This window comes from Primulina tabacum, chromosome 14, assembly GCF_025594145.1.
Source record: "Primulina tabacum isolate GXHZ01 chromosome 14, ASM2559414v2, whole genome shotgun sequence".
Taxonomy (NCBI): domain Eukaryota; kingdom Viridiplantae; phylum Streptophyta; class Magnoliopsida; order Lamiales; family Gesneriaceae; genus Primulina; species Primulina tabacum.
Genome location: NC_134563.1, coordinates 30525855 through 30670033, shown reverse-complemented (window position 1 = coordinate 30670033; position 144179 = coordinate 30525855). Strand labels below are relative to the sequence as shown.

At 35.1% G+C, this 144179-nt stretch overlaps 8 protein-coding genes across 12 annotated transcripts; 6 read left to right on the top strand and 2 right to left on the bottom strand.

Moving 5' to 3' along the window:
- Positions 1 to 22462: 22462 nt before the first annotated feature.
- LOC142525597 (protein ANTI-SILENCING 1-like) lies at positions 22463 to 34906 on the top strand. Of its 4 annotated transcripts, none has more exons than XM_075629920.1 (12): positions 22464 to 22591; positions 22972 to 23361; positions 24017 to 24185; positions 24318 to 25993; positions 32236 to 32268; positions 32676 to 32765; positions 33022 to 33100; positions 33344 to 33434; positions 33762 to 33870; positions 34002 to 34118; positions 34203 to 34261; positions 34670 to 34906. In XM_075629920.1, exons 2-11 carry the CDS (start codon positions 23011 to 23013, stop codon positions 34251 to 34253), a joined length of 2766 nt encoding a protein of 921 aa, XP_075486035.1. In that variant the 5' UTR covers positions 22464 to 22591; positions 22972 to 23010; the 3' UTR covers positions 34254 to 34261; positions 34670 to 34906. The 4 variants fall into 4 exon arrangements, with proteins under 4 accessions (XP_075486036.1, XP_075486035.1, XP_075486034.1 ...); XM_075629919.1 differs by having other exon boundaries at positions 34554 to 34906; XM_075629921.1 differs by lacking the exon at positions 22972 to 23361 and having other exon boundaries at positions 22463 to 22591; positions 34554 to 34906.
- A 7556-nt stretch (positions 34907 to 42462) lies between these two features.
- LOC142524072 (TOM1-like protein 9) lies at positions 42463 to 49423 on the top strand. Its single transcript, XM_075627806.1, has 10 exons — positions 42463 to 42832; positions 43038 to 43116; positions 44290 to 44388; positions 44473 to 44586; positions 44701 to 44861; positions 46432 to 46513; positions 46720 to 46805; positions 47592 to 47783; positions 47906 to 48318; positions 48644 to 49423. Exons 1-10 carry the CDS (start codon positions 42732 to 42734, stop codon positions 49240 to 49242), a joined length of 1926 nt encoding a protein of 641 aa, XP_075483921.1. The 5' UTR covers positions 42463 to 42731; the 3' UTR covers positions 49243 to 49423.
- A 37742-nt stretch (positions 49424 to 87165) lies between these two features.
- LOC142524953 (protein PEROXIN-4-like) lies at positions 87166 to 90854 on the top strand. Of its 2 annotated transcripts, XM_075629114.1 has the most exons (6): positions 87166 to 87306; positions 87479 to 87548; positions 88613 to 88732; positions 88835 to 88963; positions 89662 to 89791; positions 90458 to 90854. In XM_075629114.1, exons 2-6 carry the CDS (start codon positions 87543 to 87545, stop codon positions 90544 to 90546), a joined length of 474 nt encoding a protein of 157 aa, XP_075485229.1. In that variant the 5' UTR covers positions 87166 to 87306; positions 87479 to 87542; the 3' UTR covers positions 90547 to 90854. The 2 variants fall into 2 exon arrangements, with proteins under 2 accessions (XP_075485229.1, XP_075485227.1); XM_075629112.1 differs by lacking the exon at positions 87166 to 87306 and having other exon boundaries at positions 87348 to 87548.
- Positions 90855 to 95753: 4899 nt separating this feature from the next.
- Positions 95754 to 98190, top strand: LOC142525269 (uncharacterized). The gene is made up of 3 exons (XM_075629500.1): positions 95754 to 95925; positions 96534 to 96765; positions 97552 to 98190. The coding sequence occupies exons 1-3, from the start codon at positions 95801 to 95803 to the stop codon at positions 97846 to 97848; spliced, it is 654 nt and encodes a 217-aa protein (XP_075485615.1). The 5' UTR covers positions 95754 to 95800; the 3' UTR covers positions 97849 to 98190.
- A 4681-nt stretch (positions 98191 to 102871) lies between these two features.
- On the top strand, positions 102872 to 106097 carry LOC142525389 (transcription factor HY5). Its single transcript, XM_075629671.1, has 4 exons — positions 102872 to 103147; positions 103590 to 103764; positions 103918 to 104074; positions 105829 to 106097. Exons 1-4 carry the CDS (start codon positions 103051 to 103053, stop codon positions 105874 to 105876), a joined length of 477 nt encoding a protein of 158 aa, XP_075485786.1. The 5' UTR covers positions 102872 to 103050; the 3' UTR covers positions 105877 to 106097.
- Positions 106098 to 117914: 11817 nt separating this feature from the next.
- On the top strand, positions 117915 to 124275 carry LOC142525273 (cellulose synthase A catalytic subunit 1 [UDP-forming]). The gene is made up of 14 exons (XM_075629507.1): positions 117915 to 118205; positions 118679 to 118874; positions 118958 to 119139; positions 119265 to 119382; positions 119472 to 119658; positions 119885 to 120151; positions 120257 to 120602; positions 121127 to 121264; positions 121349 to 121474; positions 121760 to 121972; positions 122065 to 122329; positions 122631 to 122827; positions 122972 to 123322; positions 123391 to 124275. Exons 1-14 carry the CDS (start codon positions 118125 to 118127, stop codon positions 123976 to 123978), a joined length of 3255 nt encoding a protein of 1084 aa, XP_075485622.1. The 5' UTR covers positions 117915 to 118124; the 3' UTR covers positions 123979 to 124275.
- A 328-nt stretch (positions 124276 to 124603) lies between these two features.
- Positions 124604 to 127527, bottom strand: LOC142524261 (adenine nucleotide transporter BT1, chloroplastic/mitochondrial-like). Its single transcript, XM_075628156.1, is given in 5 exon segments — positions 124604 to 125165; positions 125167 to 125406; positions 125481 to 125642; positions 126559 to 127245; positions 127407 to 127527. Coding segments are annotated over 4 exon segments (1158 nt in total). The 5' UTR covers positions 127081 to 127245; positions 127407 to 127527; the 3' UTR covers positions 124604 to 124931.
- An 8874-nt stretch (positions 127528 to 136401) lies between these two features.
- LOC142525655 (uncharacterized) lies at positions 136402 to 137409 on the bottom strand. The gene is made up of 3 exons (XM_075630004.1): positions 136930 to 137409; positions 136760 to 136847; positions 136402 to 136663 (listed from the first exon to the last, which is right to left on the bottom strand). The coding sequence occupies exons 1-3, from the start codon at positions 137085 to 137087 to the stop codon at positions 136586 to 136588; spliced, it is 324 nt and encodes a 107-aa protein (XP_075486119.1). The 5' UTR covers positions 137088 to 137409; the 3' UTR covers positions 136402 to 136585.
- Between the last annotated feature and the right edge of the window lie 6770 nt (positions 137410 to 144179).

Below are 144179 nucleotides of genomic sequence, written 5' to 3'. Positions count from 1 at the left end.
ATGAAAAACTAAAATGAGAAAAATTTATATAAGAATTATACAATAAGTTTTGGGTATTCCAATATAGCAGTTTATTTTTTTTGGTCAATAGTCAACTGTGTGAACATTAAATTTGAGTAATTAAGAATGCTTAGTGTTAACTTTAAACATGTAAGATTTTGAGATATATTGTTTAAAATGAATGTGAAAAACAATATCCTAAAGTTAAGAAATTTATATTATTTTGGGATAACAAGTAGGCTATGAACTTATGTAGATAACATAAGTTATGAGATATAGGTGGATATCAAGGAAAATATAACACAATAATTTTTGACCCCTTTTATGGTACTAAAAATGATTCAAGGAGAATGACATTCAAAGAACTCCTTTGTGTTAGAGTGTTCTAGGCTCATGGTCTTGATGAAATCAAGATTTAGTAAAAGATAATTATTTGAATATTAATTTCTTTTGTACAAAGTTGAATATAATTTTATTTTATAACGACTAGGTTATAATATTTGAGATTTTAGTCTATATACTATATATTGATATTGACTTAATTTTCAAAATTATGTGTGAGTTTTAAGTTTTGAGATAATATTGTGATAATTTTGAGATATAATAAAATCAATATCAGTTCGCATATATTCAGTGCCGACTTGATTCAACTCACTTTGGTAGATTTCAACGCCATCCTAGAGATTGATTGTTATCTAAGAGTCATGCAATAGTAGATTGTTGGAGTAAAGAATCTTAAACTCCGAACCCAAACCAAGAAAAAATCATGTACCATGACAATGCCAAAAAACATAAATGCATTCTTTCTATGAAACATCTCCCACTTAAATACTACTAAAACAATTTTTTTAAACACTATGATCGAAAATACACAAACATAAACATATAAATAAATTATTCATTCATTTTAAGAGCCATCCAATCACTGAATAAAAAAAATGCAGTTAAATAAAATATTAAAATGTGACTTCATCAAAGGAGTTACTGCTTAGAAATGAACACCATCGAATATCTAGAAATCTGACAATCACCAAAGCATAAAAATCATGAACATTTTGAACTACTGTTTAAAACCCACGACTCCTAATCATATTATGCGGAAGAAATGCGAGGTCCTCGTGTTTCTAATGCACCACCAGCCCTAGTCCACTCAGTCCTCAGCACCTCCAGTCTCCTCATCAACCAACTGCTCACCTGCATCAGTCACACTTAGTGAGTCTAAAGACTCAACACACCTGAACCGTTATAACAAGTACATATACATATCATGCAACAGTTAAAAGTATTGTAAACAAAGTAACTTTGATGATCTTAAAAACATAAACATAACGTAAACATATTCATATCAAATCATGTCATGTCATAACATCATGTAAGTATTCTTTTTCTTTTATTGAATTCAAATCATTAGTTGCGAATTTTGTATCAGCTCTAGGATGATGGATCCATTTATGTATAACGGCGGTACCCGGCGACGGGGACATCAACGACAGCTTTATCCGTCCACTGAGCCTTGGCCTTACATGTTCGTGTTCGTATTAGTCACAACCAACTCACATCCTTCAAAAACATGTCATCAAACTTGAGCCCATACTTTAACCTCTATAATTCGTAAAACTTAGACCGGAGTCTCGGTTTTAACCCGAATCTTATACATAGTGCAGAGACTCCTAACCAAACCCCGTATAACCCAATTAAACCCTCAATAACCTCGGATACATTGACATATCAACACCCAAAACGAACCGTCCTCATCAAAATCATTAACCCTCAAGTACAGGACTAGCGCCTAGGCTATGGCTGGGTAACGCTGTGGTGCTTGGTTGGGCAGAAGCTCGAGCACTGTAGCGCCTAATGGACGGCGCCTGGCGCCACTCCTGCGAGCAAAAACCCTAAAATTCAACCTCGAAGCCAACTCCATCTTACGCCCAACCAGCCTAGACCAGGCTCGAGCCAACCCTTGACTAGACCCCTTAGGACCGTACTGGACTCCCTTGGACTGACTTAACCCACGTCTACAGACCCTTAATCCGATCGAGCCATCATATGCCCTAAAACAAGAAAAACATGATCGGCCCTTACACATCCTCGATCCAGATAGGATATCAACACTTAGAACTCCTCTAAACCTTCTGTAAATCGTCTCTTATACACCAAAAGCTAGCATCCCCTTCAACCATATCAAGAACGTGAGGAGTAAGGAAAATAACACTATATTTTTCATGTAAAAACCATATAAAATCGATTCATAATGATAGATATATTAAATATCATGCAAAAAAATTCAACATACATATCGTGATGTGATCGATGAGAAAAAAGGTATAGGGCGTGCCTTGACGAAGGATTGCACGCAAAAAGACAACCAACGGAGCGGGAGAAAAACACCGGAGGGAGGGGGAAGACCTCGACTGTTTTTTTCTTTACCAAAACCGGAAAAAGCCTAGCTGCTAGAGGAAAAGAGTTGGCGGGAGATTTGGAGGGGTGAGGGTAGGGTTTTGGGAGTGAAAAATTGGTATAATAATTAATTAGGATAATAGGCCTAGGATTAAAATGTCAAGGTGGAGAGGTCTAGGCCCAAAAGCATAATAAAACAAGCCTATTAGGCCCAATGACACGTACACAAAATATTTTGTTCAGGTAAATTTTTGAAAATATTACCCGAACTCTCAAAAAGTCCTCCACTTAGCTAAAAATCTCCTACCAGGTTAAAAATGGCTCGATGCGTAAAAATATCTTTAAAAGGCTCATTTTCAAAAATTCATATTAAATACACCATATATTAAATAATTGAAGGTAATTATTTAATAAAAACATTTTTCCTTAACTGTCCCCGGTCTTCGTTCCTCGTTCGAGCGTGAAAGTACTGCTAAAAGTCCAAATAAATGAAATCTAGTAACTCGTGAAATAAATGCATAAAATCATGTCCTAATCGTATTGATGCATTAAAAATAATAACTCAGATATTTTAATAAAACTCTAGATTTGCATGCAGTCAGTTTACGTCGTTCGAATTTCTAGACCTTACATTCTACCTCTCAGATTTGGAAAGTCATAAACTCAGGCGAATAAGTTTATCTAGCAATGGTGAATGAAGTGCGAGAAGGAGTTGAGCTGAATTCGGAAAATATTCCACTAAAATGAGAATTTTCAGACTTTTTCCAGATGGGTTTCTTGGAATGGTCTCGGACCGTGAATAGAGTTCGAGGTAAATTTTGTACCTGGTGATGTACCCATCTCCAAGGCGCCCTATCGAAGTTCTCAATGTGAACTCAATGAGCTAAAAGAACAACTCTAAGAGTTGTTAGAAAAAAAAATTAGATAAGGCCAAGTGCATCCCCTTGAGGAGGTACATACCTATTTGTAAAGAAGAAGGATAGAAGTATGATATTGTGCATCGATTATAAGGAACTCAATAATATCACAATCAAGAAAAAATATCTTCTTCCAATGATAGAAGGTCTTTTGATCAACTTAAAGAAGCAACAATCTTCTCCAAGCTCAATCTGAGGACAAACTATCTTCAGCTAAAGGTCAGAGCAAAAGACATTCCAAAGACAACCTTCATAATAAGGTACAAGCATTATGAGTTTACGGTAATGCCATTTGGATGGACAAATACACCAACAGTCTTCATGGACCTTATGAACATAATGTTCAAGATGTTCCTTGACAAATTTATAGTGGTATTCATCGATGACATCCTCGTCTATTCTCCTAGCGAGGAAAGCCACAAAGAGCATCCCCTGCCTAGCTTTACAAATATTAAGGGATAAATAAATTTACATCAAATTCAAAAAATTTGAATTCTAGCTAAGAATTGTGATTTTATTAGGTCATGTGATATCGGAATCAGGAGTATAGTGAACCCAAAGAAAGTAGAAGCAATTCTAGATTGGCCGAGACCTAAGAATGCAACCAAAATTAGAAGCTTCCTTGGATTAGCAGGATATTACTGAAAATTTGCCGAAGGTTTCTCTTCAATATTCGTATCACTGATGAGACTCATGCAAAAGAACTCTGAATTAAACTGAAGTGAATGATGTGAAAAGAGCTCTCAAACATTAAAAGAGATGCTTTCATCCACACCAGTGTTGGTATTGCCTACTGAGGACAAGAATTTTACCATCTACAACGAAGCATCAAAGAAGGTATTGAGTGCGTACTCATGCAAGAAAGAAGATTCGTTGCTTATGCATCAAGACAACTGAAGCCGCATGAGCAAAACTACTCTACTCACGATCTCGAGTTGACAGTAGTGGTCTTTGCTTTGAAAATTCGAAGATATTACCTCTATTTTTTGAATTGTATGGTTTTAAAATAACGTCGGCACCGACTAACCTAGATCTCGGGGCGTGACATCATACCTATATTGTTAGGTACTCCATGTTTCATTGTAAGGAGATCTTGAACTACACAGTAAAGTGTTCAGATTTTTTGTCGGTTGCCCGATGATTTCCAAATATTTCGCACCAATCATGGTAATAGATCCACTTCTTGTGTCTCATTGAACGTGCATTGTTGTCTACCTATAAATTTACACAAAAAGCGAGTAGATAAGTGCAGGTTTTGCACTTAATTTAATCTAAGAATAAGCTTATATTATGCTTGTTATTTGATGGAATTATGCATTTATTGTGTTTTTTCGGTTGTAGGGACACGAGACATATTCAAGTCGTGGGAAATAAGACTTGAAATCAAATGAAAGTGAGACGTGAAGAGCTGCACACCTAGAAACCCCAAATTCGCACATCTGCGACACACAGATATAGGAAGAAGCGTGCGCCCGTGCGTTGTCCGCACGTACAGTAGAGTAAAGCACAGAAGCAGGCACGCGGAGGGCCACACCCCCGTGCCAAGATGCAAGCACGCAACCCAGACCTTTATGGGCTTTTCTTCATGGGTTCTCGGAACTTGGACATATATATAAATATTGAAAACGTAGCACAGGGGGAGAGAGAGTCGCAGACGCACGAAAGAATACAGAGAACTAGGAATGGGAAGAATATAGACGAGGAGCGCATCTACCGGGAACATAGTCGCAATTTCTGATTCAATCTTCTCTTATTCTTTTTACTATTTCTTAGGTGATTAGTTTGATGTTGAAAAAGATGAATTTGTTTGATCGTTTTTTGTTTATGATCTAATTTATTTAATCTAGAGGACGACATAGCTTGGTCGAATCTATATTTATGAAATGTTGATTTACGTATGCGAATTTCTTCTTGGTTTATTTATATTTTTCAGATTTTATTGATTTCAATTACTTGATCACTAATTGGAGTATCATATTTATTTGAGATCTATCATTCAGGAAAGGGGATTCGAATTGAACCATTTAAAAATATATCGTTGGTGCGTATAGAATTCGGAAGGCCTATAATTCCATCGAACCCATAAAAAATTACTATGCTATTGAAATTATTTACTGTTTTATTATTATTATGGATGTTGAAGTCGAAATTAGATAATTAATTCTTACACTTCACTTGGAAAAGGGAGTATAAATATTTAAGAATTTTGGGTAGTAAAGGGGTAGAATTTATGAATATAGATGTCAATGATAATTTAATATAGTGAAAATCAAGTAAAATCGCACCTTTAGATTCTTATTCTCAGTTATTTAAATAGTTTGTGTGCTTTAGTTCATTTTATTTTATAATTACCAAAAAAAAAAAACGAGTAAATTTTCTAAATAAAATATGTCTATTTTAATTGTGATAATTAATATAATACTAAATTGCACTCTGGAACGATATATGTGCTTACGCAAATACTAAAACTTAACATCGTACATTTGCGGTTAACAAAATACGGCAACAGGAATTCAATAGATTTTTTTAAAGAAAAAGTTTCATATACTTTTAAAAAAATAACTTAATAAATGCTTCACATTTGTCATTTGAAACTTCAATGATCTTCTTCGTGTCATTCCATCCTACTCCACTTTTACTTAATATTGCCACCAAAGTACCGTACTTTTTCTTCCACACATGAACTTTAGAGTTAATATGTGGGTTATCACGTAACTTTGTGTCAGGGAATGCTTCTTTCATATGATTTTCAAGAAAACCTAAGTATCCTAGCCGAAATCCATTGTCGTTCTTCCAACATTCTGTGAAAGCCTCTTTTAGTGCTTGTATCAGAACATCTTCTTCACGTTTACTCCAACTACGTCTAGTCTTAACTGCTTGTTTTGCTTTGCCTACACGACTCTCGTAAGTTGCTCCACTTTCCATAATTATGACGTTGTTGTTGTCCCATTCCTGCATAAAATACAGCCTAGAGGTCAAGTATGTCGAAATAATTCAATTACTTACAACCATAATTTACAATAATCAAAAATAATACTAGATCATTTTGGTGGGATCAATCAAAAAAAATAACATACAAGGTAATTATGTTTTCAAGTTTAGAAATAAAATAGCATCAAATGCCACAAGTACATCTCTTGAAAAGTTAATACGAAAGAAGTACATAAATCGGAATGATTTAGTTTAAACTGTTCTGCATCAACATTGCAAGGTTCTCCCTCCATGTATCCCAATCATCCGATGATTTCAAGATGTTGATGAAATCATGATGTATCTCATGGCCCGGAATGACTACCTCGTCGTTCACTTCCTCAATGGGATCATTGGTTATTGCAGAGCCGATGAAGTTATGCAACAACGTACAAACCATTATGCTACTGTTTTGTGTTTTCAATGGATACAACAAATGAATTCGAAGTATGGACCATCTTTTTCTCAACAAACGAAGGCTTTTTTGATCATGTTTCGAGCTTGATAATGTCTCCAATTGATCAATAAATCCTTGTAATTCTGTGAACCAATTGCACTGTTTCCCCAAGCATCCCTAAGATAACGTACTCTCCTGTAAGGAGTCAAGAATCTTTCGACCTTGGCATATCCATTGTCACATAGCTAATAACTGTCAGAAAATAAGAATTTACTTATTATGTCATGAACATTATGTAAGCAATAAATTTAAGAAGAAAGAAATAACATTATTTATAAAGAATATTTAAAAATAAGTCTCATACTTTCATAGTTAATAAAATAAATCCAGATTATCAAAACCTCTTGGAAATTTCAGTGTCTTGTCACGAGTCAATGCTTCACGAAAAACTCTAGCATCTGCTACAGATCCCTCCCAACCCGTAAGTGCATATAAACTTCACATCATGGTTGCAAACCCCAAGAAAGTTCACTGCAATAGTACTTTTTCTTTTTCTATATTATGTCGTCTCCTTGGTAGGTACATGTACATTGACATACGTTCCGCCCAATGTACAAAGACATTCCTGTACAATCTACCAATAATAAGTTAATATGAATGTAACTATCAGAATCTTCATACATGCCTAATTCAAATGTTTATTTTGTACAAGTAATTAAAAATGGTTTGAGGTTACCTTGAACCATTTCCAAGATTCGTTAGTGCGATCGTCATCAACAGTGGATGGTTTAACCTGTAGTATAGGATGTAACATGAGAATTGATCGGATCACTTCATGGAAATGGGTGCTGATTGTATGTCCACTACATACATTGTCATGACCAACAAGTCGATTTTTCTTGTGATTTGCCAATATACAAAAACATGGTGACCTTACCTTCAATACAGACATATCTAGACTCGATTAGTCCTCCAACACGAGTTAGCAAGTAACACAATTGCGCAAATGCATTCCTATTCATTCACAAGTTCACCACACACTGAACATCTCCTATTTCGATAATCCTGGGCAAATGGTTCATTTGCACATTATTATTTGTTTCATGTTGTACGAGACTGTTGTTCTACGAGTCTCACGAAGTCGTTTTGCACGTAACTTCAGTCGATGTCGTCTCAAAAGTAACAAAATCAAGAATGATTGACAAATGATTTGGTGCAGCATCACAAAAATTAGAAAGTGCCTAGGCTTGATGGCCATCTTTCCAAGATACTTCACAACAAATTACAATTTAAAAGGTGGTTAACTATACATTTTGAAATATCGAATAAAATTTTAACTATTGTAAAAATAGGCAATACTATAGGTTTAACAATATATTACTGGTTTATCAATACTTATTTCAAAATATATAAAAAAATTTCCTTCAAAATAATTTTAAATACAATATGAAATCAATATTTTATTTTACTTTGAACAACATCATCACTAAATTATTTAAATAACACACAAATTCAATTACTTTTAAATTAAATGAAAATACATATTTTGTTAGTATTTCACATCGTACTAAGCATTGAGATTCAGATATGATAATTCAGATTTGGTAATGGATTCTAGTGAAATCAAAAAACAAGCTCGAAAGAAAAAATAATCTTACAAAAGCAAGATACAACAATATCCTCAAATGAAGAAAATGGAATCAGAAACCAAGATAAGATTGAAATCAACTATGTCAACACAAAAAAAAAAAAAAACAAACATCATTTTTGAAAAACCATAAATAGAAATAAATGTCATGAACAAGATAAATAAGAAAATTAAATTCGACATATAATAGCATTCAATAGAAGACAATGAAAACATGACAAGAGTATGAATATGACCATACAAAAATAACCCATTATTTCACCATATCCATCTTAAAATTTATGAAACAAGCATTCTTTCTCGCAGAAAATCATTTCACCAAATGGCAACTCAAGTTCCAGCTCACTTTCTGAATGCTATGGCAATCAATTTTGCCTCAGTTATGACTGTTCCTGATGAAGCTGTGAAGAACATCTGGAAGCAGCTACACTCAAACCATTTTTGGGATTATCTTCCTAGGAAATTTACCCTAAAGAGATTCAAGAGCTTTACGCAAATGGCTCAGTCACTACTACTGGAAACATCGCATCTACTGTCAATGGTCAGCTGCTGATCATTGATGAGGACTACTTCAGCAATCTATTTCAGCTGCCTACTGATGGGCTAGCTTACATTTCTGAGATCAAAACTGCTGATGTTGAGGAAATGCAAGCTGCACTCTCTGCTGATGGACGGAAAATCAAAGTTTCTGATTCAAAGAAGGAATTAAAGCCAGAAGTTCAGTTGCTGGCTGATATTGTATCCAAGGGGCTATTAGCAAAGGCATGATCATTTGCTGCTCTCACGCTGGAAAAATTTCAAGCCATGACTGATATCATGGCTGACAGGAGACTGAACTGGAAGAATATCATATTCAACATTTTAAAGAACATGTTTAAGTCGTCCAAGCAATCAAAGGGATACGCAGTGTAGCTCAGCTATTTGCTGAAAGTCAAGGGGTTGGTGGGTGATGATTCTGAAAGATTATCCAAGCTCAAAATCTTCAATGACAAGAATGTTTAGCCGCCAAAGCCCAAACTGGATATGTCTTCTGAGAAATTCTTGAAGGTGAAAAAGGAGATCGGGATGCAGGAGGCCCCCAAATCTACTCAGAAGACCAAGAAGACAGTTCACAAGAAGACAATCAAGCGAAAACTGATTGTCAGTGAGTTTGATTCTGAGAAGACTCCTTCACCCAAAATCACCAAGAGACCCAGAACTCAGAAGACAAAACTTGCTGCTGTAGTTGGAACCATCCCAACTGAAAGGTTGATTCAGTCAGGAGCTCAACAGCCTATTCAGGCTACACCTCTGAGAGTTGTACCATCTGAACCATCAACTGAGGTTCAGTTACCTCTTTCTGATGACCAGTCCAAGAAGAAGATCACCGAATCCGGTGATAAGAAAAATCAACTGGAGTCAAGGCTCCATTAATCACTATTTATGGCTTCTCCACTCTATCTTTTGCCAGACCCAAAGGGGTAGTGATTGCAGAGAGAATTGATGCAACAACGTCAGGACTGAGTCTCCCTCACGTCATGACTAATCTTAAAGGCAAGGGGAAGTTTCAAGAAAAGCCCCGATCAACCAACACAGTCCAGACTCACATTGATCCCATCTGGAAAGAGATCAATGAATTTTCCACGGACAAACTCAGAGTCTACAAGGAATGAGTTAAATTCAGAACTGAAGTTTTTGCAAATCAACTTCAGGAGAAATCAGTTCTGAAAAAATTTGTTAATCTGGAAAGAGCTGTTCTGAGTGTGGTCAAAGCTGCTTTGATTGAACAAGCCTTGCAACGTGAGAGGTATTTCTTCGATCAAATACTAGCCAAGCAGTTATCAAAAATGGTTGCTCATTTGCACTTGAACTATGATCCTACCAGTCCAACTTCCTACAATGACATAGATGTCTATAACCAACTGGAAATGGATCTTATCAGGCTGTAGACGGAGATTAAACACGGGGAACTGGACCAAGAACTGATTCTTCTAGCAGATTTCATAGATCCTTCATCAGAAGAGCAAGCTGAACAATCAGTTCAAGAGCCAACAAAGGACCCATTTGCTGAATCTTCTCATCAAGAAACTGCTCCTTCTACAATTGATGCATAACCATCTTCGCCTACACCTCCATCCTCAACTGCTGATCTTAAACTTTATTCTGATACTGAGCTATCATTGGCAAATCTTGATGAAGTTATCAAATTAGTAACCACTGATATTCAGATGGATACAACTAAAGAAGTTGAAAAAATTTCTGGAAATAAAGAACCAGTCATTCGAACTGAAGAACCAGCCGAACGGGCTATTTTTGAAGAAACTGAAGAGTCAGTTCAGTTAGGTGTCATGACTGAACAGACAGTTTTTGAAGAGACTATAGAGCCAGTTTAGTCAACTTCCATGACTGAACAGGCAGTTCTTGAAGAAACTGAAGAGGCTCAGCTGCACTCAGCTGAAATTGAAGAAGTGCTAGCTGAAGAGCTAGTCGAAGCTTCAGCCGTTCAACCAACCGAAGAACCAGTTTGTGAATCAGCTGCACAAAAAACTGAACAACCATCTACTGTTTCAGCTGATCAACAAACTGAAGAGCTTTCAAGTACCTTTGTTGATCCAAATTCTTCTCCTCCTCCACAACTTCAACATGAAGTCTTACATGAAGATGTTTCGGAAATGGTAATGCTTGAAACTGATACAACTGACAGATCTTTGGTAATCTTTAATCAAGAAGAAAGGGTGCAGATACCAGAAACCTCTGGAGACATGTCTCCTGGTATATCAATGGATTCTGAATCCCTGTTCGACGAAATCCAATCTATTCAAAACAACCTCGTCAGTATGATGAATGTCATTTCAAACATCCAGTCAACCCAGCTTGCGCATACCTCGAAGATCAACTCTTCAAATGAGTTTACTACGGGAAGACTACAGCAAATCCAAGAGAATGTGACTTCACTATTTCTCTAGATGGAAGAAATTAAAAAGGACATAGTGTCAACTGAAGCCCACTTCCAAACTCAAGCCTTAGTCAGAAGACGCTTTGACTTTCTGGTGAAGACTGTCACTAAAAGGATAGATTTGCTACAAGATATTGTGATGAATGAAGTGTCAGACATCGCCTCGGATGTACGTATATTATCCAGAAAGGTTGATGCGTTTGACAAAAAGGGGGAAAAAGGAGAAGAAAAAGTTCAAAAAGGAGAAGACAAAGGAAAAAGGAAAAGATGAAGATCAACAGAAGTAATCAACTGATTTCAGTTAAAGGTTGAAAATTTTGGCAGATTTTTGAATATTCTTAAAGATTATTTCATTCTTTTATTCTTTGTACGAATCTGTACATTAGATTCTTTTATTTGTACGAATCTGTACATTGGAAGAATTATTTTATCTACAAAAAATTCGAAGATTTTTTTTTCTCAGTTGCAGTTGATCAGTTCATATATTCCAAGTTTTGTCAAACACCAAAAAGGGGAGAAATTGTTGGAAACTAAATTTCGGTATTTTGACAAACTAAGTGCTTAAATCGATTGGATTAACTGATCAAGATGTTTGAAAGTAACTGAACAAATACTCAAACTGACAGTTGTCTATAACTGAATATTAATGCGCAAAGGCAACTGAACCAGCTGAACTGAACTTACGCAGATAACTGACTAATCAGTTGCTACATTCAGTTTTGAACTTATCAGCTATTGCTTATCAGCTGATCCTTCAGCTGAACACGTCATCAGTTAACGAAAAGGACATTCAACCGACAACAGTACAAAGCAGACTGCAAACAACAATGGGAACGCTGCATATCAGAAAAGCTGCAGTGTACGAATGTCAGAAAGATATTGACGTGGCAAAAAACGAATATAAAGATTCAAATTTCATTGATTATTACCGTTGAAGAGAAGCCTATAAATAGCAGGGAAGAGCAGTTTAAAGATAACAATTCACTATTCTATCAATCTTTCTGTTACTCTACTGAAATTCTCGCTCGTATAAAAAATTAGAAGCTCACACTCATCAGATTTATTCATAGCATTCTAGGCTACTTTTTCGAGCTTACTAGAACAAATCATTTTGTTGTATATTCGATCTTTAAAGAAATCAGTTGTGCTAAGTCTAATTGAGCACTGTGAAACATATTGTAACTAAGAGTTTCAGTTTTGGCATTGTTAAGTCCAAACTGAAGTGAGCCTGTACAAGTGTTTGTATCGATCAAAGTCTTTTAATGGATATCTTATCCTTGTTGTGATAGAAGGGGTGACGTATGAGTGATTGAAATCTCCGAACATCCATAAAATCTCTTGTGTTCTTATTTCAGTTTTTGTTCTATCTATCAGTTAGTTTATTTATGCACTTTATTGTTAACTGATTGATATAAACTGACAAGATTCTGAGTTTCATTTTGTCACTAAATTGACTCAACATTCAAAAAGATTGTGAAAATCGTGTGTGTTTATTCAATCCCCCCTTCTAAACACTCTTTCACCAATTAATCGATCCTATAAAAAAGCCTACCAATATGTAATAAGAAATACTTGCCATTCTCTCGTATTTGTAACTTATAACAGTAATATTCACGGCAGGATACAGTTAAACTCTGGTGGTTGCCCTTTGAAGAACCTATATGAGCGGTAAAATTCTGTTGTAAATTTACATAAAGCTAAAGATTGAATACTAAACTCCAAACAGAAAATCAACGTGATTATAAATTGAAGTTACCTTGAATTTCATTATATGTAATGTAATTTGCATTTATGGGATTTTGAATGTCGTAGAGGGCTTCTCCGCTGCATTGTGGCCTAGGGGCCATCATTTTTTGTTTGTGATCTAATCTTTCAATTTTTCGATGCCAACCAGGTTCTCCGTTTGCAAAAATAAGAGGATACTGCGTAGGATCGTAACAAGCAAAATATTGTTTAATTATTTGAGGTTGGCTGTCTTGAGGATATACATGAATGTGTTAGGTTTGTTAAAGACGTGTTGGTCAATGATAGGATCAGCTTGCAAAGCAATTTTATATTTTTCGGGGTTAGGGAAACTGTTATGAGATCAGAAGAAGGCTGCATATGGGTTTAATGCTAAAATGTGCATTATTTTTTCAACAACAGATTCCTTAAATTTTGAGCTGATACACATTCGATTCAAGGTCTCATGTTCAGTGTCAAAGAAATCAAGATGTAAATTTTTTGGATGTTCATTATTGGTATTAATTGGTCCAAAAAGTGGTAAACCTGACCTTGTACGCGGAATGTGTAAATACCATCGTTCATGGCTGCTAAAGCTTGGTCACAGTGTACACCCATTGATGTAAATGCAAACATGTTGTTATAACTGCGTACATAGGTTCTGAATTCTTTAGCGGCGGTAGTATTACCAAGATACAGCTAAAGTAAATCAGAAGGCATTTCTGTTGGGGAAAGATTTATTTCCCCTAACGAGCAACAGAACATGGGTGGTTCAAGGTAAATACGTTTTGCATCACAAAATTCACAGTTTGGCACACCAGGAAAAAAATCAGGACTGGTTACTATATCTGTCATTGAGTCGACATAAACATTTTCTGCATCACCTATGCTCAACATTGGTGTTTGTCCATCCACTCTTCGCCTAGAGTTTTTTGCTAACCTACGTTCTTGTAAACAAGCATACTTGCTTTTACGAAGCTTTGTGGTCGTAGTGATTTCTGAGGTATGTTCGCTAAGTTTACGTGGCATTATAACCGATCTCAATAATGAAACAACAAGAAATAGTAAAACCTAAACGTGGATAAGTTTACTGAGGACCAAAGCTACAGAATAAAGCACACTGCTATGAGGGAACAAAGTGAGCTACTGAATATTTACAATGGACAAATAGGAAATTGTAAAGTAAAACAAAATGACATAGACAAGCCTAAATTACGCATGTACAAAACTATAAAGTGCAGTACATCGTAAACCGAAACAAATTTTAATAGCCTAGTGATTGTTACGTTTAGGTCGAAGCCGGATGAAACATGAGGTTACAAAATAACAAGTAGTAAAAAAGTTGTAATAAACAGACGGGCCTGTACGATAAGAGGGTCGAAGAGCTAAACATTTTTTTAGCAATATATATTGTTCAGCTGGAGCACGTACGGGCTGATATAGTGGAGCCCTATATGGACAAAGATGGAAACGATGTGGGCAAGAAACAAAAATAAAAATCAATATCAAGTGAGATGAACCCATTTAAAATTTGAGCCAACAAATGTAAAAAAACTTAGTTCGTGAGAGTTTTGGATTTGGAGAATTTTCCTTGCGAGCCAATTTAATTTTGTGGGAGTCAGTATATATGGCACAAACAAATAAATACGTACAGGTGACGCATTAATAAAACAAAGTGTATGCGGAGACCAGTTGTCGACAAATAGTAAACCTTTGTTTTGTGCAGTGGGGATTGTTGGATTAGTTTGTTGAGGGTTTTGCGCTTTGCTTTCTTATTTCGGGCCACATGTTAACGGCTTTGTTACGTTATATTGGGTGCTTCATCGAGTTTTTAAAATTCACATTATATTCTAGTCTTTTGTGTGGACAATCTTTCAAACTTAGTAAGTATTTCCAAAACCATGCAATTGGCCTTAAAACTGAAGGACCACAGTACAGTGTTTTGCTTTCAACGTCGGGCGCATTCTGTTTTAATGAGTTGATTTCAATACTGATGAACAAAATTAAAAAATATTTCATTCTGCAAGCATAACATATGTTGGCTTGCTTAAACGTTTAAATGAAATTACTAACTACATTGAACTTTCGAAAATTAATTAGCATGAGGTATGATGTAAAGGCTCGTATTTCATTTTCATAATTTTGCGGAATAATTAAAATTTTTCTAAATAAATAATTATCTTGTCTCATTTAATTAAAATAAACATGTAAATAATTTTTAACTTTAAAATAACAGCGGAAGCAAATATTGTTTTCAACCAACAATTTAAAAATAATTAAACGTAAACATCAACTTAAAAATAATCCAACGTATTAAAACTGAGTTTGAATAATAAAAGGTGCATAAATTAAATCATGAGGTCCTCGGGTTTACTACTGCTGTCCCAAGATCGCTCACTGGTCTCCGCCCGCGGTCTCGACCTCATCAATACCTACAACAATCAAGTCTAGTGAGTCTAAAGACTCAACATGTATATATCGTGAATAACAAGTAAATATATCATAAAATCGCATGCAACGTAAAAATAAAGTATCGTAAAGCGTACGGTGAAAATCGTATCATGAATAATTATAACTACGTGCATATCTAAAAATCATACGTAAAAGCTTTGCTCAATAGAGCTCTGTCATAACATATCATAATTTTCTGGTAGAGATAATGTTTCTAAGCAAGTGGCCCATAACATAGCGTAAGCGCCAGATCAGACTAAACCACAGTATACCGGGCGGTAGAGATCAATCACAGCCCTTGGACTGGATGTCCATACACATACATAATCATAAACCGGTCGTAAGTCACCGGACGGAGAGGTCCTCGGTTGTTCCTACCGACTTCCAAACCCATAAGCATAAGGTGGCCACAAGACATATCGCATATATCTCAAAAATAAACATTTTATATTTTTATGCACGTAATATAATTATAACCTTATTTTTTTTTTACCGGATGAGTTGGATCGTTCCCAGGCTTGCTGCGACTTACTACTAATATGTGACATATGAAATAAATCTTAACTTGATAAAATCTTAACAATAGAACCAAAAACGAGACGATTCGGACCAACAACTTGATTTTTAACCATGGCTTCGTACCAACCCGAACCAACATTAAACCGACGTTTAACCATGATTAAAAATACCCCAAACATACTGAAAAATATGCATAATAACTGTAAAACACGAAAATGAGTGAAAGGAATCCAAGAACATAAAACACTCTTTCGAGAGTCATTTTGGCACCTTTCACCGTAAATTCTCGTACGACCTCTAAACTCGACCGAATCACGAACGGCCAAAAACATGACTTTCCTAACTCATTGAGGTACTGTCCAGTCCAAGGCCATGGGCTAAAAGCCAACCAAGGACTCAAACCACCTCCTGAAACCGAACTCATAGTTGCTGTCACCAACAGAATTTACAGCAGCTGCTATTGCGCGTGTGAGGGGAAAAATTCGAAATTTCATGACCATTGGCTTGAACCACCAACCAGAGACTCTTACCAACATTCTAAGGCATGGCTTGGACCATGGCTAAGGGCTAAAAGCCAACCACAACTCACGCCATTACCTAAGACAACCGAAGGTATCAACCCAGTGCACCAAATCTGTGCAATGAAATGAATTGAGTTGTTTTACTGTCGTGGGTCGTTCCAGTGGCCATTTCATCAACCATGGCTCGATCTAGACATGATGAAGTGTTGTATGAACCATGGCTACAGGCTAGGAGCCAACCATAATCCACACAACATCCAAAAACCGAAAGGGCATATACACAGAATTTGAAGAAACCGAAATGCATTTGTGTTGTTGTTGTGAAATTCTGAAGGATCCGTGTACCAGGCTTGGAAAGGACACCTTGTCACGTTCTAGACATGTTAAGGGATGATTCTAACCATGGCTAGAGTCCCTAAGACAGCCAAGTTTCGAACTCCCACTTTAAACACCCAATGACAGAAACTTTGACACAAAACTGTAACTCATGGAAATATTGCTGTAAATTCTTTGTTATGCTTGTATGGACTTGAACCATTGACCCAAAAACATCCTAACACATTCTAATTTATTCCTAAATGCAGCCTTGTGTGCCTGAAAAATGAGACAACCTCCTGAAGCACCAAACAATTCAAAACCGTGAGTCACAAAGAGTAAGCCGAAAAATCTGTGCAGAAACTTTTGTGTTGTTGCTGTCAAAATTTCGTTTTTACCTCATGAATCCTGAACATATAATGCTTAAAAATATTTATAGGACTTGATTGAAGAGCAAAGAAACAATATATACATGCCTGGAATTTGTTTTGAAGAAAAACATATCAAAACGACAATACGACGCGACGGGATCGGAGTTGGCTTCCTTCTTGTTCAGCTGCTGTTATTCTCGATTATTTGCTGATGCTTTCTTCTGTAATTTCGAAGGTGGGGTTGTGGGGGATGTAGGCAAGGAAGGTGAATGATTTAATAGGTGTTAAAGGTGACATTATATGCCTTAAAATGAGAGTTACAAGTGAAGCTTTGAATGGAATTTGAAATGCATTTTGATTCCCTTTTTCTGCCGATTCTTTTCTCTTCTTCTTGCTGTTGTTTACGTTTTAGTTGTTAGCATGAAGGGGTTGAGGAGCTTCAAAGAGAATTATGATACATGTATTACCCCTAATTATGGAGTTTAAAAGTGGGAAATGAATGCACTATAAAAAAAACATTTAGTGGTAAATTTGAATGGGTTTGAATTGCTTCTCCTTCACTCCTTATTGCCGTTGGTTTTTTTCTCATTTCTTTGCTGCATGGTCTCATTCATTTTCTAGTAAATTAGTTGGGGAGAAATGAGGTGCTTTATTGCATTTAAATTTCCTACTAATTAGAGAATTAGAATATGACATGAATACACCATGAAGTGTAATTAGAGATAGTTTGAATGGAGAGTTATCAACCTTTGAAATATTTTAAATGTTGGTCATTATTATTAATTTGCATTGTATATTTTTATTTAAACCTTGCATTTTAATTGTTTAAGATTTTAAACCTTCATTATATTTATTTTAATGCATTAACAAATTAACTTAGTTTAGCATCTTGCTTAGAACTTTTGCATGGCATACATGACCTCAATTTAAATGTTTAAATGCTATGTTTAATTTCTTGAATATATTTACCCTATATTAGTTCATCCCCAATTGTTTACCCATTTTACTTAAACTTTAATTAAATTGAACCTAATACAATTTATTTACTAATTTGACTCCCATTAATTTAATAAATCCTAAAACATTCTTTTTCTTCAAATTAAATTATTTCTTGACTTAAATTAAATTTAGGAATATTTGTCTTATTATTAATCTTATCTCAAATCTCCAAACTCCGGTCCGGCCTCGCGTAGTTATCCTGAAAAGATAATACTAAACATCTACCTTTAAAATAAATAATCATGATTTAAAACTTCATATTTAATTTAAATAATAAAAATTATGCATGGCTTATACGTAATCTGATTTTCGGGTCGTTACATATGAGTTACTTGGGGTTGTTTGAGAACACAAAATACACTTCTAAGTGCTGCTCCAAGTTTGATATTTTGGGTTATGTTGAATGGTTATTTCAGAGGCTAAACAATTTGTCCAATCTTTTGTCTTTGAGTGCAGAGTGTGCCTTATGTCTTTGTTCCATCGAAGCAAGCTCTTGGTCGGGCATGTAGAGTTACCAGACAAGTTATTGCTTGTTTAGTGACGAGCAAAGAAGGAAACCAGTTGAAATCTCAGATACAGCAGTTGAAGGTAATTTGTGGGTGGCTACACCATTTTTTTATTGTTTATTCATAGATTATTGATACAATAATTTTCAGAACTTGCATTAGTTGATGATAATTTTTTGTTTGGTCATAGAGCAGCAGTATGGTGATTTTGTTAATTGATGTTGCCTAATGCAGGATGCCATCGAGCAGCTTCTGATATGATTATGTAATGCTATTTCCAGGGTGATGGGTCTCTTGCTCGACCCTGAGGCTTTGACATAGTGATTTTTCCTGTTGCATGACAATATCTCACCTTGTTCTCTTTTTTTTGTTTCCTTTCCTCTTTTTCGTTTTTTTGGTTATAAACATTATTTCGTATGTAAATGATTTAATTGATATATAAATTATTTATAAATTGAAAAATTGGTGCATGACCAAACTAAGAGTTTTATATCCAATTATCATTAATAAATTCACTCAAGTATAAACTTTAATATTCAAAATTATTTAAATTTTTTATTAATTAATTTAAAAAAATATATTTATATAAATTACATTATAATAAATAAATATTCAACAGATCTTTTTAATCATAGTGATAAAAACATAATAATTGCAGATCATTTGAGTTCAGAAGTATTGTTTTCAAACGACCGAAGCAAAAATAATCATCATTTTAGTTTTGCAAAAATTATTATTGATCTGCTGAAATTCTGAGAAGTGCTCAACATGAAATGACATTTCCCAAATTCCATGAGATGTAATTAACATGTGGACTGCGATCTTTATTTTGAAAAAAACACATAAGAATTGATAAAATATCATGAAAATGATCTTTAAAATAAGTAATTATTACTTGTTTTAATTTCAGCTTTATTTTTACATACAAAAAAGTAGCCTACGAAACAAACTAACTATATTTGCATACACAAAGTACTGGTTAATTGTATAGTACCCACCTGGAAAATCTAAAAGATACAAGATCTTAAAAAATATTAATAGGTTAATATATTCTCTATTTTTATTATATAAAAAAATCGAGCACATTTAACCATTGTATTAAAAAATTCCTTAATTTAATTTTTTATTTTTTAAAATACAATTAATTTTATATGTGGGGTTTTTCATATTTTTTTAAACTTTTATAGGCGGTGGTTGTGTAATTAGATCTATTATCTAATATCTATATAAAATCATGAATAAAAATCTGAATTATGTTTTTACTTTTGTTTTTTGATTTTTTTTTAATTCTCGATATTACCCGTTAATGATTGGTCTCAGTCTTTTGGTGCTACGGATAATCTCAAACCAACTCATCGTATTCTAGTAGCAAGGATATGGTCATAAATTTTCGTAATATTTATTGTTTGGATTTAATGTTATTTTGTATTTTTAAGTTGAATTAATGTTATATTGTATTTATTGTAATATTTATATCCTTTTCTTTGGGTGCACGTTATGGAATAATCAAATACTAGCAAATGAAACGATTAGATGAGTGTCAAATGGTCATTTACCCTCAAATAAATTATAGGACGTGAAAGTGTGTGTGAACGTTAGTGCATCTTATATTATGAATAGAATAACAATATAATAAAAATATATTTTTATATATAAATAAGTACAAAATACATGGTTTATCATGACGTGAAATTGTGTGTGAAGAGTAATGTTCCTTATAATATGCATATGAATAACAATAGGGTAAAAATGTATTTTTCATATAAATTAATATTATATAATTGGTTTACTAATCAATAAAGTTAAATAATAATTATATCAACCTAATATTACTCAATTTTTATTAGTTAAAAATAAACATTTTCAATTCCGTGAACAATGTAACATACAATTTTTCCACCGAAAGCAAATATTGTGTCTAATATTCTACTCTCATGATTATTTTTTGGTCCCCTCAATTAATCATGCATGAATACACATTCTACAAAATTTATACACACTTGCATTGCAAACCAAAGAAATATTTTTTAAATAAATCAAATCTTGGTAGGGGTGGTCTTATGGGAAGAAGTCTTAACTCTCCTAACAAACCTTGGACGAGCTAAGATGTGGTACGGTGCCCGTGATTGATTCTAAACGAAGAAGACATACATAAACACGTAGAAGAGTATTATTCCAATTTGGGTAGTGGTGGTCTTGCGGTAAGAAGTCTTAACTCTCCTAACAAACCTTGGCCGAGCTACAATGTAGTACGGGAGCTTGACATCTCTGTTATGTTTTCATGGATTCATACGTACGATGCAGAAGATGCACATAAAATATTGGTTTGAAATTTGTTAGGAAGAAGAACATGTTTTCAGCTTAACTGTATTTTTATCACACATGAATGGTTTTTGCCCCGTCTACGGTAGATAAATGTGCACATATTGTATTTTACTTATAAATAAACGATATGAAAGCAGGGCAAAGAAGTTGGCCGATCGAAGAAGAAACAACTCTAAAAGGAAGGCACACAAGAGAGGAGGAGAAGAGAGCAGACCGAAGAGTCGCAAGAAGCCCACCGATTTGCAGAAGTAGAGAAGGAGCGCAGTAGAGGTGACGTCGAGGAGCTGGAGAAGAAGCGCAGAAGAGGCGAAACCGAGGCGCTGGAGAAAGGAGGTTTCAAACAACGCACGTAGCCGAACGTTTTTTGGAAGCCGCTCTCTGAAATGGGGGAAAGAGAAAGCCAAGGATAGATGAAAAAGGAAGAGGATGAGGAAAATGAAAAGGTGCAGAGAGCAATTGCAACCGGCAGAAAAAGGGCGAGGTGGGAAAAAGAGCGCATCACACGTGGTTTTGGCCCTAGGTAGTGATGCTATGTAAGAGACACCTGTAGGGAGTCTTACCTGTTACTGGAAGAGAACTTGCCAGCTTGAACGGATTCACGCTTTATAATAAGTAGATATTCCCATTGTACCTCTCTAAAAATTTTTATAAAATAGTTGTCGTTTGGCATGCTAATATTGGAAAGTTTTGCATAAAAAAATATAAAGATTATATAAATATATACTATATTGTTAGAGTAGGGCTCTCGTGTAATGGTCTCAATGATCTATCTCCATTAGACGGTCAAACCAGTCCATATCTGCAGCGAAAAATAATACTTTTGATATAAAAATAATACATTTTATTCAAATCAACATATTTTATACAAATATATTTTTGACATGAAAAGTAATATTTTCATTCAATCAATATATTATATAATATTTCTTCATATCATAACAAAAAAATGATATTTCTACATTAAAAAAATAATAACTTGGACATAAAAAATAATATTTTTCATAGGTTGGTCGGAGATTCGTCTCACAAAATTGATCAATGAGACGGTTGGGATGTTTTGTTGTTTAGATCTAATCAACTTTTTTTTTAATAAAAAAAATGGTCGTTCTCAGATGCATTGAAATACACGGTTGAATATCATTTTTCAAAATAAAAAGTTGACCAAAGTTACATAACTAAATTTTTTTGAAACAATCTCACATTAATTTTTATAATATTGTTAAGACCGAGAGGTGTATAGTAATTACTTTTGGTATAACAATTAATTTTTAAAATAACAAATGTACACCTCTAAAATTACAAAATTATAAATTTTCATTTACTTACAAATATTATAAAAATCTATTTTATCAAATTTATATATTTCCTTATAACTACCATATATACTTTCTAAAACTTTAAAATTACCAAACTATTTCTTTTTCTTTATCTATACTTTAAAATTTCAATTTTATCAAAGCCAAGCGTCTACCCTAGCGGACCAAACTGCAAATAGGGCAAAAATTTCCTTATAAAAGACCTCAAAAAGGCGAAAATTGCCCTAGCGATTTGATGAACTTTCGCGGCTAGGGTTTCTCGGAACGCTGCCATCAACGAAGGTCTACCCAACATTTTTTCTTCGTAAATTGTCTTGCTTGCTTGCGATTTGTTTCGAGGGGCCTCATGATCTGATTTAATTTTTTGAGTAGGGTTTTAGTTCTCCCTCTCGTTCAGTTCTTTATTGACGATTGCGATGAACTTTTTGTTTCACTCGTCGATTTTTATCTATACTCCGTTGTGTTTATGGTTTATCACTCTAAGCGCCTTGCAATTTTTTATTTTAGTACGGTTTTTTTTATATTTACTTTTATGTGTTGGGTTTGTGCATGATTTTTTGTTTTAAAATTATAGTATTTTAAGAATTGTCTGGCGTGGCATACAGTATCAAGTATATTGAATTTCACAGGTGTTTGATATATCTTTTTTTGTTATTCGTTAGATTCATTAGGTTAGAGGACCCCATTGTTAGTTGGAAGTCATGTCTCATCTCGAAGTAGACAAACGTGAGGAACCTGAATTTAAATGGTTGAAGGAAAAAGAGGGAGGAAAGAAATACAGAGATATACATTTTTATGAATCATTCGTTTATGAGGGTGTGGAGTACTCATTGTATGACTCAGTTTATTTGCAAGTGGAATATGAACGACGTCCCTGTATTGGAAAGCTTGTTGGAATTTGGGAAGAAGCCAACAAGTCCAAGAAGATAAGGGTTCAATGGTTTTTTCGACCCTCGGAAATTCTTTATTATTTAGGAGATACCGAGGTGATTAAAAATGAGTTATTTTTGGCTTCTGGCTGTGGCATAGGTCTTGTGAACATCAATCCTCTGGTAATTATTATTTTTAATTTTGTTTGTGTTTTTTTCCTTAAACTAATTAATTATTGTGTGGGATGTGAAACATTTTTGCTTTACCTAGACTATACCATAATTTATAAATTTATTTTATTTCTTTCTTATATATATATATATATGCATTTTTGTATTTTTTTGTAATTTAGTTAAAATTGTAAAAATTAAAAATATGAATCAAATTTATAAATTTATCCTGTATACGCTCTTTTGCGTACACGTGTGTGCAAAACTACTGTTAATATGTTATAATAATTATCATTATTATAGTAATAATGAAAATAAATACAGTCATAATTATGATAATTAGCATAATAATTAATAAAAAACAATTCTTACACATAATAGATATTAAAAAATAAATATTTGCATTATTTTCATAGTATCAAAAATGATATTATGATATTATCCATATCAACAATTTAAAACTTTATTATCTTATTTTATCTAAACATCTCAACTTATGAGATCCTAAACTTTTTATAAGCTCCTAAAATATCTTATCATTTCCGAAAAAAATCTTAAAGAATTTAAAGCATGTAAGTTGTTTTAAATAAATTTGGTCAAACATTGTAGTTATCTTAAGGTCGTATTATTATCCACTAACAATCCATGTGATCATTTCTTGAATTAGGAAGCTATTGTTGGTAAATGCAATGTCGTTTGCATTTCAACTGATGAGAGAAATCCAAAACTTACTGAGGACGAGGAAAAAATGGCCGATCATGTATTTTACCGAATTTTTGATGTCCAAAACTGCATCATATTGGATCAATTTAGTGATGCTATTGGCGAACTTAAAGGTAACTACATTGTATTTTACATTTTGCTTTTAATTATTTGGTTGGAAAATTTTAAGGTTTTTAATCTTATCTACGGTGAGTTTAGTTGTTTGAGATGCTTATGAACCTTTGACTTTGTCGTTGTTTCTACAGTTGATTTCGTGTTTAACAGAAAAAAGAGTTTAAGGGCTCTAAGTAGTCCAAAATTCGAATCGAACGAACATGACGCAAGAAATGCTATTGCCTTTGAAGGCACTGAGACGCTTGTGAGTGCGAACTCATCAAACATGAGTCTACATTCAAACGGAGATTGCAATCATATGGTAAGAAACAATGATACAAATGTAAAGCAAGACATAGATAAAGAAGAATTGCCCTGTGATGTGGAGAATGGATCATTTATCAAGGAACGAACATCTGGAGGGAAATGTGCTAATGTCAATGTGAATTCTAGTGAAGATAAAGCGGCTACAAATATCATAGATAATAGAAGTGATTCAGGTGATAAAATTGTTGGGTGCAAAAAAAAAGTTGAGATGGACAAGGTGAAAGAAAGAAAGTCTCATTTGAAACATGTTCAATTTGAAGAGAATGTGAAGTCGATGAAATCCCATGGTTGGAATGATACTTCTTTGAGGGGAGGTATGCTTGATGACATGTCTTTGAAGGACAATGAAAACAATATTGTTTTGAATTCTAGCAAATGTCGACAAGCTATAAGCACCGTCAAGAATAAAAGTTCTTCAGATGATAAAAATGATGGGTGCCAAGTTAACGTTGAGAACAAGAAGGCGAACGACACAAACTCTCCTTTGAAGAACACTTGTTTTGGTGAAAGAGAGCGATCTAATACAAAATCCCTTTTTTTGAATGATACATCTTTGAAGAGAGAAAAAGTTGATGCGAGTTCTGGTGAAGATGGAGAGGCAAAAAGTAACATAGGTAATAAAAATGTTTCCTGTGTTGAAAACATCGGTGATACATGTTTGAAGAGAGGAAAACTTGGTGACAAATCTTCCAAAACCAATGGTAAAACTAGTGTGCCCTGTTCGATCATTTCTAGAAATATTCCAGAGATGCAGGCGAGCGGTGCTATTTCAGTTGATGGAGAACTAAAATTCGAAATTGATAAAGATTCTGGGGGACTAAGGAAAGATTTGAAACCGGGGAAAAGCTCGACTAATTTGAATGAAAAGGTATCAGATGTGCGAACTACCAGTCCGAAAACTTTGGAATCTGATCATGTTGCCGGATTTTCCTCCCATCAAAAGAATTTGAAATCAACTAAATTTTTGAATGCTTCTAGAGGAAAGTTTTCAAGAATCAATGATATTTTAGTTGATGAAGTGTCGAAAAATAAAAGCAATGAGGTTTTTGAAAGCCATGGACAAGTTGCTAAACATATCAAACTCTCAAGTGACACTACAAGTCAATTGTCAAAGACATGTGTTTATCCGCAAAATGGAGAAATGAAACACGGGCATGATTCTTTTAAGAGAAAAGATTTATCCTCAGTGGAAGATTTGTGTCTTGGAGACGCTCTTTCCAAGAGAGCAAAACTTGATCACAATTCAGGTAAAGGAAATGATATGGAAGTTCTTCCAAAAATGAAGGAGAAAAGTTGTGGAATTGGACAAGCAAGGACAAATCATGCACATGGTGCTTGCAAGAGAAAGGATTTAACATTGGCTAAAGATTCATGTATCGTAGAAGGTGCTTCCAAGAAAGCGAAACTAGATGGCTTTCAAATCCCGAAAGAGGAAATTCATCGTAGTAAGCATGGAAAAGATGAAGGTGAAATATTTGAAGTCGGTCCAAGGCCGATAAACGTAAGTTGGAACAAGAATTTCTAAGTTCTATCTTGTGATTTCATATTTTGTCACTTGTCCGTCCCTTGAATAACGCAGGGTCCACCATTTGTTATCATTCTTGAAGGGCTAAGTGCACCAACCATAGTTGTCAATAGCCCCTGTAGCTCTCGCTATAGCGAATAGCGTGGCGAAGCGACACCACATCGCTACGGACCGCTACGCGCCATGGACTTTGCAATAGCGCTCGCTATCCTCGCTATTGGCACTTAGCGACAATCGCGATAGCTGAAATAGCGGCGCTATTGCAAAGCAAAACTACATGTTTATTTTCTGTCCTTTTTTTTTCTTCTAATTTTGGTTTTATGGCATGTAATTAGTTAGGTTTTTGCTGGAAATTATAGTTTTTGCATTTCTCGCTTTATTTTTGTGTGTTCTATAATTTTTCAATGAAAAAACTTAAGAAAATTTCAGGTTTTAGTATTTTACAATTAAAGTTGATGGAATATTATGCTGAAAATTAAGGTTTTTGAATTGGTGTTACTATATGTTATGTATTATATATTTATATACTTGTGGCGCTTTACTTTCAAATAACCCTCGCTACTTTATTCGCTATGCGCTATAGCCACTGGCAACCTTTGCGTTACGGGGCGCTATGCGCGATTGACAACTATGGCACCAACCCCCTCTTTGGAAAAGTCTGAAAGGCATAAACCCCCCAAAAATATTAATAAGCTAATATATTCTTCATGTTTTTCAAAATCAAACACCTATCACTTCTATGTTATAAAAACTCAGGCACATTTACCCCTTCGGATAATTTATGCCGGATTTTTAAAAATACGAGGTTTGTAATGCTATTAATTTTACATATGATGATGTTTTTTTCTTTTTTATTTTACTTTTTCCGTGGGTGTTGATGCAATTAGCCCTCATTTTCAAAATCAATATCCTCCAACTAAGCTTTTTGAAGGTTAAATTGTGGCCTTTTGAATTGGTGGGAATATTGTCATGTATAAATGAAAATTAGGTTGCATTTTGGTGGATGAATTTAAGTGAGATATGATTTGACTGAATTTCAAATAACATCTATATTTGAAAGCCGTCATATATAAATTTACGTGTGTAATTAAATGAGAGTGAATTTAAAATTCATCAAAACAGTTGAATAGATTTGAAATCATGGATTTTAAACCATTTAAATATCCATGATTTTAAAATTTTCAATCCACAAAATCCTAGGAAACTTTGAAAGAACCAATTTCTTGAAGAAAATGTTTTTGGCACTTATCATTTATTAGGGCTATATACAAAATAAGAGTCCCAAGTGGTAAAATATTTGTTTTAATGGATGGTGTTGATTTCTGGGTTTAATACACCATACCCCTTATGAAAAGTCTAAAAGGTATGGAATCCCTTGCAAAATATTATTAGTCTAATATGTCCTTGTGTTTTTTAAAAAATAAGCATATTTAAACCGTGTTAAAAAAACTAGATCACATTTACCCCATTTGTATGATATTTTATACCTGATTTCTTAAAAATATAAGGTTTTAAATGCAACTAGTTTTACATGAGGGGTTTTTGCCTTTTTTTTATTTTTACCGAGGATGCTGATGTAATCTGCCTTGCTTTTTTATCGAGGAATTGATGAAATCTTTTGCTTCATTTGTGTTATTAGTCTTTTTTGATTCCTCAAATTTGTCTCTTAGAGTTGGAAGAATGTTACAACCTTGATGGGACACAGCTAGGCACATCTCATCTTTTATTTCCCAGTTAAATAATAAAAATATCGGGCGTATGCATTTTGTTGTGGTATTGCTACTGAGTAATCTATCATGACCCTTTGTTATGTATTTTTTTATGGGGATAATGGATCAGAGAGTCCACAATATGGTAAATGCTCTCTTTCTTGTTAAATATACCTGCCTTGCATCTGGTTTTTTTTCCCGGAGGATCGTTAGAGAGAACCTCTTGATCTCTTGATTCCATTTTCTTTAGAAAATTTAAGATCATAGTTATTAAAAGTGTGCGCCTAGGTGACATGCCCAGCCGGGCGCACCTATTGCGCATGGGTTATTACCCAGGCGAAGAAACAAGCACGCTTAAAGCATGCGCCTCTGCCTAGGCTCAAGGCTCCAACGGGCGCAAAAGCGTGCGTTTTTAAAAAAATGGGCTGATATTTTGTAGGAGAATAAAAATTAACTCGAACTCAACCAATTTTGAAGCCCAATTTGCAAGCCCGTGGCTATTTAATGATTTAAAAAACCCTATTGTCACTCATTTATGCAAGACTTTTTTTTATACAAAGTTCACAAGTCCTCTATTCAAACTTTTACTATAATCTTCCTTCGTTTACGATGATAATGATAGTCGAGTAGGATGATGAAGAATTTGATTATTTAGATGATATTGTAATCATTTATACAAACTTTTAATCTAATTTCTTCTACACTCATGACTCATCATTATTTTTGATGATGATGACGACGATATGGTTGCAGATGTTGAAGATGAATTTGATGATTTAGATATTTGAATTCTTTTTAATATACTATGAATTGATGATTTTCTAATGAACTTTAGACGATTTAATTTTTTCCTGGTTATGATTTACGTTACATTATCTATTAATGAATTTTTATTTATAATAGTTGTTATCTTTATGAAAAGTATTTAATTTATGTAATATTATAGTTCAAATCACTTTATATATATTGAATTTTAAAATTTATGTTAAATGTGTTTTACTTCGATAAAGCGTGCGCTTTGTCTTGCGCCCCAGACTCCAAGATACCCTAGCGTTTTAGTGCGCCTTGTGCCTTAAATAACTATGTTTAAGATATTTCTTTACTAAATTTGTCTGCTTCTTTACAAATATGAAGTCTTCGTAATATTAATCAATGAAGAAAGAAATTCAAATTCCAAGGATAACTATTGACCTAAATATTATCTCGCTGTTATACATCGTGTGGGATAATCTATATCAGAAGTAGAAAACCAACTAGAGTCCTAGAAAATGAAGTACACCAGAGTTCTCTCTCTTGGGGGATAGCCTCTTGCAGAAGCAATTTCAGTGCTCATGGCATTATTTCCCCCTCGAGTATTGTGTTTGTCTGCAAGTAAAAATTAGGGGTGCTACTCGTCATTGATCCCGTGGTTCCATCATTCTTCCATTACCTTCATGTCTGAGCTCTTAATGTATTGGGGTGTGATGGATTGTTAATGGTCCTTGTGAAGTTTGGTGGTTCTATCATTCGGATACTGGTTTTTCTCATAGATCATTGCAAGGCTCACAGCACTAATTAGGTTCGGGGGTGTTGAAGCTCGACTAGTACCACAATATACTCTTGTAATCCTAATGCAGTTATAAAAATATGTACTCGATCGACTGATAACTTATTGGCCCTCGTTAATTGCTCAAATTGTGATTGGTAGTCCTTCACCAGTGGAGGGTCACTAGATCAGTTCCTTAATATCAAGGTTCTAAAATTTGCTAGGATCTAGTCAGGCTCCAGACTAGTGCCTAGGCGGGGACTAGGTCCATTTTTAAGTAAATGGGTTGTCCCATTAACTGGCCCACAATTGCTTGTATATTAGTATTTTCCATTCCAACTTAGAAAAAAAACCAAGTAGCGTTTTCAATAGAAATTAAAAGGCGCTATCATTTTTCAAAGATTTGGCAAAAAGACGTCATTTGATAGGAGGTACGGACCCTAGATCTCCCATCTGTTTCCAATCATTCGGATATCTTCGAATCTCATCAAGTCTAGAATCTCATCTGCAATAAAATTCCAGAACACCACCGCCGCCAAAATCTTGGTTATTCTCCCGAATGACGTCAACACATCTGGTGCAAATGAAGCTACAACCAGAGCCAGAGCCCTAACCACACACGTGGCCGTGGCCGTAGTTTCAGAAGGCGGAGTCCCTATGACAATGGTTATAACAGGTACAATTGTTCTTCCCAGACTAACACCCTAATTCCGCCTAGGATGGCCGATTAGCAATTTTTCGTTGCGGTCGGCTGGCGCCTAGGCCAAATTTTAGAATGCCTGTTAATATGGTATTGCGTGTGGGTGGACCAAAGCCTAAGTTCCACAGGGTTTTGAATTCTTCCCATTACTATTTGGACAAATCATGTTCTAATTTGAAGAACCATAAATAATTGACCATCCTCTATGAGGTGGAAATAGGCTAACTCCAGCTTGTTCTCCTTCGGAGTGCACCGATGTTGGGAAAATCTTGTCCTTGAATACCCATCCCCGTGGATCTGATTGTCCTGATTGTCCTGATTGTCCTGATTGTCCATAACAAGGGAAATCTGTTTTGAGTATTTGGGTGCATACAAGTGTCGTTCCCAAACCTCGCCATTACGAGTTCCTGTTGTTGCTGACGGTATAGCGCTACCTTGACTGGTGCTATACCATCTCATAGTGATTTTATGGACAATTTTTTGAGTTTTCCGTTTGGTTCTCATTGTTGATACTCCTCAACTATCTTATTATAACATCCCAGATTTGGCTACTATCCTCATTATACCAACACGTTAACACGAGTCTTTCTAACGTGTTATCTCCTTACTCAAACGCTCCCATGGAAACTTATAAGGGGTTGCCTTTCGCAGTTTTGTCCCAAGTCAAACACGCTTAACTATACAGTTTTTAAGTTATCAGCTCCTGAAAAGAAGTTTCGCCTTCTTGTTATGAGTAGCGCCTATCAAATCTTCGAAACCTTCCTCAATTGTAAAGTCTCATATCTGCACAGTCTTGGAATCATTTTCATTCAAGTGTGAGATTGATTCATTCATGTTTCTCTTCGTCTAGAAGTCTGTCAGGAGTTGTTTCTTGTGCTGTGCTACCTCTTGGCACCTTTGCTTACTCTCCGCTTTCGTTGGCTCCGACCTCACACTTATCCTCTTTGTACACCTTCATAAATGCTTCAACCACTATTGTAAAGCTTGGAAATCCCCCATAACAAGTAGCATTGACGCCAATTTGTCACAGTCCTGTGTTATGGATCTTGTCATGGCACAATGGATTGCAGAGTCCTCGATATTGAGAATGCTTCGATCTCCTCTATTTTCAATCTATTTTTCTTTTGTGTGAGACTTTTTGGAGAGAACCGTACTGTCTCCCTGGTACACTCTATTTTAAAGAAAATTTTTAAAGTTCCTTTATTCAATTCTCAATTCTTCTAAATAAAAAGTGTTCCCAATATTAACTGCTGAAAAATTTCAAATCTAAGGATAACTATTAACCTAAAAAGTATCTCATGTGTATAGCTGACATGGGATAATGTCTTAACCCACTAGAGTCCTGGATAATGAAGTAAACTTGAGTAATGCTCTTGGGCTAACATTGCGCATGGGCAGAGGGATTCAAAATAACATGTAGTTTGGTAGAGAAGGAATTTTTGAAATATTTTTCAAGCGTCCACCGTAGTTTTTAGCAATGTTAACTCATACATTACTGTTTAAAAGTTGGATTCATATGATTGGAATTACTCGAGCTGAATATCACCTGCATTTGAATATGAAAAAGTAGATCAGCTTCATATGATTGAGACAAACCTTCCTTGTCTGTGTTGATTTGTGCTGGTTATAAGTATTTTCCATTTGTTACCCTTTTTACTTCTCATCTGCAGCTCTTTTAAGATATAGTGGTCTTGAACTGTGAAGCTGTGTTCAGATTAGTTTCATGTACTCTTGTTTTTATCTATTAATGTGGTGGTTACATATCAGGTGATAAGTACAAGATAGTTGCTGTCGCAGTAACAGTTCACTTTGTTCACTCTGTTGCATTATCCAAATCTCTATTTAGTTTTAAAGTTTAATGCCTTGATCCCTGCCATCGGCATTGGACAGATGCCACAAGTGTTACAAGTTTGTTATGACCTTACCGAGCGAGAGTCGTTGCCATATGGGATTTCTTTTGGAATATAGTTCTTCCACTCTGTGACAAATTTCACGTGCGAATTGGGTACTTGGTAGCATTTTCTACGTGTACCTTTTTGCAATAACTGTAGATAAAGATTTTTTAGTTTGTTAGTGTTGCAAGTTTGTTATGACCTTACTGAGTGAGAGTTGTTACCATATGGGATTCTTTTGGAATATAGTTCTTCCACTCTGTGACAAATTTCACGTGCGAATTGGGTACTTGGAAGCATTTTCTAAGTGTACCTTTTTGCAATAACTGTAGGTAATGATTTTTTAGTTTGTGAATTTCTTCTTAATATTGTGTCTTTTGGTTTCCTGACAGGAAAAGCGGACCTGGTTGAAGTTGGGGAACTTGGTGAGTTGCACTTTTCCTTTACATGCCGGTTCTTCATACATTGGCCAAAATTAATTCGAAATATGTTTGTTTTTATCTGACACTGCATCCTTACTTTTCAAAGCAAGCAACTCTATACACTTATTTAAAAAATTGGTTGGAATTTCAGTTATGATGACAATAAGTTTATTATGTGACAGTTAAGGAAGTCTTTGCCCAAATTACTCCTTCCTTTTTTGTTTAGTTAAATTTGAAATTGGTAGAGGAAATTGAATGGTTGCTCTGAAGTCGAATTCAGGGATGATTTTTTCTTGGCTTATCTATTTTCATTTCCCTTTTCAGTTTTATTTTTTTTATGATAATTTACAAAGTTATTGGCAATGTTGATTTATTTATTATTATCTCATTTCTGTACTGTGCAACTCTAGTCTTGGGAAAGTTTGATGACAGCGCAGAATGAAGGAAAATTAGTGTTGCTTCAGAATTTGGATCCAACTCTTACTTCAGCTGATGTAATGGTAAGACTATTCAGTTGTGAATGATTCTATACTTCGCCTAAATCTCTGAGCATACTTGCACATTATGCTTATCGGTTATCCAGTTCTTTCTGGCATTGAGTTTAAAAATCAACAGTTGGCATTAAAAAAATTCTTGTTTGTTATTACCTATCAACCTTTTTTTTCTTTTCTTTGTTAACTGCTTCTGCTTATTGTGCTGTCTTTCATGATCATGATGTTCATATTTGATGATGATGATTATATGGTGCTATTTCAGGAAATTATTTGGCATGCATTTGAAGAAAAATGCATGGCCAAGATGGTGCAGCGCACTGCTATGTCTAGTCCACACAATGGTATGTTGGTAAACAGAGTTGTTTGGCTTCATAACATTAATGGTTCATTAGGTGAACTGTGATTCTGGTCATTATATTTTTCTCTTAGGGGTTACTAACAAATTGAGCTTATTCAGTGGCATACTGCTCCTTTCTTCTTTTTTGATTTTTTCCTTTTTCTCCTATTCACTTATTCCTTTTTAAGAGGACAGTGAAAATGTGAAATCAAATGTGTGTGTATCATTGATGTGAATTCTTTTTTAGGCCAAGCTCTCCTTATATTCAATACAAGGGAAATTGCTGAGAAGGTTTTGAAAAAATTGGATGACAAGTGCTTGATGCTACTAGACCAGAGGTTTGTGGAAATGTTAATATACTGTTAATGCAAATCAAACGATATGTTGCTGCTGGACTGCGATTACTGTCGTACATCTTGAAAAAACTCATACTTGTTTTATGAGAGGTTGAGTATCCAATAGATATATTATATGCCATTAGTGGTTTTTGTTTAGAGATAAACAAATTAGCTGTGTGTTTAGTGTAAAAATTTTTCCGAGCGCACATAAAGTGGCCCATGTGACCTCTTTCTTTGATGTGGCATATTGATTCGATTTATTACATGGCTTCTGAGACATTTGTCATACTTGGCTAAAGTTGTAATTTTTACTCTTCTCATTTGCAGGCCACTAGTTGGTTGCACTGTGCTCCTTCCTGAATACCCTAGGAAACAAACTGCATTTGTTGGCCACTTGTCTATTGACAAAGTTAGACGCCTAATGCAGAGGGAAATGGTACATTTTCCATCTCTCAGGAAAAAAAAGAAATGAGAAATTTTTTGTGTTGGAATGGAAGATTTTGGGCTCAGCTTCTTCTCTCTTAGTGTGATGACTAGACAATTTTTCTTTCTGTTTGCATTATTCAGAAAGAAGCAGTGTCTACATCTGATTATTCCCAGCCAAACACAATTGAATATGAGATGGCTATGGAGTGGTCACTTCTACAATCAAAATCTAATATTTGGTGCCAGAAACTTTTTGAGGTACCATCACCTTGAGATCGCTGAACCTTGGAAATAGTTCTCCATTTGTTTAATTCAAAATTTGAACATCTGTGTTTTTTCCAGCTACATAAGGTGGAGTCGAGGAAACTTATGGCCAATCTCCAAAGGAAATAATATCAAATGTCAGTAATTTCACCAATCAGATCTTAGTTCGTAAACTGTCAAATAGGCTGTTGGTTTTAGCATTAGATCCTCGTTCCAGTCTTACCTTTTTGTTTCCCTTTCATCTTGCTTTGAAGTGTAGAACAAATAAGTGTGCTTATGACAACCTGACGTAGAAATTATTGTTCTCTTGGTCATCATATTATATTTCAGTTTCTTCCATTGTGCATTGGCATTTTGCCCACGAAAATGCTCACAATATATCATCAATTATTAAATCTTCTACGACAACTATGTGTTACACCGATGCAGGAAGTTTTTGCACTCTTCTCATCTGTGACATAACATTGCTTTCTGGTTTTAATTGCTGATAACAAAGTTTGAACACTTTGAGCAAGATATTGATCAAACATGGATGTGTCTCACAGAAAGTGATGTTTCGGTCGTTTCAACGCTATATTTGACCCGTTGACAACAGCCTCTGACCAGCCTCCTATCCTCCAGGAAAAAGGCAAAATATTGGCTCTGTATTTGTGGTGGTGGTTAATAGATGGAATGAAGTGTTGAATCTTTTATTTTTGGTGGTTTTGGAAACGTTGTTTTGTTTTCTTGTGTTACCGTGAGATATATTGTTTGTATAGTTAGATTTGTTTTTTCTTGGTTAACGTGGGGGTACTCTTCTTTCATCTACAAATTGCGCCTCGCTCTCTTACCTCTTATTTGAATGATGGGTATTCAGTTGTCGTAAGATGAACATGTTAGATGCATGCTCAGCGGTTAAGGATTATGCTTTAAGTACTTGGCTTGCAAGGATTCCTCACTTTTTTCTCTCATTCAATCGTGCATGAGACTTTCATCTCACACGGCTCCTAAGTGATAAAAGAAAATAAGAACTCATCTTCTTTCTTTTTTGATGAATGAATGATGACATTGCAAGTGTATTGATAGCCTCTTAATCATACGAGAGTCTCAATGATAGATAAAAAAATGGGCCAATTCTTCGGTTAATGGTCCCTTGTCAACCCATTCCTTAAGTTGGCCCATTTTCCTTGAGCCCATTTAGATAATAATAGGCCTATCACTCCCCCATCGTCAAAAACAACCATGTCGTCAAGGTTCAGCTGTGTGAATCGAACAGAACTCATTAAAATTCTCCCAAGTGGCATTTCTTGAAAACTGTCGGACCCACTGTCCCGGATCTGCTTTACTTCTTGGTTCTTGTATCGAGTAACTCGAGTAGCTAAAATGCAAATAGGAACAGAAAGAGGTTGATTATTGAAAACCAAATCCCCATTTGGTACTGTTTATCTTGTCGATGCTTATCTGCTAATTGCTTCATTCGATGTTGGGACTGACCAAAGTGTTGAAATAATTTTCTTAGCACTTCATCCCTAGCCAGCAATCGTTCCTCAACTGCTAGAGAGGTGCCGCCTCTTTTTTTTTTTTTTTTTTTTAATAAACGATTCCATTGAAAAAGTAAATGAAGTTTGTACAAGTGCACAAGACATCTCCAAAAAACTTGACAACAAAGCGATACTATCAACAGCATAATCAAAAGCTAACATAATATCATAACCAAATATCAAATACAGTAACAATGATTCATCAACATGACAATCTAAGTGGCAGTAGGTTGAAAATCTTTAAAATAACAGCGCAGATCCACACTTCCATTAAAATGAGATCAAGACCAGAGGGCTAGTCTGCCTTCCCATGGTCAGATGGCTCATGTCAGGACAGTAGGAGCAAGTCAACACAACAAAAATTATACATTCACACAGGAACATCATAAGGAACGCTAGATGGGGTAGAGAGTGAAACCTCTAGCAGACAGACCTAATCCAGATTGCACAATAATCCAGCACATATACACATGGCATACACGGGACTCTATACAGTTATGGGGCATACCCCAGAATCCAGCGTGATTCGAATATCAATCAAGAAATATGAAATCAAACAAATATGTAATTGCAAGAACTATAACATAATGTAAGTACTTTGATCTTCATATTAGTATCTGCAATATCTGGTGATTCGTCTTCAAACAAAGCTCTGTTTCTCATATTCGACACATGAACAAACATGCTGCGAATGATGCAACTCTCATTTTTGCTAGCTTGAATCCACCACTATATACTCCTCTGAAAGCCCTGAGCACTGCAATAACTAAGCACGTGTTCTTGTGCATACCCAACCATTCACGCACAGAGTTCCAAATACTCTAACATGTTGCATTGAAAGAACAAATGATATGATGTTTCCTTGGCCGCTTTACAAAGCACATAAGTATTGTCAATAACATAATTCTGTTGATCCCGAGTGAGTAATTTCCCATATGCCAACAGCCAAAGAACAAACCTATTCTTTGGAATAATGCAAGGTTTCCAAAGCACAAGTTTCCACGACCATTTTCCAACCTTGTTCACAAAGAAATCGTACGCATGTCACAGACCTTTTCTTCTTCCCACCAAGTTTCTAGGCTATTAATTGCACTCTCAATGGTCACCTGCCACATTACCATGTCATCTTTGGCCCGAAGCAATTGTTTAACCAATGGGGATTGTTCTTTGTGCCAACTCCAAAACCAAACACTTTCATAATGATTATGTGTGTGACTAATCAACTTAATCCGCAAACTGTCTTTTTTCATTTGAATTTTCCTTAAGGTTTTTGCAATCAATGTATTATTTCACACCGATAAGTTCTTGAGACCCCTCCCACCATCCTCTTTTGGTTTGCACAACATACCCCGTGATATGGGAGGGTGTTTTGCCGGCCAAACAAACTTCCAACATAGGGTGTATATATCATCTATAATATTCGATGGAAAAGAGAGGACCGACAACCAAAAAAAACTCCACACCTTGAAGAACATATCGAATTAACTCAATGTTTCCAGCATATGACAGTGAATGTCTCGACCATGCATTAATATTCATAGCAATAGTATCAACAAGAAAGTTATCATCCGGGGTTCACAATTTTCTGGATGCTACAGGAATACCAAGATATCGGAATTGTAGGTGTCCCATTGTGAAACTTGTTATATCCAAGATATCCAGTCTAATTGAGTCACTCACACCTGCCATGTAGATATTAGATTTCAACAAGTTCACCCTTAAGCCTGCCATATCCCCAAATTTATTCAAACAATTCATTAATATTGTAGCGCTCTCGACATTCACTAGTAATAATCATGCAATATTAGTGAATAATTACTGAAATATCAAATAAAACGAAAATTTGTCATTATATTTATGGCATGGTACCCATTATATAATTATTAATATAAGTTAAAGTTTACATTACATCAAAATATTGTATTACAATTAAACATAATGATTTATCTCGTCAAGATTTAATAACAAAAGGTGACGAGTATATATATATGCATGGCGTCACATAGGGTACAGAGGGAAGTGTAAACTCCAAGTCACCCTCACTAGAATGGACGCCGCAGCAACTCCGTACTCTCTTCTACTAGAAGTCCAGGAAACTCATATTTAATTTTTTCAACCATCATACGAATCCCATTACGTACATAATCATATGAGTAGATGTCTCACTGCCTTCCTCAGTAAGTAGAACTATTAATGCCATGATTACCTGATTACCATCCACACACAAAACAGTAACCGCCCCGAGAGCCAGTATGATAAAACCAAATAAAAACATCATGTTACGTAATGCATGATATGTGGATGGAATGCATGATCACGTAAACACACATGCATGGGTAAATGGAATAACGATAACTGCACGATCAGTAAATGCAGCTCAACAACAGCTCGAGCAACAGGCAAGGCTCGGCTACACTGCCGTAGTAACCACTCCTTCGCCAGTCTACTACCGTGTGCCGGTCAGCTCGCCGGGGATTATGGACATACTACACCTTATTGGCCTACAACATCTCTCGAGCTAGTCGCAACTCCATATCATCCCAACAATCACCTTGATCATACACGCGATATCAAAATGGTCATCAATAGAATCAAGGCTCAACATGTAATGCAATGTTGTGTCATACATCAATGCTACATATATACAAAAAATATGTATGTGTAAAATATGTTTTTATTTTCACGCATTGATGTTTATACAATGTCAGAAATTAATCCACATAGACAAATAAATGTCATATAATCCACGTTCAACAAATATCAAACACTACAATTACATCATGTATATTATCCAGTAATAACATATCTTTTCTTTTCAAATTACTTGAGGTATAGATCGAGCATGTAAATCACGAGAACTCGACAAGAGTGTCACAAAAGCATTTATTTATACCATAATTCGTAGTTTATTTCATTAAATAGAGAATTTATATTTTCTATAAGAATCACTCTTTTAACTTAAAAAGTTATAACTCTTGAACCATTCAAGTTAGCATAGCATGATTGGAATAATATATTTCAAACAAATAAATATTTTTATATGTAGAATCAAAGTGTAACTTTATTAAATTCTTTAGGCATAATAATATCATTATTATTTCCCAAATTTATCTAAAATTCACAAGGAACAATTAGATATATTAAACCATCAGTAGCTACTTATTAGCTCTAATCTTGATTATCATAGTCATTATGTCCTAAAATTTATTTACATGATTTAAGATTCCAATTCCAGGAAGTTTCAAAGGCAAAGTTGAAGTCATATACGTGGCATCATATTTTGAAAACAAATAATTTAACATATTATCATGTATAAATATATAATATATATACATTAGGCTTGGACAATTGGTCGATTATGACCTTTTGCTTCACATTTTCAACAATTACAATCTTTAAAACTTTAACTATTGAGCTCTTCTAAAAGTTTTTTTTGTTGGTGTTCGTCTCGTAATTCGAAATGAGTTTGATGCTTGGAATGACATCCTACTTCTCAATGTTTCACTTCTTTTCCCAAATTTGTAAGATCTGGATTTCCGTCTAAACCATACTATTCTTGGCTTTCAGGAACTACTTCCCCTTCTGGTATAAGGATGAGATCTAAAGCTCTTCATTTTTTGTCTTTATGACTTACTTCTGATAATTGCTGGAAGATCATTTTCTTTACAACATAAAAGAGTATATTTATTAATATCCCTTAATCGTTTGTAATTATTTTGTAAAGCTGTCATGTGAGATTATTCTGCCAGTTTTTCTTTGGGAAAAGAGGTCATTCGTGCCTAAGTATATGATTTTCCAAGGACATATTCCCTAATTAGCATTTCTCTCTAGGGACTTGGTATTTTGGTGAAGAAAAATCGCATCTATATTTTCTTCGGCCACTGAGTTCTATCTATATTTAGTGAATAAGATAATATATTCATCCACTAAACAGATGTGAAGACCCAAAATTTTACTATACAAAGAGACAAAGTACCAAGTTGATTTTAGTTTTGCATTGAAGATGAATTATGTCATGGAGGAGAATAAATTACATGCAACCTTTGGCATGGAGGGGGAGGCCTAAAGTAACATTGGTTATTACATGCCATAAACCATGCAACATTTGACGTGGAGGGGGAATGCCTAAAGTCACATTGGTTATTACATGCCATAAACCATGCAACCTTTGATATGGAGGGGGGGGGAGGTTCTAAAGTCACATTGGTGCCTATAAATAGTGGCAAAACAATGAGTGAAATCACACCAAAACAACATCAAAAGTTCTCTCCAAAAGTTACAATTTTCGCGTACCAAAAATTCTACTCCAATTCATAAAGTTTTTCTCATTGTTTTAGACTTTCAAATCCAATATCCACTACTCAGAATATACATACACGTGTTTGGACCAACACATCCAAAATTCAGATCGATCCAACGGTTCAATTAGGCGCAAAATTTTTTGCAAAGTGACTGATTTTTCGGTGTCAAACTCCAACTTGTTCATTCCAAGATTTTGGAACAATCTTTCAAGTAAGTGTGTTTTTGATTTACTTTTACATACACTTGCATTTCATAAGTGTATTATTCGATATATATATCAACATACTTGTTCTTCATAAGTATGTCCACATTTGCTTAAAAATAAATTATTTATGTTTCTTGAAATTCGATCGGCATGATATATATTCGTTTCTATTTGTTATGAAAGTCCTTGAAAATTTATTGTTTATATTATTATAATATTTGAAAGCATGTTTGAAATATTTGAAATGCACTGTAATGATTCGAACTAGAAATGGCAAGGAAATTCCGACATTTGATATGTTTTTTTTAAGGTCCTAATGCGGTGGGATATAATAATCGTTCTTTTGGTCTCGCCCCTTAGAGGAGTAATATATAGGGGACTGATCAGTAAACCATAGAAATAAGATGATTTTCAGTGCTATGTTTGTATCTTGTTTGTATTCGATTCAACATGCTTATGATTGAAATTATGATAACGTATTCGTATAATTACAACCTTGATATTTGTTATGCCTGATCGACCCCCATTTACTGAGTATTTCCCAAATACTCACCCCTTACATTCCTACCCCAGATAAGAACGAGGAAAAAATCGAAAATAAAGAACAAGAATATTTTTGGGGAAGGTGATGAAGCTAATCCAATTCAAGACAAGTCTTGTCATTCGGTCTTTTTTTTTGTTTTATCGTGTTTTACGCTTCCGCATTTCGTGTTAATCGCATTGTAAAGACACTTATTGATTTATGTAATAGACTGGCTTTTGGCTATTTGATGTACTACGTGGCTTGTTGTTTTTACTTAATTTTTAATTGTTAAACAATGTCGATGGACACGTCTCGGTTTCGGGGCGTGACAACAGATGTCATGTAATTCAAGACTATAAAGAGCTTGAGTGTATTTATTTATCTTTTCTGTGTCTTGACTGTTAAAATAGTCTACTCCTATGAATTGTGATTTAAATATGGTAGACATTCTCCCAATTATCTGACTAAGAGATTCTCCCGCTAGAACTGACTCTTTGGTTTCCACTAAATTCATGTCCCAAGAGATTTTAACTGATCTCATTATAATCATTTCTAAAAGTTTAATGAATCTTTATTTGTTGAGATCAAGTGTGCCAGCTGAGATTCTCAAAACTGATATACAATCATCTATGAGATCTTCTCTGTTTTTTGAAATCCAGTAAATCAAGTTTATGCATAACCCCATAAGGATGTATTGCTTCTAAAACAGACTTCTCATATGGTGTTTGGTGCAAGAGAATTTGATTTCTTGACCTTATTTCCGCTATGCGTGCTTCTTCACCTACTTGAAAATCTGTTTGTGGTACTCTCAAATTTGTATTATAAGATCGTATACTTACCCTTGGTGGTTAATGAGAAGATGACTAAGTTATTGAGGGAGGTTCACCCCCTGTTGTATTCATCTTCAAAACTACGACTTTGAGATTCGTAAATATTCTACTAGGTCTTGAAGATCTTCTAGACCAATCCTTTTTATAGTTGTCATCGGCTTAACTTCTTTTCTTAGAAAATTTTAATCAGATTGGTTATTTTTTCTTTGTCGGTTAAAGATTTTGACATTACATTGATCTTCCGTCTTTGGTGTAATAAGGGTTCAATACCAAAATATGGTAATAACCTTCCTTCCGATGTCTTTTTAATAGAACTTGTTTGTTGTTCTAGAGTTTGGATTCTTGTTTAAATATCATTTAATATTCCAAGAATTTCTTCCTATTTTTCAAGTATTTCCTCAATTGTATGTGATACATAGTATAACTGATTGTCATATTTTTGTACCATCTTTTGGATCTCTCTAAGATCTCCCGAGAGTTTAGAGAAATCAGTTACTGTTTCTACGAACCAATCAATTTGAATTATAAGTGTACCTTATGTCTCTGATGTGTTCCTCTTTGCTCTTGATGTATAACATTGGTTAGATCTTTTTGTAAATATTTCAAAGTATTGAAATAAGTCATGTAAATATTTAATCTCGAACATATATTCTGATCCATAATTTTGATAAAAATCTCCTCCTCAGATATTTAATCACACAGTAATAATATCATTATATGTTTGAAATAATTTTACTTCGACTGTGATATCATTTATCGATTATAACATCAAAATTATTTTTGATAACTTTGTCAAAGTTGGGAGTTCAAACCAAGATTTATATCATATGGTGTAAATTTTATGTTGAAAATTGAAATGAGGATTTTTTTTCCAAATTTATCCATAATATATTTCAAAAGGAATAAGATTGAGATTATTCAAAAATGATTGGTCAACAGTGCAGACACAGATTGGTTAAGAACCATAAAAAGAAACGGAAGAAAAGAAAAGAAAAAAAGGGTACAATACATATTCTACCATAGGGACCGAGAATTGTCAAAGCCACTGCCAAAAATAAACGGCGGCGCTCCCACTTCCGCGCCGTCAATCCGTTTTTCTCCGCCTATGAAAACTTGCTGAAATCTGTAGAGGAAAGTTTGGAGGGGATTTCTGTAGATTTCTCTGTGGGAGGTTCCAAGTCCGATTGATATTTCGCTAGAGTTTGTGGAGGTAAAAAAGGGGAAATCATGGTGAATTTGATGGTGGAAAGAGCTACCAGCAATATGCTAATCGGTCCTGATTGGGCAATGAATATCGAGATCTGCGACATCTGCAATCACGATCCTGTGTAAGTTATTTCAATTCTATTTTTAGCTTGGATTACTTGATTTTCCGTCTTTTTACCGCAGTTGCCCATGACATGAATGCAGAAGTTTATCAGCTTGTTTGTTTTCTTCATGCTGAATGATGGCACTTTTTGTACTTGCCGTAGATTCCTCTCTTTCAAAATATCACTGGTTTTGTGAACTTATGATGGTCTTCTTTTTTATCAGACAAGCAAAAGATGTTGTAAGAGGTATAAAGAAACGTCTTGGCAGCAGAAATCCAAAAGTCCAGCTTCTTGCTTTAACAGTAAGCTTGAATTTCCTTCCCTAACAATTTTTTGCCTTAGTCTTCGATATTTGCCCACGAGATTTATTTTCTTTTCATTTGATACTTTCTGGGTGTTTATACTCGTTCAACAAGAGGTTTTAAAACATCCTCACAAGGTCAAAGGTTAGACACAAAAACCTTAGCTTTTACCAAAACTTCCCAAAATTTAGCAAACTTCATTACATATGTTACCAACAAATACTCCTCAGATTAACCTTTAAAATCTTGTTGGAAGCTCGAGGAGACGAAAATATTAGACATGGTAATGAAGCCATATCTTTACCAAATTAGTTTGATCCATTTACAAAACTTCACACGAGCTTGGGAAGCCATAACTGGGATAGTTTCATAGATGAGTTTCCAAACATTGATTATAACGTACATAAACTTGAAGCTCGTTGCAAGGATCAAGAAGCAGCAATGAGACGTTGATACGAGATGTTTTGAAAGTGGAAAGTAACAAAGAAAATGGAGAGTTTTCTTCCAACCTATGCTATCTAATATCTGTGGTGAAAAACTTTGAAATGACAATTATCAAGACATTACATCATCTTTAAAGTTATTTTTTGAAAAAATTAGAAAAATCTCCTGAAATTGTGGCCGGTCCTTACCCCATCCATTGCCATATTTGTGTTTATTTTTTTGTAAAAATTAGGATGAATTCATGGGCCTTAAATGGCCCTGGTCCATAACGTGCTTTCTAGCCTTCCCATGTTCAGCTACACCCAAGATGCATGAGTTCCGTGTCTAAAATCCAAATTTAGAATGCAACGATGGACTAGTGGCAACCTCAGTGCCTAGTACGAGGTACATGCAAAAACCACTGTTCAAACCACTGTTTTATGTACGTTCATATGGGTCGTGTCTGCTTAACTGAACAACTATCATGGACCTATGACCTTTACCGTCAGTTCCGTGGTGTGCAACACATCTACTTCCACTGTCTAGAACACGACATTCAGAACGCAAGCATGTGTGAGTCTGAACATGGATGAACAAGAATTAGAAAGCAAGGAATGTACAACCGTGGCTCTGTGGTCACGTTTGTGGCACTGTGGGCTATCGGTGGCCAGCATAGGAACAAAAACATAATATGGCATGTGCTTAATTTGGAAGCAAGTGTGACACTTTGGCTTATATTTTGTTTTCTAGCTATTGGAGACCATTGTGAAGAATTGCGGGGATATTGTGCATATGCATGTTGCTGATAAAGATTTACCTCGTGAAATGGTGAAAATTGTTAAAAAGAAGGTAACATGGTCACATATGTTGTTGCTATTCAGCGTTTTCTCTTGATCTTTTCCTTTATTTTTAGACATCCATTTTGTTGTGCAGCCGGACTTTCATGTAAAAGAGAAGATTTTAATTTTGATAGATACGTGGCAAGAAGCTTTTGGAGGGTCAAGGGCTAGATATCCTCAATACTTTGTGGCATACCAGGATTTATTAGTATGTCTTGCCTGGATCATCCTGTCTTGTTCCCTCCATTGTTTTTTGTTTTTTTATGTAATACTATGGTTGTGTTTATCCTAACCTTTCCATATTTTATTGCTTATTTATCAGCGACTTGGGGCAGTTTTCCCTCAGAAATCCGAGAGTTCAGTACCTATTTTTACACCAGCACAAACACAGCCATTAACATCTTATCCACAAAATCTTCGTAATCCTGATTCTAGACCGGATGCGGCTGAATCTTCTGCAGAAGCTGAATTTCCAACATTGAGGTACATTAACACAGTAAAACTTTCCTAATTTGTCTTGAATAACTTTACATTTCCCTGTTTCATTGAAGTTGTGGAGGCATATTTTTCAAAGAATTGATGTTTATTACCATACATAATTTACTTCAAATTGATCGTTTCTTAAAATTTTCCTCTTTTTGCACTTCACATTATACAAAGAATATGCTGAATCATGGATATTTGCAGTGTTTTAAAGTTCAGGCTAAGAGGTGCTAGGCGCCGCCCGACCGCACCGAAAAGGTGCTAGGCGGCCAGCCTTGGCGTTAAGGAAGCCTAAGCGCTCCTAGGCATTTAGAGTTTTTTTGGGAATGCTTTTAATTTTTAAACCCAAAAAGCCCAATTATACCATAACATGACATAAGAAAAAATTATAGGTTTCTGCTTTTAATTTTTTTGAGATTAAGGTTAGCGACTCGCAAAACAAGAAGAACGAAATATGGTTCCTATGAAAGAGGAACTAGATGAAACTTAAAACATGACTTCGCAGAATTGCATGTCTCACAGCTTGAGTTCTAAAAGTAATGGAAGAGATAGGGTCAGAGACGTTTAATGCTATCAGCTTTGAGACATATAGAGGAAGGTGGTGGTATCAACCAAAGTGCGAGTCGCTAACCTTAAACCATTATATGTTGGGTTGCACTTGCCCTAACACACCACTCACATCTTTTTTGTCTGCTTACTCTACACACATAAGAAAATTGAATCAGACCTTAAAGATAATTTTTTTCTTTATTTTGATATCTTTTGCATTGCATCCTGATCCGCCTTAAGCAGAATAAGCGCCTTTAGCAAAAGAAGTTGGAGGAATGATCTAGGTCTCAATTGGATTTTAGCAAAGTTTGGACTGAAATTTATTCTAAGAACCATTACAAGTCTCTTGATACCGTGGAATTCGCCTAGCAGCACTTAGTCCTCGCCTAGGCGGCCTAGGCTCTAGTCGCTGGTCTGGCGCTCGACTATCGCCTAATGAAGTTTAGAACCTTGGATATTTGGAGTTATGATTAATCTTTTATTTGGGTTTTTGTGTATTACTTAATTTTTGGAACTTCTGGCTTGGAAATCCAGCCTGTAGACACCTTGTCAGTGCTTGAATAATTATGCGAACGCAGATTTTAATGGTGTCTCTTACTCTGGTTTATAAATCATTACTCCAGATGAGTTGCACACTTTTTCTTCATATCTTGTCTACAGAAATTTTTTCAGAAAGTTAGGTGATCTATGGCTAAAGGTTAGCGACTTGCACTTTGGTTGACACCACCACCTTCCTCTATATGTCTCAGAGCTGATAGCATTAAACGTCTGACCCTATCTCTTCCATTACTTTTAGAACTCTAGCTGTGAGACATGCAATTCTATGGAGTCATGTTTTAAGTTTCATCTTGTTCCTCTTTCATAGGAACCATATTTCGTTCTTCTTGTTTTGCAAGTGTCAAATAATGAACTACATTAGCTATTCCTTTATACCTTTACTTGCCTTACCTTCTGATTTGAGTCTCCAGTGCTCCTTTGGTAGTTACATTGCTGTTTGGTTTTGATGGAAGATTTTTTTCAGCTTGACAGAACTTCAAAATGCTCGAGGTGTCATGGATGTCCTCTTGGAAATGCTGAATGCCTTAAATCCTGGTGATAAAGAGGTAATTTTGCGCTGACATATGTTTGAGCAACATTGTAGTTCTTGTGGATCCTCTATTCTTGCATAATTATGTGAAGCAGCATGGAAAGTTGGAATAATTTATCTGATTGGCTATGGTGGAACTTGAAAATAATTTACTTATTTTACTCTGATTTAATAAGCTTTCCCCATCAAGTTTTTGCTCAGAAGTTATTTTTTTGGTTGCAGGAACTCAGGCGCGATGTTATTGTTGATCTGGTGGCGCAGTGCCGTACTTATAAGCAAAGAGTGGTACACCTAGTTAACTCAACTTCGTAAGGACTTGTTTCACTTCGACTTGTGCTAATAGTATTTGTTTAATGTAATTGTCGTCGGTGTTTATCCTTATGTCTTTTTAAATGTTTACCTTCCATATTATCTTAACATTAATAAAAAAAACTAAGAAAGATGCATCTTAGTTGATCAAATGTCCTATGATTGTTGACCAAGGAAGGCACATCGTGATATTTCAGTTTTTTCTCATTTATTTCTTTCCAAGTGGTCTGCATATTCTGACAGCAACCCAGTACAAATTGAATGTTGTAATAGCTGGACATGCCACAACGAATCACTTAGATCTTGGTGGATTTTTGCGAATCTAAAATGCTGATATTTGTCGTGAACCTTCTGGTATAAGAATTGCTTCTTGTACTGATAGATTCAAGTGTTTGAAGACACTGAGTGCAGTTTGAAGGGAAAATTCTTCTGGTTGAGTAACAGAATGGAGATTGCCCACTTCTTAACTTTTATATAGGTTCTCCGTTAAGTTAGGTTCTGTGATTTATAATTTCATTTGACAGGTTTCATGGGTGAAATTTTACCTTTGTTGCTCCCCTGTTCTGTTCTATTTGTGTGGTTTTTGGAATCTGATCACAATATTTTACCTTTGTTGCTCCCCTGTTCTCTGCTAATTGTGTGGTTTTTGAGAATCTGATCACAATATTGATATAATATAAACTAGAATTCATCATAAATCAATCTAATATCACTGAGACATTGTAATTATACTTGGTCAGAATAAGTTGGAATTTAAAGCAGTCTTTTAACGTGTTCTGACATAGGGATGAATCACTGTTATGCCAAGGACTGGCGCTGAATGATGACTTGCAACATGTTTTGGCTAAGCACGAGTCAATGTCCTCTGGAGCCATCTCTGGTCAATCAGATTACCCAAAACCCGAGCCAACTAAAGCCTTGGTAAAAGTTGATGCTCCTCTTATTGACACTAGTATTGCCAAACAATCAGAAAACGGGTAAATTTTGTTTCTGCCACTGCAGTATGAAATTTATTAAGTGCCCCCATCATTTTTGCATGTTTAGAAAAGTGACCCAATGTGAAAATACTTCCTAGCCGTGAAGTGAATGTATTTTGCAGATCCACATCAGGTACTATCAAACCAGCACCTCCAGAAACTAATGCTCAATTAGCAACGCCAACAAAGGCTGCTCCTATTATAGATCTTCTGAGTGGAGACACACTGGCCCTTGTGCCTGTGGCAGAACCTCAGCCAGCGAGCCCTGTTACATCTCAGCAGAATGCTCTTGCTCTTGTTGACATGTTTTCACCAAACACTAACAATCAATCTTCCAACACCATTGGACAAGGATATTCATCATCACCTCAATTTCCGCAAAATGTACAAATTCCGCAGCCTTTGTTACACTCAAATGGAAGTGTGTCTGGCCCTGGATTACCCCAATATGGACAGCCACTTTACCCTCAGGGCTCTTCTTCTACGTGGAATGGTCAGATGACCCAACAACAGCAGCCACCTTCACAAGTATACGGTACTTCTTTGATCTTTCTTATTTATTTAATATCTAATAAAAAAACCCTGTAGAAAACCAGAAAAGAAAAAACATAAAAAAAAGCCTAATTAATTAATGAATTGGAAACAAACTTCATTTACTTTTGTCCCATGTGTGATTCTTGGGAAGATTTGGCCCTTCTACTTTCTTCATAAATATGTTCTTCTGATGGTTTCTCCTTTCTCATCCTGAATCAGGTCATTGCTTGATTTATAGAATTTTGTAGTCTTGTTCTACTCTAGAGCTCAAAGTGATGACTCATTAGAATCAATGTCTGATGTATCCCTAATTTTTCAAATCATAGGTGCTCAAGATGGTGGTGCGCTTCCTCCTCCACCATGGGAAGCTCAACTGGATAACACTCAACTACCCATAAGCCACCCCACTCAACAAATGCAAGTTGCATATTCCCTACCACCCCCCAGTGGTACATATCTTCAAGGATCGCAACCTTTGGCAAATAACCAACCATTCAGCACATACACTCAACCAATCTCCAGTGGCCATCATGCCCTTGTAAACAACCAAGTTCTGCAGAGCAACCAAATGACTGCTGGGTTGTATTCACAACCTTTTCAAAACCCACAGGCTATGGGTATGTTTCCTCAGCCAACACAATCTGTTCCAATGGTTTATACGTATCCTCAACAGGCGTACGGGTACCAAACAGCTGGCTATGGCTATAGCTATGGTTATGGCCAAGGTGAACGACAGAACACACAATTTCTTGATCAAAACATCTCCATATCATCGAGGGACCATAGCTCCACGAGGAATTCTTCTAATATGGTTTCCAATTCCTCATATGTGTCGTCCATGAAGCCGTCCAAGCCAGAGGACAAGCTATTTGGAGACCTTGTTGATATTTCTAAATTCAAAACGGGAAAAAACCATGCCAGTTAGAGCAAGGAGTGTGATAAACATCGTGTCTAGTTTGTATCGTTACCAGTTTTCTTTTCGCTTGCCTACTTTCTCTAGGTACCAGATGTTTGATTTCTTGTTTGTGATCTTTGCACATATGTTATGATTATATTTTCATGTTGAAAAAATGACTCCCACGTAAATAAGAAACATTTTTACGTTATTTCAAATTATTGTTCATTATCTCAAACTTATAAAATATGTTAAAGTACACATTTTTATAAAAAAAATTCAACTCAATTGTAATTTTTTTTTACAAATTGAGAGACTTATTTATAAATGTTTTTTGAAAATAATCCAAAAATAAATACATCATTACATATATTATCACACACTAATTTTCAATATTTACAACTCTTATTTTCAACATTCCCCTTTGTGATGATCATGATACAATGATTGTCTTCATCACGTGTTTTTATACAGATTAGTTAAAAAATCTTACTAGAAAAAATACATTGGGATAAAAATCATAGTAAGGGAAAAAGAGTGCAGTCATGTAAACTCTCTCTCATGTTAACACGAATGATTCTTCACAAATTTCGTAAATTGCTCATCCCAATATTATATATATGCTTTCTGAATATAGTCGTAGGAAGTGAATTTGTGAAGAGATCTTATTAGTTTTCATTTGACTGAATGTGACGAATATCAATATCTTTATTATTCTCAAGCTCTTGGGTGAATGCGAAGAACTTAGGGGGAATATGTTTAGTTCTAGCGTTTTTTATGCATCCTTCTTTCATTTGAGCAACACATGCAGCATTATCTTCATATAGTGTCATATGCTTCTTGTCGAATGATAATCCACATGAGATTTGGATATGTTTGGTCCTTGATTTTAGTCACACAAATTCACGACTTGCTTCATGTAGTGAAATAATCTCGACGTGATTTGATGTAATTGTTACGAGTGATTGTTTCTGTGAACGCCAAGAAATTGCAGTGCCTCCACTAGTAAATACATATCTGGTTTGCTAACGTACCTTGTCTGGATCAGATAAGTACCCAGCATCAGCATAACCAATTATACTTTGATTGATATCTTTTGAATGCAAAAGTCTCAATTATGTCGTTCCTCGTAGATAACGAAATATATGTTTAATTCGGTTCCAATATCTATTTGTTGGATATGAGCTAAATCTTGCCAATAAATTTGCAGCAAAAGATATATCAGGGCTTGTACAATTTGCAAGATACATAAGGACACCAATAACACTTAGATATGATACTTCTGGACCAAGAATAACTTAAGCATCTTCACATGAACTGAATGAATTTTTTTCTATGTTTAATTATCTAACCACCATTAGAGTACTTAAAAGATTTTATTTATCCATATTAAAACGTTTAAGTACCTTTTCTGTATCATTTGACTAGTGAACAAATATTCCATATTCTTTTTGTTCAATTTGCAAACCCAAGCAATACTTAGTTTTTCCAAGGTCCTTCATTTCAAATTATTCCTTCAAGTACAACACAACTTCTTGAATTTCCTTATTCGTCCAATGTTATTTAAATCATCAACATATACAACAATTTATATCCATTTGGATGTTGTTTTCTTAATGAAAACGCAATGGTATATTAAATTGTTTACATATCTCTTTTTCATTAAGTGTTCACTTAGCCGATTATACCACATTCGACCGGATTTTTTTAACCCATGTAATGATCTTTGCAATTTCACAGAATAACATTCTTTGAGTTTTGAACTTTGTGCTTCAGATATCTTAAATCTTTCAGGGATTTTCATATATATATATCGAGTGATCCGTATAAGTAAGATGTGATAACATCTATAAGATGCATTTCTAAATTTTCAGATATATATATATATATATTTCTATCGAGTGATCCGTATAAGTAAGATGTGATAACATCTATAAGATGCATTTCTAAATTTTCAGTTAACACCAAACTAATCAAATACTGAAATGTAACTGCATCCATAACAGGAAAATACGTTTCTTCGTAATCAATTACATGCCTTTGAGAAAAATCTTGTGCAACAAGTCGGACTTTATATCTTACTATTTAATTTTTCTCATTTCGCTTTCGAATAAAAACTCATTTGTACTCAACAGGTTTTACACCTTCAGGTGTAAGTACTATATGTCCAAAAACGTTACATTTATTTAGCGAATCCAATTCAACCTGGATGACGTCTTTCCATTTTATCAAGTCCTGTCGATTTTTACATTCACCTAAAGATTTTGGTTAATGATCTTCATTGTCATTTATGTTGTCAAATGACACAGTGTAAGAAAATATCTCATCAATTTTTTTATATCTTTTCGGTTCCATATTTTTTCAGTATTAATATAATTGATAGAGATTTCACGATTTTCATCAGTTTGTGGTTCTAATAGAACATTTTTCATCATCATGTATTTCTGCCGGAATATCATTCTCCATTTTGTGATCATCGTGTTTCTCTATCTTTTTTTTCGAAGATTTTTATCCTTGGAACCGATTGGTCTTCCACGTTTCAACTGTTTAATGACATCATGAGTGTCTTCAATTTGTTTATTTGGAATTTCAATTCGAGCAGGGACATTTACAACATGTATATATGATTTAGTTACCCTTTTTGTGTCTACAAATGCATATGGTATTTGATTTGCTATTCTTTGCAAGTGCACTATTTGATATACATAATTTTCACATTGTTTAGTTCTTAGATCCATATGTAACAATTATGATGTATACCATGTAATTTCCTTTTCGGTATGTTTCTTTTCTACCCTTAACATTGGGAAGATTTTCTCATTAAAATGATAATCAGAAAAACGTGTTTTCTTCTGTCCGAGGTTCAAGATATCAAATTGTTGATGTGCTATCATAACAAACATAAATTTCGATCTTTCTTTAAGGTCCCATTTTTGTTCGTTGAGGCGGTGCAATAGGCACGTATACCATACATCCAAAAATTCTTATATGAAAAATGTATGGTTCTTTACCAAAGACAAGTTGCAATGGGGAGTATTTATGATATTCACTTGGTCTGATATGAATTAAAGCAGCATCATGTAAAATTGCATGTCTATATATAGAAACATGGAGTTTTGTTTTCATAATCATTGGTCTAGCAATCAGTTGTAGACGTTTAATCATTGATTTAGCTAATCTATTTTATGTATGTACATGAGAAATATGATGCTCAACAGTGATTCACATTGACTTATTGAAAGTTTGGGAAATAAATTCACCAACATTATCAAGTCTAATTTTCTTGATTGTATGATCGTGAAATTGATTCAGCAATTTTATTATTTGAGCAAGTAATCTTGCAAATGCCACATTTCGAGTTTATAATAAACATACACGTAAGCATCTACTAGAGGCATCGATCAATACCATAAAATATCTAAATGGTCCACATGGTGGATGAATTGGTCCACAAATATCACCCTAAATACGTTCAAGAAACATGGGTGATTCAGTTTGGATTTTAATTGTTGATGGTCTTATAATAAGTTTTTCAAGAGAACGTGCTTTGCATTGAAACTTAGTATTTTGAAAGATCTCCTAGTCTTTCAGCGAATGACCATGTGTATTTTCTATAATTCTTCGCATCATTGTTGAACCAGGATATCCTAATCGATCATGCCAATTAAGTAGTATTGAGGAATTATCAACTATCATGTTTGATTCAATTGGACTTATATATAGATAATATAACACAGTAGGGAGCATTGATAGTTTTTCAACTACATATTTTGTTGGGAACATTTCATGTTCGCAATCTTGATTTTGATGTTAACAAAACTTGTTATTTTGTTTCTGATGAATTTACCTAAGTGCGCAGAAACTGGAACTGATCAGGATTTGAACTGACTAATTATCGAGCCAAAACTGAAGCTAATGAGACGCAAACTGAAAGCAACAACTGATCGCCTAAACTGAATCAGTTCAACTGAAATATCAAAAGACTAGTTCAACTGATTGTCCAGTTGATAGGCAATTCAGCAGAAGACCTTCAGAAATCCGGCCAACTGATGAAGAGCTCAACTGATGAAGAGTCCACCCGACCAGTTCAACTGAAGCAACAAAATCAGTTCAACTGACGAGCCAACTGATTTCACCGAACTAGTTCAAGATCAATTCAACTGACCAGTTAAGAACATCAGTTAGAAATAAATCAGTTTGCATAATACGACAAGTTTATTCAATGGAATCCAGCTGTGCGTACTGAGGAAAAGATTTTTGTCTAGTCAAATGACAATAATAGACGTTGCAGCAGTGCTTAAAGCCAAAACGTTTCAAAATGGCTGTCGAAAAGTACAAGACAAATATCGAGGAACAGATTCAAAATGAAACAGATACAATTATTAAGTCTCATTGTACGATCAACCTTTGCGCCTATAAATAGAAGATGAAGATTAATGAAGAAAATAACAAGAAGTGTGTGAAGTTCAAGAGAGAAATAGGGCATGACAACTGATTAGTATAGAAGCAAAATTCTCCATGTGTGAGAACACCTTCGTGTTGTATTCATAATTCAGTTCTCACACATGCACACACACAATCACTCATATATACAGATAGTTGATCTTATTGACTAGCTGAGTGAGTCTTGCACAAAGACGTAAAACATGTGTATGTAGTCTTTGACACATAGATGTTAAACAAGTGTTGGCCGGAAGGTGCTGTCTTCAGTCGAGTTCAGTTAGGCAGTAAGATAAGTCCTAAGCTGTGGGTTTATACAAGGTGTTATATAAATCAAAGTCTTCTAGTTGAACCTATCTAGGGATGGCAATGGGGCGAGACATGGGCGGGTTTGCCATCCCTATCTCCGTCCTCGAATTCCATCCCCACCCCCCATACTCATCCCGATCCCCGTTTTTTCGGCTTCCGGGAATTCCCAAACCCGAATCTTCGGGGATCAACTTCTCATCCCCGTCCTCATCCCCGTTTCAAAAATATTAATATGACAAGACGATGATGGATTCAGATATTTTCTCAAACCAAAATTTATTATTATCTATTATTATTAGTGATAATATTAATATTAATATAAATATTAATAATAGTATTATTATTAATATTTAAAAAATATTATTATTATTATAGTATTGATATTAATAATAATATTATTTTATTATTGATATTATTTTCAGGGGCGGGTTCGGGATGGGGATAGTAATCTCGTACCAGCCCCGAACTACATCGGGGATTTAAAAAAATCCCCGAACCCAAACTCAATCCCGAAAAAGTGATCCTCATCCCCGTTTCGGGCTTTTCCCATGGGGCCCCAAACCCGTGGAAAAAGTTATCATCCCTAACGTACCCGATGTGGTAAAAAAGGTAACGTAGGAGCAGTTGAAGTCTCCGAACATCCTTAAACATATCTGTGTATTTAACTGCTTAACTTTTATTTTAAAACTGATTTGATCAGTTCAAGTTGTTATCAGATCAGTTCTCACCATAACTGAACTGATATATGCAAAAACCGATCCCCCTTACATCAGTTAATCAGTTTACACAAGTTAAAAGTTTTCAAATTATTAGCTTTCTTAACAAATGATTATTTCGAGTATTTTCCGTTTGGTTTAAAACCAAATTCGATCTAATTCATCGGTGTGTACATTCTTAGAACACGAGCTATTGCAGCTCACTGAGAATATTGTGTTTGAAGTAACTTCAAAGGTGTCCGAACCGATCCATCATATTTCTTTCCTGATTTATATGTGGTAAGACACATATATTTCTCATTTCCTTCATTTATTGTCTGAGTATAATACCCATGGGAATATATATCAATAAAACTCAACAAATTTCTTTTCGATTGTGGTGAATACAAACCATCATTAATCATAAATTTTGTACCATTAGATAACAAAAAATGTGCTTTACCACAACATTTAATCAAGTCTACATGACCTGATATTATATACAATATTGTTTTTGTTGGTTTTTTTCCAAGAAATATCTTTTATCTCGGAGAATAGTGTGCGTTGTACCACTATCATATATGCAAAATTCCCTGGGATTAGTTCTCTGTTTAGCTTTGTTCATAGCAATTTTCATATTTAAACTTCAAAAAAATCTATAATGAAAAAAATTACTGACAATATATATGTAATTTATTAAAAAATATAAGGCATATCATAATTATACAATAAAATATTAGCATATGAGCACATGAAAAATAAAATATTTTACATTTCTATCCCACCAATATATTGATCATTTTCAGAGAAATTATTCGAAAATCTGCAGCATTAAAATGAGTTGAATCACTCAAATGGTCACTGCGTTTAGTGAAATTGGTCTCTTTTTCTTTTCCCTTTATCGAGTCTTTATAGAGCTTACAAAGGTGCTCGAGGGCTCGACAAATACGAGACCAATGTCCTGGAGTGCCACATCTAAAACAAGAACTTTCAAATCGTTTTGAGTTATTTTCATTAACACTCATGTTCTTATGATGCCTTTTCAGTGGGTGGTTTGTGACGTCCTTTTGAGATGAGTTATACAAGTAACTAACTTGATTGTTTTCAAAACCACTGTAGCGACCACGACCATGACCACGACCACGACCACGACCACGACCACGACCACGTCCACTTTCACGGCCTTGATTTCGACCTTGACCAAAACCTTGTCTTTGACTTTGATTTTGGTTTCAAGGTTTAAATTCATTTTTACTTACAACATTTACTTCTGGAAAGTTGTTGATCCAGTGGGTCTGGACTGATGATTTCTCATTGGCAGCTCGTTGTTTTTTTCCGCCACAAGAAGACATACGATAAGTTCATAATATCCTGCAAATCCACGCACTCTATATTGTTGTTAGTTATATTTGATGCGTGAAAAATGAAAAATGTTTTTTCAAACATTTCCGATTCCATAACCTCATGTCCACAAAATTTTAATTGCGAGATTATTCAATACATCGGTTATTGTAATAACTGATTTTCTTAAAATCTTGGAATCTGAACGTATTCCATTCAACACGGGTGGTGAGAAGTATAAATTCCTTTATATGTTCAAATATTTCTTTTAATCATTTCCATAAAGTCATGAGATCTTTTTCAATGAGATATTTACATTTTAATCCTTCATCAAGATGTCGACAAAAAAATATTATAACTTTTGCTTTTTCTTGTGATGATGAGATGCCATTTTCTTTAATGGTCTCACTTAGACCCAATGTATAAGGACCGTGTATCGTATTATCGTAAATCCTATATTGATTATCGATAATTCATTAAATTGTCATGTGATTATGTATATGATGTACATCATGACAATGAAAGTAAGAAAATAGGTTGTGATAATGAAAGATTATATTAGAAATTGATTTGTGTTGGAAACGTGTGCTGAACCGAGACAGAAAAGTGACACATGTTACGGTTTTTAGCATAATTAACTGAGTATTAGTCCAAATTAAATGTGGTCAATTTCATTGAAAAGCTAATACATTGTGCTAAAACTTTCATGTTCTGAGTTTTGTCCAAATACATTTGGAAATAGGAGAAAAAGCATCCCGAAGTGTATCGTGTGCGTTGGAGTTTCTGCACTGACACATTTTGGGAGAATGAGCATAAATCTCACATCCGATATCCAAATTGAGTGAGGTTGGTGGCAAAGCAAAGCTAAGACATTGAGCTACAACTTTCATGTTGACCACTTTTGCAAATTCGAAGCCTAAAATAGCGTTTCGGACAGAACAAGTCGAGCTAGGGCGCAACAGTTTGCGCGCCCCAGCGCAAGGCCAAGCCAAAAATCTTTCCGACAGTAGTGGGAGCGCTGGGGCGCCCAAACTTGACCGCCCCAGTGCCGATACTGCTGTTGCACAGTATTTAAGTTGATAAAATTGAGTTTTTACGTTATATTCTTCCTTCTTCCTTTGAAGCTTCGAGAGAGAAAAGAGGGAAATTGATTCCTACCGTATGAAATCACCTCGAAACGTTGTCCAAGCTTGAAACAAATTATATATCCGGAATCCTCGCGTCGAGAGCTTCCTTTTGATGTAAGTTTCTTCTAGTTTCAGCACCTTTAATTATTGAAGTGCTGGAATAACATGTATTTGAAGTCGAGATTCATATATGTGGGAGAATAACCGACAAGAAACTAAGTTTTGAAGTCGGAATTGAATTATGTTATGATTTTGATTTGATATGAATTTTTGAAATTTCAAAAGATATTTGAAACTTATATTGTTGAATTTGAATGAAATTATTGATTGAAATGAATATGTTATTGATGTAGATAGATTATTATACTGATATCTTCAAGCTACATCAACTGGAGACGAAGAATTGAGGTATGTTGCGACCGAGTAACATACGACAGGTATCTGTATCATATGATATATGTTGGATTGATTTGATGGATTGGAATGAGAATATATGTCTATATGCCTTATTTATTGATTTGATGTGGCATACATGACATACACGTTGAGCTATGAGCCTTGGATACCTTGATATGATTGGATTTGATTCTGGGATTTGTGAACACAATGCTATGTTTGGCATTATGTGGCCCTTAAAGCATAGACATTAGTGGCCCCGATGATTGATTGAGATTTGGGATTTGATGGCGCTTTGTCGACGCTATCATACGAGTATCCCTAATTGAGGCCGGTGTGCCAGCTCGAGCATTGATTTGATAGCGATTCGATTGATTCTGACATGTGCTCAGTCGATGGGCATTTGACCTGATACCTCCACGACATACATGCATTGCATATCATATATCATTGTTTAGATATATGTGGTATATATTGTGGTTGCTTCAGACTTAGCTTTGCTCACCCTAAAGGGGGCCGTTGTTGTCTTTGTATGTTGACAATGACAGGTACTCCAGGTTATTAGGAGACCGGAGATGGTACTTCAGGAGGGAGTCACAGTTTGAGTTGAGATTTAGTGGATGTTTCCCAGTATATATGTATATGTATCTATATACCCGGGCATGTCCCAAGGATATGAGTTTGTTTGTATTCAGTTGATTTGGATTACGTGTGGGCTTGTTTTATATTGTGATTGAGTTAGACGCGACTATATTATATACTATTTTTAGTATTATAATTACAGTTGACAGGTTTTGAGCTCATTGTAAAGAAAATTTAAACTCGTTTTCCGCTGTAATTAATTAAACCTAATCAGATTATGTTGTAATAACGATTAGGAGTTAAGGGCCCTTCACAGAGTGGTATCAGAGCATAGCTGGGAATGCTCGATTGAGTCTTGTGTACACGTGAATATGCACAAATTAATTATGTGTATGTGTTTGATTTATTTGTATTACTTGCTCTTACTTGATTTAGTTTGAGTAAGTTATTGATGAGATTGATGATATGAGATGATGATGATGTCAAATTGATATTGATTTATGATATTCATCCTCTGATTTGTAGATGGATCCCACGAATGAAACTGCGAGTAGCAGTACTGAGAGGATAGTTGGACAATTAGAAGGGTTGTCCACGGATTTAGTGATGGCTCGATTCCAGGATTTGAAACCACCGAGGTTCTTTGGCACTGAGAGTGGAGAAAGAGCAGAGGCTTGGTTGAAAGATATCGAGCACTTGTTTAATATCGTTGAATATTCCAAGACTCGGCGAATGAAGCTTGCCCTTTATCAATTGAAAGACCGAGCAAAATCTTGGTGGGAAGCCGCTGAGATTGGACTGAAAGAGGCAGGGATTTAAGTCACCTGGGATGTCTTCAAGGCCCAGTTTTTGGAGCAGTATTCCCCTCCTTATTATACTGCCCAAGAGAATGAATTTAATAGTCTGCAGCAGGGAACGATGACTGTTGCAGAGTATGCTTCGAAGTTTTCGACTTTGTTGAAGTATGCACCTCACGTAGCTGCAAATGCAAAAGCGAAATATAACAGGTTTGTGAATGGATTGCATCCTGCTATATATTTTGTCATTTCAGGATTACCTACGAGTTATGCAAAGGCAATTGAACGAGCAAAGGCAGCCAAAGCTGGAATAAGGCGATGAGGTCCACGGTATACTCCTTCACCTCCAGTGTCAGCTCAGCAGCCTACTTTACGTCCAAGAGGTAAGAAGTTCAAGAAGACTGGTTCTGCTTCTCCATCTTCTTCGAGTTCGAGTGGATCCCAGCGAGGAAGTCCTGTGATTTCTCCTTATTGTAGTCATTTTGGAGGCAAACATAATATCGAGCAGTGTCGAGGTATGTTTGGCACTTGTTATCAGTGTGGACAGGAAGGCCATTTCTCTCGTGTATGTCCGAATAGGGGTACGACTTCTTCCCAATCCCAGCTAGGATTTAGAGGTGGCCCCAGTATGATGAGACCTGATGTTCCTGTTTCCTATTTTCAGCAGTCGAGTGTTCCACGATATCGAGGACCGAGTGGTCAGACTGCTCAAGTCCTTCCTCAAGTTAGAGTGTATGCTATGACCGAGGATCAGGCAAAAGAAGCTCCTGGTGGTGTGATTGCAGGTATTTGCATGCTTTGCGATTATCTTGCACGTGTTTTATTTGATACAGGAGCATCTCACTCATTCATATCTCATGCATTTGTTGCATCGCATGATATTATGTGTACCCCGTTTTATGATACCTTATCCATAGCCACGCCAGAAGGAAAGATTATTCTATCTTAGAAAGTTGTGCATAATTGTGTATTGATGTACGATGATAATGTTATATTCTTGAATTTGATTGTCCTTCTAATGCATGACTTTGATTGTATTGTTGGCATGGATATCTTGACAACAAATCGAGCTACTGTTGATTGTTGTCGTGGAGTGGTTCGATTTCGACCTATTGATGGACCCAAATGGAATTTTTATGACAAGGGTTCCCAAGCCAAAATTCCATTGGTATCCTCTTTGGAAATGTCCCGACTTTTGTTTAGCGGGGATGAGGGTTATCTTATCTACGCTATTGATGTCTCTAAGAAGGAGGTTGCGAAAGAATTCCCGGATGTATTTCCCGATGAGATTCCTGATTTTCCTCCTCATCGAGAAGTTGAGTTAGTATTGATCTTGTACCGGGAACTGCGCCTATTTCGAAAGCTCTTTATCGCATGGCACCATTGGAATTGAAAGAATTGAAAGAACAATTACAGGATCTTCTTGATAAGGGATATATTCGACCGAGTGTATCACCTTGGGGAGCTCCAGTTTTATTTGTTCGAAAGAAAGATGGTACTATGCGAATGTGTATCGATTATAGGCAACTGAATCGGGCTACTGTGAAAAACAAGTACCCAATTCCTCGTATTGATGACTTATTTGATCAGCTTCAGGGTACTTCTGTTTACTCTAAGATTGATCTTCGTTCTGGGTATCATCAAGTACGTGTTCGAGAAGAAGATGTGCCTAAAACTGCTTTCCGTACCAGGTATGGCCACTATGAGTTTTTGGCTATGCCTTTCGGTCTCACGAATGCTCCTGCTATTTTTATGGATCTAATGAATCGTGTTTTTTGAGATTATATTGACCGATTCGTTATTGTATTTATTGGTGATATTCTTGTGTATTTGTAATCGAAAAAAAGCATGCTGAACATCTGAGACTGGTACTTCAAACTCTTCGCAATGGCCATTTATATGTTAAATTGTCCAAATGTGAATTTTTGATGGACAAAGTAGTGTTTTTGGGCCACGTCATTTCGAGACATGGCATATCAGTTGATCCTGCGAAGGTTGAAGCTGTATTGAATTGGCCGAGACCTACGAATTTTCCTGAGATCCGTAGCTCCATGGGTTTGGCTGGTTATTATCGTCGCTTTATTGAAGGGTTTTCGAAGATAGCTAAACCAATTACTCAACTGACACAGAAGAATCAGCGATTCATTTGGTCAGATGAATGTGAAGTTAGTTTTCTTGAATTGAAGACGAGATTGACTACATCACCTGTGCTTACTTATTCTCTCAGGTACCGGAGGATTTGTGGTGTGTACAGATGCGTCTGGTAATGGTTTGGGCTATGTTCTGATGCAACATGGAAAAGTGGTTGATTATACGTCTCGTCAATTGAAATCTCATGAAACACGTTATCCTGTTCATGATCTTGAATTGGCCGCCATTGTGTTTGCACTGAAGATTTCGCGCCATTATTTGTATGGAGAGAAATTTGTTATCTATTCAGATCATAAGAGTCTGAAATATCTCTTTTATCAATCTGATTTGAATATGAGGCAACGCAGGTGGTTGGATCTCCTGAAGGGCTTTGATTGTGAGATTCAGTATCACCCTGGATCGGTGAATGTTACTGTGGATGCCCTTAGTCGTAAGGTGCATGATTTGTGTTAGCATCTGTTTGTGTCGCCAAGATACATGAGGATATATGTACTTCTGGCTGGATTTTTCACTCAAATTGGAATTCTGTCACTGTCTCAGCATTGCAAATTGAGCCGAATTTGATATCTAAAATACGAAAGGCCCAACGAAGCGATGCTCAGATCCAAAAGTCGAAAGAACTTGTATCTGCAGGACATCAGTCTGGATTTCAGATTGCGTTTGATGGTTCTTTACGAGTTAATGGTCGGCGGGTAGTTCCTGGTGATTCTGATTTGAAATCTGCCCTTCTTCGTGAAGCACATTGTAGTAAATACATTATTCACCCTGGAGGCCGAAAGATGTATTTGACATTGAGACCTCAATTCTGGTGGAGACGTATGAAGAAGGACATTTCTGAGTTTATTTCAAAATGTCTTGTCTGTCAGTAAGTGAAAGCCGAGAGAATGAAACCTGGAGGATTACTCCATAGTCTCGAAATCCCAAAATGGAATTGGGAACATATTGCTATGGATTTTGTGACTCATTTACCACGTTCACCCAAGGGCTGTGATGCTATTTGGGTTATTATTGATCGGCTTTCAAAATATTCACATTTTATTTCGTATAAGCGGACTTATCCTTACAAGAGAATGGTCCGTTTAAACATCGAGAATATTGTGAGACTGCACGGTGTGTCAGTCTCAATTGTACCTGATCGTGATCCCAGGTTTGCTTCTAAATTCTGGGATAGTTTCCAAGAAGCTATGGGTACGCGTTTGGCTATGAGTACTGCTTATCATCCTCAAACTGATGGCCAAACTGAGCGTACAATTCAAACTCTAGAAGATATGTTACGTGCTATTGTGATGGATTTTAAAATTGGATGGCAAGATGCCTTACCATTGGTAGAATTCTCTTATAATAATATCTTCCAAATGAGTATTGGCATGGACACCGTTTGAAGCTTTATATGGGAGACGATATAGATCACCGTTATTCTGGAATGAAATTGACGAGAGACAGATGACTGGACCTGAAATGATACATGAAATGAATGATAAGGTTCAGTTGATTCGACAGCGAATGAAAACTTCTCAGGATCGTCAAACGAGTTATGCGAATAAACGAAGATGACCCTTAGAATTCCAGAAAGGTGATAAAGTGTTTTTGAAAATATCTCCCTTTAGTGGCACTGTTCGATTTGGCATGCGAGGGAAGTTATCACCTCGATATGTTGGTCTATACAGATCCTTGATCGAGTTGGGGATCTTACCTATCGACTGGCATTTCCACCATCTTTATCTGCCATTCACGATGTATTTCATGTTTCTATGTTGAGAAAGTATGAACCAGATCCATCACATGTGCTTCAACCTGATGAGGTTGAACTCGATCCATCTCTTTCTTACGTTGAGCAACCTATTCGTATTATGGATCGAAAGGAGAAGATATTACGTAACAAAACGATTCTTTTAGTTCGAGTATAATGGACACCACATGGTGTTGAAGAATCAACGTGGGAATTGGAGAGCAAGATGCGAGAATCATATCCACACTTGTTTGATTCTCTTCCATCTGTTCCATTGTATTCAATGTATAATGATCCATTTACTGATTTCAGTTTTGATATGTACTATAACTGGTAACGTACTATATGTTTGCCAATGTTATGTTATATGGACACATAATATTTCGAGGACGAAATATTTTAAGTGGGGGACAAATATAAGGACCGTGTATCGTATTATCGTAAATCCTATGTTGATTATCGATAATTCATGAAATTGTTATGTGATTATGTATATGATGTATATAATGACAATGAAAGTAAGAAAATAGGTTGTGATAATGAAAGATTATATTAGAAATTGATTTGTGTTGGAAACATGTGCTGAACCGAGACAGAAAAGTGACACATGTTACGGTTTTTAGCATAATTAACTGAGTATTAGTCCAAATGAAATGTGGTCAATTTCATTGAAAAGCTAATACATTGTGCTAAAACTTTCATGTTCTGAGTTTTGTCCAAATACATTTGGAAATAGGAGAAAAAGCATCCCGAAGTGTATCGTGTGTGTTGCAGTTTCTGCACTGACACATTTTGGGAGAATGAGCATAAATCTCACATCCAATATCCAAATTGAGTGAGGTTGGTGGCAAAGCAAAGCTAAGACATAGAGCTACAACTTTCATCTTGACCACTTTTGCAAATTCGAAGCCTAAAATAGCGTTTCGGACAGAACAAGTCGAGCTAGGGCGCAACAGTTTGCGCGCCCCACCGCAAGGCCAAGCCAAAAATCTTTCCGACAGTAGTGGGCGCGCTGGGGCGCCCAAACTTGACCGCCCCAGTGCCGATACTGCTGTTGCACAGTATTTAAGTTGATAAAATTGAGTTTTTACGTTATATTCTTCCTTCTTCCTTTGAAGCTTCGAGAGAGAAAAGAGGGAAATTGATTCCTACCGTATGAAATCACCTCGAAACGTTGTCCAAACTTGAAACAAATTATATATCCGGAATCCTCGCGTCGAGAGCTTCCTTTTGATGTAAGTTTCTTCTAGTTTCAGCACCTTTAATTATTGAAGTGCTGGAATAACATGTATTTGAAGTCGAGATTCATATATGTGATAGAGTAACCGACAAGAAACTAAGTTTTGAAGTCGGAATTGAATTATGTTATGATTTTGATTTGATATGAATTTTTGAAATTTCAAAAGATATTTGAAACTTATATTGTTGAATTTGAATGAAATTATTGATTGAAATGAATATGTTATTGATGTAGATAGATTATTATACTGATATCTTCAAGCTACATCAACTGGAGACGAAGAATTGAGGTATGTTGCGACCGAGTAACATACGACAGGTATCTGTATCATATGATATATGTTGGATTGATTTGATGGATTGGAATGAGAATATATGTCTATATGCCTTATTTATTGATTTGATGTGGCATACATGACATACACGTTGAGTTATGATCCTTGGATTCCTTGATATGATTGGATTTGATTCTGGGATTTGTGAACACAATGCTATGTTTGGCATTATGTGGCCCTTAAAGCATAGACATTAGTGGCCCCAATGATTGATTGAGATTTGGGATTTGATGGCGTTTTGTCGACGCTATCATACGAGTATCCCTGATTGAGGCCGGTATGCCAGCTCGAGCATTGATTTGATAGCGATTCGATTGATTCTGACATGTGCTCAGTAGATGGGCATTTGATCTGAATCCTCCACGACATACATGCATTGCATATCATATATCATTGTTTAGATATCTGTGGTATATATTGCGGTTGCTTCAGACTCAGTTTTGCTCACCCCAAAGGGGGTTGTTGTTGTCTTTGTATGTTGACAATGACAGGTACTACAGATTATCAGGAGATCGGAGATGGTACTTCTGGAGGGAGTCACAGTTTGAGTTGAGATTTAGTGGATGTTTTCCAGTATATATGTATATGTATCTGTATACCGGGACATGTCCCGAGGATATGAGTTTGTTTGTATTCAGTTGATTTGGATTACGTGTGGGCTTGTTTTATATTGTGATTGAGTTAGACGCGACTATATTATATACTATTTTTAGTATTATAATTACAGTTGACAGGTTTTGGGCACATTGTAAAGAAAATTTAAACTCGTTTTCCGCTGTAATTAATTAAACCTAATCAGATTGTGTTGTAATAACGATTAGGAGTTAAGGGCCCCACACAATGACTCAGGATGCATTTCTACATCGAGAGTTCATGACATATATTTTTTTCCCGTAATATCGAGCGCAACAAATCGAACTTTGCCAAATTTGAGATAGTGGTACCAGAAAAATAACAATGTATTTTATTAGTTAAGTTTTAAATATATTAATATGACAATAAAAAGTAACGGATAAATTATAAGTACAAGCATTCTTAAAAATAAAAAAAAAACGCGAGACGAATATTCTCCGATAAATACAAAACTAGTGAGTATAATAACCAAAATAATTATATAAAATAACCTTGAAAGAACCATCTTATTTGAAAATTTTGATGAAGAAAATTTTTAGGGAGGAAGAGTAAGTTTGAAGTGATTGAATGTGTATAAAATCATATTTATATGGTAAAAACTAGCTGTTTATGACTGTTACAAAATCTTAAAAAAATAAATGTATGTATATGTAAATTTTATGTTAATAATATGATTTATATAATGTTAATCATGTTTAAATAATTATGTATATCACATCACAATATTATAATAAGGTGTCAATGACTTTTTTTATATAATAATGTGACATTATACATATATAATTATTATATAACACAATAAAAATATATAAACAGTGAAATAATCACATCACGTTATTATAATGAGGTGTCATATACTCCTTTATATAATAACATGATATTATTCAAATATATATATATAATAAACATTAACACAATAAAATTATATAAGCAGTGTAATAATATAATCACATCACATTATTATAATGAGGTGTCCTAAATTCCTTTTACATAATAAAATGATATTATATATTAAATATATATACAATAAAAATGAATAGACAGTAAAATAGTATTCTTACTTTTGAATACTGTTATATTTTTCTTGTGTTTTGGAACTTGGAAAAATATGGAGATCCTTCGAATATCGTGCTGATAACGTGTTAAAAGTAAAAATTTACGGTAAAAAGTAAAAATCTCAAACTCACAATATATATTAAACTACAAACTTTATAAAATTTTCTCCACTCAATTGTGTTTTTCTTTACAAATTGAGAGACATATTTATAAAAAATTTGGAAATAATCAAAAAATAGATACATCATTACATATATCATCACACATTATTTTCAATATTTACAACTCTTATTTTCAATACTCAATCTCTTATTTTAAACCATTTTTAGATTTTTATGCACTCTCACGACTTTGGCCATCGCTTTTACTTGTGCAACAAATTTATTCATTTGATAGATAGAAAGAGTCATCATTTCTCAAATTTAAGTTCAGGAAAATACAGATATAGATTGATAGATAGATAAATAACATTGATTTGTTTGACATCAACGAAATTTTTTTGAAAAAAATTTATCTTACACCAGTTCACTGTCGGAAAATTAGAAGTTCAAAAATAATAATAATAAATGCATAATTTCTTTTATATTTCATATTAATATGATCTTGTATTTTTTTTTTTTGGGAACTTTATAGACAATATCTCATTATTTAAAAATAATAGCTTGCGAGATCATTATTGGGTTTAAATGTTTGTTAGACATAATGAAGTATATAAAATTATTATTGGCCATCTCTCCAAAAAAAAAAGGTTTTCCAAAAGAGTAATCACACGTTTTGATATTTGAAATTATGTTAATTAAAGAGTAAAAGCTCATTTTAGTACATAAAAGTATTGATAAATTGACAAATTGATATATGAATGATTTTTTATGCTTAATTAGTATATTATCCAAGTAAAAAAATCTACTTGACATTTAACCTAATTGTTGTTAGATCCAATTACTTAAATTCAATTTAATCACATTTTGTTTCCAAAATTAATTAATTAATTATAAAAATAATATTTTATTCCTTTATTATTTTTTGCTAAATTGATATTATCAATTTAAGATTTTTTCTTTCTACATCATAAGATCGTGCTTGATTTATTTATAGGTGATAAGATTTTGGTTGATTTATCTCTAGATATTATAGGATTTTTTTAATATTATTTTTATCTCTAAGATATTTTATCCTTATTTAAAAGAGTTTTATTTCTAATGAAAATCTTATTTCCATTTTTTCTAAAACTCTTTACGAGAAGATTTTTAAGTCAAGCATGATATATAAATATGGAGTGCCTTACAGCCGTCAATGAGGCTTTTCAGAGAGTTGGACGGGGGGTTTTTCAGAGAAATGGACGGGAGAGCTTTTCACAGAGAGAAAATCACAAGAGTCCAACATATATTTGATCTGCATTTTTTATGTGATCCGATGATCACTTTATTGTGCAGCTGCTGAAGTTTTCTATGATCGGGTGATCACTTTTGTAGGAGCTTTTTGGTGAGTCTTTTGGTGTGAACTTTTGAGAGGATCGGTAGAGGAGTTCTTGCATAGAAGAAAAACACTAGAGCTTAGACTATTTTGATGAGAAGATTTTATGTGATCGTGTGATCACTTTGCAGCGCATGAGAGCTACTGGAGTTTTTCTCTGAACCTACACGTAGTTCAGAGTTGAAGATTTTTATGTTGAAGAATTTGTGTGATTGATTCACATATACCGTGTTGCTGACTGGTGTTGACGACACTCAATAACAACACTAATGTAGAGTGTTGATCGAAGAGTGGTTTCGTCTGGTTTTAAGCAATACGTTTTTTATTTATGCATCTAGTATTTACTTTGAGTTTTGATGCATTTTAATTCCTTGGAGTGTCAAGGATTTTATAATTTGTTATACTCACTAGTATTGTTTTGGTGTAAACGATTTACATAATTTTCTAGTGAATTTTTGCCATGAGGCATTGCACAAGTATTCGTACTTATGCATAATCTAAATTTGGTGTTTATTTATTAAACGTTTACGTATGTGTTAAATAATCAATTTCAGCTGCATGTTGTGTGCTCGTGTTGACAACACCAGAGCACAACACTAACTTCTGATACACACAATATATTAATTTCATGTACTTTTATGAGCAACAGCTCCCTTTCAAGTGGTATCAGAGCCAACGCTTGATACACTAAGTAATTGATTCTGGTCATGTTGTTTTGTAGTAAATATACTAATAGCTTGATGGACGCATTGGCTTCAAGTGTTTTCTTTAGACCATTGGTCTTGGATGGATCGAATTATGCGTTTTAGAAAGTCAAGATGAGGATGTGTATAAAATCCATCGAGGAAAGAGCTTGGCAACGAGTTCTAGATGGTTGGTCACCACCTAGAATTGTGGATGCTGACGGTGACAGCCAAGTCAAACCTGAGAGTGCATGGTCTAATGATGAGGTTCAGACCTCAAATTTCAATTCTAAAGCAATCAATGACATCTTTACCTCTGTTGATGTCAACATGTTCAGTCTTATTGCAAATTGCACATCTGCCAAAGACGCTTGAGACAATTTACAAAGACATTGTGAAGGATCTGAAAGTGCTCGTAGAACCAAGCTGAGGATGATGACCTCCAAATTTGAGAGCCTCTGGATGGAGGAAAATGAGACCATTGTTGAATACGATCGAAGACTTCGGGACAAAGCTAATGAAGCTTTCAATCTTAGTTACCTTTTGTCAAATGAAAGTCTTGTCAGCAAGGTATTGAGACCCCTTCCAGAATGGTTTAACATCAAGATATGTGCCATCGATGAGTCAAAGGACACGTTCACATTGAATCTGGAAGATTTGATAAGCTCCCTCAGGACATTCGAGATGAATCTAGATCTACAAAGAAAAGATAAGGGAAAATCCATTGCATTGCAAGCTTCTGATGACTCCTTCAATAATCTAATTCATGAAGCAAATGAATCTGATCTCGGTGAGGAGTCAATCTCCTTGATTACTAAGAAGTTCGGTGATTATTTGAAGAGAATGAGAGACAAAAAGAAAATTATGCAACCACCGAAATCTTCTTTTGGCCCTTCTGACAGAAATAAACTACAAATACCTGCCCAAGGGTATTTTAAAATGAGAAATGATGTGATGGCTCGACCTGAAACTAAAAGATTGGATTCCGTACAATGTAGAGAGTGCTCCGGATATGGACATTATGAAAATGAGCGTGCCAATCTACTTCGCAGAAATAAAAGCATGACAGTTTCCTTGAGTGATGAAGATTCTGATGAAGAACTTGAACCCAGTAAAGGTGACGAGTTTACCTCTCTGTCTGCAATTTTGAAGAGTACACACCAACTGCAAGTCAATCCACTTGGTATTGCCACTGGTGTTACAACACCAGGCCGCAACACCATTTCAAAGACATTATGTCTCAATGCCAAATCTCTTGGGAACTTAGACACTGAAGAAATCCAGGAATCTGATCAAGAAGAGCTTACTATAGAGACTGTCCAAGATGATGTATGAAGAGTTGTACGATGATTGGCTTTAAAAAAATGAGACAAATTATGTGCTCTCAAAGGAAAATACTGAGTTAAAAAAAGTTTGTCTCGACTTGAAGTCTTGTTGAGTATAAATGACCTTGAACTTTGCAATGTCTATGATTATCTTGAGAAGACCTCAAAAACTCTTGCTAAATTCAACTCAAGTTCATCAAAGCTTGACTCAATGCTAACAACGAGAAAGGACAAAAGAACTGGTCTTGTATATGTTGAAAGCGTTTATGAACATGGTGAATCATCCAACTCCAGATCAAAATCAACTGTGTTTGTAAAGGGAATTGAATACAAATCTGTCCTCTTAATGGTGAACCCTCCTATGAAGAATTTGCCAATCTCAAAGTCTGTCTCGGAACAAACGCTGAGAAAACACAGAACCTATTCCTATCCTTTGAAAGTTGACCCGCCGGTGAAGATTTCACAAACCAAGAAGTCACTGTCAACTTCTAAATCAAAGTAAAGAAAATGACATTTTATCTGGCACTACTGCCGTAAGTCTGGGCACATCAAACTCTTTTGCTACAAACTATGAAAGGATTACTTGAATTGGGAATCAAATCGGGTGTTGCACAAGGTGTTGTACAACACCAATCACAACACCACAGTCAAAACTTCTTCCACAAAGAAAATATGGGTACACAAAACTGTTATTCGATGCAATGTCATTTATACTTCTTTAAAAACTAACATTGTCGGTGCATAGTACTTCGACAGTGGGTTCTCACGCTACATGACCGGATCTAAATAACACCTCACGAATTATGTTGAAGTAAAAAGTGGGCGTGTAACATATGGTTGTGGTGCCAAAGGAAGAATTGTAGGCAAAAGAACCCTGAATGTGGATGGGCTCCTTGAGCTTCACAATGTTTTACACGTTGAAGCACTTAATTCGAACTTAATAATCATAAGTCAATTTTGTGATGATGATTTACATGTCAGGTTAAATAAAAATAATTGTGAAGTTTTAAATGATGCCAATGTTTGTGTACTGTCAGGTGCTCGATCTGCTAACAATTGCTATCAGTTGGGAGAAGGTGATGATTGCCGAAGTGCCAAGGTGAGTGATTTAGACCTCTGGCATAAAAAATTGGGACATATGATCTTCAAAACTTTGAAGAATCTTTGTAAGTTTGATGATGTGAGAGGTATGCAAAATTTGAGCTCGGGTAATGTTTATGTCTGTGGACCGTGTCAGAAAGGTAAACAAACTTGACAAGTGCAATTTGTGCCCTTAAATTATCCTTATAATTCGTATAGATTGTTAGTTTTCTTGGGTGGAATTATGCGTCTTTTGTTGTTTTTGGTGATTTCAGGAATCTAGGTAAGGTGTATTACATGGGCGTGAAAAATAATGAAAATGACGCTTGGAGGAAAATAGTGAGCTTGGCAGGCAGAGAGACCCGCGCATATGCGCGAGTCAAGGGCGAGCATATGCACAAGAGACACAGTGAAACACAAAGCGAGACAGAGAGCCTCGCGCACATGCGCTAGACGAGGTGCGCATATGCGGGCACAAAGGATTTCCAGATGCACAAAACAGAGGACTTCGTACATATGCGCGGAGCTAGTGCGCGCACGTGCGTGCGAGAAAAATTTCCCAACACACAGATAGTGACTTCCGTGCATATGTGCGCGGCGCAAATCCCAGATTTATTAGGTTTCATCGCGTGCTTTATAAAAAAGGGAGAATAATATTATTTTGGGGGTCGACATCAGGATCGAGAAAGAGAAAATAAGAGCCAACGGAGGACGAAACGCAAAGAACGGAGATAGAAGACGCTTAATCCGGACACAGAGATGCACTTTCAGCTCTCTTCAACACGTTTTTAATTTGGTTCTTTACTTTTACGTTTTTAATGATTACAAACAGGTTTTGTTGTGATCTAGATTCGAGTATGAACTAATTTTATTTCCTAGAGATCGATGTAGTCTTCATCGAACTTATGTTATTGGAGTTTTGAATTTTCATTGAATTAATTCATCGTGTTTATTTGTGATTTCTTGTCTTTAATGCTTTTGGATTACTGACCATAATTCGATTGATTAAATAATTAAGATCTAGCACTCGAGAGAGGGGATTGAAATTAGGATTTGAGAAATCACATCGTCAGATGTTTATAACGTGCAAAAGACGTATAACTCTGGTATATCCATAAAAAGAACCTTGTTTGTATATATTATGTGGGGACCCGGACGCTAATCATCTTCTTAATCCTCTTTGGGATTTAATTATCAATTAAGATAAACAGGGTCTAAAAATTTTTCTTTTTAAAAATGTAAGTGCGGAACGTAATGGAATCTAACTAATATACATCTCAGTATAAAAGTACAATAATGTACAACACTTATTCAAACTAGTCTAAGGTTCAACTATTAAATTTCAAGTATTAAACCAAGTCTACAATAAGTCCGGAATCACCACTCTAACTTGTCTTCTCTCATCATCTTCTTGACCCCGATCCTGCCCCACCTGTTGTCATGCACACATACAAAACAAGACAACAGCCGGATACTCCGGTGAGAATAAATCCCAGTATAAAACATGGTAGACATGCATGTACACAATATAAATCATAAAGCATACTATCATGCATAGAATCAATAACAATAGGTTTCATAGTCTAGGAAACCAACTCAAAATAAGCATGCAGTAACATTGGATTCCATAATCTCTGAAATCAAAATAAAATAAGCATGCAACTCAATTCAATTCATATCTTGACTCGACTCGACTCTAACTCTAGGGATCCCGGTGTGAATAAGACGTCACTGTCTGTCACCTACCCTCCCAATCGGGATAACTGTACGTCTTATTCCTAGACTTTTGTCATGTCTGTATCGAATGTCTACAATCGGATTGAATCTGATCCGAAGCGTCGATACCACCGAACGTCTAGTTTGGCAAGTCTGTCAATGACTCTCCTATGTCAAATGCTTGAATATAAATCTATAAACAAGACATAATCATAATCAAATATAAATAATAAATCTAGTATGTGATTTAGGGAAACTTCAACCAAGTCTGATTCGAGTCGTATCTCCCAAATTCACATGAATTATACATTTGTCTTCCCGGTCTGACGAAGACGAAGTCCAGTATTCCAATCGGTCCATATCCACATCTGATAATGACAATCATATAAATACAGTATCAGTATATAACTCAGTTCAGAACTTGTTCTGATCAATACTCAAATCGGTATATAGACTGATCCATATCTGAACAAGGTACAATCTAATTCATATCAATGATATCACGATACACTCGAGATTATTACTGAATCTGATCAATCTAAATCAACTGATGCTTCAACAGCATAACAATGAAATCTCGATAATCCCGTCAATCTCAACATCACAAATATAGTACCAGAATTCATACTCAATACCAGTACAACTCATATTTTCAATATCGGTATATTCAAAATCAGTAACAACACTACTCTGATTTCAAATCTCAATCAATAACTTTCGAAAACCATAACAATTGCATAACCCATCTATTCTTTAATCTGACTTCAAATATACGATGTCTACTGTATCAGAAACATCATAGCTGATTCATATTCGATTCTGACACTAACATAATTTCAAATCATGTCTAAACGTAACGAAACTTACGTCCAGTCGTAGCCTGCGTCGATAGAAACACAGTACTGAAGTCGAATTCAAAAACAGACGGACGGATTTCTCACAAAAGGCGTAAGAATATTTCAATTCTTTTTTTTTTGCACCTCCCTCGGCTCTTTCCTTCATTCTCCTGAATTGCATGTAGGTATATATATCTATATACACGTTCCTTAGGTAGGAGGCAAGTGGCTTAATTTTCATACTGCACGTCGCACCGCGGGTGCGCTCACTTTTGCACCACGGGTGCGCTCCATGTATTGATATGCATCAACTTTCCCCGAAGCTTGGACCGCGGGTGCGCTCTGTCTTTTAACGCGGGTGCGCTGACCCTACTGGTACAACACCGCGGGTGTGGTCTGTCTAGCACCGCGGGTGCGCTCAATCTCCCGTAGCAACTTTCATACCCTACTGGCCATGCACCGCGGGTGCGGTACTTCTTCACCGCGGGTGCGGTGTCACTTCTGTAAATAATCTCCAACTCTCTGTCCATCAACCGCGGGTTCACTGCTTCTTGGACCGCGGGTGCGGTGACTCTACTGTAAAAATGGCCATCTTTCTGTCCATGCACCGCGGGTGCGGTCTTGTTCGTAGCGCGGGTGCGGTCTAGATTTTATGCAACCCTTCATAATCTCATTCCGTGCCTCTCATTACATGTCATGCATACTCATATCTTCCGAATATCACATCAATGAAGACTAATAAATCTCGAGCCTTACATTTCTCCCCCTCTAAGAAATGATTTCGTCCTCGAAATCGCAAGTAATCAATTCAGACATATCAGAAGGAATGTATACAGAGTTTAAATCAAAAACTCATCTCAATGAATCCATTCTGAAATCTTAATCTCATATCAGATTCTGTCTTTCAAGGAATATTTCTAATGCCCCGACGACTTTACTGTATATGCAACAGTAGAATATTCTTCGTTCTAAATTTTCTTTCTTTCACGGATCTCTGATTCCAGACTGGAGTAGTCATTCAAGAAGCATAAAATCATAATACCACTCGAAGTCATTTTAATCGAATCAATCGTAAAATACTGGCTATACAATATCCGTATATACCAATCAACAGCTCATACCAAATCAATATCATTAGCTGATATCAAATCTGTTTATCCCAGTCAAGGATATATTAAATCTTCGGCCCCAACTACCAATCGTCACCATCCGACGTCGGCATATTAAGTCTGTCTGGTCTGAGCTATCTTCATTCTCTTCTGCATTAGCTACATTTTCTTTGTCATATCTATGACTGTATCAAATCTTATCTCAGGTATCTCCGAGATATTATTCTTATACCAAAGAAATCTGCAGTACTCACTGTACAATATATCGTCTGTAACTATTTCATTATCCATCTGGTTATCTGATAACTATGATCGTACAATAATTCACACAGCGTCAATATGTCATCTCAACTGGTGCTAGCATCCAGCACTACAGCTCTCTGGATATCTCTCAATATCCGGATAGTACGCTCTGGCTATCTGTCAGTCGGTGGATAATATATGAATGAGTTCATGGTACGTTCTGCCACAATTACAAACTCAATCAAAATCACAATCTGATATAATCTACTCCCACATTCTGATCAATCTGACCATTTCCTTTACATCGATCTTTGTCATCTGGTTATGTTTGTACGTCATCTTGTACAAACTAATAGATATAGATTGAACAATCTGTCAATCACAATCATATTACATCACAATCTGGAAAGTATTGCAGTGGTCTTATTACGAAATTCATCGAAATATACTCCCCATGTCTAGTCAAGAATATGCAAATTCTGTAATAAATCTTCTGATCTCTATCTTTCTATCTTCATTTATTGGCGGTTCAGACATTTCAGTACAATTCTGCCAACATTTCAGCATAAATTCTGCCATAACTGACTTAATCTGTCTATATCAAAACTATCTGTTCGAATTATCATCTACTTTATGTTACCTGAACGACTACTGAATCCATTTCTGTGCGCTTCTGACCCTATCTGTCATTTCCAATTCGAACTATTTGGTATAAACAATCAGTTAATAATATAAATTAAAGAAAAATACCTACCTGGTATTCGGTTCTGATTGTCGATATCAAATTCTGTTGTACAATTCTGAAACATTTGACATCACAAGATAATCATTCTCATACAATAAAATCACATATCTGTCACTCTGATCGATGTTCTGTTCTGATTATCGAAATTAAGTTCTGAACATTCTGATTATATCTCTGAACTGCCGAAATTCTCGAGTTCAGCTCTGATTCGGTTTGAATAATCTATATCAAATACTGACTCAGAATAACAGTACTATCAAATCAGATTCATAATATCAATAATCTATACTGATCTAGTGAGTTTAGTAAACTCATAAAACGGCAATTCCTGGCAATATTGTCAATTCTGACTAATCAATCACATCTTCATGTCGTTCTAATCAACTGCTATATATCATCTGCAAATATAATATGCCCTCAAACAATATAAGCTGTCTCAAATATAGTGTTAGAACAATAGCAATACTCAAGCAGATACAAAACAACAATCGTATAAGAAAATCTGCCAACTCAGACCAAAATAAATTTCTGACAATTCTGGCATTTCTGAAATTTCTGATATCGGTATTATTCTTATCTACTGATCATGATCTCAACTGTGTCAAAATCAATCGGTATACTAACTTCAGATATCGCACATTCTGCATACAATCTGTTTCAAGCAGGATTCATATCTGAATAATATCTGTATACAATATTCACAGTTTTCAGAGTATTCAATACAATCTTCAGATATTCGATTCAATCAATCAGATGCTACAAATATATCAAAATGTCATAGATATAACGAGCATGAAATCATCAGAATATCTCTGAACATACTGAAATATGCCACCGAGAAACACTAAATCAAATGTAACTCCGGGCCTGTACTCTTCTACTGATCTTTCAATTCTTTCACTTCATTCAGTGACATTCTGCACATTTAATATCATTCTGTACTGAATTCTAATAAAACAAACAGTACCTGATCTCATTTCAATTCTGAAGTCTATCTTTCAATCAGAAGCAAATCTAAAATCTCATCTGGAAAATATCAGCAACTCATACATTATTGGCAAATCTGCCAATTCTAGGCTCGATTTCAGTATGTCTACTGAATACATAAGGATACCATCTGTTCCTTTCTGTATCAATAATCGAGTCATAACTAATACAGATATCAAAGGAATTCTAGATCTAGAATCCTTACCGTGGAATTTCTGTTCATCAACCCTATCTGGTCTGAATCTTATACTCTCCTGAATGGAATCTATCATAATTCTGTACTTGTTTATCATATTAATATCAATAATGCAGTCAAATCAAAAATACAAGTACATCATAATCTAACTCGACCTCATTCTCATCTTACTGTAGTACACAATATTTCACAGAAATCTCTGATATCAATCTTTCTTTCCCAAAAAGTAAGGGAATCAATACTACAGTACAATCAGACTCAACAGATACAGCATATCTCAATGCAACTCAGTCAAAGATAATCGTAGGGAATGCATTAGTATATATTAATACCTATGCAATATAATCATAAAAGAACAATACCTGCCACTCTATCATCAGGTGTGTCCTATGTCTGTTCCTCGGTCTTCTGCTCCCTAAAATCTTCGGGAACTTCTCTGAGGACAAACTCTAGCAAAGTGTCCCGGCTGTATACAAATATGGCAACTACCAGTCACTCCCTGGCATTGCTCTGTGGAATGTCTTCCTCCGCAAGTTCTGCAATATACTCCAGTATAACTCGGGCTGGACCCACTGGAGCTAGACGAACCACTCAGTCCGCTTCCTAACTTCTTGAATGGCTTCTTTCGAGCTTTCAGCAAATCTTGCTTTCCACTCGTGCTGCCGCGATCAGATCGGAGAGGGGATTGCTGTGTCTGGGGTTGCATCGCACACACCCTTTTTAGTTGTCTAATCAGACTCGCCTCCGCTCTCTTCGCTCTACTCAAGGCATCAGCAAAATGGTAAGGTCGCTGCATATTCATCAATGCAACTATCTCCGAGTTCAATCCTCTGATGAACTGATCCGCTACGGCTTCATCATTCCCAATTATATTAGGAGCAAAACGCAGTAGAGTAGAGAATTTAGCAACATATTCTTCAATATTCAGTTGACCTTGTCTCAAATTCTCAAACTCTGCTTTCTTGTCCTCTCGGTACGAAATTGAGAAAAATCTTCGATAAAATTCAGTTCTGAATATTTCCCACGAAATCACTGTACCTCTCTGTTCTAGCATTCTTTTACTTGTAATCCACCAACTTCTGGCAGTCTCTCGTAAACTGGTGGAATATCAGTTTAATTCTCTGCTCATCTGAATAATCAAGTAAATCAAGCAGTATTTCTATGTCATCAAACCAGTTCTCACAATCTTCAGACGTCTCGACACCACTCAGAATCGGCGGCTGAAATAACTGAAATTCTTCCAACTGTATTTCCATCTGAGTTTCTGATACATCTATCTGTTCAGTCGAAGTACTACCCTTTTCTGGAATTCTCCGTGGAGGTATATCTGCTTATCAAAACATTAGTACTCAAATACTACAAATCTATTCCAATCTTTCTCTGATCATCTTACTGCTGATCATGAATCAGATCTGATTCAACCTAATAATACATAATACCAACTCAAATCAGATAATCAGGTAAACATGTATTTCAAGGCAGTAAAGCATAATGTCATGCTAGCACACACAATGTAAGTCAACATTAAAATAAATCTCATGCTAGCAATCACATGCAAGGAAAGAAAGCTCACTCTACCCCGCTCATTCTCTTCTATCTCAGTCTAAAGGATCCTCGCTCTGATACCATCTGTTGTGGGGACCCGGACGCTAATCATCTTCTTAATCCTCTTTGGGATTTAATTATCAATTAAGATAAACAGGATCTAAAAATTTTTCTTTTTAAAAATGTAAGTGCGGAATGTAATGGAATCTAACTAATATACATCTCAGTATAAAAGTACAATAATGTACAACACTTATTCAAACTAGTCTAAGGTTCAACTACTAAATTTCAAGTATTAAACCAAGTCTGCAATAAGTCCGGAATCACCACTCTAACTCGTCTTCTCTCATCATCTTCTTGACCCCGATCCTGCCCCACCTGTTGTCATGCACACATACAAAACAAGACAACAGCCGGATACTCCGGTGAGAATAAATCCCAGTATAAAACATGGTAGACATGCATGTACACAATATAAATCATAAAGCATACTATCATGCATAGAATCAATAACAATAGGTTTCATAGTCTAGGAAACCAACTCAAAATAAGCATGCAGTAACATTGGATTCCATAATCTCTGAAATCAAAATAAAATAAGCATGCAACTCAATTCAATTCATATCTTGACTCGACTCGACTCTAACTCTAGGGATCCCGGTGTGAATAAGACATCACTGTCTGTCACCTACCCTCCCAATCGGGGTAACTGTACGTCTTATTCCTATACTTCGGTCATGTCTGTATCGAATGTCTACAATCGGATTGAATCTGATCCTGAAGCGTCGATACCACCGAACGTCTAGTTTGGCAAGTCTGTCAATGACTCTCCTATGTCAAATGCTTGAATATAAATCTATAAACAAGACATAATCATAATCAAATATAAATAATAAATCTAGTATGTGATTTAGGGAAACTCCAACCAAGTCTGATTCGAGTCGTATCTCCCGAATTCACATGAATTATACCTTTGTCTTCACGGTCTGACGAAGACGAAGTCCTATATTCCAATCGGTCCATATCCACATCTGATAATGACAATCATATAAATACAGTATCAGTATATAACTCAGTTCAGAACTTGTTCTGATCAATACTCAAATCGGTATATAGACTGATCCATATCTGAACAAGGTACAATCTAATTCATATCAATGATATCACGATACACTCGAGATTATTACTGAATCTGATCAATCTAAATCAACTGATGCTTCAACAGCATAACAATGAAATCTCGATAATCCCGTCAATCTCAACATCACAAATATAGTACCAGAATTCATACTCAATACCAGTACAACTCATATTTTCAATATCGGTATATTCAAAATCAGTAACAACACTACTCTAATTTCAAATCTCAATTAACTTTCGAAAACCATAACAATTGCATAACCCATCTATTATTTAATCTGACTTCAAATATACGATGTCTACTGTATCAGAAACATCATAGCTGATTCATATTCGATTCTGACACTAACATAATTTCAAATCATGTCTAAACATAACGAAACTTACGTCCAGTCGTAGCCTGCGTCGATAGGAACACAGTACTGAAGTCGAATTCAAAAACAGACGGACGGATTTCTCACAAAAGGCGTAAGAATATTTCAATTCTTTTTTTTTTGCACCTCCCTCGGCTCTTTCCTTCATTCTCCTGAATTGCATGTAGGTATATATATCTATATACACGTTCCTTAGGTAGGAGGCAAGTGGCTTAATTTTCATACTGCACGTCGCACCGCGGGTGCGCTCACTTTTGCACCGCGGGTGCGCTCCATGTATTGATATGCATCAACTTTCCCCGAAGCTTGGACCGCGGGTGCGCTGACCCTACTGGTACAACACCGCGGGTGCGGTCTGTCTAGCACCGCGGGTGCGCTCAATCTCCCGTAGCAACTTTCATACCCTACTGGCCATGCACCGCGGGTGCGGTACTTCTTCACCGCGGGTGCGGTGTCACTTCTGTAAATAATCTCCAACTCTCTGTCCATCAACCGCGGGTGCACTGCTTCTTGGACCGCGGGTGCGGTGACTCTACTGTAAAAATGGCCATCTTTCTGTCCATGCACCGCGGGTACGGTCTTGTTCGTAGCGCGGGTGCGGTCTAGATTTTATGCAACCCTTCATAATCTCATTCTGTGCCTCTCATTACATGTCATGCATACTCATATCTTCCGAATATCACATCAATGAAGACTAATAAATCTCGAGCCTTACATATTATTTGCTACGTGATTTTGAATAGATATGTTAAAATCAGTAATAGATAATACAGTTCTATTTATCACTTGAAAAAGAGAATAGAAAAATTGTGAGTTATTGGTTAATAAACATGATGCGATTTAATGATATGTTAGTCGATTTGAACTTAGCATAGGGGAGACCAGGAGAAATCGTATCTCTAGATTGATTTACTTACTGAATTCCAACTGTGTGCTAAGAATTACATTATTCGTTATTTTCTTTGAATTGTTTATAAACTATCTCATTGATTTCTTTAAATAAAGATGAACTATGTCACTTATGGTACTTAATATACAGTTTTAAATAATTACTCATCGTGGGAACTATATATGTACTCATACCAGTACTAAAACTTAACATCGTACGTACACTTGCGGTAGTGAAAATTCGCAACAAAACTCGTGTTGCACACCCGGTGTTGCAACAATTTGGGACAACACGGTGCATTGAACTCTTTCACATGGATTTAATGGGTCCAATGGATGTTGAGAGCTTGAGTGGTAAAAAATACTCGTTTGTGTGTGTTGATGATTTTTCGCAGTTTCACTTGGGTGAGTCTTCTTAGAGAAAATCTTACACTTTTGATGTCTTTAAGAAGTTGCATGCTAGAATAACAAATTTGCATGAAGTGAGGGTGGTTAAAATAAGAACTGATCATGGTAAGGAGTTCGAAAATTCTCATTTTACTTCTTTGTGCGAAAAGAAAGGAATCACTCATGAATTTTCAGCTCCAAAGTCCCCTCAACAAAATGGAATAGTTGAAAGGAAGAATCGAACTCTTCGAGAAACTGCTCGTGTCATGCTAAGTTCCAAGAATGTGTCAAAACGGTTTGGATCGAAGCTTTAAATACGGCATGTCACATCTCAACCGTGTATTTTGGAGGAGTGGATCTACCATAACATCCTATGAAATCATCATGGAAAAAAACAAAACCTCAAATACTTTCATATCTTTGGTTGTGTCTGCTATGTTTTAAATGATAGAGATCATCTTTCAAAATTTGATTCTAAAAGTGATAAATGCTTATTTCTTGGATACTCAATGAATAGTCGAGCCTATCGTGTATTTAATTTGAGAATTAGGACAACTATTGAATCAATTAATGTTGTGTTTGGTGATTTTGCAGATCTAACAGGAAAAACCACAGAGGATGACACTGAAGGACTGCTGGATGTCAATGAGCCCCTGACCAAAAATGGTGTTGAGTCTGACGTTGAGACCAATGAGACAACACCCAGCACAACACCGCCACTGAACCAAACAGAAACACTAGATGATAAGGACAATGATTATGGAGTTACTAATTAAAGGAAGGACATTCCCAGTAAGATTTAGAAAAATCACTTATCATCTCAAATAATTGGTGAAGTACATGATGAGATTCAAAAAAAGAAGAAATAAAAATTGGACTACCGCAAAATTATTGGGTTAGTCTGCATGAGCTCCACGTTTTCCCAAGTAAGTCACTCTTGTTTTGTGTCTCAAATTGAACCTAAGAATATTAATGATGCATTAAAAGACGAATTCTGAGTCAATGTAATGCATGAAGAACTTGAAAAATTTGTGTGCAATGATGTATGGGATTTGGTTCCTAAACCATCGAATACCAATGTTATTGGAACAAACTAGATTTTCAAAAATAAAACAGGTGAATCTGATAACGTTGTTCGAAACAAGGCTCGGTTGCAGCTCAAGGGTATACGCAGGTTGAGATGGTGGATTTTGATGAAACCTTCACTCCCGTAGCCCGAATTGAGTCAGTCTGATTGTTGCTTGCCATAGCATGTCATATACGCATCAAATTGTATCAAATGGATGTAAAGAGTGTCTTTTTAAATTGAATCTTAAATGAGGAAGCATATGTAAGTCAACCAAAAGGATTTGAAGATCCACATCACGTGGACCATGTCTATAAGCTAAAGAAGGCTCTATGTGGACTGAAACAAGCTCCACGAGCATGGTATGGTAGGTTGGTTGATTATTTGATCGACTTGGCCTTTAAACGAGGTGCGTTTGATAAAAACACTTTTTATTCAAAAATTGAAGCATGATATTTTGATTTGTCAAGTTTATGTAGATGACATTATCTTTGGTGCATCATCACAAAAACTTGGTGATAACTTTGTCGAGTGCATGTCTTCACAATTTGAAATGAGTATGATAGGAGAGTTGAATTTCTTTCTTAGATTACAAGTTAAACAATTACATGATGGTATATTTCTGTGTCAATCCAAGTATGCTAAGAATCTGCTTAAAAAATTTTCAAATGATAATTCTAAGCATATGAAAACTCTCATGTGGTCAAGTGAAAAACTGTCCAAAGATGATGTTGCCGACGGTGTTGATTGCACCATGTACCGCAGCATCATCGATAGCCTTTTGAACTTAACTGCTACTCACACCGATATCATGTTCATTGTGTGTTTGTGTGCTAGGTACCAAGCAAATCCAAAAACATCACACCTCAAAGCTGTGAAACGTATACTTAGATACATTGCAGGTACAATAGAATTGGGATTGTGGTATAGACAAGAAACAAACACAAATTTGGTAGGCTTTTCTGATGCTGACTGGGCTGGAGATCGAGATGATAGGAAGAGCACATCGGGTGGGTGTTTCTACCTAGGGAATAATCTTGTGTCTTGGTATAGTAAGAAACAAAATTGTGTGTCCCTATCCACTAATGAATCTGAGTATGTAGCTGCTGCTAGTTGTTGCTCACAACTTGTTTGGATGAATCAAATGATTGAGGATTATGGTTTTCACAATGACATCATGATAGTATATTGTGACAACTTTAGTGCTATAAACATTTCTAAGAATCATGTTCAACATTCTCGAACAAAACAATAGACATAAGACATCACTTTATTCGAGATTTAGTTAAAAAAAGCATAATTCGACTGGAATTTTTTAGAACTGAAAACCAGCTAGTTGATATATTCATGAAATCTTTGGACTTTGAGAGATTTTTCAATCTTCGGAAGTCTCTCAGCATGTGCATACAATGATCACACACACATGTTGTCATTGTTGTTGCCAACACCAGTGACAACATCTTTCATGCATGTCTATTTTATAGGATGCTAGACATATTGCATATTTACGTTCATCATGTTTTATGTAAAATCTGAAAAACGAAGGCAATTTCTGAAAGGTACCTCTGAGTGTTAATATTTCCAATCAAAATATTGAAGAGTGAATTATGCTCGGCATCGAGTAATTGAGGATATTCATGGAAATCGTGATCTTGTCTAATGTGAAAAAGTGACTTGGAAAATGTGTGCATAAGGAGAAAAACAGAAAAAAGGTAAATAAAATTAAAAAAATTGTTCAGAAGAATATGAAAAAAGCTACCTAGATGAGTTCATTGAAAATCGTTCATATAGTGTGGGAGCTACACTTTAAAGTAAAAATAGTAATGGAAAAAGCTACTTAGGGGAGTCCATTGAAGACCGTTCTTCTAGTGTGGGAGCTACCATTTTTGAATCAAAAGAAAAAATTTATGGGAGTACTGATTCATAAACAGTGGTGTTGCCAGGTGATGTTGCCAACACCAATTTCAGACATAGCACAATTTATACACTGCCTGACATTTCGATAATTCATCATATTGGAGGCATATTTAGGACATGCATATTGATTTTTGTTTCGTGAATTCATCATGTACAGTGACATATCAGCGTTGACTTATGACGGTTGATGAAAACCATAATTACTTAAATTTTGAATTTATGTGACTACTTGTGTCAGTAGGTTATAATCGACGTGGGTTTTAACTGGATAATCTTCTGGAATATTCGTAACACGAGGTTGAATCAACTTTACCGTTGGATGAGGGTGTGACGTGTAAATCAGAAATCAAGTCTGCAAATCATTACCGTTATCGTCCGGATTTTTCGGAGTTGAAGGATTGAATCAGTACATTTTTTCGTTAGAGTGAGAGTATATATGTTTTGTTGCCGCTAAATACCTGATAATTACTCTTGCTTTTTCTCATTTACTCTTGCAATCTTTCCTTGCTCTCGTGATTTCTTTGTGTGTTTATGTGCGTAATTCTTGATTTCCTTCGTAATTTCCTCTTGCATTTTATAGGTGGCTAAAGATAATGCTGATGTTGAGCCCAATGTTGTCAACACCACTGATAACATTGACTCTTCTTATTATGATGTGAGTCATTCTTTCTCCACCAAGTTCTACACTGAAGCTACCTGAGTCCTATGGCCTCTCCAAGTGAATAGAGAATTTATTGAAGAGAGGAACATTGACATGAAGGCGTATGGCCAACAAAAGCTAACGACATTCTTCAAAGATCAAGGACTGCTTGCTATGATTTTAAAGTTCTCCCCAGATGTCATCAATGAATTCTACAATTCCCCCGCGAATGAAGAAGATGAAATCACGGCAGAAGTCAATGATATCACTGATGTACTAACTGGTGGGCTAATCACTGAATTCCCCAGTCTCCCGATGCGTCTGTCTGCAGCAAGTCTAACTTTTTCTATTCAGTCCTGCATAAGACAGCAAAAAGCAACTGGACTCCCTCTACCACCACGACTGTGGTTACCAGACCACAAGCATCACCTTGTTTCGCCATTGGTACTGTCGCCTCTTTAATTTTGGACAGTTGGTGTTTAGAACTGTCCTTCAATTTGCTGAAGGAGGATTGAAGTCCACACGACTACCTTTTTCATCCCCGATATATGGGATACTAGAATCACATGGGTTTGCAACAGATCCAAAAGGCCAAAGATCTCATTGTCAACTACGAAGAATAAGTGGTTGAGTATAAGTTGCTACTGGAAGTTGGCCTACATTCTGGCCAAAAAATGGGAGCAGAAGAACCAAAAAAGACTAGAGAATGGGTGGCGATGCAGATGCTTCAGCATCTGCAGGAGCTGAGACTGTTTTTGCTTTCATGTCAGTTTGTTTTTTTATCTATTTGCTGTTGAATGAACTTTTCACATGCTTTCAATGTTCTAACGATGATGTTAACAACACTGCCAACAACACCAATGATCTGACATGTTTAATTCAGGGGGAGATGAACTTTGACTCATGGGGAGATACACTATAACACAAGGGTAGCTTAACTTAATGCTGAAATAATCAAGATTATCATTTTTGGATGTTTTGTCCAGAAAGACGAAAAGAGGATATTGAAAGGAATATTTTACTCTTTTATTATTTTTTGCTAAATTGATATTATCAATTTAAGGTTTTGTCTTTTTAGATTATAAGATTTTGCTTGATTTATTTCTAGGTGATAAGATCTTGGTTGATTTATCACTATATATTATAAGATTTGTTTTTAATATTATTTTTATCTCTAAAATATTTTATCCTTGTTTAAAAGAGTTTTATATCTAATAAAAATTTTGTTTCCATAATTTCTAGAACTCTCTTGTGGGAAGATTTTTAGGTCAAGCATGAGATATAAATATGGAGTGCCTTACAGCCGTCGATGGAGCTTTTCAGAGAGTTGGACGGGGGGCTTTTAAAAGAGTTGGACGGGAGAGCTTTTCGCATAGAGAAAATCACAAGAGTCCAACATATATTTGCTCTGCATTTTTTATGTGATCTGATGATCGCTTTATTGTGCAACTACTGAAGTTTTCTGTGATCGGGTGATCACTTTTGTAGGAGCTTTTTGGTGAGTCTTTTGATGTGAGCTTTTGAGAGGATCGGCCGAGGAGTTCTTGCATAGAATAAAAATACTAGAGTCGAGCCTATTTTGATGAGAACTTTTGTGTGATCGTGTGATCACTTTGCAGCTGAACGTCAGCGACGGAGACATCGCAAATTGGTCCGCGGGCATCGCGATAAGTCCTCTGTCATACTACAGGTGCCGTGACAACCTTTACCAAGTTCGAACAATTGTCGACCACCAGATCCGCTGGTATGCAATATTCACCCCGGCCCACAAGCACAATTGTTCGGCGCGGAATATAATCCCAAAGTACTCTTTCTTTGGTATTTACTTTAAGTTTTTTATGCATTTTAATTCTCTGAAGTGTCAAGGATTTTAGTTTGTTATACTTACTAGTATTGTTTTGGTGTAAACGATTTTCATAATTTTCTAGTGAATTTTTGCCATGAGACATTGCACAAGTATGAATACTTGTGCATAATTTAAATTTGACGTTTATTTATTAAAAGTTTTACGTATGTGTTAAATAATCAATTTCCGCTGCATGTTGTGTGTTCGTGTTGACAACATCATAGCACAACACTAACTTCTGATACACACAATATATTAATTTCATGTATGTTTATGAACAACAACCTCCTTTCAAATTAGTTTTAAAAAAAATATTTAAAATATTTATAAATATATAATAAAATGACATTACTTTTCTACATCTATATTTTAATATTATAGTTATATTTTTCATGCAATAATAAATTATATATATAAATATTTTAATATATTGATATTATTATAATTATAATTAAATAAATATGTCACTGTAGCTAGGAGTACTGCAAACCACTGAAACAAGTCTAATCTACATTTTAGTTTTTCAAAAAATCTAGTATTAATATCTTTTTTTAAATTTGGAAAAGTGTTTCAACATCAAGGTTACATGTACATCATGAAAAGATAAATCTCCTGAAAAATTGATTGTACGTGACGGCCGATGCGTCTATTGTCCTGATTTGCATGATTTCAATGGTCGGAAATTCATGCACACAACGTAGATCTTTCTGATATTTTAATGGCATTAAAATTTTTACGTTATTTTAAATATAAATAAAAATATATTGATTTTACTTGGTCGCATGTAGCTTTTGATGGTCATTTCAAAGTTCTAAGACTTTCAATTATAAACCGAGGTCCTATTTCATGTTTTGCCCGAAAATGTGAAAATATAAACTAATTGGACCAAATTGTAATGATACAAAGCTCTAGGGGGAAAATGCTAATTTTCACAGCTCAAGCTTAGATGGATCGGACGACATATCAACGGACAAGATTTGCGGGTATCATTGAGCTACGGGGCAATTGCTATATTAACGAAAATCGTTGAAAAATTTCATCGCTGCGTGTAAATCGATTGAATTTCAGGTGAGTTTCTATTTCTATGATACCTCATAATTTGTCATCTTTATTTTTTTTAGGTCCTCACGTTTTGCCCACTTCGTATTTTTCGTTTTTATCACTCCCTTTACCTCTTGCTTTGGCATTTTGTTGGTGGGATTACGGTAAATTGATTGAATGTTTCTTTATTATAATCAAGGTAACTCGTTGTTGAGTGATTCAGTTCTCAGCCGTGTTTAGGTGGATTTTCATTGGTATAGAAAATGCAGGTTAGTGTATTTTTCCTGAAAGATTTTGTTTTCCCAAATTGTGTTTTTCTTGGTTTCTTTTTCTTTCCTTTTTCATGATTGATCATCTGTTGTCATACCTGAAATGAGATTTTTATGTTTTTTTAAGAAATTGTAGAACGATCATATGGCTCTTTGTTATGTGTGGTTAAGCTTTATGATTGTGATTCATAGTTGCGGAATATGAAATTAGTTGATGGGCGATTCAGCGTATTTGTGATTTTCTTTTCTTTTTTTGCATATTTTCCGAAAATTTTTAATTGTTGGCATCGGCCCTGCTTCCTCGAAATTGTTTATTTATTATGATGTAAAACATGGTTCCTCATTAATTTAAGATGCCATGTTCATGTTAAATAAATTGCTGACATTTAGTCCAACTGCAGAATACCACTTCCTTCTCCTGGAACTGGATACCATTTGAACCATGTTAGCATTATATGCTTTTTTATACCCCTGATAGATGGCACGAGTGGAGGTTGATTCTAGACAGCTCAAAAATAAAAATGACTACATTTTGAGAGAAGGATGGGGTGCACAAAAATTTTCTTAAAATTTTTTAACATCCGCATCGCACATTTCCAATTTATGGCCGTTTTGAGATAACATTTTTTCTTCAAGAATGTCTACAGTTGATACCTGACATCTGGTTGTTATGGTATGTTATATCTAATTTCATTTTGATTCTTTATATAATGTAAAGTGATCATGGTCCTTTCTTTGCCATCAATAAAATCTTGAGTCATTGTATTGTATTTGGAATGTAAGATTAGGACTTTTATGGGATGTCATATCTAATTTTAATTTGATTCTCTGTATCATGTTAATAGATCATGGTCCTTTCTTTGTCAACTATCAAATCTTGAAGCATTGTATTTGGAATATAAGATTTGTACTTTTGAAATTGGATAATGATTTATAAGTTTCATGAGCTTATAGTGTAATGTTTTAGCGGCAATGATATGACAGTAGTGGCTGCATATTTTATTTGATTAATAAGTGATTTGTTGTTTGCTTCTGTATATGAACTGATTTTCTTGGGTTCGTAGGCATCAAGGGCTAGGCTTTTTAAGGAGTACAAAGAAGTTCAGAGAGAGAAAGTAGCCGATCCTGACATTCAACTCGTTTGTGATGAAACAAATATATTTAGGTGGACAGCTCTCATAAAGGTTGGTAGTCTTTTCTATGCATAATTATCGTATTATTGTGATGTTTGGGAAAATATGGATCATTCTTTTGTGTGGCTGCATTCCTTCCGTGATTTTGTGTAGGGGCCATCCGAGACACCGTATGAAGGGGGAGTTTTCCAGCTCGCTTTTTCTGTCCCAGAGCAGTATCCCTTGCAGCCTCCGCAAGTGCGGTTCTTGACCAAAATATTTCATCCGAATGTACACTTCAAGGTGTTGATTTATGTCTTTTAAGTTCTTTTTTCTGGAGTGTGCTTGTTCTAATGAAAAGTCAAGAGATCAAAGGTTAAAATATGTGAGGACGTGTTTGGTTTGGTTTTGTTTTGTGAGTTAATATGGAAGAGTTTCGGGGAAAGAAATATATGTTTGGTTCTGCTGATGTCAGATCATGTAAAAAACTGTCTGGTAAAATGTTTTTTGGTTTAGAATATAATATACAGGCTTTGGAAGTGATGAAATTTTTTGTTAAAATAACGATTATCTTGGAGATCTTAAGCAGGGAGAAAATATATGTTAAAGGAAAAAAATAGAAAATTATGATGGCGTTTTTTTTGGGGGATGAAAAATCGTTCCTAGGAAATAAAACCTGACAAAGCCTAACTTTTTAAAATAGTTTTAAAGAGAAGCTGAAGTAGAAATTCTAAAAGTCAGTTTGTGGCTTCTTCATTTTGGGTTTTTTAGATGTTTTGAAATTATATACTTTCAGGGAATATCATTTTTCTTATAAATCGATTTCAGAAAAGCTTCTCGATTCAAGTTCACTCTTAACTTTTGATTTTATTTAGTAGCTTATCTTACTCAAGTACTTGTATATATATATTTTAAAGCTGTTATCGTAAATCTGCTTTTGATATGACAAGGCTGATATGTTAACGTAACATGAAATACATGCAATCTGTTTTTATCTGCAGACGGGTGAGATTTGCCTCGATATTTTGAAGAACGCATGGAGTCCGGCTTGGACACTGCAGTCTGTTTGTAGGGCTATAATTGCCCTGATGGCTCATCCAGAACCTGATAGCCCACTAAACTGTGATTCAGGTACTAATATACCCTCATCGCAATATACTTGAAACACACGTTTTTGTCTGTGAAATTAGAAAAAAATTGATGTAATTGTTTGCAGAAAAGATATTTTTTCTTCAGGTACGGTAATGCGGTGTTCTGTGACTAGCTAACACTGAACTGGGTAAATTATGACACATTGCAACTTGAATTTATGATTTTGAGTTCTAATAGTAATTGCTTCACCTCCAGGCTAATAATGGTCGGCCACAGATGGTTCATTCCCCTATAAGAAACTATCCTTGTACTTCTCCTGGCCCATCTAAATATCTGATTGAAATGGAGATATTGAAACTAGATTCAGAACTCTTCAGTAGTTGGGAAATTATTCAGAAATTGCTCTGTTTCTCGGATTTTCCACGTGAACAATGACACTGAGACATATATCAAGAAATAAATCGGATTAGGAAATAACGCAGTTCACATTTCCAACAAATTTTGGTGTCATGATAATGACATCAATATTACAGTGCAGACGACCAGTGTTTGTTTTCCTTAAAACGAAAGATCAATCCCTATAATTCATGTCTTTTATATCTTCTTTGCATTGATGTGATTTTTACAGTTATGAGGCGATTATATATCCTCACTTGGTTTATAATTTTGAGTGAACTGAAGCCTAGTCTTTTCGATTTTGTGTAGGCAATCTCCTGCGCTCTGGAGACATCAGAGGATTCCAATCCATGGCCAGGATGTATACTAGACTCGCAGCCATTCCCAAGAAAGGGTAAAGTCGACTCATCTTCATGACCGTGTTTTGCGAGCCAGTCGTCCGCTGGATAATCACTTGTTATTTTGTGCACGAAACATGTTCTTCACACAACTTGATCGGAATTATGTATTCTATATGATGTGGGAAATCATCTATGATGTATTTCATATTTTATCTTTTGACCCCATATTCAAATGATTGGTTGCATTTTATGGACAGTACATAAATGTACCATGTAAAGTGCTTGCTATATCGATGACTCAATCCACCTGACTTTGTGATATTGATATCTATGGGAGTGTAAAGCTGCTCAGAAAGTTTAGTACACTGGATGGATCTTCACAATCCGTAGGGCATCATCCCTAGTGAATGGTACTATTGTGGTATCACTCTCTTTGTACCGTAGAATCTCTGAGGGGTATCGTCTATGTGTTCTGCTTTCGTTTATGCAAAATAATGTTCCAGTTAATTAACAATTGTACAAATAATATATGCATTGAAAACATTTACAAGTGTACAAATAATATACGCATCGAAAATATTAATTAAATTAAATATTCATACAAATGTACAAATAATATACGCATTGAAAACATTAATTAAATTAAATATTGAATATTTAATTTAAGTTAATTAATTCTAGACATCTCTAGAATATTTTTTGAGAATTCAGTAAATATTAGCAAATTCTACTACTAGTACTATTATTTAATTAGTAAACTCGAAATTCACTAAATAAATAATCATGAACTCATTATAGCTCCGATCAACGATCTGACAGTGACGATGTTCCAAGGATACTGATCTTGTTCATATAATGAAAATTGAAAATTTCGAAAATCAAAATTTTCAACGTCCATATTTGGCGGCTGCCATTTCTGTGCACTCATTCATCAAAACAGACAATTTCATTCTCCTTTCTCAATTATCGGTCTATCCATCTCATTTCTCAATTGGATTGTTCTGTCACTACCAACTCTTCTTCTTTCAAGTTTAAACGGGTTGTGGTGCAACTCAAATGTGAGTGGATCCCAGTATCGTTCATTTACAAGAGATTGAAATCTTCCATCATACGTTGCTAGGTACTCAAATATGTTATATCACAACTGCACAAGTGTTGTGAGATCTAACAAGTGCCATGTAGCGGTGCAAATAGCATGGGAAGTAGGGGTGACAAAATGCAATACGAACCGTCAACCCGACATAACCCAACACGAAAAAAATCATGTTCGGGTTGGGGGTTTTCGTGTTCGGGTCGGGTTCGGGTTAGTGTCATGTTAGACGGGTTTCGAGTTGGGTCGGGTTAGGTCGCGGGATTGACCCAAATTTCTTTGTGTTTTGAAAATATTACCTATATTTTTATATATTATATATTTGAACAAAATTTATTGTATATTTATATGATAAATTTTCATCATTTAATATTTATTTTGTATATTTTTTATTTTTTTAACAATTGTTTATTTGATTTAGTAAATATACTTTTAATTTTCTACGATTAAACTTTCAAATTTAAATCGAAAATTTTGTTATTATGTGTTTAAATTAAATTTTTTATTATTATTTTTTCGAATTTTTTTCATTAATTTTTTTTTAAAAAATAATTAAAATTCGGGTTATGCGGATTAGACGGGTTGAGTCGGATTAGGCGGGTTCGTGTTCGGGTTGGAGGTTTTCGGGTTGCTTCGGGTTCGGGTCGGAAAAAAATTGCGCGGGTTGACCCGAAACTCGACCCACCCGACCAGATTGACACCCCTAATGGGAAGCCAAAAATCGTCTATTTACCACATGAACAATCACTGTTTGATAATTTCACCGATTGCATATGTATGCCACAATTTGGTCTTCCTCCAGTCGCAACTGAAGCAGTTTGCATCCGTACATCATTGGCAACATGATGTTTTACTAGATTTTCTCGCTCAGTCCTCATACTTCCGACATGTACCATAGCTGCTTTTCCTGAATCATATGACTGTCTCTTATCGCACGTTTAATGAAGTATTGTACGTACCTCAGAAGAGTAAAGTGTTCTATCGCAGATATAAGAAGTCTATGAGCTCCCTTTAACACATTGTTTAAACACTCCGACATGTTGGTTGTCATCACCCCATTACGCCAACAACCGTTACGAGTCATACTCCATTTCTCTTTGCAATTCTAGCCAAATATTTGTGCGCCAAAATGTTTTTGCTCTATATTGCCTCTATTATTATTTCAAACTTTAAAATTTGATGTTGTGTGTCTGTCTTCTAACATAAATATTTCAAATGCACATATTTGAATTTAGAATTAAAATTTGAGCATATGTGTCTCAAATAAAAACGATGCACACCGTAAGGAGGTTGAAAATATGGTAGATCCTCGACTGCTCCCACAATTCTCTTATGCATATCATACATTAGGCACATACCATTTGCACTACGAACAACATGTCGGCCAAGATTCTCCATGAATCATTTCTAGGAATCAGATGTTTCTTCATTCACAATGGCGAATGCTAGCAGTAGGACCCGATTGTTCGCATCTAGAGTGACAGTAATCAACATTTTTTGCTTGTATTTTGTGTATAAATATGTACCATCGACACTGATAACTTTTTGACAGTACCGAAACCTATCTATGCACGACTTGAATGCCTAGAAACATAGTTCAATGCCTTTATCGCATCGGTTTTTGATCTGAGATGCTTCAACTCCACAATTTTCCCTAATTATTTTTGGACATGGCAACATATATTTTGAAAGTAGTTACATGGAGTTCTCCCGTTTGCCATAAGAGATTTCCATTGCGTGTTTCAAACTTAGTCATGCTTTCGTATACGAGATTTTATATACAAATTTATCTTTCATATTTTCTATGATATACTTGAACTCGTGCGAATGATCACATCATACAATTCCCAATAGCGTTTGTGCCACCATATCACTGTTCAAGTTGTGAGGGTCTATACCAACATTGGTAGATATACATGCTTGAGGCCTATCATATTTTGTTATTTTCTAATAATCTGCTTTCGACTTGAAAGAAGTTCGAATACCCCATCGACATATGACCGTAGAAGAATCATTTTTGCACCTTAATTTCCACAAAATAGGTGTGCTATCCACGACATGATACTCACGCCTGACAACTCAAACATAATAATCATTCACATATGGAAAAAGCATATTTACGCGTAATTCTCCTCTCTCTGGATTATAGTAGCTTGTTCGCATTCTAGAAAGTAAACCAACAAAATCAGGAGGCTCTTCCCCGAAAAATTTATTGAAAATTGATGGCATTTCAAAAGTGCAATAAAGAAATGGTACAACTTGCCTCTGTAACGTTTCACGAGGTGGTTGACTAGATGATGTACCATCATCAGGATTAGCATGTGTATTCACATTTTCGTCGACATTCAATTCTTATCCTGCTTCAGAATCGCTATGTGACATCTTCGGTTCAGTATCACTCCTAGAAACATCATCATTAGTGGCCATATCTGAAAAACAAGCTCTTGTATCTATGCCAGCATTGTTTGCTGCATAATTATGTCTTTCTGGATTCCAACTTGATCTACCAACATTTAGTTCCCAACCTAGTGTTGTATCCGCCCAACATACAATAGGATTTCGTTCAGAAGGGCCGATGATATATTGATTTCACGATCCACGTTCATGCTCCAAATATATATTGCTTAGTCCTTCAGTGACTTGTGCAACATATGATTCTTGCTCCTGAAAGCCACCATATGATGAAGTATTGGGTTGATTATAATGAATTTTTTCTCCATAAGAGGATTATTAGTCACTCGTTGGATATATTTGGAACATTTTACTTAATCGGAGATGTGTGGAACGTATGATTCAGGCTCTCAAAACCAACATGATGATAAATTGGATTTGATTCCACATATAAATGCAACATATGCATATTAGGATATTACATTGTAAACTCTAAAGCATCGTCACCAACGAGATTGACTTCAAATTCATACTAAGATGATTTCTCCATGAATGAATATTTTGTTGAGAACTTTATAGTAAACTTCATTGGATCGATTTCTAACATTTTATACGTAATTTGAACAAACTCAAACAAAGTAACATATCGTAATACTCATATCGGTCTAATATAATGAATAATATATTCGACTGATTAATTCCCGACAATAACATGATCACAAAAATATAAAATCACATCGATAATAGTCATTTGGAAGAAGAAATTTTGGATATAGGGAAATTATAAACAAATTGATAGAATAATTTTGGATTGAAGAAGTGTCAGAAATAAATAAATATGAGGCAAATAAGTTTATAAATTGTGATGATTTTAAATATAACGAAACAAACTAAGGAGAGATTTATAGATTTTGAAAGCATGAATCAGGCATATTCAAGTCATGAATACCGCATATTCAACGTGAGAATCGAGCTGAAACTAAAGCAGTAATTGTGGGAATCGTGTTGAGGTTGTGGGAATCGCGCTGAGGCAGTTTCCGCTTACAGTAATAAATGACACTGCCACTGAAAACGAACTCTGCAAAATAAATTTGCAGCGTTTGTTATTTTCGGTGACATTTTACGATAATCTTGCAAAACACCACCAACAAAAATATTTTTGAAATTAATTTTTATTTTTAAATTTTTTTTAAAAAAAAACCTTGTTGCCTTTTGTTAGAAATTAGAACTAACGAAATAATTATAATCTTTTAAAAAATATGACCTTTTTTCAAACAATATATATGAAAACCTCATCATAAAAAATACATTTCACTTATTATACATGCATAGGAAAAACAAAAAATGACTCATGACTTATAGTCCAAATTTAAGATAATATATCGGGTTTGGCGTTGAAAATTTATTTTATCATATAACATGTTTATTTAGTCATATCAGTTATCAATCTACAAATCATTTATCTTACATCAATCAAATCATCAATTATATCTTTAAATTTAAATTATAATATTATCTTTAATAAATAATATTATTAATATTTTATTAATTATTAAAAAAATAAAATAATAGTTTATCAAATTTAATCAATCAAATCAAATAAATTATTAATTATCAATCAAATCAAATATTATATATATATATTTTTATATTAGGTTATTTATCTTATTACAGTATTTTTAACTCGAAACGATATCATGATGACAACAAATCCCACCCCTAAGTCGGAAAAAAATAAAAAAAACAAAAGGCGTGAGTGCGATTATTATTTTAGGAGTAAAAGCGAACAATCTTCTGTCATATTGCGTGGACCTCTCTCACAATTCGGCAATGGCGAATGCTTCGACTTCAATGCCAGCATCACCTCCATCAACCCAAGGAAGATGGAATCACCTATCTACATACGCGTCGCGCATTTTTTTCTTCCTCATCATTCTTCAGGTCCCGCTTTTCAGGTCGGGATACATTCTTTTCCATTTCATTTTCACCCAAATTCGCAGTTATCCTTTGGAATAATGGATTTTTTGTTCCAATTTATTCCAAAGGCTCGTCCTTTTTTGGCTGAAGTTTCAAATTTTTTGGTATTTTAGTTTGATCGGTACTGCTTTTGATGGTGGAAGAAGATGTATCGTTAGATGATCTGTGGATCTGTTATATTTTATCGGAATCCAAGGGTTTCTCTTTTTGGTCGTTTCTAGTCCAATATACTATGATGTTTCCTGATGGTTTGGGTTAACTATAGCAAATATTAGATTGATCGAATTCAAGTGAGTTGTTTGTGCTAAGGATATGCTTTGGTTCAATTTTCGTAGTCCTAATTGCAAATTGTCTACACAGGTAGAAAGCTTTTTTTTTCAGCTGTAATTAATCCATGAGTTATTGCAGCATGAAACTATTTCATTATAATTTTTTGATAAATAAAGTATTGTAATCGTTGCCATGACTTGATCTCTGTGAATATGCAGTTAGAAACATTATTTGTGTAATTTAATCACCAGTAAATATCTTTCTTCCTCCCCTTTATGTAACTGGTTTCGTCTTCTCATCTCCTGCACACTCTCAGGGTTCAATGTAGATCTGGCATGTGTACAACGCCTCTTCATGTCACATCTTCACAGTTGGTGTCTAGCGAAGTCTTTCCACTTCCAGTGGTAAAGGGTCTTCTTTATCCGGGAGCTGTTGTAAATGGTCTCATCAGTAACATGACTGTGCCAAGCTGGAATGATCTTCTAGACTTCTACAACTTGACCGGCATAAAGGAGGCTTCTGCCGTGACTGATCTACAGAGATTGGAGGTTTGACTTTGGCTTCTCTTTGCCCACATCTCTGTCAGAGCTTTATGTGATTGGAGGTTCTTTAGATATTGAATATCAAATTGAGCATGCTTCCATGGGAACAAAAAGGACTTTTTCAGAATCTATACTACACTTTATGGTTATTAGCAGTCATTATACACTATAGATAAGATGCGTAGACATTATTCTTCACAATTTACCAATTATAGATAAGATGGATAGACATTTTTCTTCACAATTTACCAACATTCTTACTATTGTAAATTTATCAAAGCAACCCATTCGTCGCTGTGTAGTCTCTAAATGTATTCTTCCTTTGGGGTCTTGGGATTTGAAATATTCAATTCTTATTATGTGAATGGAAACTGTTTCTTGTTTTGCTAGTATATTGATTGCTATAAGGCAGTGTTCTAAAAGGCGTCTATGCAGGCGGTCTCCCACCGCCCTGATTTTAGAAGCGTTTAACGTAATAAATATAATCTTTTAATTTTTTTAAAAAAAGATTTTTTTACATTTTTTTCAATCAATTTGTATCGTATTAAAAAGAAGAATATGTCATTGATTTTGAGTTTGAATCCGATATAGATGAGTTATTGGAGAAACACGGGGATAAACATGAAAAAATAGATATTTAGGTAAAAAAGATAACCGCCTAGGCGCCACCTAGGCGGCTTGCTTTTTAGAACACTGCTAAAAATCAACCATTTCTGTAGATGAAAATTTTACTTCTCTTTTTCCCCATAACAATTACTTTGTTGTAAAGGATTGTTCTAATTGCTTGACCAGGTTCTTGCTGGAAGTTACTTCAGTGTGGCTGGTTCGCTGATTGGTGTTATAAAACCAGGAAGGATGAGCATGTTCGGAACACTTCTTGTTGTGTGGGGTCTTGTTAAGGAAGGGATTCTTGGAAAGCAGGCAAGCACGGATCCTACAAAGGCCGTATTTGTGTACCCAACAATGTTACTAGCCTTGGTTTGTGCTTTTCTGTCTGTCAAATATGATTTGAAGAAGGCAGTGAGAAGTGCCCCAACTCGACCTGTTGTTAAGCCTCTAAAGAGCTCTTCAAAATCCAAATTGAAATGATCTACAGATGCAACATGTAGACAACAGTAGGGAATTTTTCTCTCTTAAAGAAGGGTCAAATCAGGCTACCCAGATTCCCTCAAGATGCCTCGAGCCCATCAAGGTCATGTTTGCCAGGTGCTTGCTAACTATCTTGTTTCGAGACAATTATGTTGTCTTCATTTTCTTCCTTTTTTAGCTTATCTATCACTCGCAATGTATCAGTTGCTGACTTTTATTTTCTCTGAGTTTGCGAATTTGTAACTTGGATTGTTTTATGTCAATTTAGGAACCAAGTCTCATACCGGAAACAAATTTATGTGTAATACTGGGCAAAGATTATATACTTGGCCTTCTACTTTAGTATTGACATAGGAAATGATACACAAGCCTTTTATCCTTATTGAACTGCTTTTGGATACAACAAGGCCGCACTTGTCATTAGCTTATACTGTCCCTTTATTTGAATTTTCAGAGACTTGATTTGACAATGATCGGAGAAGTTCACTCATAAACCATAGAAATAAGAAGTCGTGTGACATCCTCAAACTTGGGACCATATTCCGCTTCTATTTTTAGGGAACAGCAACCAAACCATGATCTTTAATTTGGCAGAAAACTAAGAATTAAATTTTATACTTTATGAGAATCAAGACAAGACCACTCTACCACTTTGACCCCACCATTTATTATGCAAAAACAATATTCTTATATTGCACCTACTACTCTGACGCAGTCAAAAGCTTTGATGCCATATTCTGGCCTTTTTTGTTGTTCTTTAGCTTGGAAACATGTGTATTTTGGTCCCTGTCGGCAATATATATTTCAAATTGAAACCAACAATTCAACATATTATAGTTAAGATGGCTAGTTTGAAGAGGTCTGCGAGATCATTTAGAAGGCAAGGTTCGTCAGGATTAGTGTGGGATGATGATGAGCTAGCAGGTGGATTTTATAAATTTGTGCAGAGAGAAGGGAAGTTGGGTGAACTAAGGCACTGTCATAGTCTCAGTGGTGGTGCGACTCTGGTGGATCGAGGCAGTTTAAAGGCAGCAGCACCGCATTACAACCGTAGTGTATCCGCTCCAATTACAAATCCAAGATTGCCTAAATTTGTTAGAAAAGTTTTATTTGCAGAGGTCTTTGGAAAACCTCTCAAGTCTGGAGAACACGCCAAGTGAGTTTTTATTACCTTTAAATACATTTAAAAAAAAAACTCGAAGTATAAGGCATAAATTTCTGTTGTCTTTTTTTGGTATATTAATTAGCTATAAAAATGGTATCCTGCGTGATTGGATTTGTGTCAACTTTTTATATGACTCTCTTATCCGGTCCGATCTATGAAAAAACATATTGTTTTTCATTTTAGATATGAACCAGGTGATCGTCTCACGGATGTAAATCTGTGAGACCGTTTCACAAGAAAGTTATTGGTAATTAAGTTATTTTTACAGTTTATTCTAAGGATAATGTTATTCGCAGTCCATAATTTGTTAACCAAATTTTAACTTACTATTTCATCTAACTATTTGTTAGGATATGGTTAAAGTTTAGACGGAGGTGAACAAATTTTTTTAAATTTTTTTTTAAAAGTTTGAGCTTCAACAGCTTGTTCTTGAAATGTTTAAAAAATAAATTGAACACCAAGAAATAAAATCAAGTTGGATTTGGAAACCAAGCAGTGGATATTTAAAATAACTATTCTAAAAATTCCATCCAAAAACGGGTACAACAAATAAATGCAATGAAAGAAAGATGCATGAATTTGCTTATAACAGTTCGAAGGTCAAACCATTCTACAATTTTTCTTTTTTTCTTTTTCTACTGTCGGAAAATTTAATTAGATGATTTTGATTTATACAACTTTTTGTACAAATCCATTTTGACTTAAAGACTTATCTCTTGTATAATCGAAATCCTTAGCATATTCTCGATTATAGACCACTACATCAGAATCTGTATAATGTTTAACGTCTTTTATGTCAAACTACTTAACAAAATTTTTAATGTCTTTGTGTGATGACTATCACTTGAGTGAACTTGAAACTCATCTCTCTTGTGTATGTGAATGATTGTATGTGTGAGAAAATTAATCTATTACAGTTTATATACTCTCAAATGTATTCTCATACATAAGGAGAAAAACTCTCACTAAGTTAATATATCTTTTAAGACTTTCTTTCTTGGGTTTGCTCTCATTTTCACTAATTTCTTCTCATAGTTGTCCATGCTTTAAATATCATTCAAAAGTTTCTATTTGATCTTTAAGATGTTGTATATATAGCCTCCATAAGTAATATGTACGTTAGATATGAGAATATGACCGTTGAAAAATGTCTGTACTGTTTCTGAAATTGCAACAGTCATATTTAACTTTCTGTCAAGTTGCCGATGTGGTCCGGCTCCAAAAGCTAAACGGTTGAATGAATGAAACGGTTGGATGAGCAAACCGGTTATATGAAACGGTTGGATAGCAAAACGGTTGAACATCTAACCGGTTGGATGAGCAAAATGGTTGAATGTATGCGGTCAGATCCTGTTGTTATAACTCTCGATTTTTTTATTCTGGGAAAGGTGATAAACATTTAAGTTGTAGCCCTTTCTCTTACATTTCTATAGAATTAAGAATCACTCATTTTCGAGTTCATTCGAGAGCGATATGCTCTAAATGCCGACACTACTCATGTGTCAGAAGTTGTATCCGTGTTGCAAACCAGCAGCTTCATCACGATTTTTACCGGCTTTTTAAGTTTCGTTTCAGATTTTGACATTTGAAGATAATTTGTAGATCATTGTCTTATATTTCCAATGTATGCATTGTTTCATTCGAAAATCGAGCTGAGCAATATGGCTAAAATATCAGTGATGGTTTATCGAGCAGTCCGACTCAAGGATGTTTTTCCGTACGTATATTTCAACCACCATTTCGCCTCGATACTCGATAGCGTCCAAATTCACTTGACCGATCTGAGATATCATTTCTAGAGAATTGAGTTGGCTTTTTAATCATTTTGACTGCTAGTCATTTGGATAACTGATTTGTGAGATATAATCGAGACACTTAACCTCGCCAGATTTTTAGCTTGACTTTATTCGAGTTCCAGTTTGTCAAATCTCTTAACTTGATATCTTACAACTACACAATTGAATAAATATGTTAAAAACATAATAACAAGTTTTTCTATAATCAAAATCAATATTGTTAGCAACGCAATCAACACTATTTGTCAACATTACATTCCCTAAATTAATTTTCAAAATTTATCAACTATTGTCTTATATAATAATAATAACAATAATAATAATAATAATAATAAACTTGTTATTTAACTATTATAATTTTAAATACATATTAAATTTTTGTACAACTGAATAGTTGATTGAACCAATTTAAGCTGGATTTTGTTTTGTGTAATTTGATATAAATAACTTAGTATTTTAATATATTTTTAAATTTATTTTGATTCTTTATTTTTAAAAAAATTAAATATTCCAAATATATCAATGTTTTAAAATAAATATATATGTTGTACATATTTTAAATATTTAATTTTGCTATTTTGATTATTATAATTAAATTTTTACAATAACTTTTTTTATCATAATAAAAAATTAATTTTAAAATTTATTATAAATTTGAATATATTTTATTTTAGTTGGAAAACAATTAACATGTTGTATATTTGTATATTTAAACATGTTAAAATTTAAATTATTTAGAAATTATAACATTTACAATACATTATAATTTTATACAACATTATTTAAAGTTCTAATTAATATAGAATAAATATATATTTTTTATTTTTGTGTAGATTAATAACATTTATTTCCATAATTTTATGTATCACAATAATTTCATATATTTGTAAAAAAAAATGTTAACTAAAAAATTTACCTTTACTAAACCTTAAGATAATTTTTTTATTATTTTATATATAAAAAAATATGCAAAAAATTAAATTATTAATTATTTTTTGTAAATAATATTTTTAATTGTGGATGTACAAGAATTTTTGTATTTAAAAATTTTTCGAGATAAATCAAGATTTCATAATATAAGAAAAGTAAATATAACGGCAAAATTTATCTAACAACTGACTAATTTGATAAGAATTGGTTTTTTGTGAGACAGTCTCACAAATCTTTATTTGTGAGACGGGTCAATCCTATCGATATTCACAATAAAAAGCAATACTCTTAGCATAAAAAGTAATACTTTTTCATGGATGATCCAAATAAGAGATCCATCTCACAAAATACTACCCGTGAGACCATCTCAAACAAGTTTTATTCTATTATTTGGAGTGTAAATAACATTTACTTTGTTTTAATCTTAAATCGATCAAACAAAATAGAAGGTAGATCACGTATTAGAAATGATTTACTAAAGCTCAATTTTAAAATTTTAAAATGGAACTAGTTCCACTTGTTTCCACTTTCATGTCGGGGATCGGATATCGGTACCCGTACCCGAATGTGAAGTTATCAAAGTAGGAATGACGGTCTCACGAATCGTATTTTGTGAGACAGATCTCTTATTTGGATCATCAAAGAAAAAATATTACTTTTTATGCTAAGAATATTATTTTTATTCTGAATATCGGTATTATTGACATGTCTCACAGATAAAGATTCGTGAAACTATCTCACAAGAGACCGTCTCAAATTTACGAGACTTACATAGTTCGGGATCGTATATCAGAAACCCGTGCCCGAATGTCACCCTGCATATTATCGCATGTGCTTAATTTACATTTAAATAGTAATGAGTATATATGTAGGGGAAGTCGACAATTAATTGGAGACAACTAGGAACACTTTTTTTTATGGTCCCAAATTCTACCTCAGCCTCTACGGTCCGATCACACATGAATCCAATGGCTCATATTAATCCACGGTGCCAACCAATTCGCCTTTGATTAATCCAACACGTTATGGCTCAGAATGCTTCCACGCTACTGCCTTCACATCCGTTCGATCAAAACGAATCCAACGGTCACTGTAGCATCATCCCGCTTCTCATCTTCTTCTATCTGTGTTCTTATTGGAAACATTGAAGTCCCGCTCTTTTCGCTCTGACACCTAAATATCTCTTTTTCTAAATTCTCTGCCTTTCTCTCTCTACGACATTTGGGTTTCTCTCTCTAAATTCTTTCTTCTTCTTTTTTACCTTTTTTTTTAATATTATTTGGCTCAGTATTTTGCTGTGAGGCCAGGGAGATGCAGGAGCAAGCTACCAGTTCCATTGCGGCTAACTCATTGCCTTCGAGTAGCGAGAGATCTTCTAGCTCTGCTCTTAATGTTGAAGTCAAAGAAGGTTCTTGATCATATTTTCTCTTTAGAATCCCGTTTTTACTGGTTCTAAAATCTTTATATCGGATAACCCACTTGTTAAGATTGCGTCTTTTATTCTTTCTTGCAATTTGGGGAGGAAGTTTTGTACGTTTGAGTCTACCCATTGGCTGACTGCAGATCATGAGCTGGATTGTCTTGAAAAATTGTTACTCTTGTGTGGATGTCATCTCGATTTCTAAGTTTGCACTTATTTATGTATAGATGTGTAATGCGTGCAGAATCGTTAGTTTTTAGATATGTTGTTCTTCTGGTTTTAGGAGGGATTAAGACTAATTCTTATTCTGGTTCTGAGAATTCGAAAACTGTAATGATCGTAATATTTGAGAAACTGGCGCTGCAAAGAGATGATTTTTTATTTCTTGTATATTGTACGGTCTGTAAATATTTTGTGGAACTTCATGAAGGAATGGAGAGCGATGATGAAATAAGAAGAGTGCCGGAAATGGGTGGCGAGGCAGTTGGTATGATGGCTTCCGGTCGTGATGGTGGTTCAGTTGGCGGACCGGTTCAGCAATCAACAAGCGGTTCAAGAAGGAGAGGAAGAAGTCCAGCTGACAAAGAGAACAAGAGGTTAAAAAGGTCAGTTTATTTAGGCCTATCCTTATCCGCTCACATCCTGCCCCATCATCACTGATCTCCCGCTAAAATATTTGAAGCCCGCTTTGAGTTTTGTTATTATTGATTGTTAGTAAGGATATGATTGCCTTTTGTGATTTTGCTTGATTCTCATAGGTTGTTGAGGAACAGAGTATCAGCTCAGCAAGCAAGGGAGAGGAAGAAGGCATACTTGATTGATTTGGAGGGAAGGGTTAAAGAGTTGGAGACTAAGAATGCTGAGCTAGAAGAAAGGCTTTCCACTTTGCAAAATGAGAACCAAATGCTTAGACAGGTTAATCTTTCATTTAGTTGCTCACCATAATGTTCTGAAATTCTTGTGATAAATAATGTAAGTGTTGGCTGTTGCTGCTTGATTTTTGTTACAGTGTGGTTCCCCCTCGTGAGTATCTTCACCGATTCTCTGTTAGAATCATTATGGTTGTAAAATATAGGTTGCTTGTAGTTTACATGTGCTTTTATATGATTGCTTGGAGTAAGAAGGGATGTTTTCTAGATTCACTTGATTGTACTTTTTCCTTTCGTAGTTACTCGATGTTGTGTCAAGACTTCATGAGTACTGTGTTAATCCTTGAGCTCGAGAACAGTACCCAAACCTAAATAACCAGTAATGTAGGTGGAAGGATCTCCCAAACTTATTCGACACTCTACAATTTTTTGTAAAGCTCATACTTGATCATAACATCCCTACACCTTGATGCCCATGATGGCCCACTCTAGACTCTGCATCAAATGTATATTGTGAAAATGAGCCTTATTAACACTAATGCGATGATGGCTCTTTTTCTTTTTGTCCCTTTCATCATGTCGAATGAGAACACCTTTAATAGTTCAAAATAACCGAAAGTTTAAGAGTTTCTCTAACTGTATAGTCACACCGCAATTTTTTGTAGAAAATCAGGATCATTGCATGCTTACATGTGATTTTGTCCACAGAAGCATGAATAATATAACATGACAATCATAGCTGTCATCGAAGAAATGTAAGCTGTGATGCTAAGATTTGTATCTACTTTGTGGTGGACTTTATGATATATTTTTTGTCTTTCTACATTTTTCAACTGATAGCTAGGATGGTACTGGGTAACCTCTCTTGCTTCGTTTATGTAGATGATAGAGTTATTTTATCCAGGGAGATTATTACCTTAGGTTGTGTTTGGATTGATGCATTTGAGATGATGATTTCAAATTCATTGATTTCAAATTTCATGACTTGCTTGGATATACAAAATTCAAGTTATGAAATTTCCATTAGTAATTCTGATATAATTCAAATACATTCAAGATGGGTGTAGTTGAAATCAGTTACTCAAATCCTTCCACAAATCAAATATCTCTTTCCAAATCAAATACTTCAATCCAAGCGCAACCTTAGATGATTTTTATGTTACTCTCTTCGAACATCCGTGCTTTGAATTCTTGTAAGATTATCACATGAAACTATTAGTGACACTCAACTCCTATTATTTTTAAATTTGAGAGTTCAGCTATACTAAGCAATTTCACGTTTTCTTAATTTCCGAGTATAACACCTCAAAAGTGTTGGCCTCCATCAACAATCATGGGTGAACTTTGAGGAAGAGGATGTATTTCTTGAAGGTTTTTTTCTCCTCGTTTAAAGCATTTCCTGATTACTACAATGAACTCACTTGTATTTCGAGGGTTCACTTTCCTTGATAGAATTTTGTGATCAAGGATGGATGTTTGAAGAAAAGATATTTGTTTGCTCAAAAAAATTTTTAGAGTCCATTCATTCCTGAAGCAAGGTACTGGGTTTTATTTGTCATGAAATGATGGTTTGTGGTAGGATTAACATGGCACCTTTGCTCTCGAACTTGACCGTTAGAACTTGATTTGAATCCAGCGATTGGCTGGCTCAATCTCATATGGGAGTCTGATCTTATGAAATGGTAACTTTGTATTGTTGATCGATGTCTATAACATGTTGTATTGATGACTACATGTGACGACATGTCAACGGGTATACATATATACGTTAACTTTCGATCTTAACTTTTTTGACTGCAGATACTTAAGAATACAACCGCAGCAGGCTCCCAGGAGGGCAGAAAGTAGAATGTTCTTCAGAGCTTCAAGAAAAGAAATCGCACACCACTAAATTGGTTGATGATTTTAGAGTAGTGTCAAGATGGAAGAGAGATGAATCATGACGATGGATATGAATATGGTAGGGGAAATGATTTAGGCATGTGGTTTATTTTGCTTGTTTTTGTTGACTTGGAATGCTATGATCCAAATTTTCTCTAATATTTATTATATATTTCTTATGTGATTTATCATGAAATCTCTGAAAAATGTTTTTTTTTCCTCAGCTTTGTGGATGAATTAATAACAAAATAGGAGAAATAATAACTCAATTTCCACATTAAACGCAAAAATAAAATAAATGGATGATAGGATAGCTTGTATGTGCATAGAACTTGATCGATCATATTTCAGAAAAAGAACTTGATCGATCATAAAAAGCTTCCACATAGTCTGTAATTACACCTATTTTTCCAACTGTTATCTTTTAAACAAAATGAATAGTTTCCAATAATGTCATCCCCAATCACGTGATTTACTAATTTAGTTTTCATCTCGGTTTTTCCCTTTTTAGAAATATATGAGGTCTTTAATCCTATAATTACAGGGATGTCAACGGGATTATCATCCTCATCCCCACCCATGAATAGTATCCTCGTCCTCATCTCAGTTTCTTTCGGGTTCGAGGAACCTCGAGGGGATAAAATCCTCGTCATCGTCCTTAACCTCACTTCAAAAATAATAATGGGGCGGGAATAGGGGCGGGTTCCGAGAATCCCGCTAACCCAAACTTATTATTATTATTATTATTATCATCATCATCATCATCATCATCGAGGCGGTTCGAGGATAAAGATATAAACTCGTATCCAACCCGAATTATTTCGAGGATTCAAAAAAATCCCCAAACCCAAAATTAGTCCTCAAACCCGCCTCGTTTCAGGTTTTTCTCACGGACCTTGAATTTACGAGAAAATTGTCGCCCTTTGTTGGGTTACGGAATGCTAAAAATATTGATTTTGATGACAACAAAACTTGTTATTGTGTTGCAAGCATATTTCATTAAGTATGCAATTGATAGGTATCGAACTAGAAGTGAAATGTTGCTGAAATATATTTCAGCACAATTTAATTTCTGGCGAGTTGAAGTGTTTTGATGATATCTCATAGCTCAATGATGCAATTGACCAAGATCCAAAACTACTGATTAGAAAACTTAATTTTCTATGAATCACATTTCACAACAGCTCAGTTGGTTCGAACGTACTCTAGGTGAAATATTAGTCGCAAGATCGAGTTGATGGAAACGAAAACAACAATCAATTCCATCTGACCTGTTCTGGTATTTCGGTCATATTTCTGAGCTTGGTTGTTCAAATAAAATGATTTAGTATGTGTTACGAAAATAAGAGAATGATCTACAAATCAACATCATAAGTCAAACTCTGAATCGGGTCAGAGGTAGCTGACCAACCGCGATGATTTTATTGGTTCTGCATGATCGAGTTTTTCTTGCACTGAAAAATCCCAAAATAAATTTAACTTTGTTGCTCAAAAAATGGCAAGTTCACGAGTCAATTTATTAGATAGTATACAAAATATGGATATCATCTAATTGAAACTATATTTCACAATTATTATTTTTCATAAATTAAACTTTAGCTAAATGTACTATTTGAAGTGGATTTATCTACTAAAATTATAAAGACAAATATAATGCAATAGGACAACAAAATCAAGTAAATAAAATCTTAAAGCAGATGATTACCTATCCCTGGTTTATTTCAAATAATTAATCTCGACAGTTACGACATGATTCTCTAATTTATTAACATACTTTTTCAGACTATGCAAAACTAAGTCAACAAAATGAAATAATTAAATTGCATCAATTATTTTTCAAATGTGACTGCATGAACAATTCTTGTAATCTCTTAACTCTCGACCTATTAGATTATGACTATCAACATGTATTCAATTTCATATATATATATACAAATTTTAAATTCACGGACTATATTATTCATTAATATTGCAACTATTCTTTCGAACTCACTCGCAATATGAAAATATGATGAAAGTTAGCTACACTTTAATGATTCCAAGAAAAATTATAATATAATCAATCATAAAAAAAGGTCGAGAATCAAATTAATCAAAACAACATTTCAGAATAAGACCCCCTTAAATCCCAACAAATATAAGAATCCCGAGCTCTTAGCTTACCTCCTCGACTCCTGCTTTTCTCTTCCGTGTGGCGGATTTTCACAATGGAGTTGGTATCGCTCAAAGTCTATAGTCCTCCTTCAAAACCGTGTGTTAGGCTTTCCATGTGGGTGATAATTTTCCTAAAATATTATTATTTCATGGACAATTTAATAATAACTAAATGATTTCCTTCGAAAATACTAGAAAAAGTATCAATGATACTGACAAGATATAAAAATGTTATTATTATAATAATAATACAACTCTAGAGTCAAGTAGAGTTGAGGACGACAAAATAAAATATGTTCAACCAAACACCGACAAGTTTCATATTCATACATTTAAGACTAAATAATCCAAAATGACAATTATTAGTACTCAAAATGTTTCTACATTGAGTGTGACTTCCTAACCAAAAAAAGGAGGATATTGACTCGTTTTTATGCATACTATATATTGAAAAATATTGCAATCTCAATCTTTTTTTCGATTAAAAAATGAGAATATAAAAAACTTTTTTTTCAAATGGAAATTTAATATTTTGATAATATTTCATAAAAGATTTATACTCAAATTAATTTTTTTAGCACTTCAAACATAAACATAGAGATATTGTATAATTTTTTTTTTAAAAAAAAAAGAGATGAGAGAGATTGTATAATACTCTTACACAAAAGTTGTGAGACGTCTCACGTGTCAATTTTGTTAGACGGATTTCTGATTCGACCAAATTCATGAAAAAATATTATTTTTTTTACAATATATATGAATTATAAAGTATGTATTATATGGGAATGAATTGGGAAAAACAGGGGAATTTTAGAGAAGAATAAATAGAGTCAGCCAACAGCTTTGTGGAGGGAGGGTGACCGGCAACAGCCAAAGGACAGCGTCCACAGCCACTCATGGGTTGGAATATATGATTTACTTCTTCTTCTACCAAAAATAACAAATTCATTAAAACGAAAAAAGAAAAAAACTACGTAAACCCAACGGTTCCGATGCTTTGTTCATCCTTAGATAGTGAACTAACTCCCTTGGATGTAGATAATTTGATCGTCTGGTACAAAATGTCTTTTTTATGAGTAAGTTTTCTGTGAGACGAGCTTATCTGATCTATATTTAGAGTAAAAATAATGTTTTTAAATTGGTCCCAGTGCGGCATCTTGATATACAAATATGAAAAATAAAGTATAAAATTAGAGATTTACGTGAAAAACCACTAAAAATAATAGGGTAAAAACCACGAATAAGAAGAAAATAATTCGACTATAATATTTGTAAAATGTTTGTTATCTCGTATTAAGAGAGTGTGTTATCTTTGGAAATACAGTGATTAGTTGTACAACATAAAATATTATAATGAATTTTTTTTTAAATTTTTCCTGTGGTTTTTACCTAATAGTTTTTAGGAGTTTTCTACGTAAATCTTGGTGTCCAATTTTATATTGTATTTTCATATTTGTGTCTCAAAGTACATCACATGGGACCAACAAGTGATATCAGAGCCTTTGTTTAAAATCTCTTAAAAATCTAAGTATGCTGTATTGTTGCAGCTTTGACTGATCTTCCATATCATAAAAGATTTTTTTGAGATTTTTTATTAAGACAAGATTATTTTGTCAAGTCTAGTAAATTATTGTAAAAATATTGGCGGTCATGTACGAGATAACAAAGTTCAATGAGAAAAATTTATGTTGTGAAAAATTAAGACACAAACAGTTTTAAGAAAAGAGAATTGTTTAGCGACTATTGAAGATAAACCGAGGAAAATGACGGACGACGAAAAGTGGAATGAGTTAACGATAATGTTGTTGTCAATTTACACTTGGTCATATCATACAAAGTACTATCAAGTATCTCTGATATGTAAAGACAAAAGATATTTGGGATACTCTGGAAAAAAATGTACGAGTTCAAGTCACTACACAAAAAGATTTTCCTAAAGATAAAACTTTGTACTCTTCAGATAGCGGACTTTTCATTGATGACCGATCATACCAACACACTAAATACTCTATTTGCCCAACTCACCTCTATCCGACATAAAATAGAGGAAAATAAATGTGCGGAGCTTCTACTTCAAAGTCTATCAGATTCATATGATCAACTTAGCCAACAATATCCTTATGAGATTTATAAAATTCGGCGATGTCCTAACAACGGTTCTCAGAGAAAAAAGTCAGCGCAAGAATAAAGAAGATAGTTTGATAACTTCGAAGCACGCAAAGTCTTTATCGGTGATGAAGATTTATGGAATGTTACTCTAGTGGGAGCCAAAAGAGAGGTATATCAAAGTCGAAAAGTAAGAAGAAAAAATATTTATTGCTTTAAATATTGCGGTAAATGACACTTCAAAAAAGAGCATACAAGTATTGAAAGGGGTTCTCAAGAAGATATGGTTAATGCTTCAAGTAGTGGTGAAATATTATTCAGCGAATCAGCTACAATTGCAAAAAATAGAAAAAAAAAATTTGTGACAAATAGATTATGGATTCAAGAGAGACTCGACACATGACTTCTCGAAGAGAATGATTCGATCAGTATGAACCAGTCTCTGGGGATCTGTATTCATGAAAAATGATCATGCCTTGGAAATCATTAGGTTCTGCACCATCAAAATAAAAATATTTGATGATACCATTCGCACCATACAGGTGGTATGACATGTGAAGGGGCCGACGAAGAATATTTTGTCCTTAGGGCAATTGGATGAAATCCCGTACAAAACTTGTATCGAGAACAAGATCATGAAAATTGTGAAGGGCGCGGTGCGCTTGTGATTATGAAGTCAGAAAAGTTGTTGCAAACCTGAATGTATTTTTTGGATAAACGCACAAAGAGGCAAAACTAATGGTTGCATTCGATTGGTATATGAAAAGAATTAACAATATTATGACATAAAAAGCTCTGGCATATTCAGCACGAGAATTGAAAATTCTCTCAGAGCAGAAGTTGCTGTCAGATCTTACAAAAGTGTCTCTACCTTTTTGTGAGCATTGGTTACCAATAAACAGCACAGATAAAGTTTGACACTTTCACTGCCAAAAGTAAAAGTATATTGGAGCTGATTCATTCGAATGTTTTTCAAGCACATGGTTTATCCCTAAGAGGAGTGAGATACTTTTCCTCGTTCATTAAAAATTTCTCTAGGAGATGCTGGGTACATCCAATCAAGAAGAAATTGGATGTTTTTCCTATCTTAAAAGATTTTAAAGTGCGGGTTGATCTTGATTTTGAAATGAAAATCAAGTGTTTGAGAACTCACAATGGAAGAGAATAAATTAGTAACGAATTTGATGTATTTTGCCAAAATGAGAGCATCAAAAAAATTTTCATGAAGGCTTACACACCTCAACATAATGGAGTTGATGAACTTGACATTGTTTGACAGAACAAGAGCAACGTTGAGGATTGTGAGTCTAGCCAAGTCATTTTGAGCAGAAGCAGTCAAGACTAGTTGTTATATCATCAATCGTTTTCCATTAGTGTCCATTGATCTGAAGACTCCGATGAAAACGTGGACTGGGGAAGCAGACTGATTATTCTTATTTACGTATATTTGGAAGTCATGTGTATGTTATGTAAAATGATTAAGAAAGATTGAAATTTGATTCAAAATCCAGAAAGTGTATCTTCTTGGGTTATGATGATGGAGTAAAGGTGTGTCGCTTGTGGGATCCTATTGTTCACAACTTATCATCGGCAGAAATATTATCTTCGAAGAAGATAAAGTAAAAGAATACGAAGACACGCTGAATACCGAAACTACTATATTTCATGTAGAAAGTAGGATAGAAGAAGATCAAATTTCTTGTAAACAGTACCCGAGCACGAGTAATAAACACATGTTGAGTCTAAGGTTTCCAAGGAGTGACAGTCAACTCGAGACAGAAGACTATCAGGTTGACTTTCTTATATCACTGAAATAAATATTGCATATTGTCTATTAACAAAGGATGGCAAGCCATCGGGTTTCCATGTGGGAGGAAATCAATTGGTAACATATAGGTCTATATGATCAAATGTGATGGCAGTAACCAATTGGATCGGCATCGTGCTAGAATGGTGGTAAAATAGTATGCTTTGAAAGAAGTATTGACTTCAATAAGATATTTTTTCATGTGGTTCGGCTTATAACTATAAGAGAAATGTTGGCATTGTGTACAATGTTTGACCTACATCTAGCACAGCTAGATGTGAAAATGACATTTCTTCATGGAGATCTTAAAGAATAAATCTATATGTTTCATCTTAAAGGTTTGTAGAAAAAGACAAACAGAACTTGGTTTGCAGGTTGAACAAATCTCTATGTTGCCTCAAATAGGTGCCTAGGTGTTAGTACAAGAGATTTGATTCCTATATCACGAGCTTTGGATACAACAAACTCAGTATAGATCCCTGTACATATTTCAAGAGATCTGTTGATGAGTATATCATTTTGTTGTTGTATGTGGACGACATAATGGTAACAGACCCTAACAAATATCAGGTCCAAGAATTGAAGGCACGATTAGCTAAAAAATTGATATTAAGGACTTGTTAACAAAAAAGATTCTAGGGATGCAATTTCACCAAAAAAGTAGTAACAACAAGATTTGACTTTCCTATAAAAATTATTTGAAGAAATCTTCCAATGTTTCAACATGATAGTAAGCCAATTTCAACCCCTCTTCATGTTAACTTCAATTTGTCCTCTAAGATATGTCCTAACAGTGAAACAGAGATGATTGAGATGTCTTGAGTACCATATACATCAGCAGTGAGAAGTTTGATGTTCTTCATTATCTGTACAAGTCTGAACATTGCTCAAGCAGTGGGAGCAGTTAGTTGGTAAATGGAGAATTCTGTACAAGAGCATTAGAGTACTGTTAAGAATTTCCTTAGATACATTAAGGATACCACAAATGTTGTATTATGTTATGGGGGATCAGATTTTACACTCAGGTCCTATGTCAATTCAGATTATGCAAGTCATCTTGATAGAGAAATTCTACTTCTGGTTATGTGTTTACACTTGCAGGGGAGCATTAAGCTAGGTTGCAAAACTGGAAACAGCTGTGGTATTTTTTACAACAGAGGCAGAATATAAGACAACTACTCGATTTTTAAAGGAGACAATATGGACTAAAATGTTATTAGAAGAGTTCAGACACAAACAAGAAAAGGTTATGACATGATTGGTTGAAGTGTTTAGAAAGGACGGGGTTGAATAAACACTTCCTAAAATTATTTTATCAAAAGGTATTCAGTCTAGTTCGAAACTGAACTTCATATTCTTGATTGTCAATCTCAGTTGGCTAACAAAATATGTGTGAAAAGAAGCCAAACTGACATATTAGAATGGAAAGAAGCCAAACTGACATATTAGAATGGAAAGAAGCTAAACTGACATATTAGAACACTTCAAATAATGACTTGACTAAGTAAATTGAATGGCAAACTCAAAATAAAATGTATTGTTTCTAACTGTTCGAAGAACTTAGGTTCCTACATCACCCCTTCTTCTTTTTAGGAAGACTTACACTGGAAGGCATTGATCTTTACAAGCAATTTGGAAAAATCTAGTTCAGTTTGGACTTAATACTGTCAAAATTGAAACTCCTAGTCTACTCAAATGAACGAAGAAATAGTATACGAATTGTTCTCGAATACAATGAATTACAAAGAATTCTTAGAACTTTAATAAACCTAAATTAGATACAATACTTTATAAATTGTGTATTAGTGTGTGAACGGTTTTGCTTTAACTTTGAAACTTGGCAAGTGTTCTTGAAACTTGATAATTTCGTTAACTTGGTAACCTCTTCTCAACTGATTTCAATATCTATTTATAGATTTCGAATTGCAACGGTCTCAAACTTCAAAAATGATATGTTCCATATAATGTAGATCTTTTATCAATGTTATCATTTACGACATCCATACAAAATGTATGCGGTTGATTCTGGCTATGTGAGCAAGATATGGAAAAACTTATCCAAAAATCAGTTTAGCAATCTGGTATAAATTGATATCCTTAATACTGAATGATGATAACTTATAAGAGAGTTGAGATACATTTCAGTTTAGGTCTAAGTCAGTTTTGCTTTGATTAGTCCATTTTATGTAAATCAGTGTAGCTTAGTGGCTCTGTTTGGTTTGGAGTTCAGTTTATCTTAGATCATTTCCATTTGATTTGGAATTCAACTTATCTTAGATCAGTTTTGCCTTAATTATTTGTTAACAAAATACATAAAAATCGTGTTCCAACAATTTCACATTTTTCAGTGTTTGACAAAATTAATCAATACGTCCAATTTAGGCAATAATAAATTATGAGAAGGAATTATAATAAACCGAGTTTTTGAAACTGATAAACTGAAATAAATTGTTCCTATGGTTTTTGATAAATCTGATAAACAATATCAACTATATATTGTTTCTTGTCTCAACTCTTCTTATCAGTTTTCTTTGTAATAGATTTAGCTTTAGACTTTTCAGATTTTTCTTTCCTTTTTTTTTTTGTCAACGTTAGAGATATATTTTCATAATGTACACAACTGAAGTTATATGAGCTGACATAATGTCTAACTTAGCTGAAAGTTGAGTGTGAACTGAATTAATCTTGGAATTAAAATTATCATGAACTAGATTCATCTTCTAAGTGAGAGAAACATGAGCGCTTGATATTTGTGACGTTGAAGTGCGATTCATTCTCATGGAGTCTAGTTGGATGAACAAGGAGTGACATCTTTGGATTGATTTTTGAGATCCTTGACCACTTTTTCTTTGAAGTTTTTAATATCAGTATCATTCAGTTTCTGACCTATCTTGACTTGTGACAAAAGAGTGTTTATACTGGTCATATTTGAGAGGATGGTGTCCATTGGAATATCATCTCCCATCTCCAATTATGATGATTCAACAATGATATGCGCAATGGGATCGGGAAAGATGATCAATTGGTTGCTCGGTCCAGCAACATCAACTAGCTCAATTGTGTCAACTACTTCAGTTTCAGTTTCCTGAATTACCATTTAATTCGCTACTGCAACTAACTCTTCAACTATTGGAGGGTTCGGAGCCATCTAATTCTTAAAAGATGCAAACATGAAAAATGTTTCAGAAACTTTAAATGAAGGAATTTGAATTTCTATTGACTTCAAAATTTTAGTTACTTGTGCAATTTGTTCCTCAGTTTCCATTTTTGATGAAACAGTCATCTCAATCTCTTCATCATGGACCTCTTCAATGGCCTAAATAGCTGTTTTCAAGATCTCATCAACATTAACAAGAGATATCTCCTTAACTGGTTCAGTTGACTTCTGACCTTCTAGCGCTTTAGTGATTGAAGGTTCTGTTTGGTCCAAAATTTGCTTAACTGAACTGTTGAGGGTCCAACTTTGCTTGATTCTTGTTCAGTATCTTCCTTTAACACTTGATCTAAAGAGTCCTTTCGCATTTTGTTCCTCTTAGACTTTTTCTCTTGTACAGATTTTTCTTTGATGAAGTCCATGTTGGATTTCTTGCTCCTGTGATCCACTGGAATGTATAATTGTTGATTCATTTCCCAGAACGTCACCTTAATTCGAAGAGAATTCAAATTTTTGTCCAACTGAGTGAAAGTTGCTCTGTCGTCATGAGCAGTTGAGCATATAGGACTATAATTTTTCTTCAGTTCATCACAGATCAATGTCATCTTTTTAGTTCTCATAAGATCAAAGAAGTAATCATTTCTCTCCATAGCGTGAGCCATTGTTATTACTTTAATAGTCTTCAAGATAGTCTTTTCAAGAGAAATTAATTTCTACAACGTTACTTTATTTTCCAGTTTCCTTGCAAAAGTGACTGTTCGAAACTGATATCATTCATCGTAGAATTAAGTTTTGGTATCTACACTTTCATTTACCTCGTCCATGAGGTCGATTTGAGTTTGTATAGCAGACATGGGTACGAACTTCTCAGCTTCCCCTATATTCTCCCTGTCTTTCCCTTCTATCCCTTTGGAAGTATATTTTGAGACCAGTCCAGATCTGTTATACTCAATGGGATCTCTAATAACTACATCCTTTTGCTCGTGTTGTTGGTAGAATGGTGGGTGAAACAACTATTTGGAGGGGATCATCTATTCTAACCAGAGTGAATTCTCTACAGTCTTAGCATAAACTTCTTTTCCAGTTGTTTTAGCAGTAGTTACCTTGATATCAGCTTTGGTCAGTTCATTTTGCTTCGCTTCAGCCCTTTTCTCTCCTCTATTCTCTTTTGTCTTTTCAACATGCAGAGGTGCAAGCTTGCTTTGGGTAGAAATTGGTTTCGTGTTTGTTGATATGAGCTTCTTGACATGTGAAAGAAATACTTTATCAGAATCACTTTCATACGTGATTAACTTTCTCTTACTTTTTGGCTTGGGAACTAGAATGATTTTCCCTGTTACAGCCTTAGACTTCTTGGCTGGAGCCATCTCTTCTCCTTTTTCCTTCTTTACCTTCAACAGAGAGGCGGTTGAGATGGTTGAGGCTTGACCTTTGGCTTCAAAACTGAAATTTTATGTGCATTAAGCATCTTGAGCTTGTGGAGAGTCGTTGCTTTAAACCATAACATAAAAGTTTTGTTCGAACAAGTTCATTTGTTTTGTAGCAGTCAGATTGCCTTGCACATTGCAAAGAATCCGACCTTTCACTCCAGGACTAAACATATTAAAGTACAGTTTCATTTTGTTCAAGAAGTATTAGAAGAATGAAGTATGGATATGCAAAAGACCCATACAAACGATAACATAAATGATGTTCTGACTAAGCTAGTAAACACTGATAAGTTTGAGTGGTGCAGATCCTCAAGTGACATAACAAAATGTAAATAGCATAGAATAACAAGATTAAAAGGATGTTTGAAGATATGATTGATTCGCAGTTAAATCTCCAAGTGGAAAAGATCCCTTATTGCTGTGAAACCCGTTTTCATTCATGGGAAAATGTGTTTCCTTCATTTGTCAACAAGGCTGTCGAAAAATCCACTGCTTTTCATCTGAAAATTCTGCTCAATTAATGCATGTCATTATTGGTCCATCTAACTCCACTTGACATAAAAAATAGTACTTTTCATAGTTTGGGTCATGTGAGATATCTCTCACAAAATTGACACGTGAAACGATATCATAATTTTTTTTTTGTATTTTCCTATTTACACCAAGATAGATGTTATTTATTATCACAAAGCGTAGAACTTAGAATGCCGTAAATAACTTATGATATATCAAAACAACTAAGATTATATTAAATTATTTATCAAGTTATATAAGTTTTATTCTAAAATATTTTTTTAACTATTTGTCTTCACTATTTTTTTCGATATCTTACTCTTTGCGCTCTTGTTTTTTCAGAATTTATTTTTTCCAAAAGCTTCAATAACTTAATTTAATAATAGATTTTACAAATGGTTAAAGTATCTATAAGCAAAAAAAAATGAAATATTTTAGATGAGTTTACCCAAATAAGCTTTTAGCAAAAAAAATAAAATAAAAAATTAACGTAACAATGGCCGTAAGTGAAAAAAAAAACCATAAAATGATTAGTTATCATAAATTTAACTTCGATTTAAAATTAGACAAATTCCACACATTGATAATAAATAAATGTTTTAAAAGAATTATAAATAAATTTAAAATTTTCTTTATTAGGCTAAGCACACCTATCACTAATATAGTAATGACAAATCTAAAGATTGGACATAAAAAATATTTATAAAAATTTAATTTTTCTCGGTAAATCAATTTTATGATATAATAATTTATTTATAAAAAAATAATTAATATTAAAAATATTAAATTTTTTTATGTAACCGACCGTGTCAGGTTCAGCTGGCAGAAAACCTTATGTTAATATATATTACAGAAGAAAATGGAGAAAATGCCACAGCAAATGAAGGAGAAGTAGAGAGTGAGAGATTGCCGATTGATTCAGCCTAACAATCTTTCTCTTACTATTTTCCCTTTCTCCAATGCTTCACTGATTCTTCAACTCCGATTCCCATTTTCAGCACGGATTTCTCTTTTTTTTTTATAATTAATTTGTAATTATACTGAAGAAATAATGGAGGCAAATGCTGGAATGGTGGCTGGATCTCACAAGAGGAACGAGCTTGTGAGAATTCGCCATGATTCTGACAGTGGGGTATGATTTTTTAACATGCATTTGGACCGACTTTTTCTGATCTTGATTAGTGTTCTTGGCGCTGGATATGAGGTCGGAACTGTTGAATTGGGACTTGGATCTTGGGCATGGGGTTGATAATTGACTTGTGGTTGATTTCTGGGTCTTGTAGGAATTCGCTGCACTTAAACTTATTTGATGATTTTTGTTATTTTAGTTGTAATTTACTTTGAGATTGCTGGTGATCAGCTGAATGTGTAAAAGGCTTATTGATAAGTTTGCTGTGAAATTCTTCTTGCTGATTTGAAAGATCCATTGACTTATTCCAGTTAAGTGTTTCCCTTTGACTAAAAATACTAAACTTGGAGGTCTTACAAGTTTATTTGAGCGATGGGCTCAAATGAATTTGCCAGCTCTGCATTTGATCTGGTTCAACTTTGCTTGGCTCGGTAAAATTCTGTTATTAATCACTGTAGTAATCATGCAAAGTGCAGCCAAAGCCCCTGAAGAATTTGAACGGCCAGATGTGCCAGATTTGTGGCGATACCGTTGGACTGACTGCCAATGGCGATGTCTTTGTTGCTTGCAATGAATGTGCATTTCCAGTCTGCAGAGCTTGTTATGAATATGAACGAAAAGATGGAAACCAGTCATGCCCCCAGTGCAAGACTAGGTACAAGAGACACAAAGGTTAGTGTGCTTCATAGATTCCTTTGCGTATTGGCTACTTATATTTCGAACCTTTATTGATATAGTGGTTTTGCATCTTTCAGGGAGTCCACGAGTTGACGGTGATGATGATGATGAGGATGACGATGATTTGGAAAACGAATTTCTTTACTCTCAAGGAAAGAACAAGGCTAGATCTCAGTGGCAAGGAGATGATGCCGATTTATCTGCATCTTCGAGACGCGAGGCTCATCAACCAATTCGTCTTCTTACCAATGGACAGCCAGTAAGTTAACCATAAAGTATTTTGTTTGCTATATATCTTGATGGTTGTACATGAGTTTCTCAATTTGCCTACCAGATGTAAAACAGAACAATTCGTATTTATCAATTTTTTAACATGATTGGCAGGTCTCTGGTGAGATCCCCCCGTCTATGCTTGACACTCAATCTGTAAGAAGTACGTCTGGACCTTTAGGCCCTGGAGACCGTGTTCACTCCCTTCCTTATGTTGACCCCCAGCAACCAGGTATGTACCTATCAAGATGCGTTGTAATTTATCATTATGTCATGGGTCAAATTTTGACTTAGCACCGACGGTGTCATCAATTTATGAAGTTCCTGTGAGAATTGTTGACCCTTCAAAAGACTTGAATTCGTATGGACTTGGGAATGTTGACTGGAAGGAGAGAGTGGAAGGTTGGAAACAAAAGCAGGACAAAAATATGGGCCAAATGGCCAACCGATACAGTGAAGGGAAAGGAGATATTGAAGGAACTGGGTCAAATGGAGAAGAACTACAAATGTGAGCATCTTTACTTTTGGTTTTTTTGTAATACTTTGACAATAAATATTAATGACTGACAGCTGACTCATTAATCATTAGAAATCATAATTATCAGTACCATAAACCATATCTAAATTGCAGCTGTGTATAATTTAGGGCACGTTGTTACTTTCGTGAATGTTGTTTATGTTATAGCTTTCTTTACCGTATCATAGGGACCGCTGATGGTTTGTATCGATGACAGGGCTGATGATGCACGCCAACCTATGAGCCGTATCGTGCCTATTTCTTCTTCTCATCTCACTCCTTATCGAGTTGTAATCATACTTCGATTGATCATCTTGGGCTTTTTCTTGCAATACCGTTGTACTCATCCAGTGAAGGATGCTTATCCTTTGTGGTTGACATCAGTCATCTGTGAGGTTTGGTTTGCGTTTTCATGGCTTCTCGATCAGTTTCCGAAATGGTACCCCATTAACCGTGAGACTTATCTTGAAAGACTTGCTGTAAGGTTGGTTAATTTTCTTTAAATTCTCACTGCTTAGCCCTTCATTTCTGAGATGAAATGATTCATTGGGTTTTCATTTTCCCCCTAATATATTTTATATGTTTGCAGATATGATAGAGAGGGTGAGCCCTCCCAGTTAGCACCTATTGATATATTTGTGAGTACAGTGGATCCCATGAAGGAGCCTCCTCTTATCACTGCCAACACTGTGCTTTCCATCCTTTCTGTCGATTACCCTGTCGACAAAGTCTCTTGTTATGTTTCTGATGATGGTGCAGCTATGCTGACCTTTGAAGCACTCTCTGAAACTGCGGAATTTGCCAGGAAATGGGTACCTTTCTGCAAGAAGCACAACATTGAACCCAGGGCCCCCGAATTTTATTTTGCTCAGAAGATTGATTACCTGAAGGACAAGATCCAGCCTTCCTTTGTGAAAGAGCGTAGAGCAATGAAGGTGAATGTTAAATATAATTAATAATCGTATTTTTTTAGTTATTGACTTTACCTCTTTATCCTTTGTACATCGCTTCTGCTTTATCTTATTTTAACTCTTAATTTTCCGTCATGCGTTTTGAGAATTAGCAAAGAAACATGCCTGAAAGTTTGCTTCATTAAATTTATTTAAAATAAAAGTTAAATGATTGAATAAAAGTGTCTCGAGTTAGACTTTTACCAAAGGAGAAGTGAGTTAAACTTGTCGTTTAACTGTCAGAAGTATTAGTTCCATATGCATGCACTGGTGTAAAAAATTCTGAAACCAGACAAAATTTAGTGGGAAATGTGTGGAGTGAATTTGACAAAAATATTTTGCAATCAAAATGCTTATGGATAAGTATCATCAACAAAAATATTTTACTATCAGAACGTGCAAGTATAACTGTCATTATGGTACCAAAGACTTCTCTTGTAATCTTATGAGATGAGGCAGGAAACAGAAGAAATTTGTAGCATCGCTGTATTCACAACATTTTTCTGCAGAGGGAATATGAAGAATTTAAGGTACGCATCAATGCTCTGGTTGCCAAGGCTCAAAAAATGCCTGAAGAAGGATGGACAATGCAAGATGGAACTTCTTGGCCAGGGAATAACACTCGGGATCATCCTGGAATGATTCAGGTATATTTTTTATTTCGATGTTCTTTTGCATTCAGGTTATATCTTTACTATTTGCTATGTTCTAATTTTCATCTCTTTTAACAGGTCTTTCTGGGACATAGTGGGGGCCTTGATACTGATGGAAATGAGCTTCCTCGGTTGGTTTATGTTTCTCGTGAGAAGCGTCCAGGATTTCAACATCACAAGAAAGCTGGAGCTATGAATGCATTGGTAGGTGATTTATTTTCTTGGGGGGCACTTTGTGGATGAGCCCGACTTCAAACACATAGCAATCCCGCTAGAACCCACCCTTTTGGTTCCATATAGTTAGGTTTCAAATTTATCTCTATGCGCTGTAGGATGGATATGTATTTTTAGGCCTATATGAAGAGGCTTGTGACAAGCGAAAGGCTAAATCTTCCTTTAATCACCTTTTCTCTCTTTTTTTTTTTTCGTTTTGGGTAATTTTAAATTGTTACTGAATTTCTATTTGATAATGTTTATTGTGTGCTTCAGATCCGTGTCTCTGCTGTCCTCACAAATGGAGCATATCTTTTGAATGTCGATTGTGATCACTACTTCAACAACAGTAAAGCTCTTAAAGAAGCCATGTGTTTTATGATGGATCCCGCTTATGGAAAGAAGACTTGCTATGTGCAGTTTCCTCAGCGTTTTGATGGCATCGATTTGCACGATAGATATGCTAACCGCAATATTGTCTTTTTTGATGTAGGTCTCACTTGACTTTTTTACGACAATTTTGAGATTCTAATATCTCCCTTGTTCTTGCATTTTAACATTGAATTGTTTTCCAATTGCAGATCAACTTGAAAGGGTTAGATGGCCTTCAAGGCCCTGTTTATGTGGGAACTGGATGTTGCTTTAATCGGCAAGCTCTGTATGGATACGATCCAGTCCTTACAGAAGAAGACCTGCGACCAAACATTATTGTTAGAAGCTGTTGTGGATCAAGGAAGAAGGGGAGGAGGGCCAATAAAAAGTACACTGATAAGAACCGAGCTGTAAAAAGAACTGAATCCACCATTCCTATCTTTAATGTGGAGGACATAGAAGATGGTGTGGAAGGTATTTGCTTCCATATTTTGATAGTTTTATGTACCATAATTCATATTTTAATATTGTTATTGAAGTACTATTGCCTATGAGTTGGACTATTTGGCCTCCGCTCTGAATTTACCATGTAGAGTCAATTTGGATAAATTCTGGAAAATGGTTACGGTAAAGTAAAAAACCTTTCATTCAACTCTTTAGTCAACAAAATGCATGTTTTGAACTGTCTTGTTTTTCGTGAGTTCACTCCTAAAGCTATATTTATACCAGTGATTCTCTTAAAAGGCAGTGTCTAAGCATTCCTTGTCTTGGACAGGATACGATGATGAGAAGTCGCTTCTTATGTCTCAGAAGAGCTTGGAGAAACGATTTGGTCAATCTCCTGTCTTCATTGCTGCAACCTTTATGGAACAGGGCGGCATTCCACCATCAACAAATCCTGCCACTCTTTTAAAAGAAGCAATTCATGTTATTAGCTGTGGTTATGAAGATAAAACAGAATGGGGCAAAGAGGTGATGTGAATAAATGATGGTTTTATTTTCATTCTGTTATTCTCCATCCGAGTTTTGTATCCTCTAGAATGAGAGATCTGTCCTTTATCGATACTAATTGCCTTTGTAGTAAAAACTCAGTTCATTTTCTTCCTATCATATCAGATTGGGTGGATTTACGGTTCTGTCACAGAAGATATTTTGACCGGGTTCAAAATGCATGCTCGAGGATGGATCTCCATTTATTGTATGCCTCCTCGTCCAGCATTCAAGGGGTCTGCTCCCATCAATTTGTCTGATCGTTTGAACCAGGTCTTGAGGTGGGCTCTCGGATCCATTGAAATCCTTCTAAGCAGGCATTGTCCCATATGGTATGGCTACACTGGGAAACTGCAACTATTGGAGAGACTGGCTTATATTAACACCATTGTTTATCCGCTCACTTCTATTCCATTGATCGCCTATTGCATTCTTCCTGCTATCTGTCTTCTCACTAACAAATTTATCATTCCAGAGGTGAGACATAATATCACTTTTGTCATTTGCTTCCTGAGTTATGTGATTATAATACCACTCTTGTGCAGATAAGCAATTTTGCCAGCATGTGGTTCATTCTTCTCTTTGTCTCTATTTTCGCTACCGGCATACTTGAAATGAGGTGGGGTGGTGTTACTGTTGAGGACTGGTGGAGGAACGAGCAATTTTGGGTCATTGGTGGAACATCGGCCCATCTCTTTGCTGTCTTTCAAGGTCTCTTAAAAGTCCTAGCAGGAATTGATACCAATTTCACCGTCACTTCAAAAGCATCTGATGAAGATGGAGATTTCTCCGAGCTTTATGTGTTCAAATGGACATCCCTCCTTATACCTCCCACCACTGTCCTTATTGTAAATTTGGTCGGAATTGTGGCTGGTGTTTCATATGCTATCAACAGTGGATATCAGTCATGGGGTCCCCTTTTTGGGAAATTATTCTTTGCTATGTGGGTCGTTGTCCACTTGTATCCTTTCCTGAAAGGTTTGTTAGGGCGGCAAAACCGGACTCCTACAATCGTCATCGTTTGGTCTATTCTACTTGCATCAATTTTCTCTCTGCTTTGGGTGCGAATCGACCCCTTCACATCTGAGGCTACAAAGAGAGCTGCACAAGGTCAGTGCGGTATCAACTGTTGACGAGTATTTCTTTTGTATGCCATCTTGTAAGATCAACTCCATGTGATACCAGATACCTGCATTTCGTTTGTATAGATAGAGAAGTAAGGGAAAAAGGGTCATGTCGGGAACCTCCTTAAGTTGTGTTGTGCCATTTCTATGTAGCGTCTAAATGAGGTGATGGATATATTCATCGAACTCTGAAGCCCCTGTGATTTAGAATATATCATACTCGCATACGCTGTGTAGTAGCACTTGTGTCATTGCGGCCCTTGACCCAGTACAGAGGTTTTTCCGAACTTGTTTATTTGCTTCTTCTTTTTTTGCCGAGTAGTTTGATTATTTATTACCCAAAACATGTTTTATCTTGACATTTTTTCAAAGAAGAGATTGAACACCTCATTGATTTACCCACATACACAGAATGAGAATGCCTCACATCTTGCAAAATCGCCAACTACTCAAATGTGAGGCTATCAACTCCAGAAGCAGCTTTTTACAGGTAATCAGTGAAACGAAACTAAACTCTATTGAGATCTGATTATAAACATGGAATGAGAAAAGGCGGCAGCATTCCTTTCTTCGGATTAACACCAATACTGTAAAATGGAATAAGTGGAAAACAGACACAACCAGAATACAGAAATTCCAGGTGCAATAGAATTGTGTACCAAATGATTAAACATTAGTCTTCACAATATCTGAGATTACAATTAAAAATGCACGAACAATTATTTATGATACTTAAAAATATAGAAAAACAAAAGGATGCAGCAGTAATCAAAAGGCGGAAAAAACAAGGGTAGGCCTACGTATGATTAAAAATAAAAGAAAAGGTCAAGACCAAATAACATCCTGGTCTCAGTCTCAAAATTTTGGTCCTTCTAGTATCAAGAAAATGACACAACTTCAAGTCAACTCGAAAAAATATGTATCCCGGCTTTTAGCTTTGGTTATTCATGAAAAAGCTCTTCCTACTCGTCCTCTTCTTTATCTACCAAAATTTTCTTGCACGCTTCATAACACATGAAAGATATCCCAGCTGCAGGCACCAACTTCAAGCAGCTCGGGCCGAGCCCTTTGTACAAACCTTGAATTCCCTCTCGTTCAAGTATGCTGGCAAAAGCATGAAGCATGTTCCTATACACTTGCCTCCCACTGACAGCACCAACCTGCATGTGCTTACGAGCCACTTCAAGAGGGAAAGTAGGCGGTACTTGATAAAGCACCAGCTGCTGATCCAATCAACAGTGTTTCAATATTTCCAATCTTCTCCTGTTTGAAAATCTTTCTATAGGCCTTCCGTAACGTGTCATATGCACAGTAGTTGGCAGCAGCATATGGAATCACTCCAATGACACTAGGCGCAAGACCTCTATAGAGCTCTCCAGGCCCACCCTCTTGCAATATTTTAACAAAAGCGTCGAACAGACCATTATAAACTCCTCTCTGCAGTATGGAAACAGGCTATCAAGGGGTTGATATAGAAATTAAAAAGAACAGGAAATTTTGGTTCTTTCTACCTGAATGGTCAATCGCGTCTTGACTAACTCAAGGGGATAAGTTACAAGAGTTGAGCTAACTCCAGCACAGGCTCCTGCCACCAATGAAGGGGGAACAGGCAATTTGAATTGTTCTCCAGGTCTTGAAGACAAATTCTTGTTGACAGTGTCATAAACAAATAACTGTAGTAAAACTTGCAGGTACAAGAAATGGGTAAAAACACAATAGAAGAATAAATACAAGTATTTTCCAAACATAAATATTTAATATTCTATGTTTCCTGAGTAGAGTCTGATATATTAGTAAAATATAAGTGATAGTTTGCAGGAGATGGGAGTTTTAGGTATAGCTTCTGTACGTAAGACTGCAACAAATAACGAAGGAAGCATATATAAATGAGTTACAGCTTTAAACACAAAGCTTCAGGTTAACGTAAAAGAACCAAAGGTCAATTATTCAAATCACACGAAGCTACAGCTTTAAACACAAAGCTTCAGGTTACGAGCAATGCAATAGGGACAGTTGGTGGTAGAAAGGTCAATACTCACGGTGGTAGTATAGTGGATGGTGGTAACATATGCCTTGGAAGGCATTGCTTTACTTATCTTAACGACATCAGCTAGTTCCCAGGAATTAAAGTCCCATGGTGCTCAACAAAGATATCACTGTATTCTACTTAGTCTTGATCATCGAACATCACAAGATCATAGTAACCAGTCCAAAAGCCACACAGAATTTACAATGCATAAAGGAGAAGCTCCTTCAGTGCTCAAGCTCAAAACAGATTTACAAGAACACAAACAAAGCAACAATCAGCAAATAAAAGGCAGTAATAAGTTATGTCTCATCAAAATTCATGCCACAGAGTGTGAGAGCTGATATTGAAGTAGCAAACGCATTTACTTGCTCGACAAAATAGACAATGTTCGTAGCAATAGAAGGGAAAGGTATCCAGCTAACTACAAAACGATTGAAATCTAAAAGAAACAATTAACAAGCCAGAACAAAATAAACATAAAACTAGCACAGAATATCAAATGGGCAAATAAAATTACTAAGAAAAGAGAAAGATGAGAACCGAAACAAATCACACTTCACCTCAATGGCCTTGCTAGGTGCAACTCGAATTACATTAATGAAATTGCCCTTAAACAATCCAGTCCATCCATCTGCTTTCATAATATTGTGGAACACCTCAGAGGTTGAATGCCCATAACTGCCCACCATCAAGTGAGTCCTGATCGTCTCGAGTGGAGCTACCGCAGTCCTCGATATCGCCCCAGCTATTCCACCGCTCAATAACCTTCTCAAGGAGGGGTTCTTAATTTTAAGATTGAGCCTAACTCCATTTTTCTTCTTCGTCACCCCCTTTTCCTCCTCCTGCACACCTAAGATCTTAAACCCCTCAGGCAACGAAACATACTTCACAAACAAATCGGCATACGGTAATTTGAAACCCCTGTTTTCGTTGTTTCCCATTTGCCCCACAGAAGCAAAGAGGCCGCCACCAGGGAAAAAGTTGCAATCTTGGAGATTCCATTGGAGACCCAAATCAGAATTATATAGAGATCCACAGTTTCTTACCTCCAAAGCTTGCATTTTTTCTATCCTACCCATCATCCAACACCTCCCAAGAAACACCCCACTGCCCTCTGCAACAGTCTGTGGGCGCCTTCTTTTAAATATATTTTCCCAACTATTTTTTTTTCCTTTGAAGACGGACTGCCCTTTTAGAATCAAACTCCAACTTTAAAAGATTTCAACTCTCCAGGCTATATGGGAAAACTAAATCAACAAAAGATTTGACACTGGATACTTTCATGCTAGAAGAACTAAGAAATATATTTTCTTAAATCATGCCATGTATGATTTATATGTAAAAAGAAAAGGGCTGAAAATTTGGAGGCGGGGAAATCAATGTGGGGAGGAGAAGGGGAGCAACTTACCCTTTCCGACCCAAGAATGGAATCGAAATAAGAAGAAACAAAGCAACGAGCTGATGCCAGAAAGCACAGTACCCGTATTGTTTTGCTTTGATTTCTTCCTTATTTTAATATTATTTTTATGATTTATTTCCTACTAAGCTTTTGGCGCACCACACCACCGATTAGGTGGACATATAATATTCGTAGATTGGAATATTGTTCGCAAATTTTTATTCCATGGCTCTCCTTCACACCCATTCAACATCGTCAGCCATATAAAATATTGTTTATGAACATACCAATAGATGCAATATTGATTTGAGATCCGGGAGAACGCTCAGGTCGTCTCACCCTCTCCGCTTCTCGAGGGTTGTGGGATTTAGGGGATGATAACGGAGCGGTGCAGGACGTGTTTGTCATCCTTATCATCGTCTCCGAATTCTATCATCACCTCTATACCATATTCGAAATCGCGGAGATCAAACTCACATCTTCACCTCCATTCCCATTTTAAAATGTTAATGGGGTAAGACGAGGGAGGGTTAGGGGATTTTCTCGAACCAAAACTTATTATTATTTATTATTATTAGTGATAATATTAATATCAATATTAATAATATTATTATTATTAGTATTTTTTTATTAATACTAATAATATTATTATTTTATTATTAATATTTTTTGGAGCGGTTTCGGGGATGGAGATAGTAATCTCATATTTTCCTGAAATATTTCAGGAATTTTAAAAAATCCCCAAACTCGAACTTAAACCTGAAAAAATCGAATATCTCTGTTCCCGTTTCATGTTTTCTCCACGAGATCCCGATTCGTGGAAAAAGTTGTCATATCTAATTTCCTTTTTCTTTTTGGGTTTTTTTACCTTAGTTAACTGTAGCACCAACTTCTATTTTATATTTCAACCACGGTTGAAAAATAAGATTAATAAAACAAAATAAATATATTATTTTATCAACATATGATCCTTATAGGTTAGTGATTAGATTATATTTATTGATATAGTTGAACTTTTAGATAAATTAGAGATAAGTTGAGAAATTTTTTTTTAAAAAATAGAGGGATGTACAAAAGCCATTAAAAAACACACATAATTAAAATTAGCTCATAAATATTATGAATTGTAAAACTATTAAAAAAATTGTTGTCACGTTGACATATCAAAGGGTTTTTTTTAATAAATAATTTAATTTTTAAAATATATTTCAAAAATAATAAAAAAAATTCAAAATTACTGCAATCCGTGCTTACGAAGCACAGACCATGATCCACGTTGGAGCGTCCGTGCTTACAAAGCACGGACTCTGTATATTTTTTTTCCTTTTTTCGGATCCGTTCATTTCCTGAACCTTTCACATTTCCTCAACCTTTTCACGTGAAGTTTTGATTTCTGAAAGTTCACGTGAAGTTCTGATTCCTGATTTCTGAATGTTCACTTCAAGTTCAATAATTGAAATCTAAATATTCTTCAGCATTTTTCGTCTATATAATTGTTGTGAACGAATGAGTTATCAATTTCTTCTTTGAATCTACATAAATTTTCTCTCAAATTAATCGGCAAAATGTCTAACATCGATGTACTCTTATATTTTGGTGGTCATGTAGTTATCGATAATGGATCGGTTGAATGTATCATTCCATTTGTTAGACCGATACGAGTATTACGATCTATTAATTTGTTGGAGTTGGTTGAAGTTGTGCATAAAATGTTAGGAATCGATCCAACGAATTTTTCTTTGAAGTTGTCAACAAAATATTCATTTATGGAGAGATCATTTTGGCATGAAATTCAAGTCAATCTTGTTGATGATGATGTTTTACAGTTTATAATGCAATGTGACAATATGCATATGTTGCATTTATACGTGGAAGCAAATTCAATTGCGCATCATCTTGGATTTGATGATTCTGAATCCTACGTTCACATGTATCCGATTCAGGTTTCAATAACAAACCCGGTACTTCTACATATGGTGGTTTCCAGGATCTTGAATCTTATGTTCCACAAGTTACTGAAGGACTCGGTAATATAAATTTCGATGATGTAAGTGGGTCTTGGGATCAATATATCAATGTCTCGACGGAACAAAATCCTACTCCATATTGGCCGAATCCAACATTAGATGAGTGCTCGTTGTCCGAATATGGCCTCTAATGATGATATTTGTAGAAGTGATTCTGAACTCGATATGTCATATAGCGAGTTTGAAGAAGAAGAAGTGAATGATGATGATGAAGTGAATACTTTTACAAATTCTGATGAGGGGACATCATCTCGTCAACCACTTCGTGACACATTACAGAGGCAGACCATAACATTTCTTTCAAACACTTTTGAGATGCCATCATTTTTCAATAAATTTTTTGGGGAAGAGCCTCCTAATTCTGTCGATGTACCTTTTGGAATGCAAACAAGCTATACAATCCGGATAGAGGTGAATTATGTGTTAATATATTATTTAAAGATAAGAATTATCTTATTGCATATGTGAAGGATTATTCAGTTAGAGTGATCAGGCGTGAGTACCGTGTCGTGGATAGCACACGCAGTTTGTGGAAATTACGTTGCAGAAATAATTCTTCTACAGTCATTTGTCGATCGGGACTTCGCACTTCTTTGAAGGCCAAAACTGGTTATTGGAAAATAACAAAATATGGCGGGCCTCACACATGTATATCTACCTCTGTTGGTATAGACCATAAGAATTTGAATAGTGATATGGTGGCACATACGCTATTGGGAGTTGTTCGTTGTGATCTTTCGTACGAGATTAAGTATATCGTCGAAAATGTGAAAGATAAATATGGATATCAAATCTCATATACGAAGGCATGACAAAATTTGAAACGTGCTATGGAATTGCTTATGGTACATGAGAAAGCTCCGTTCAGTTACTTCCAAAATACATGTGTGCTTTGTCCAAATATAATCCGGGAACAGCTGTGGAGTCGAAGCATCTCAGAGCCAACACTGAAATGAGTAAGACACTGAACTATGTTTTCTAGGCATTCAGGCCGTGTGTTGATGGGTTTCGGCATTGTCGAAAAATAATTAGTGTCGATGGTACACACTTGTATACCAAATACAAGCACAAAATGTTGATCGCTGTCACTCTGGATGCGAACAACCAGGTTTTACCGTTAGCATTTGCTATTGTGGATGAAGAAACATCAGATTCTTGGAAATGGTTCTTGGAGAACCTAGGAAGACATGTTGTTCGTGGTGAAAATTGTTTGTGTCTTATTTCTGATAGGCATAAGGGAATTGTGCGAGCAACTGAAGATCTACCATATTTTCAATCTCCTTATGGTGTGCATCGTTTTTGTTTGAGACATGTGTGTTCAAACTTTGATGCTAAATTCAAAGACGTGCATTTGAAAGGTTTATGCTGGGCGGCAGGAACACAAAATCAAATTTGTAAGTTTGAAGTAATAATGGAGGCAATCAAGCAAAAAAACCTTTTGGCGCACCGATATTTGACTGGAATTGCGAAAGAAAAATGGAGTTTGGCTCATGACGGTGGTTAGCGTCGTGGGGTGATGACAACCAATATGTCGGAGTGTTTAAATAGCGTGCTGAAGGGTGCTCGTAGATTTCCTATATCTGCCATAATACACTTGACACTTCTGAGGTGCGTACAATATTTCATTGAACGTGTAACAAGAGGTAGTCGTATGGTTCAGGAAAATCAGCTGTGGTCAGATTATGTGTAATGCCCGAGATTTTATCACTGTAATCAGTCATTGATTAATTGATAGAATCGAGATTGTAGGAACTCAAGCGAAGAAGCCGGACGTTGGTGCATTATAAGCCAAGATGTTGGACAAAACATCTGGAGCCCGAGCGGTAGAAAATGACCGCCCGAGCGCCAATGCATCACAAGATTAAAATCTGGACAGAAAGTCTGGCACCGAGCGGTAGTTTGTGACCGCCCGAGTGCCAGTGTTGCACAAAATGAGGGCTTGGACAGAACGTTCCGCGCCTGAGCGGTAGTTTGTGACTGCCCGAGCGCTGCCCGAAATGTATGAAAAATCAGACACGTATCTTATTCATGCAAGTGGATGTATATATATGAATCTTTCATTCCCTTCAGACACAATTAGTAGAAAGAAGAACCGAGGAAGCTGGTGAAATCCTTACGCCTTTTCATATCTTAGATTTGTGATTTGTGAACGATCCGTCCGGCAGAATTTCAATCCGACTGTGGTACCGTGTTTCTATCCACGAGAGCTTCAACTGGACGTAAGTTTTACTACGTTTTGTTATGATTTGAAATTATGATTTTGAAGAAATCAGATATGATTCATATATGGTGTTCTTGATATAGTAGACATCATATAATCGAAAACGGATTGAAGAACGGGTACCGTATAAAATTGCTATGATTTTCAGAATGGAATTGATTGAGATTTGTTATCAGAATTGTGTTGTTATCGATTATGAGTTGTGGTAATTGATATCTGTTGATTTGTATTGCTGGGTATATTGAGATTGTGCTGTTATGCCATTGAAACAGAATTTGATTGAGTTCTGATTATATCCAGTATTGATTGAATGACGTATTGATATTATACTCCTCGATATTGTCATTGCCAGATTGATATTGACAGGCTTTGAATCCGAGACTTCGACATAGTCATTTTGACGGAAAAGAAAGGTATAAACCAATGTTGATCCGGGATTGCACAACTCGAGTTTGATTTAACTTGAGTTTCCCAAAATCACATACTTAATTGTCATTGCCTCGATATGTTGCAATGTCTGAGATTGAGATGCTTATTCTATTGATTTATAGCAAAGCGTATATTGAGTCATGGGCGGAGATGCCTAGTCATTGGCGGATATGCCAAGTCTGTGGCGGATATGCCAAGACACTGGATGTTTGGTTTATATCGATATTTGCTTAGGAGTTGATTTATTCCTTTCGCTGCGATTCGATATATGAGATAACGTCCAAGAACCGGGATCCCTAGATTAGAGATGAGTCGAGTCTGAGATGACGAGTCACGAGTTTATTTACAGTTTTATATCGATACATGTCTTTTTGATTTGATACATGCTATTGATATCTGTTCATGCTTTTATATATGTTTTTATATGATTGCATGTTTACATGGTTCATACTGGGATTATATTCTCACCGGAGTTATCCGGCTGTTGTTGTGTTTGTATGTGTGCATGACAACATGTGGGACAGGATCAGGGTCAATAAGAGAATGAGAGGACAAGTTTGCGTGGAGATCCGGACCAGAAGTAGATAGGCTTCAACACTTGATATATAGTAGTTGAACCCTAGCTTGAGTTTAATGTATTGAGTACAAGACATGTACTTTACTTTTGATATGTATATCAGATCGATTACATTACGTTTCCGCATTTGTATTTTAAAGAAAAAGATTTTATGTCCCATATTACTTAATTGTCATATTGATTCTTAATAATGATTAAGAAGACGAATTAGGTTCGGGTCACCACATTATGCATGTCGGAAGTATGAGAAATAGGCGAGAAAATCTAGTGAATATCGTGTTGTCAAATATGATGTACGTGAACAAACTGCTTCTGTTGCAACTATTGGAAGACCAAGTCGTTGCCAACATATACAGGTGGTGAAGTTATCAACAAGTGATTGTTCATGTGGTAAATGGACGATTTTTGGCATCCCATGTTCACATGCTATTTGCACCACTAAGTGGCACTCCTTAGATCCGACGACACTTGTGCATCCATGATATAACATAGATGAGTACTTAGCAACGTACGAGGACAGATTTCAACCTCTTGGAGATGAGCGATACTGGGATCATCTGTGGGGACCCGGACGCTAATTCATTTCTTAATCATATTTGGGAATGATTAGAACAATTAAAGAAACATGGTCTAAATTTTTTTTTAAAATACAAATGCGGAAACGTAATGTTATCAATCTGATATACAGATCAAAAGTAAAGTACATGTCTTGTGCTCAATACATTAAAATCAAACTAGGGATTCAACTACTATATATCAAGTGCTGAAGCCTATCTACTTCTGATCCGGATCTCCACGCTAACTTGTCCTCTATCATTCTCTTCTTGACCCTGATCCTGTCTCACCTGTTGTCATGCACACATACAAACACAACAACAGCCGGATAACTCCGGTGAGAATATAATCCCAGTATAAACCATGTAAACATGCAATCATATAACAACTATAAAAGCATGAAACGGATATCAATAACATGTATCAAATCAGAAAGACATGTATCGATATAAAACTGTAAATAGACTCTGGACTCGTCATCTCAGACTCGACTCATCTCTAATCTAGGGATCCCGGTTCCTGGACATTGTCTCATATATCGAGTCTCAGCGACAGGAATAAATCAACTCCTAAGCAAACATCGATATAAACCAAACATCCAGTGTCTTGGCATATCCGCCACAGACTTGGCATATCCTGCCAATGACTAGGCATCTCCGCCTCTGACTCAATACATGCTTTGTTATAAATCAATAGAATAAGCATCTCAATCTCAGACATTGCAACATATCGAGGCAATGACAATTAAGTATGTGATTTTGGGAAACTCAAGTTAAATCAAACTCGAGTTGTGCAATCCCGGATCAACATTGATTTATACCTTTCTTTTCTGTCAATCTGACTATGTCGAAGTCTTGAATTCGAATCTGTCAATTAATCAATCTGGCAATGACAATATCGAAGAGTACAATATCAATATACTACTCAAATCAATACTGAATATAATCAGAACTCAATCAAATTCTGTTTCAACGGCATAACGGTACAATCTCAATATACCCAGAAATGCAAATCGACAGATATCAATTCCCACAACTCATAATCGATAGCAATACAAATCTGATATCAAATCTCAATCAACTCTATTCCAAAAATCATAACAATTTTATATGGTATCCGTTCTTCAATCTGGTTTCGATTATACGATGTCTACTATGTCAAGAACACCATATATGAATCATATCTGATTCTTTCAATATTATATTTTCAAAACATAATAGAAATCAATAAAACTTACGTCCAGTTGAAGCTCTGGTCGATAGAAATATGATACCGAAGTCGGATCGAAATTCTGACGGGCGGATCTTGCACAAACTTCAAATACCTAAAATAAAAGGCGTAAGGATTTCTTGCAATTTCTCAGAAGCCTTTCTCGATTCTTTCTTACTGATTCTGAGGGACAAAATCATTTGTTGATATATATACAATGCATGGCTAGGGGCAAGTGGCTAACTCTAGGTGCTGCACGTCTCGCGCATATGCGCGACCCTCCTCGACGCATATGCGCGAGATATTCTGTCTCGGCGCGTAACATCACGACAGCTTGCCATATGCGCGCCCTCACTCAGCGCATATGCGCGGGGTTCTTTGCAACTCTCTGCCATCCTCACGCACATGCGCGGGTCCTGGTCATGCATATGCACGAGGTTCTCTGCCTACCTCGCGCATATGCGCCCTGTCCGGTCGCGCATATGCGCGAGGGGTTCAGTCCTCGCACATAATTCGTGTCTTCACTCGTCTTTCCCAGTCTGATCCGTTCTGTCTATAATCACATCAATTTATCAACAATTTATTTCAGATTACAATAATCAAAATCTCGGGCATTACATCCTCCAACTTTCGAGTTGCACCACAACCCGATTAGACATGAAAGAAGAAGAGTTGGTAGGGACATAACAACTCGATTGAGAAATGAGATGGACAGACCGGTAGTTAGAGAGAGACAAACATCGATGAAGTCTTTTGTTAAATTGTAATAACGCTATGATATGTTAAAAATAAATTGGTTTTAATTTTTTATTTTTTTAAAAAAACATAAAAAAACAGAAATAGTCGGGTAATGTTCGCGACCGAGCAGTAAAATATTGTTCGAACGCGAACATTTCATTCCACCATTCCATTTTAAGTATGACTATCAACAACAAGGGGATGCATCGGGAGTGCCACCACCAGAAAATGACGAGGATGAGCCGTGATCAACGATTCCTGATGCTACCTGAATGAGGTATGTGATCTCATGATTTTATTTGTTTATTACTGTACATTGAAGACATTGCATGTACTAAATTTTGGGTTTCTTTAATTTTAATTTAGTTTTCGCAGATGAGCACGAAACGAAGAACAACAAATTTGAGGACAAAGACGTCACTTATGTTTTTTTTCATCTTATCTTTGATTTCAGCTTTGTTTAATTGTGTATCTACTTTTTATTCGGCACTTCTGATTTTTTTCATCTTATCTTTCGCTTATATTTCGCTTATAATCACTATATTGTAGAAATAATAAAATTTAGACGATGCAACAATGCAAATTGTACAACAATAGAAATGATATAGTTACAATTAAATAGAAGAATCATCGTCATAATTACAATGATACAAATGGCTTCCTGTTCCACAATCAGGTGGATTGCGTCTTTTCGTCCCTCTACGCAATCCTACATCTTCAGGATTTGCCTCATTCGAGTAACCTGGAAAAATGATAGGTGAAATAACATTCCTATGTGGTCGAATGTCATGCACAATATGCTGAGGACCAACATTAAGCAAATTTGTAAAACTTTGTATGTTCGACCAAGACGGAGTTTGAAAATCCTGCTGACCAAAAGAACGAAAGTCAGCAATCCCTGTATCACTGAAAAACCAGGTTGAGTATTAGAGGTTCCTGCAATATTCAAATCAGTTGACGGAATAGTAGTAGAAGTTCCTGCAAACCCACTTGGTTGCCTAACCATATCACTTCCCCACCTTAATGATGACTGATGCGAAAAAGGAGAAGACATACTGAAATTTTGTTGGACATTAAATTGTCCGGAAAAAGCATTGTATGGCTATGGTTGAAAACCAATGACATTAACTGTAGGTGATATGGTGCGTACAATTATTCGATTATACTATTGGAAGTAGTCTTCGTCAGTTTGCATCGATCGCCCGTGTCATACCCCTTTAGCAATATACCTCAACCTATTATTCCACAACTCAATTGAATTTTTATGATAATCTCTCCAATTGGTGCTTCGATGACCTATTCTCGTGATATTATGCATATCATCATTGTCGACGGCAGACACTGGAATTGATTGTCCTCTTCGAAATTGTCGCATCACCCGATTAAGACGATGTATCTCCACGATGTCAAAGCAAATAAGGGGACGAACACATCACCATATTTTGTTGTCGTATGAATCAATAATCTTCTTTACATCTATGTCATTCTTCTGGTAAACGATCCAATTAAACTGTAAAAAATATAAATGTTCAAATTAAAAATTCATTTAATCAAAAAAAAAATAATCTTCATTTAATCACTATTAAATATTAAAATTCTATAATACCTCATCATAATTCATACGGTCTAGAGAATCCCTTATAATTCTTACAGCATGTGTTGGCGAATGTGTGTAACTAAATCCAATTTTCCACCTACAATTTAACAAAAAAAATTACATATCAAAAAATTATAAGAGTTATATTTGATATTACCACAATAATTTTTAAATATTACCGTGCACCATATGGAGAAACTGGAATAATAGCATCTGGATCAATGGGAGGTACAACTAATGTTAACCCATCTCGGTCGGGGTTAACATATTTAATCCTGCTCCATGCCCATATCTGCTTATAATAATAAAAATAGGTCAACAAAATTAACAAACACATTGTGTTAAATAATCACATTACATTAATTATACTTGCATGATATATAAAGGTCCAGCCATTGTAGTCTTCTCTATACGTGACACATTACACAACTCACGGTACAGAAATGCTAAAACTGCACTACCCCAACTATAAGAATTCACGTTATCAATATCCCGTAGCAGTTGCAAAAATATTAGTCTAGCAGACCCTCCTTGATAGTCCGTGAACATTATTCCTCCAATAATCATTAACGCTACACAACGGGTATATTTCACAACATCTACTTCTGAAGTATCATAATTAACAAGGTTAGACATGCAATGATCGTGTAGTGCAGTCATAGACAAATGAGTAGTGCAGTCATAGACAAATGAACACCTTTCAATGTTTTGATGATGGTATAAATCCCAACAAATCCAAACAGATGTGTTGTCATTCCTCAACTTTATGTGACACATCTATTCCAGTGACTGCTTCACCATCAATTGTTAGACGCCAAATTATTGAAACATCTTGTAACATGACTGTTGCTTCACCACATGTAAAATGAAACGTGTGTATCTCGCATCGCCAACGTTCAACAAGATCAGTAATCATATGATTATCAAAAACTTGTGAACCACATTCTAAAACTCCATAGAAACCCATATGATTTAAATATGCAAGTACACGATTGTGTATATAATTATCAGTGTATAACTTCCAAATCAAATTGTCTGACCTCTTCACTTTGACAATATCATCAACGGTTAATGAAGAAAATGTTGATGATATATGTGTCGCTTGTAAATAGAGGACACTTGGATCTTTTGGACCTCGCTTATCTGTCATTCTGAAATAAATTGTCGATCTTCTAAACTTTGTTCTACGTTAAGCAACGATCAAAAGTTGTTCGGTGACGAAGGAGAAATTGAGATATACAGATAAGATAAATGGAGAAATGAAAATGGAAGGATAAACGAAGGAGGAAGCAGGAGAGCAGGAAAGAGAATAGGTGAGGGATAAGGGGTGTAAGGGAGGAGATGGGACACGTGGAGGAGGGACGATGGAGGGCGCGGACGCTCCACGTTGTAAGCGCGGACGCTCCAACGTGGAGCATGGTCCGTGCTTCGTAAGCACGGATTGCAGTAATTCTGAAATTTTTTTAAAAAAATTATTTTTGAAATATATTTTAAAAATTAAATTATTTATAAAAAAACCCATATCAAAGTTAATTAGTATGAGTTACTAAAATTTAATAATATAGTGTATATATAATAAATATGTATATGATTTTGAGATATATTTTGCTTAATCGGAACAAAATTATTGTACACCAACTACTTATTGAGAAATTATGTTATATGTTTGTGATCTTTATTTATCGTTCTTTATATAATTTTAATATATGCAAATATTATAAATAATTTTGTATGTTCTTATAAATTACTTAATTGTAAATAAAGTGTTTTGCTATAAAAATTAAACATGTATATAACTAATTATTGATATCATCTTAAAGAGAAAAATGAGACAAAGGAAGCAAATATGGACATAAATTTTTATCTTTTATCAATCAAAAACTATATAAATGTGGACATAAAAATGAATATAGCCTAATAACTTGTAATTTATTTGACATCAAGTTTTTAAGTTTAGAACAAGATCTTAATTTAAATAACCTAATATTAGATTTTGTAAGATCGAGCGCTCGTCGCTTTACCAAAAGTTATAGCTAGTAACAATAGTGCAACTCAAATCTTTTAAACCGCACTGCAGCTCAAGCACAACGGTTCGATCGCTCTACCAAGTAGGGACAATTATTGTACCTAACAATCTCCCTTCCAATAATTGCTCTTTGCAATCAATGTGTCAAACCATTGACCTTGACTCTGATATCAATTGTTAAGATCAAGCGCTTACCACTAGGCCAAAAAAGTTATAGTTAGCTAGTTAGCTAAGACACAACTTATTTCTTTATACTTGTAGCAGCGCAGAATGCTCTTACTTGCGTGCTAATGGGTCGGGCTGTTAGGCCCATAAGTCTGGAGAGGTGCGTGTCTATCTGCTGGCTGCTCATATTGACGGTGACCATAGCGGAGACAGAAATTTGATATTATCCGAGTTTAAATTTTTCTTAACAAAATACAAAATAATACATGTCAATTAATTTCATAGCAATTAGATTTTATTGGCTAAAATCTTGATTTTTCTAGGTTGTATTTCTTTTTCTTCTTAATTTATCTTGGCTAAATAAAAAAATTTGACTTTTCCAAGCTTTGTTTTCTACTTATCTAGGCTCTCTCAATGTAAAAAAAAATAAAATAGAAGAGCTCATTTGGGGATACATGTGGCTCCGTCCATGCACACCAGGTCCAAACAGAGCATAGAAATAATTTTTAAAATCAAATTGTTTACCTTTATATTGTCTCTATTAAATTTAATCAAATTTATAAAAATAATTATAAATTATCTTACTGATGATTAAATAATTATTGACTTGTTAAAATTCTAAACTTAAACATCTATCATATGATATATAGTTTCATTTTTTTTTAATAAAATTTATCATTCATTACTATACAATCACAATAAATTATTTTTAAATAAATAATCAAATTATTTATATTAATATATGTTTCATTAATTCTATCGGTTACAACTGGAAATATAAATATAGTCTTTTCAATCAAAATGAGTGATGATTAGATGAATGATATTATATTGTCTTTGTAAAAAAAAAATATTTTTATCAGTTATTATAATGAAATTACTCAAAAGTTTCAAAATACGAATGATTGAAAAAATTAATTGTAAGATAATTGTTTTGTAATGTTCAATGATTATTTGATTATAAGATTTATATATATATATTATTTATTAATTATAATATATTATTGTCTTGCATTGCTCAGCTCCTATTCTTTTGAATATAGATCAAAAACTCAAAAGTAAAAATATATCTTATGTCTATATAATGTGTATATTATTAACTATGTGTGGCTAAGGCCAAAAACAAAGAAAGAAAATAAATTTAAAAAATATAATTCAACACGTATCAAGCATGGAGGATGGGAAGCTTGGCAGAGAATCACGAGACTTCTTATCCAATTTCAAACGCTTTTCGTCACCCTCTATTCAATTCCCCATTTTCTAAATTCCTACTTCTATCCTTTCGAATTTGCTGCGTGTCACTGAGAATGTTCAAAACAAACTATTCATTTCGAAGGTATGTTTTTTTCCTAAATGTGCAATTAAGCAGTCACATTTATCATTCTGTTAGCCATTTTTTGTGTGAATCTTTCCTAGCTGCATCATAATTCTTGCATGTGTAACGGGTTTGTTAATGCGAATGCGAATGCGAAGCTTGTGTACTCATCTAATATAATATATATATATATATTATATACACGCACATTGCTGTAAAAGAAAATTGTCTAGTGCAATTCTTGGGTCAGAAAATTGGTTCTTGGACTGAAAAAGTCTATTTCGGGAATTGTAAAGTGGACGTTTTTGGAGTATTATGGCCTCAAGCACAAGTTTTCTTGTAGGCTTTTTACCATTCTTCTCAAGAAAGTTGAATAAAATTCAGGTTGCATTTGGCAGTCACTGTGAAACATGGCTTTACCTCTGTACTCAGGAGAGCTTTCGATGGGACAAACCATTCTCTTCCGTTCTAAATTGCCGCTGGCTAAAAGAATGTGTTCCAATAAATGGAACTTCCGACACTTGAAATTGTCGAAAGCTCGTCAATTTTGTAAGGGTATGGGTCGAAATGCTCGAATCTCTTCTCTGGAGGTATGGATAGGACTTCTTCAACCTGGCCGAGTAATGCAATAATGGTTGAGGTGATTTGTACTTCTATCCCTTGGTTTACTGCTTCTACAGCATCGACTTTTACCTTTGGATTTCTCCATAATTGAATTGTTTGTCAGGCATAAAGAAAGTAAAGTTTGCAAGGGAGGTGGCACTCTTTTCGTGGAAGCAATGGCGCTATGTTGGGAGTGCAGCAGTCTTACTTGTTAGAGTAGATGTTTTGTAAGCCAAATGTTGACTAGGGATTTTATTGACTCGGTTGTAATAAACAATCTTTATTTTAATATAATTCATTATTCTATGGTTTGTTATTTCTTTATCTGTATACTCATGTCATCAAACATAGATAAAGACATTGATTGTACTTTAAGACAAATGAATCGTAATTCGATGTTGAAACTCATTTGTAAACACTGTATAATCTAAATTCGTTCCTAGTCGATTCAGCCGCCTGAAACATGGATAAAGGTCGTTTGAGCTCGACACTAGCATCTGTGATGTTGGGTACCGTGTTTCTTGATAAGGGCATAGAGATGTCCAAACATGCAGATAGATAGTCATACGATGATTATAGCGAATAACCCTCCCTCGGACTTTCCAAGTGGTTATCATTCATCGAGAGGATAAGTCCGTGGTTATGGTTGTACACCATTAGTCCTTACGACCCGGGACAACACTGAGGCTCTATATACTAGGGCTATGCTTTGACTCGGTTTACCTGCTCCAGGAGAGTCATCAGGTGGCGAGGTTGGGTACAAGTTGCTACACATGTAGGAGCCAGTGCATTGTAGTCGAGAATTCACCGCTCACCTACGGGTGTGGATATCCTATGTGATCTGATGAAATAATAGTGCAGTGGAATCTCTGGCCAGAGTATGAGATGTACGTTAGAGAAGGAGTTCTACAATAGTACATGTGATGTCACTATTTATATGTATCACATAGTTATCGAATAAATATGCAACCCTCGATGAACCAATGGTTGCAGATACGATCGGGATATATGGGATGAAGGGATCGTACTGTACGCTAATCATAATCGACTGGTTCTTGCAGTAACTATCAGTGATACCTAGGAAATCATGAGGCGATGCTACTAGACGCTCTTACCATGGTTCGATGGGTTTAATCAGAAATATGATTTCTGACATTCTCATGATCAATTGTTGATATATAGAATGAGGAAAATTAGGGTAAGCCCGAATAAAGGATTATGTCCTGAATCACAAGGAGTTGTGAACCCACGGCTAGCTGTATCTCTGAACCATTGGAGGTCACACAAGCACCGGATCATTTGTTCCCGTTGAGAGAATAAATTTAAAATTTTGAATTTATATTATGATATAGTAAATTCAAGGAGTTGAATTTATGATAATTAAGTTTTGAGAAAATAAATTCAAAGAATTGAATTTATGAGATAGTACATTCAAAAGTGGAATTTATGAATTTATGAAATTTGGAGAGAATAAATTCAAAGGGTTGAATTTATAAAATTTGAGGATTTAATTTGTTAAATTCAAAAGTTGAGTTTATTAAATATTAAATTAAATATAGTGGGAAGTATGTTTAATCGGTTTGTAGGAGTACAAGTTCAACATACTAAATAATTAAAGTTTTTAATGGACTTTGATTAATTAATTAAACTAGTTGGACTAGCCTAATTAATTAATCAAGCCCACTAATGTTAAATATGATTATTAGGTCATGACTTAATTATAAAAGGAAGTAATCAAGCCATAACCCTAGCCTCCACAACCTCTTGATTCTCGAAAATTCCCTCTCCAAAAACCTAAAAATTTCGGCCACCCTCTTTGCAAAAGGGGATTGAGCGGCCTCTCAAATTTTGATCTCCTACGTAAAAAAAACTTCTTCCAAATATTCTAGTGCTATTTGGAAGAGAAATAAATCTTCTGGTCGTGGACTTGATAGAAGGATTGAAGAAATGAGTTTCTGAAGAAATTTTGTAGGGAATTCATCAAGAGCTATTTTCGCTAACCCCGGAATAGTTGGAGCCGTGTGAATATTTAACCAAAGATATAAAGTTTAAACTCCCTTTGAATGTTTTGATTATAAAACCATACGAGTGCCCAAAACTCAAATATATCTTGAATGTTAAGATCTAAAATTTTTAAAACTTCCGCTGTGTTTGGGTGCGAGAAAACCGAGATCCAACAGTGGTATCAGAGCCAATGTTTTTCTAAATCGTATGGTTTTTGTTATTGAATAATTTGTTTCTAACCACACAAGAAAATTTTTCAGAAAATTGTAGCACCATAAAAATTATTGTCAGAACAAAAAAAAATTTTGGATCTGCCCGGAACTGTTCTGGGTAGACCGCTCGCGCAGCGCGTCGCAGCGTGCGGAGTGTCCGCACGCTGCACGCACAGAAGTCCTGCCGCTGCCCGAAACGTTCGGGCATCGGGTGGGCGACAGCGCGGGCGGCTGCTCGGGAGTGTCTCGGGAACCGTGCTAGATAATGGGCTTGAATTGTTTGGGTCTAGGGTGCGATTTTTTGATTTTCAAAAATTTTGTATTAAATTGATATTTTATGAAAAATTGGTTCAAATTTTCTTTTAAAAAAATTAATTTTTGGAAAATTAATAATTTTCTTGTAAAATAAATATTTAAAATATGATTTTAATTATTTATGGTAAAAATGAGTTTTACAAGAAATCAATAACTATTGAATTAATTTGAAATTAAACAAATGTGTTTATTTAATTTATTAAATTCTTTAATAATTGCAGTGGTTAGTGATAAAATTTTTAGATATATGATTTATCAGTTAATTAAATTTTTTTAATTAATTGATGTTAATATTTGATATTAAAATGCATGAAGGATGATTGAGAGCCTTGACCAATGTGTTAGGTGTATGTTCGGATATTTTGCTGTTTTATTCATTTTGTTAATATTTGATATTATTAAAGTGAGCCTGATTTATGGTCCGTTCCCACCCCATGAGACGTATCATTTATGTGCCATGGTTATTTAAATGTAATTATTAGAAATAGTGGGAGATCAAGACTTGAAGATGGTGGACCCGATGCACAAGATGAAGACATGTAAAATATTGGAAGCTCTTTTAATATTTGCATTTGGATCCCTGCATTCACCTAGGTTTTGGACCTGGATCCATGTCTGGCTCACATGGATCTAATAGTTATGGCGATCGATCATCCTTATTTATTGTTGAATGTCATATTATGATATATATGCGATATATAGTAGTATGCATGTATGTATATTATTAATAATATAGTTGCATGAATCCGGCAAAAATACAAACTCGTGGCATGCGATTTTAAATTAAAA

What these genes read in the sequence shown, in the direction of transcription:
- LOC142524072 (XM_075627806.1), top strand. Translation starts at nt 42,732, where the DNA reads ATGGTGAATTTGATGGTGGAAAGAGCTACCAGCAATATGCTAATCGGT. An exon ending in TCCAGCTTCTTGCTTTAACA is followed by an intron (nt 43,117 to 44,289) that starts GTAAGCTTGAAT and finishes TTTGTTTTCTAG; the next exon opens with CTATTGGAGACCATTGTGAA. An exon ending in CACCTAGTTAACTCAACTTC is followed by an intron (nt 46,806 to 47,591) that starts GTAAGGACTTGT and finishes GTTCTGACATAG; the next exon opens with GGATGAATCACTGTTATGCC.
- LOC142525269 (XM_075629500.1), top strand. Translation starts at nt 95,801, where the DNA reads ATGGCGAATGCTTCGACTTCAATGCCAGCATCACCTCCATCAACCCAA. An exon ending in CTTCAGGTCCCGCTTTTCAG is followed by an intron (nt 95,926 to 96,533) that starts GTCGGGATACAT and finishes GCACACTCTCAG; the next exon opens with GGTTCAATGTAGATCTGGCA. An exon ending in CTGATCTACAGAGATTGGAG is followed by an intron (nt 96,766 to 97,551) that starts GTTTGACTTTGG and finishes TTGCTTGACCAG; the next exon opens with GTTCTTGCTGGAAGTTACTT.
- LOC142525655 (XM_075630004.1), bottom strand. Translation starts at nt 137,087, where the DNA reads ATGTGTTTGTTAATTTTGTTGACCTATTTTTATTATTATAAGCAGATA. An exon ending in GTTTCTCCATATGGTGCACG is followed by an intron (nt 136,848 to 136,929) that starts GTAATATTTAAA and finishes GTTAAATTGTAG; the next exon opens with GTGGAAAATTGGATTTAGTT. An exon ending in ACCGTATGAATTATGATGAG is followed by an intron (nt 136,664 to 136,759) that starts GTATTATAGAAT and finishes TATTTTTTACAG; the next exon opens with TTTAATTGGATCGTTTACCA.
- LOC142525597 (XM_075629920.1), top strand. Translation starts at nt 23,011, where the DNA reads ATGTCTCATCTCGAAGTAGACAAACGTGAGGAACCTGAATTTAAATGG. An exon ending in TATGTCTAGTCCACACAATG is followed by an intron (nt 33,101 to 33,343) that starts GTATGTTGGTAA and finishes ATTCTTTTTTAG; the next exon opens with GCCAAGCTCTCCTTATATTC. An exon ending in TTGATGCTACTAGACCAGAG is followed by an intron (nt 33,435 to 33,761) that starts GTTTGTGGAAAT and finishes TCTCATTTGCAG; the next exon opens with GCCACTAGTTGGTTGCACTG.
- LOC142525389 (XM_075629671.1), top strand. Translation starts at nt 103,051, where the DNA reads ATGCAGGAGCAAGCTACCAGTTCCATTGCGGCTAACTCATTGCCTTCG. An exon ending in TAATGTTGAAGTCAAAGAAG is followed by an intron (nt 103,148 to 103,589) that starts GTTCTTGATCAT and finishes AACTTCATGAAG; the next exon opens with GAATGGAGAGCGATGATGAA. An exon ending in AGAACCAAATGCTTAGACAG is followed by an intron (nt 104,075 to 105,828) that starts GTTAATCTTTCA and finishes TTTTGACTGCAG; the next exon opens with ATACTTAAGAATACAACCGC.
- LOC142525273 (XM_075629507.1), top strand. Translation starts at nt 118,125, where the DNA reads ATGGAGGCAAATGCTGGAATGGTGGCTGGATCTCACAAGAGGAACGAG. An exon ending in AATGGAGAAGAACTACAAAT is followed by an intron (nt 119,659 to 119,884) that starts GTGAGCATCTTT and finishes TATCGATGACAG; the next exon opens with GGCTGATGATGCACGCCAAC. An exon ending in AAACAGAATGGGGCAAAGAG is followed by an intron (nt 122,828 to 122,971) that starts GTGATGTGAATA and finishes CTATCATATCAG; the next exon opens with ATTGGGTGGATTTACGGTTC.
- LOC142524953 (XM_075629114.1), top strand. An exon ending in ATCCGAATGTACACTTCAAG is followed by an intron (nt 88,964 to 89,661) that starts GTGTTGATTTAT and finishes TTTTATCTGCAG; the next exon opens with ACGGGTGAGATTTGCCTCGA. An exon ending in CCCACTAAACTGTGATTCAG is followed by an intron (nt 89,792 to 90,457) that starts GTACTAATATAC and finishes GATTTTGTGTAG; the next exon opens with GCAATCTCCTGCGCTCTGGA.